We start from the raw sequence: 144,179 nt of genomic DNA, 5'->3' as shown, positions 1-144,179 counted from the left end.
TGATATGTTTTAGCTGAGACAATTCTCTACAGATGCAGTAACCACGAATTTTCATTTTGACGAAAGCATCATGGCGTATTTTTGCGATTAAAGGAGGCATGTCAATTTTTTACATTTTGCGTGTATTCTCTATGGGACATGACTTTTTCTGAAAACTGGATTCTACATTCTCGTCTTTCGCGAGCAATATCTCCGTCGTTTCATCTTTGTTTATGCTGAGCTTTGAGTATGTTGTAGCCGAGAGAATAAGCTATCACAAGTGTGTCCTTTTTTTTATCAGATGCTGGGAACATGCTCATATTTCACTTACAAAGTGGAATTTGATAATTCCATTTTCCGTTTACGTGTAATCTCTATGGGAAATGTTTTGGTATATCGGTAACGCACTTGACTTCCGACCTCGAGGTCCCTGGTTCGAGTCCGGGCGTCTCCAACAATTTTTTTTCGTCACTTTTTTTTCTTTTTGACCTTTCAATCTACCATCTCTTTTGAATATTAAAACACGTAGAATCGCAAATAATGTAATAAACAACCATATTTACTTTATTATTACCCTATTATCACTAGATCCATTACTTTTGGCGTGTAATCCTTATGGGAGATGACTTTTTCTCAAATCTGGATTCTACATTCTTGTCTTTTGCGAGCAATATCGCCGTTATTTCGCCTTGGTTTTTGTTGATTTTTGAGTATGTTGTAGCTGAGACTATACGCTATCTAAATGTTCTCTAATTTTGTTCAGTCTGATGTCATCGTGGTCTGTTGATGATAATCATCAACATCATCATCATCATCATCATCGTCATCATCATCGTCATCACCATTACTATCAAGATCATCATCATCATGATCATCAGGATGATCATCATTGTTTACATGTCTACATAACTTCTCCCTTTCTCAATATAGTAAATATTATAATCTCTCATAAGACTTGAAGACAGACCACCTAATTCGTCCCCATGACGAATTAAATTTCTAGTTAGGTGATACGTAACGAAGTCTACGTATCACCTTTTGATTTCGTCAAGATTTTTCTTTATTATTAGGTGGTCTGTTGAAAACAGATCACCTATTGTTTTCGTCAGAATTTTCTTTATTATTATTATTATTTATTTATTCTTTATTTTTATTTATTTCCTACACTTTTTTGTTCATAGGATAACTCAATATTGGCTGTGTTAATTTCTTTTAATTTTGACACAGTGATAGGTCATTGTCATGAGACGTGACAGGAACATTTTCAAGGTCATCAAGTCATCGTGACGTCATCCAGGCGCCATTTTGTGGAATCACATTAACCATCATATCTTCATTATGCATTATCAAAGGTCATTCATATTAATATCATATATACTTCAAATCAAGGGTCAACAAGTCATGTCATCAAAGGTCACATAAAGGTCATGACGCGCACGTACGCGCGCGTTAAAATTTTAAAATGCTCAAAATCACTTAGCTATTAAACGAGAGTACGAATCAGGTCATTTTAAGCATTTCAAAATTTTCCGTCCGTACGTGTCCCCGCGCGCGTTGCGCACGCTCACGGCGCGCGGAAAAGATCAAATTCATTTATTTTTACATGATTTAGATTCCTCTTACCGTAAATGACAATTTACATTCATTTCAGTCACTCTTGACCTTTCATAAGGCCGTGAGCGCGCGTCAAAGTTCAAAATCCGCGCGTGCTGCTATGGGCAATATAATGCAAATTTGATCAAAAACATCCCATTTTAAAAATCAAAATAACTCTTCAGATAGTCAATTGACCCCAACTTTTATATCATGGTTGTAAAAAGCATGAGTTGGAGATATGATTTCATGTCTCATTTGACCTTCAATTAACTCATGACGTCATCATAATGGCCTCCAAACTCAAAATTTCAATTTGCATATTATGACGTCAGCAGATTTTTGGAAAATTAATTGTATCTCTGTAAATATTAATCAATTTTCTTTCAAATTTTGATATGTTCTACCTGAGAATATTCTTTACAAATGCAGTTATCACAATAATTCATTTTGACAATGGTATCATGACGTATTTTTGCGATTAAAGGAGGCATGTCAATTTTTCACATTTTGCGTGTATTCTCTATGGGACATGACTTTTTCTCAAAACTGGATTCTACATTCTCTACTTTCGCGAGCAATATCTCCGTCGTTTTATCTTTGTTTACGCTGAGCTTTGAGTATGTTGTAGCTGAGACAATAAGCTATCATAAGTGTGTACTTTATTTTTCGATCAGATGCCACAATCATGCTCATATTTCACTTACAAAGTGGGATTTGAGAATTTCATTTTCCGTTTACGTGTAATCGCTATGGAAAACGTTTTGGTATATCGGTAACGCACTTGACTTCCGACCTCGAGGTCCCTGGTTCGAGTCCGGGCGTCTCCAACAATTTTTTTTCTTCATTTTTTTTTACTTTTTTTACTTTTCAATGATCATAAAATTGAAAACAGACCACCTAATTCGTCACCATGACGAATTAAATTTCTAGTTTATTTTTATTATTCTTCCTCGAATTTGTTCGCAAGATATCTCAAGAATGAATAAAGCCATTATCATGAAACTTGCCATGATAATAGATCTTAGTCTAACTTAGAACTGCATGACTTTTCAATGACTCAAGGTCATCGTGACGTCATCCAGGCGCCATTTTGTGAAAATCAACTAATGATCATATCTTCATAACGGAAAGCCATTTTTCATTCATATTTATCATGATTAAACTCAATATCCGTCCGGTCAATTTCAAGTCAATAAATGCGCGCAAAAATGCGCGTACGCTTATGTCCGCGCGTTTACGCGCGCGAAAAAAATTAAAATGCTCCAAATCATCCCAATTTTTTTTTACATCCGTTTCAGGCCATATGGAGCATTTGATAAAAAAATTACGCACACGCGCATGCGCGCGCATTTTCGCGCGTACTGGCATTTTGCAATATAGAATCGCCGAATTTTTTCTGTCATTATATTTGATACATTTTTCCAAGCATTTTGATAACTTGTTCACCTTTTAATAACGCAATGAGCGTCCGTCAAAGTTGACAGCACGCGCAGATCTGCGTTATCTTTATCCACCATACATTGGCAAAAACATGCCTATACAAAATTCATTGTAACTGTTCAGAATGGATGGGAACTCCCAATATGTTTTTATATTTAGATAGATTATGAGTTGGAGATATGATTTCATGTCTCATTTGACCCTCAATTAACTCATGATGTCATCATAATGGCCTCCAAACTCAAAATTTCAATTTGCATATTATGACGTCAGCATATTTTTGGAAAATTAATTGTATCTCTGTAAATATTGATCAATTTTCTTTTAAATTTTGAAATGTTCTAGCTGAGACAATTTGCTACAAGTATAGTTGCCACAATTTTTCATTTTGACTAAGGCATCAAGGCGTACTTTTGCGATTAAAGGAGGCATGTCAATTTTTCACATTTTGCGTGTATTCTCTATGGGACATGACTTTTTCTCAAAACTGGATTCTACACTCCTGTCTTTTGCGAGCGAAATCTCCCATATTTTAGCTTTGTTTTCGCTGAGCTTCGAATATGTTGTAGCTGAGACAATAAGCTATCACACGTGTGCCTTTTATATTTCGATCAGATGCCGGGATTATGCTCATATTTCACTTGAAAAGTAGGATTTCTGAATTCCATTTCCCGTTTACGTGTAATTAATCGCTATGGGAGATGTTTTGGTATATCGGTAACGCACTTGACTTCCAACCTCGAGATCCCTGGTTCGATTCCGGGTGTCTCCAACACTTTTTTTTCCACTTTTTTTTTCCTTTTGACCTTCACTGTACCATCTCCTTTGATTATTTAAACACGTAGATTCGCAAATAATGTCATAAATAACCCTTTTTACTTTATTATTACCCTATTTTCACTTAATCCATTACTTTTTGCGTGTAATCCCTATGGGAGATGACTTTTTTTTTCAAATCTGGATTCTACATTCCTGTCTTTTGCGAGCAATATCGCCGTTATTTCGGTTTGGATTTTGTTGATTTTTGAGTATGTTGTAGCTGAGACTATATGCTATCTAAATCAACCCTCTTTTTTTCAATAAGATGTCATGATCGCGCTTATGATCATGATCATGATCATCATGATCATCATTATCATAATGATGATAATCATTTATCAATTACATTTTCATTTCTTTGAATAAGATAAAAATCGTCAAAAGGTGTTCTTCATGATGTAAATTAGAGTCAAATGTGTAACTGGTTACTGCACAGGGTCAAAGGTCATATATTGTTTCAATCTATCTTCCCTAGATCCATGATGATCAAGGAGACACAATTTAATCTTGACATATGAATAGATCATAATGGGAGAAGCATATAAATGGGAGAAGCATTTTACAAAATAATATATCGTGTAATGCATTATTCGCTATGTAAACCACTATCATACGTATCACCTAATTCGTCTAAGTGACGAATTAAAGTCTAGTTCGGCTTGGTTTTGTGATTTTTGAGTATGTTGTAGCTGAGACTTTATACTATCTAAATGTTCTCTCATTTTTTTCAGTCTGGTGTCATCGTGGTCTGTTGATGATAATCATCAACATCATCATGATCATCATCATCATCATCGTCATCACCATTACTATCAAGATCATCATCATGATCATCATGATGATCATCATTGTTTACATGTCTATATAACTTCTCCCTTTCTCAATATAGTAAATATTATAATCTATCATAAGACGTGAAGACAGACCACCTAATTCGTCCCCATGACGAATTAAATTTCTAGTTATTTATTTATTTTTTTTTTTTTTTATTTTGAACCACTTTTTTGTTAGCAAGATAACTTGAAAATGGCTGAATCAAATAAATAAAAATTTGGCACACACATGTATCGGCGCGTAACACCATTACAAAACATAGAATCGCCATTTTTTTTTCCTTCATGATATTTCTCATATTTTTTCGAGGAATTTGATACCATTTTTATCTCTTTATGACCATTAAGAACAAGATGAGCGTCAATTCAAGATAAATGTCCCTGCGCGCGAGCTCTTTTAATACAAAGCATAATATGGGCAAAAACATGCCTATAAAAAATCCATTATAGCTCTTTGGAATGCACAGTGACCTTCAATTTTTTTTCATAATTATATAGAGTATGAGTCGGAGATATGATTCCATGTCTCATTTGGCCATTAAGTGTATCGTGACATCATCATAATGGCCTTGGAACTCAAAAATACGAATTTGCATATTATGAAGTCAGCATATTTATGTAAAATTGATTGTATCTCTGTAAATATTGATCGATTTTCTTCAAAATTTCGATATGTTGTAGCTAAGACAATTCTCTACCTGCTTAGTCACCACCATTTTTCATTTTGATGACGTCATCATAGTGAAAACTAGATTTGTAATACTTGTTTGGAACAAGTATAGGTGGGCTGATCCAACAAAAAATTGAGACAAAATAAAGGGTACATTTGAAATAGCTTTTTGTCTCAGCTACAACATATTCGGAGTTCAGCGTAAATGAAGCTAACACGATGAGATATTGCTCGCGAAAGACGGGAATGTAGAATCAAGTTTTGAGAAAAAGTCATGTCCCATAGAGAATACACGCAAAATGTGAAAAAATTGGCATGCCTCCTTTAATCGCAAAAATACGCCATGATGCCTTTGTCAAAATGAAAATTGTGACAATTGGATTTGTAGAGAATTGTCTCAGCTAGAACATATCAAAATTTTGAAGAAAATTAATCAATTTTTAGAAAGATACAATCAATTTTCCAAAAAAATGCTGACGTCATAATAGGCAAATTGAAATTTTGAGTTCGGAGGCCATTATGATGACGTCATGAGTTAATTGAGGGTCAAATGAGACATGAAATCATATCTCTGATTTATACTCGCTCAAAATATGAAAAAAAATTGGGGTCACCTTGCATCCTAAAGAGCTATAATGGATTTTGCATAGGCATGTTTTTGCCAATATATGCTATGTATTACAAGAGCTCGCGCGCATTGAAATTTATGTTAAACGGTCGATTATTCAATTATTTATAGTCATAAAGAGACAAACATGGTATCAATTTGTTTGTAAGAATATGTGGAATATTATGAAAGAAAAAAAATGTCGATTCTATGGTGTCTAATAGTTTTACGCGCGAAAACGCGCGCGCATGCGCGTGTGCGCGATTTTTAAAAAAATGCTTAGAATGGCCTAAAACGTATGCAAAATGATTTTGAGACGATTTTGAGCATTTCAAAATTTTGCGCGCGCATTGACGCGCGGACGTACGCGCACGCGCGCGTTATTTGACCTGAAATTGACCGGACGGATATTGACCCTGATCATGAAAAATATGAATCAGAAATACCTTTTGGTTATGAAGATATGATCAGGAGTTGATTTTCGTAAAATTTTACAAAATGGCGCCTAGATGACGTCATCAGTGAAGGTCAATGTTGAAAACGTTATTGTGCTTTGTACATATGCCTATACATATGTGTGCCAAATTTCAAATTATTTGATTGAGCCAACAAAAAAGTGGTTAGAAATAAGAAAAATATATAATAAATAATAAATAAATAAAGGCAATTCTAACGAAATTATAAGGTGGTCTGTACGTTATACAGCCCACCTGATTACGATTAAAGGGAACATATCAGAAATGTCTTAAGTTGCGTGTTATGCCTATGGAAGGTGAATTTCCTTCACATCATTAATCTACATGACATTGTTTTTTAGCAGTATCTCGCTTATTTTTGCTCTATTTTGTGTCAAATTTTAGTTGACCAGCCCACCTATACTTGTTCCAAACAAGTATTATATGTCTAGTTATTATCAGGTGGGCTGTATCTAATACAGACCACCTTATTTTTCTTATTTTGACCCACTTTTTTGTTAGCAAAATAACTTGACAATGGCTCAATCAAATGCCTTGAAATTTGAAATACATATGTATAGGCATATGGACAAAACACGGTAGGTTTTCAACCTTGACCTTGACTGATGACGTCATCTAGGCGCCATTTTGTAAACTTTTCTGAAAATAAACTCTTGATCATATCTTGATAACCAAAAGCCATTTCTCACTCATATTTATCAAGATTAAGGTCAAAATCCGTCCGGTCAATTTCAGCTCAAAAAACGCGCGCGTGCGCGTACGTCCGCGCGTCAATGCGCGCGCAAAATTTTTAAATGCTCAAAATCGTCTCAAATTTATTTTGCATACGTTTCAGGTCATTTTAAGCATTTTATAAAAAATCGCGCGTACGAGCATGCGCGCGCGTTTTCGCGCGTAACACCATTACAAAACATAGAATCGCCATTTTTTTTTCTTTCATGATATTTCTCATATTTTTTTGAGGAATTTGATACCATTTTTATCTCTTTATGACCATTAATAACAAGATGAGCGTCAATTCAAGAAAAATGTCCGTGCGCGCGAGCTCTTTTAATACATAGCATATATGGGCAAAAACATGCCTATACAAAATCCATTATAGCTCTTTGGAATGAACCGTGACCTTCAATTTTGTTTCATATTTAGATAGAGTATGAGTCGGAGATATTATTCCATGTCTGATATGGCCATTAAGTGTATCGTGACATCATCATAATGGCCTTCGAACTAAAAATAGGAATTTACATATTATGACGTCAGCATATTTATGGAAAATTGATTGTATCTCTGTATATATTGATTGATTTTCTTCAAAATTTTGGTATGTTGTAGCTAAGATAATTTTCTACAAGTTCAATAATAATCATTTTTCATTTTTAGGACGTCATCAGAGTGAACATTTTGATTAAAGGCCTCATGTCAGAAATTTCATAATTTGCGTGTTATGACTATAGAAGGTGAATTTCGTTCACGTAATGAATCTACATGATAGTGTTTTTTAAGAATTTTTAAGCAGTATCTCGCTTAATTTTGATCTATTTTGTTTTCAAATTTTAGTTGACCAGCCCACCTATACTTGTTCCAAACAAGTATTATATGTCTAGTTTATTATCAGGTGGGCTGTATCTAATACAGACCACCTTATATTTTTGTTAAAATCGCCTTTATTATCAGGTGGGCTGTATAACGTACAGACCACCTTATAATTTCGTTAGAATTGCCTTTATTTAGGTGGTCTGTCGACAGATCACCTATTGTTTTCGTCAGAATTTTCTTTCTTTATTTATTATCAGGTGGGCTGTATAACGTACAGACCACCTTATAATTTCGTTAGAATTGCCTTTATTTATTTATTTATTTATTATTTATTTTTCTTATTTCTAACCACTTTTTTGTTGGCAGGATAACTTGAAAATGGCTCAATCAAAAGCCTTGAAATTTAGCACACATATGTATAGGCATATGTACAAAGCACAATAACGTTTTCAACTTTGACCTTGACTGATGACGTCATCTAGGCGCCATTTTGTAAAATTGTACGAAAATAAACTAATGATCATATCTTCATAACCAAAAGGTATTTCTCATTCATATTTATCATGATCAAGGTCAATATCCATCCGGTCAATGGCAGGTCATATTACGCGCGCATGCGCGTACCTCCGCGCGTCAATGCGCGCGCAAAATTTTGAAATGCTCAAAATCGTCTCAAAATCATTTTGCATACGTTTTAGGCCATTCTAAGCATTTTATAAAAAATCGCGCACACGCGCATGCGCGCGCGTTTTCGCGCGTAAAACTATTACACAACATAGAATCGCCATTTTTTTTCTTTCATAACATTCCACATATTTTTACAAACAATATTATACCATGTTTGTCTCTTTATGACTATTAATAACGGAATGATCGACCGTTTAACATAAATTTCTGCACGTGCGAGCTCTTGTATTACATAGCATATATGGACAAAAACATGCCTACACAAAATCCATTGTAGCTCTTTACGATGCAAGGTCACCCTAATTATTTTTTCATATTGTGATAGAATAAAAATTGGAGATATGATTTCATCTCTTATTTTACCCTCAATTAACTCATGACGTCATCATAATGGCCTCCGAACTCAAAATTTCAATTTGCATATTATGTTGTCATCATATTTTTGGAAAATTGATAGTATCTCTCTTAATATTGATCAATTTTCTTCCAAAATTGTATATGTTTTAGCTGAGACAATGTTCTACAAATGCAGTGTTCACAATTTTTAATTTTGACAAAAGCATCATGGCGTAATTTTGCGATTAAAGGAGGAATGTAAATTTTTCACATTTTGCGTGTATTCTCTATGGGACATGAGTTTTTCTCAGAACTGGATTCTACATTTCCGTCTTTTGCGAGCAATATCTCCGTCGTTTTAGCGTCGTTTACGCTGAACTTCGAGTATGTTGTAGCTGAGACAATTAGCTATCTCAAATGTGCCATTAATTTTGTCTTAAGTTTTAGTTGGACCAGCCCACCTATACTTGTTCCAAACAAGTATTACAAATCTAGTTATTATTATTATTATTTATTTTTATTTCTTCCCGTTTTTTGTTTATCGGTTAACTCGAGATCGGTTGTGTTAATTTCTTTCAATTTCGACACAGTCATAAGTCATTGTAATGAGACTTGACAGTAACCTTTTCAAGGTCATCAGGTCATCGTGACGTCATCCAGGCGCCATTTTGTGAAATCACGTTATCCATCATATCTTCATGATGCATCAGCAAAGGTCATTCATATTCATATCACATATACTTCAGGTCAAAGGTCAACAGGTCATGTCATCAAAGGTCACATAAAGGTCATGACGCGCGCGTACGTGCGCGTCAAAATTTTAAGTTGCTCAAAATCACTTAACTATTAAACGAGAGTACGAATCAGGTCATTTGAAGCATTTCAAAATTTTCCGTCCGTACGTGTCCCCGCGCGCGTTGTGCGCGCTCACAGCGCGTGGAAAAGGTCAAATTCAAAATGTTTACATGATTTGGATTCCTCTTAACGTAATTGACAATTTATATTAATTTCAGTCACTTTTCATATTTCATAAGGCCGTGAACGTGCGTCAAAGTTCAAAATCCGCGCGTACTGCTATGGGCAATATAATGCAAATTTGATCAAAAACATGCCATTTTAAAAATCGAAATAGCTCTTCAGATAGTCCATTGACCCCCAATTTTTATATCATGGTTGGAGAAAGCATGAGTTGGAGATATAATTTCATACCACCCTAACTCGTACAAAGTGAAACAAAGTCATCATATTGGTATCTAAACTCAAACAAATGTATTTTGTTGATGACGTCATTTTTGTCTTTGTTTAATTGAGATTATCTCACTTATCGGTGATCGATTTTCTTCCAGATTTTGATATGTTGTAGCTGAGATAATTCTCTATCAGAAATATTTTATTTATTTTTCATTTAGATGACGTCATCATAGTTAAATATTCGATTAAAGGCGACAATGCATAATTTGTCATATTTGCGTGTTATGTCTATGGGAGGTCACTTTTTTCAAAACATGAATCTGCATGACAATGTGTTTTGACCAGTATCTCGGTAGTTATTTAACAGTTTTCTCCCAAATTTTAGTATGTTGTAGCTGAGACTATTTGCTATTTAAATATTTCCTCATTTTTTTTAAAATCAGTTGTCAGGATCATGCTAATCCTCATCATCATCATTAACATTATCGTTTTTATCGTCATATAACATTATCATTATCATCATCATCATCACCTTAACTATCATGATCATCACCATGTTCATCATGATCATCATTGTTTACATGTCTATATAACTTCTCCCATTCTCAAATCTATCATAAGAGTGAGACAGACCACCTTATTCGTCTTCGTGACGAATTAAATTCTAGTTATTTATTTATTATTATATATTTTTCTTATTTCTAACCACTTTTTTGTTGGCAAGATAACTTGGAAATGGCTCGATCAAATGCCTTGAAATTTGGCACACATATGTATAGGCATATGTACAAAGCACAATAACGTTTTCAACATTATCCTTTACTGATGACGTCATCTAGGCGCCATTTTGTAAAATTTTACGAAAATCAACTCATGATCATATCTTCATAACCAAAAGGTATTTCTCATTCATATTTATTATGATCAAGGTCAATATCCGTCCGGTCAATTTCAGGTCAAATAACGCGCGCGTGCGCGTACGTCCGCGCGTAAATGCGCGCGCAAAATTTTAAAATGCTCAAAATCGTCTCAAAATCATTTTGCATACGTTTTAGGCCATTCTAAGCATTTTATAAAAAGTTGCTCACACGCGCATGCGCGCGCGTTTTCGCGCGTAAAACTTTTACACAACATAGAATCGCCATTTTTTTTCTTTCATAATATTCCACATATTTTTACAAACAAATTGATACCATGTTTGTCTCTTAATGACTATTAATAACGGAATGATCGACCGTTTAACATAAATTTCAGTGCGCGCGAGCTCTTGTAATACATAGCATATATGGGCAAAAACATGCCTATACAAAATCCATTGTAGCTCTTTAGGCTGCAAGGTGACCCCAATTTTGTTTTCATATTTTGATAGAAAATAAATTGGAGATATGATTTCATGTTTCATTTGACCCTCAATTAACTCATGACGTCATCATAATGACCTCCGAACTCAAAATTTCAATTTGCATATTATGATGTCAGCATATTTTTTTTAAATTGACTGTATCTCTAAAAATATTGATCAATTTTCTTCCAAATTTTGATATGTTCTACCTGAGACAATGTTCTACAAATATGGCTGCCATAAATTTTCATTTTGACAAAGGCATCAGGACGTATTTGTGCGATTAAAGGAGGCATGTCAATTTTTCACTTTTTGCGTGTATTCTCTAAGGGACATGAGTTTTTCTCAAAACTGGATTCTACATTTCCGTCTTTCGCGAGCAATATCTCTGTCGTTTTAGCTTTGTTTACGCTGAACTTCGAGTATGTTGTAGCTGAGACAATACGCTATCTCAAATGTGCCCTTTATTTTGTCTTAAATTTTAGTTGGACCAGCCCACCTATACTTGTTTCAAACAAGTATTACAAATCTAGTTAAATATTTTTCTTATTTCTAACCACTTTTTTGTCAGCAAGATAACTTGAAAATGGCTCGATGAAATGCCTTGAAATTTAGCACACATATGTATAGGCATAAGTACAAAGCACAGAATTTTTTTCAACCTTGACCTTGACTGATGACGTCATCTAGGTGCCATTTTGTAAAATTTTACGAAAATCAATTCATGATCATATCTTCATAACCAAAACGTATTTCTCATTTATATTTATCATGATCAAGGTCAATATCCTTCCAGTCAATTGCAGGTCAAATAACGCGCGCGTGCGCGTACGTCCGCGCGTCAATGCGCGCGTAAAATTTTAAAATGCTCAAAATCGTCTCAAAATCATTTTGTATACGTTTTAGGCCATTCTAAGCATTTTATAAAAAATCGCACACACGCACATGCGCGCGCGTTTTCGCGCGTAAAACTATTGCACAACATAGAATCGCCATTTTTTTCTTTCATAATATTCCACATATTTTTACAAACAAATTGATAGCATGTTTATCTCTTTATGACTATTAATGACGGAATGATCGACCGTTAAATATAAATTTCCGTGCGCGCGAGCTCTTGTAATACATAGCATATATGGGCAAAAACATGCCTATGCAAAATCCATTGTAGCTCTTTAGGATGCAAGGTGACCCCAATTATTTTTTCATATTTTGATTGAGTATGAATCGAAGATATGATTTCATGTCTCATTTGACCCTCAATTAACTCATGACGTCATCATAATGGCCTCCGAACTCAAAATTTCAATTTGCATATTATGACGTCAGCATATTTTTGGAAAGTTGATTGTATCTTTGTAAAAATTGATCGATTTTCTTCAAAATTTTGATATGTTCTAGCTGAGACAATTTTCTACAAATCCAGTTGTCACAATTTTTCATTTTGACAAAGGCATCATGGCGTATTTTTGCGATTAAAGGAGGCATGTCAATTTTTCACATTTTGCGTGTATTCTCCATGGGACATGACTTTTTCTCAAAACTTGATTCTACATTCCCGTCTTTCGCGAGCAATCTCTACGTCGTTTTAGCTTCATTTACGCTGAACTTCGAGTATGTTGTAGCTGAGACAAAAAGCTATCTCAAATGTACCCTTCATTTTGCCTCAATTTTTTGTTGGATCAGCCCACCTATACTTGTTCCAAACAAGTATTACAAATCTAGTTTATTTTTCTTATTTCGACCCACTTTTTTGTGAACAAGATAACTTCAAAATGGTTCAATCAAATACCTTGTAATTTGACACACATATGTATAGGCATTAGAACAAAACACAGAAAAAATTTCAACCTTGACCTTGACTGATGACGTCATCTAGGCGCCATTTTTTGAAATTTTCTGAAAAACACTCATGATCATATCTTCATAACCGAAAGTTATTTCTCATTCATATTTATCATGATCAAGGTCAATATCAGTCCGGTCAATTTTAGGTCAAAAAACGCGCGTGTGTGCGTACGTCCGCGCGTCAATGCGCGCGCAAAATTTAAAAAGGCTCAAATTCGTCTCAAATTTATTTTTGCATACGTTTCAGGTCATTTTAAGCATTTTATAAAAAATCGCGCACACGCGCATGCGCACGCGTTTTCGCGCGTAACACAATAACACAACATAGAATCGTCTTTTTTTTTTCCTTCATGATATTTCTCATATATTTTCGTGGAATTTGATACCATGTTTATCTCTTTATGACCATTAATAACAAGATGAGCGTCCATTCAAGATAAATGTCCGTGCGCGCGAGCTCTTTTAATACATAGCATATATGGGCAAAAACATGCCAATACAAAATCCATTATAGCTCTTTGGAATGAACAGTGACCTTCAATTTTTTTTTTCATATTTAGATAGAGTATGAGTCGAAGATATGATTTCATGTCTTATTTGGCCATTAAGTGTATCGTGACATCATCATAATGGCCTTGGAACTCAAAATACGAATTTGCATATTATGACGTCAGCATATTTATGGAAAATTGATTGTATCTCTGTAAATATTGATCGATTTTCTTCCAAATTTCGATATGTTATAGCAAAGACAATTCTCTACAAGCTCAGTTATCATCATTTTTCATTTTGATCACGTCATCATAGTGAAATTTACGATTAAAGGCACATATCAGAAATTTCTTAAGTTGCGTGTTATGACTATGGAAGGTGAATTTCGTTCACATCATTGATCTGTATGACATTGTTTTTTAGCAGTATCTCGCTTATTTTTGCTCTATTTTGTCTAAAATTTTAGTTGACCAGCCCACCTATACTTGTTACAAACAAATATTATATGTCTAGTTATTATTCAGGTGGGCTGTATCTAATACAGACCACCTTATATTTTTGTTAAAATCGCCTTTATTTCTTTATTTATTTTTCTTAATTCTTACCACTTTTTTGTTAGCAAGATAACTTGAAAATGGCTTAATCAAATAAATTGAAATTTGGCACATATATGTATGGGCATATGGACAAAGCACGGTAAGGTTTTTAACCTTGACCTTGACTGATGACGTCATCTAGGCGCCATTTTGTGAAATTTTCTGAAAATAAACTCATGATCATATCTTCATAACCAAAAGTTATTTCTCCTTCATATTTATCATGATTAAGGTCAATATCAGTCCGGTCGATTTCAGATAAAAAAACGCGCACATGCGCATACGTCCGCGCGTCAGTGCGCGCGCAAAATATTAAAATGCTCAAAATCGTGTCAAATTTTGTTTGCATACGTTTCAGGCCATTTTAAGCATTTTATAAAAAAATCGCGCACACGCGCATGCGCGCGCGTTTTCGCGCGTAACACCATTACACAACATAGAATCTCAATTTTTTTTCTTTCATGATATTTCTCATTTTTTTTCGAACAATTTGATACCATGTTCATCTCTTTATGACCATTAATAACAAGATGAGCGTCCATTCAAGATAAATGTCCGTGCGCGCGAGCCCTTGTAATACATAGCATATATGGGCAAAAACATGCCTATAGAAAATCCATTATAGCTCTTTTGGGATGTACCTGGACCCCCAATTTTTTTTCATATTTTGATAGAGAATGAGTTGGAGATATGATTCAATGTCTCATTTGGCTATTAAAAATATTCTGACATCATCATAATGGCCTTGGAACTTAAAATACGAATTTGCATATTATGAAGTCAGCATATTTATGGAAAATTGATTGTATCTCTGTAAATATTGATCGATTTTATTCCAAATTTCAATATGTTGTAGCTAAGACAATTTTCTACAAGCTTAATAATAACCATTTTTCATTTTGATGACGTCATCAGAGTGAAATTTCGATTAAAGGCCTCATGTCAGAAATTTCATAATTTGCGTGTTACGACTATTGAAGGTGAATTTGATTCACGTAATGAATCTACATGATATTGTTTTTTAAGAATTTTGAAGCAGTATTTTGCTTATTTTTGCTCTATTTTGTCTCAAATTTTAGTTGACCAGCCCACCTATACTTGTTCCAAACAAGTATTACATGTCTAGTTATTTATTAAATATTTTTCTTATTTCTAACCACTTTTTTGTTAGCAAGATAACTTGAAAATGGCTCGATTAAATGCCTTGAAATTTGGCACACATATGTATAGGCATATGTACAAAGCACAATAACGTTTTCAACATTGACCTTCACTGATGACGTCATCTAGGCGCCATTTTGTAAAAATCAACTCATGATCATATTTTCATAACCAAAAGCTATTTCTCATTCATATTTATCATGATCGAGGTCAATTTCCGTCCGGTCAATTTCAGGTCAAAAACGCGCGCGTACGCGTACGTCCGCGCGTTAATGCGCGCGCAAAATTTTAAAATGCTCAAAATCGCCTCAAAATCATTTTGCATACGTTTTAGGCCATTCTAAGCATTTTATAAAAAATCGCGCACACGCGCATGCGCGTGCGTTTTCGCGCGTAAAACTTTTACGCAACATAGAATCGCCATTTTTTTTCTTTCATAATATTCCACATAATTTTACAAACAAATTGTACCATTAATGTTTCTTTATGACTATTAAACGGAATGATCGACCGTTTAACAAGAATTTCCGTGCGTGCGAGCTCTTGTAATACATAGCATATTTGGAAAAATCATGCCTATACAAAATCCATTGTAGCTCTTTAGGATGCAAGATGACCTCAATTTGTTTTCATATCTTGATAAAGTATGAGTCGGAGATATGATTTCATGTCTCATTTGACCCTAAATTAACTCATGACCTCATCATAATGGCCTCCGAACTCAAAATTTCAATTTGCATATTATGACGTCATCATATATTTGGAAAATTGATTGTATCTCTGTAAATATTGATTAATTTTCTTTCAAATTTTGATATGTTCTAGCTGAGACAATTTACTACAAAGGCAATTAACAAAAACATTCAATTCGACAAAGGAATCATGGCGTATTTTTGCGATTAAAGGAGGCATGTCAATTTTTCACTTTTTGTGTGTATTCTCTACGGGACATGACTTTTTCTCAAAACTGGATTCTACATTCCCGTCTTTCGCGAGCAATATCTCCGTCTTTTTAGCTTCGTTTACAATGAACCTTGAGTATGTTTTAGCTGAGACGATTAGCTATCTCAAATGCGCCGTTCATTTTGTCTCAAATTTTAGTTGAACCAGCCCACCTATACTTGTTCCAAACAAGTATTACAAATCTAGTCAGGTGGGCTGTATAACGTACAGACCACCTTATAATTTCGTTAGAATTGCCTTTATTTATTTATTATTATTAAATATTTTTCTTATTTCTAACCACTTTTTTGTTAGCAAGATAACTTGAAAATGGTTCGATTAAATGCCTTGAAATTTGGCACACATATGTATAGGCATATGTACAAAGCACAATAACGTTTTTAACATTGACCTTCACTGATGACGTCATCTAGGCGCCATTTTGTAAAAATCAACTCATGATCATATCTTCATAACCAAAAGCTATTTCTCGTTCATATTTATCATGATCGAGGTCAATATCCGTCCGGTCAATTTCAGGTCAAAAAACGCGCGCGTGCGCGTACGTCCGCGCGTCAATGCGCGCGCAAAATTTTAAAATGCTCAAAATCGTCTCAAATTCATTTTGCATACGTTTTAGGCCATTCTAAGCATTTTATAAAAAATCGCGCACACGCACATGCGCGTGCGTTTTCGCGCGTAAAACTTTTACGCAACATAGAATCGCCATTTTTTTCTTTCATAATATTCCACATATTTTTACAAACAAATTGATACCATGTTTATCTCTTTATGACTATTAATGACGGTATGATCGACCGTTAAACATAAATTTCCGTGCGCGCGAGCTCTTGTAATACATAGCATATATGGGCAAAAATATGCCTATACAAAATCCATTGTAGCTCTTTAGGATGCAAGATGACCTCAATTTGTTTTCATATCTTGATAAAGTATGAGTCGGAGATATGATTTCATGTCTCATTTGACCCTCAATTAACTCATGACCTCATCATAATGGCCTCCGAACTCAAAATTTCAATTTGCATATTATGACGTCATCATATATTTGGAAAATTGATTGTATCTCTGTAAATATTGATCAATTTTCTTTCAAATTTTAATATGTTCTAGCTGAGACAATTTACTACAAAAACATTCAATTCGACAAAGGAATCATGGCGTATTTTTGCGATTAAAGGAGGCATGTCAATTTTTCACTTTTTGTGTGTATTCTCTACGGGACATGACTTTTTCTCAAAACTGGATTCTACATTCCCGTCTTTCGCGAGCAATATCTCCGTCTTTTTAGCTTCGTTTACAATGAACCTTGAGTATGTTTTAGCTGAGACGATTAGCTATCTCAAATGCGCCGTTCATTTTGTCTCAAATTTTAGTTGAACCAGCCCACCTATACTTGTTCCAAACAAGTATTACAAATCTAGTCAGGTGGGCTGTATAACGTACAGACCACCTTATAATTTCGTTAGAATTGCCTTTATTAGGTGGTCTGTTGTTATCAACAGACCACCTATTGTTTTCGTCAGAATTTTCTTTCTTTATTATTTATTATTTATTATTTATTTTTATTTATTGTTCCCACTTTTTTGTTTACAGGATAACTCAAGATCGGTTTAATCAATTTCGTTCAATTTTGGCACAGTCATAGGTCATTGTCATGAGACGTCGGAGTAACATTTTCAAGGTCATCAAGTCTTCATGACGTCATCCAGGCGCCATTTTGTGTTTTTTTTGGTACTTTTTACTCATGATCATATCTTCATAACGGAAAGGCATTTCTCATGCATATTTCTCATGATTAAGGTCAATATCCGTCCGGTCAATTTCAGGTCAGAAAACGCGCGCGCATGCGTACGTCCGCGCGTCAGCGCGCGCGCAAAAAATAAAAATGCTCAAAATCGTCTCAAATTCATTTTGCAAATGTTTCAGGCCATTTTAAGCATTTTGCCAAAAAACGCGCACACGCGCATGCGCGCGCGTTTTCGCGCGTAATGGCATTTCGCAACATAAAATCGCCAATTTTTTTATGTCATCATATTTGGCACATTTTTCCAAGCATTTTGATACCTTGTTCACCTTTTTCTGCCCATTAATAACGAAATGAGCGTCCGTTTAAGATAATGTCCGTGCGTGCGAGCTCTTGTAATACATAGCATACATGGGCAAAAACATGCCTATACAAAATCCATTGTAGCGCTTTAGGATGCAAGGTGAACCCAGTTTTGTTTTCATATTTTTATAGAGTATGAATTGGAGATATGATTTCATGTCTCATTTGACCCTCAATTAACTCATGACGTCATCATAATGGCCTCCGAACTCAAAATTTCAATTTGCATATTGCGACGTCATCATATTTTTGGAAAATTGATTGTATCTCTGTAAATATTGATCAATTTTCATTCAAATTTTTATATGTTCTAGCTGAAACAATTCTTTACAGATGCAGTGAACACGAATTTTCTTTTTGTTGAAAGCATCATGGCGTATTTTTGCGATTAAAGGAGGCATGTCAATTTTTCACATTTTGCGTGTATTCTCTATGGGACATGACTTTTTCTCAAAACTGGATTCTACATTCTCGTCTTTCGCGAGCAATATCTCCGTCGTTTTATCTTTGTTTACGCTGAGCTTTGAGTATGTTGTAGCTGAGACAATAAGCTATCACAAGTGTGCCATTTATTTTTCGATCAGATGCCGAGATCATGCTCATATTTCACTTGCAACGTGGGATTTGAGAATTTCATTTTCCGTTTACGTGTAATCGCTAATAAGGGTAATGTTTTGGTATATCGGTAACGCACTTAATTGTTCATTTTTATTTTTCCACCACTTTCTTGTGAGCGCGATTGCTCAAATTTGGGTTGATCAATTTTCATCAATTTGTTGTCAGTCATCAGGCTTATCAAGGTCAAGTGCAGGCATTTTGTTTAAGGTCACCAGGTCATCGTTACGTCATCCAGGCGCCATTTTGTGAAATCACATTATCAATCATATCTTCATGATGCGTCATCAAAGGTCATTTATATTTATATCACATATACTTCAGGTCAAGGGTCAATAGGTCAAGCCATCAAAGGTCGTATAAAGGTCATGACGCGCGCGTACGCGCTCGTCAAAATTTCAAAATGCTCAAAATCACTTAAATATTAAAGAAGAGTACGAATCAGGTCATTTTAAGCATTTCAAAAATGTCCGTCCTTGCGCGCGGCGCGTTAAGCGTAAAAACGCCGTTTTTTTTCGAATGGTTTGTATTCCTGACACTATTTTTCGACAATTTTCAACTATTTTCAGTCATTCTCGACCTTCCATAATGCCACACGCGTGTGTCACTTTAAAATTCGTGCGCGCGTCAAAGGGCAATATAATGTTAAAAGTGGTAAAAACATGTCTATACAAAATCAATTGTATATCTCTTTAGGATGCAAGGTGACCCCAATTTTTTCTCGTATTTTGATAGAGTATGAATCGAGATATGATTTCATGTCTCATTTGGCCATTACAAATGTTTTGAGGTCATCATGCCCTTGGAACCTAAAATACGAATTTGCATATTTCGACGTCAGCATATTTCTGGAAAATTAATTGTATCTCTGTAAATATTGATCAATTTTCATCCAAATTTTGAAGCTAAGATGATTGTCTACAATTTTCATTTTGATGAAGTCATCATAGTGAAAATTTCGATTAATGGCGACATGTCAGAATTTTTTTAATTTGCGTGTTATGCCTAGTACGGAAGGTGAATTTTGTTCACGTCATGCATCTACATGTCATTGTTTTTTTTTAGCAGTATCTCGCTTATTTTTGCTCTATTTCCCCCCAAATTGAAGTATGTTATAGCTGATACTATGAGCTATAGTGTGCCTTCCGTTTTTTGATCAGATGTTGAAATCAGGTCGAAATTTTCAATTGAAAGTTAAAATAGCGACTATATGCCAAGGCCGTTTGTCAGCTTTGCATGTACTGTCTATGGGACATATTTTGGTATAGTGGTTAAAGCACTCGACTTTCATTCCGGTGACCCAGGTTCGATTCCTGGTCGGTCAATTTTTTTTATATATTTGCTTTCGTTTCTTATTTGATTTCATCATCTTCTTCGACTATTACCTCTCTCTCTCTCTCTACTATTTCACCCTCTTCCTCTCTTAATTGCTCTAGCTGCCTCCCGCTTCTTTCTGATCTGCATGTCTCCCTCTGTCTCTCTCTCTACTCGTCTAGCTCTCACCCTCTCCTTTCCCGCCTTTGGCTCCCGTTCTCCCTCTAGTCTTATAGGATGTTCCTTAATTTCCTCTAGCTCTTTCTTTTGCCCTTTCTATTCTTATTTCACCCCTACCATGTTTCCTTAATACTATCCTCTCTCCTTCCAAGTGTATCCATTCTTATTCCTCTTAATTCATCCCTCGGTCCAGCTCATGTATTTTTACATGACTATAACCCGTCTCCCTCTCTCCTCTATATCTATATCTCTCCATTTTTCATTTTGATGACGTCATCATAGTGAAAATTTCGATTAAATGTGACATGTCAGAATTTTCTGAATTTGCGTGTCATGCCTGAGGGAGGTGACTTTCTGAAATCTGCATTCGACATTCCAGTCTTGTTTGAGCAATATCTCGATTATTTTTTCTCGATTTTCTGCCAGCTTCAAATATGTTGTAGCTGAGAAAATTCTCTACGCTTAAGGTCACAATTTTTTTTTTTAAATCAGATGTTGGGATCATGGCAATATTCTAACGACAATTAAGATGAGATTTGAGAATCCTATTTTTCATTTACGTATAATGTCTATGTAGAGTATTTTGGGATTCTAGACAATCCGTCCCAAAGCCGCGGACAACTCGACCAGGGATCGAGTTGTCCAGGGTGGGGTGCTTCGGGGGACAGCTCGACCAACTTTTTTTCTCCTCATGATTTCATGATCTAAAATCCCTCATCTCAGATGAAATTGTCATTTTATGTATTAATTATGCTTTTATAAACACCCAACCCTAACCTAACCATAACTAATTGCTAACCCGGCGATTGTATACGCCTTCGGCTCGTCAAAAATCAGTTTTATCCTTTAGAACAGCTCTCAAAATACTCACAATTTTCATGTTCAGGCCCTGTCATGACTGTGTTAATTATAAAAGCATTAATACATAAAATGACAATTTTATCTAGGATTAGTGATTCCCAGTTATTCAGCCCATGTATACGCAATGTTGACGTCTCTCCCACGGACAAAGAATTGTTTACATGTCAATACATTTCTCTTTCTATATATCTATCTCCTCACATCTCGCTCTCTTTCTCCTCTGTTGCTTTGTTTCCCTTCCCCTCTCTTGTGCTGCCCCTTCTCCTTTCTCTTTCTCTTGCTCTGTCTATGTATCTCTCTTTCTACTCTTTCACCCTCTTTGTCTCCCTCCCCCTCTCTTGCTCTGCCTCCCTCTTTTGTTCTTGCTCTGTCTCCCCCTTTCCAGCCTCTGGCTCTCGTTTTCCCTCTTTTATGTCTTTGGATGTTCCTTAATTTTTGTCGATAAAATCTATTCTTCTTATTTAAAGTCATCATGACAACTTTTACCATAAACGAAAATATTCTTTTCAAAAATAATTCCTAGGTACTGAACTTCCTTCTCACATTCCTAGATAAATACTTATAAAACAGTACAACATACAAACATCACTGGTTACTACGTATCTCATGAAAATCTGTTTCAATTTTTACTGCACATACATTATCATTTAAGTTTTCTCAAGGCAAATCTCAAGTCAAACATTACATTTTTCATCTTATACAGTAGGCTTGCGGGTGCACCCGCAAGCCTACTGTATATCTACATCACCATGCAAGCCGACACTTACAAGCAGCATTTTTCATCTTATTAACCATTACATGATATCAGAAGATCATGACACAACATAGCTCATATCACTAAATACCAATAATCCTAGTCAATATACATGTAGTTGTATATCCAGGAATCTCAGTTCTCAACTTATGGTTTAATCAACCAAATTTTATAATGTACAATAAATAATATATATACATATAATAATATCTGCACATGCAATTCTAAATGCAATTACTAAAACACGTTTCCAATAATCTGATTTTTCTTTTTTAAATGATATTATAAAGCACCTGTACATCAGAGCGTTAATATCATGGAAAAGCTTGAGCATGGTTATAAGTCTACAAACACCTTTGAATAAAATCTTTGCTAAAAACAATATCATGCTGTGGGATAATTAACATAAAAACAATCCATGTATAAATATGTATGACATATTCTGCACAAAGTTGAAAACCTATAACATGGCTATACGTTAATGTCCATAGAGTTTGTGTATAACCTGTTAATACAAAGTAGAGATTATCAAATGTTCACATCATCACCTGAAGACAATGTCTTTGACTCAAAATTAAACAATTATCCGGCATTAAAGAGCACAACTCATTGTGTTCAGCACCATTAAGCCCTCCCTCATATATTTAGAAACATAAGGTGACTGTCTAATTATCATCTCTTTCTGTTTTTTCTGTTAAAAATGTAGTGAGTAATATTCCTGCACTTGCCTAAACTACAAGGCATACATTCTGCTGTAATATTTTCTTCTTCATATCAAACTTCAGTAGTGGATTTCATGCATTTCTACAAAACATATGATCAGGATAATAACTTTGTATGTGCTATCATAGAAAGTTTGATGTGTATACATTAGTGGCTGGTAAGATCAATATAAAATAAATCTCAATATTACATAATCCTGGTAAATGCAATATGTATTCAACAAATGACATTAACAAAATATGTTTAAATAAACCGAGATACACATCCTATAATTTACAATGGTAGACAGACAAAAGAAATCCATGTGTAGTGCATTTTACATTCTGCTCATATAATCTGCAGTAACATTATACTGAACCTTCACAGATACAAGCCTAGGCCTGTAATCTTGGAACATCATGCTCCATCTCACGATTCTCTTATTGTCAAACCTCTTCGCTTGAATATAGAAAAGAGATTTGTGGTCTGTATGTACTTCAATACAAATACAATTTGAACTTTTTGATTGCTTGTACTATTGCTTAGCACTTTTTTTCTATTGTTGTGTAATTTTCTTCCCGTGGTAATGACTTGTTACTCGCATAAGCAATCAGGAATTCTTCTCCTGAATGCTACTGCAAAAGCCCAGCACTCACATTTACCTTCAATGCAAACAACTGATCCTCGACATTTTCCGCAGAATCCTGACACACTTTCCTACTCTCTGTACACAAATCAAAGCAGCCAGCCACTGACAAGTTAACCTTCTGCCTGGGATATTATTTGTTGAGAAGATTAATGTGATATGTCTTAAGAACACCACTGACAATGTAGTCATAGTCATACTTCACCCCAGCACAGGGACCCTTTCATTTCAGCAACAACTTGTTTTGATCAGTGGAAAGCAAGATCAACACCTGATCTCCGATATTTAATGTCCTGTTTCTAGCATTCATATCCTAATACTTCTTGTATTTTCCCGAGCACCTTTCAAGGCTTCCTGGGCTAACTCCCATGACTTCACCAACTTCTCACGGAGCACTATGTCATATTCATACTCATCTTTCAACTCCGGTATTACATCATCATTTGTCCTCAATAAGGGAGTTTACAGATAGCACATGGTACAAATGACCCCAAATATCCACAGATCTTTTACACATGGACAAGTTCCACTTTGAGCATCTTAGAATAATAACTGCCAAAGTCCGAGATGTGATTCATGAATACCTTTTGTTTGACCTCTTGAAAAGAATACTTCCACCTGCGTATCATAGAATGTACCGTTGGTGCATAAATGAATAATGTTACATAACTTTCATGAGCGCATATCCAGTATTCATCTCGGTGTGGGTTTTACCATTTTGGTACAAATGACCTTTATTTGCCCATGCGCAGGTTGTATCTATGAACTGGCTTATTCCCTGAACATATCAAAGACACTGGCCAAGACCCAGTCTTCATTAAACCAAGTTTTCTGAAATGGTAGAAATTTTGAAGATATTCAATTCCTACACGTAGTGATAAAAAAATGTCATTTAAATCAAACATTTCCATTGTCACCGCTAATATCAAATATTATCAGAGTCTCTGTTACCTTTACTACTGCTATCACCTTCACCAGTAGTACTGCTAGTAGGTGAAAAGCATTACCCTTGTTCATCTTTCAGATAGATGTCATTACTGATCACTGCTAATATAACGCTTATGTTATCGTATTCAATTATTCAACGACTGAGTAAATTAATTTTTTTAAACATTTTTTGTACGAAGCAAATGAGATATGAGCTCGCATGTGATGTCACACAATTTCCAATTTGTGCTTCACTGATTACAACTCCAAAAAATTCATAACTTTCTTTTTGATTTTTCCTCAAAATTTCATTGATTTGTTTCTCTCATTTATCTGCTTTTATGAAGACCAACTTATTTTCGGGGTGGACTTCCCCTTTAAAACTTTACATGTATATGTAAGCATCTTAAAAAATGCATATGTATAATTATATGGCTAATGTCATTTACTCCTTACTGTACTCGGGGGGGGGGGGGGGGGGGGGGGGGGGGGGGGGGGGGGGGGGGGGGGGGGACGTAAGAGCCCCCCCCCCCCCCCCCCCCCCCCCCGCTTGGAATTTACAATTGTTGTTTTAAAAAAAAATTCCTCAAGTCTTACGCACATTTTGAAACCATTTTCGTCGAAATTCGATACAGCTGTCAGGTGTTACATAGCAATTAGTATGCGCACATCATCAAAAAGTGCTACAATTGCATATCTTCATGAACAAGCAGAAATGTGAATACAGGTAAATAGATGTATAAGTGGGAGATATGAATTGATATCAAATTGCTTTGATACATTTCTCAAAGTAACCTGATGTTTTCCCGAACAAAAAAATACATTAGAAATAAAACAATAGATCGAGGGCTTAAAACCACAACTGTCTATGTCCAAATATGCCATTTTGAGTAAAATACATTTGAAAGTTTGATTGCAAGCATAAAATCTGACAAAGTGAAGTAGTTATGTTCAATGCCATTAACTTATGAATAATACTTGGTCAAACATCATACATGGAGGCCATGACCTTTTGACCCTGTCAATGTCAGAAACTTACAAAATGGGAGTGCCAAATACCATCCATGGAACTCTTCAGGAATGGCTAGGATATTGCACAACTTCGGAGATCCTTCTTCTTAAGGTTTAGGCTTTTTTCAATGCTTCTCTTGGTAGACAAGGTCCAGATTAAGTGGAACTGATGATCTATCTTCTTGTATTCATCCGAGTAGTTATACTTGTAGCAGATAATGCCTTGCTTTTCCTTCCTGTATTGAAAGCTCTTTACATGTAGCCAGTTGAAGACATGTCCACCTTCGTCTCGACGTTTGTTCTTCATGATCTGCTTTGAGAGATTCTTCAGATCATATAAGTCTCCATGGCACATGTTTATGACCTTGTATGGAAGCCGACGTCTTGCTTTGTGGAAGATGCTTTACCCAGTCATGCATTGTGAAGCCGTTGATGTTCTTTTTTTCTGTTTTAATAGCAGAATGCAAACTTACTTACAATGTAGTCACATGCCTTGGTGTAATATGAACGCACTGCTGCATATAACTAATATGGCTATCAGACTCATCTAAAGTGTTCACAATTTCTCTTGTTGCGCTTTCTATGACCATTTCAGATTCTTCACGAAGATTCTCCTTGTTCTTGTAGTCCAGAAGGGTCAAGTCTGTGGCTGCAACGATTGCTTGTGGAGCTACAAGTGGCTGTACGAGTCACGGAGTAGACTTTGTAGTATTCCTTTCAGCTTGTGTATCAGAGGACTTCTCGTCTGAAAGATGACACTTTCTTGTCAAATGCAATGATGCTGTGGCTGAGAAAATGTGCAATGGCTAATATTGGGTTTGAGTCACAATGACTTCAGAATTCTTTCCTGTCTTGTTTCATTACTTTACTGTCTGTCTTGTTTCTTTCTTTCCTCCACATCTTGTTTTTTTCATTTCCAGTCATTTTACTAGAAATCGTACTGGGATGACTGGAAGTTTCAGCCTTGAGGACTGTTGAGCCTGTTGCCTTGCCGACAACTTTCCCAGTATTCTGCTTCTTGCTAGGTGTATCTGAAGTGTCCCTCACTTGTCGTTTTTACCGAGTAGTACAGCTTGAAGATGGTCTACTGTGTTGTGGCTGTGGTGCTTGAAGTTGAACCTGGGAGGAAGAGAAATTATTGATTACCATATGAGAAAGAAACAAGACTACTGACACTGTTTACAATTAAAAAGATACACTACATTTGAGATCTTGGCGGATGACTAGCATTATTGAATAAATGTTTATATCTGTAAACTGAACAGCGGAGTGAAGATGATCGGAAGAGAAAGAGCTAACAAGCAAATGAACTAAAAATAAGAATAAAGAATAAATGATGAAAAGGTACATATTTAACTGTCACCCTGTATATATGATCAACTTTTGTACTCACTTGGGTCTGAGACTTGGCAGGTTTGCTAACATGTGGTGGATCTGCAGACACCTTCCTGGGAATGCGGAATGCTTGGAGTTGTGCAGTCATCTTGGTTTGGTGAGCAGGCTTTTCCTGCAGGACAAGACAAGTTTAAAAACTTCATGCGATACCTGCAACACTATTGATAATGACTTATTTATAATTAAGAAATTTAATTACACATTAAATTAAATTTTGCAATTACCATTCTGGTTCATGTAATATCCATTTTTATTTTTTTCAAAGTATTTTAGAGTGTAAAATGATAACTGTTGCCGATTTGAGGAGTAAAAGCTGATTAATTCAAACATTAAGAAAGCTCTCTACTGCTAGGGTTAATCTATTCAAATCTGGTAATTTTAATGATGGCCATATTTAAATGGAATAAAAAGGAGTAGATGCCTTGTAGTAATACATTTTTTAGCCTTACCTTCAGTTGAGATCCCTGAGCAGGTTTATTTTTCACAGCTGGGGTTGGCTTCTTTGAAACAAGTGAAGTCTGGACACTATTCTTGGTAGCCTTGGTCTGTTGAGTAGGCATCTTCTGCTTTGTCTAGAGTAGGCGTCTTCTGCTGGGCCGACACTTCTCCTTCAAAAAAGAGAACTAGAGCTTGCCATTGCTGGATAAATCTTGGCAAGCATTGGCCCAAGCTCAGCCATCTCGTACAAGCATGTTTCAGAATTGCCTGCACTTCGTTCCCAATGAGCATCTTGAACTTTTTGAGATTCAATTTCCTGTTCACGCTGGCTTCCAGATAGTAGAACACATCAATAAGGAGCGAGTCAATTGAATATGGTAATGCAGATGACGCAGCTTTGGCAGCAAGATCGTTTAGATGATTGGGGCAACCAAGCACAATGTGGTTTGGCTGACACTTTCCGAGGCATGCCCCAATTCCCTTGTGTACACCAGTCATGACTGATGCATTGTCTGTGACTTGCAGCTGATAGAGAAATACTGTGCTCCAAATAAAATGATGTAAATAAGCACTCAGCTCTAGTTATATTAAAATCCTTGGAGGTTGACATCCATGATGTTATATCTCATGCTGACGATTCAGACTGGAAAGCAGTGATGTGTTGCTTTGATTTGCAATGAACAACAGTGTCATTACAACCGCCATGCAATATTGACAAATCTCGCTGACATACCTTGCAAATTGCATGATGTTGCTCTTTCCTGATGATGCAATGAAGTCAAATTCATCAGCATATTTCTTGTTGTAAGCTTGTCCTCTTTTGCGCTCCATCTTATTCACAACGATTTCCTGTCTTACATTGCAAGGGACTGCTTTGGCATCTTGAGCCTCTGTTTTTCGTACGAGATGGGCTTTCTTGAAATTCTCCTTCTGTTCTCCAGACAACTGGTCATACTTTGTACATGTTGCACATTGGTATTTTTTATTTATCATAACGGTTTTTCCGGGCAATGATATGGTGTTGCTTGGCCACAATCAGTGAAATAGCTGCATGGGGAATCTTATCTGCTTAATAAGTAGAAAACTGCAAGTATTGCGCAATTCTTGATAAATGCGTGAATGTACTTAAAACAGTCTCAACATCAAAGTAAAATGGTTAATGGACACATGGGAATAGACAGTTCTGAATAGACACAAAGTGAAATGAATATACAGTACTTTGGTGGACATAACTCAATTTCACACAAAATGGACATAAACAGTTCTGGCTTTAAGCCCTCGAGAAAAAATAAGAAATAAATAACAATATAATACATATTAAAGAAAATAAAATGAAATTTGCATATTCAAAATTTATGCAAATTAACCTTTGCATTTTCAAATATCGACAGCCCCCCCCCCCCCCCCCCCCTGCAGTCAGGGGTTGCTCAAAATAGCCCAAGGCCAGTAGAATTTCAGAAATATGTTTGCTCTTTCATTAAAATTTAATGAGAAAATTGTAAAGCACAGTTTTTGTTGGGGTTGCAGGGGTTTTTATACTTGTACATGTTTCTATGCGATTCCGTGTTTGTTTGTTTTTTGGGAAAAAAGATGAAAAATTGTATTTTAAGATCGTATTTCACTCTTATTATCGTACTAAATATGATTTAATCGTACTGATTGGCATCTCTGTATAACCCTCCAATTTTCATTAACTCAAACAACTTACATCATAGTGAATAACCTACTCAACTAGAACTCATTATCACTACCAAACAATCATCTTTCAGCGAATAACATTCCAGCATTGCGTCCCGATATTAGTATTCTTTCATTATCATTAACCTTCCCATTTTGATATTCCATATATAACCATGATATCAACCTCTTCTTTACTTAAATACTTGCATGTCTTATTGTCACGTTCAAGCTTGATCTCTGATTTGAGTGTCTTCTTGAGAGTGATGGTTTCCACCGTGACGTACCTTGTCTCCTACTCCAACCCAGTCAAAAAATGAGCACTTTGCAAGGTTCATGGAATGTTCCAACTTCAATATACGGATCAGGTCGACAATCCTTAATCTGGGAAGAAAAAGCATGGATGTATGATGTTATCCATCCACCTATCAATCCAGTATTCTAAATGTGCACCATTGTTTTAGATTTCTAAAATATTATCTATAAGTTCGAAATACATGTACTGTCATGATGTGAGTGATGTTTAAAGATACTAAGGTTTGAAAGGCAAGGAGTGACAACACATAAATCCTTCAACTCATCACCTTAAGAAAAGGGTTTTTACCAACTTTACAACCTGCTTTTAATGTGATGTCCATGGCAGATGATATCATTGATAAGTGTACGGTAAGCCAACAAAATATTGACAACCCTTTTAAGAAGGAATAATATTCATATTCATTTTTGCAAGAATGAAGACATGATAAATGAAAATGTTTAATTATCAACAAAATTAAGAAATTTACTCGTTTATTCTTCTCATTTTACTACTAATATTAAAAAGCAATCTTAACAGCTTCATGGTAACTATAATATGTAGGGATGACCTCTGTTTCCAATAAATCTAGTCCCTTGCTGTACACATGATCTATCAATGTTCCCTTCTCAGTAGTACCATTAACAACATGCTGTTTGTAACCTTTATTACACATTAGCTTGTTTACCTGTGAAGAACCTTTAAACAAATCCTCATTAAAATCTCCCATCACAATACACCTAATGCTTCTTTTGTGTAATGCATCTAGCAAATTGTCTAATGATTCACAGAATGATTTGATACTATATGATGGAGGTCGATAAACAACTGAAATCACAACAGAAACTGGTTTGGTGACAAGAATTGCAATAAACTCTAAGTTGTCGACAAATATGTCTAATCTACTTGAATACGTATTCTTGATATACATTGCAACACCTCCGTGCGATTGTTCTTTGAGTACATTTCCAACTCCAGAATTACAGTATGAAAGATGTCGTGGCTGATGATAAAATCGAAAGTTATCTAAAACAACGTCACAGAGATCGTCATCATTAATCCATGTTTCGGTCAAGCAAATACAATCTACATTCACAAATTGGCACTGGGATTTGAAATCAGTAAAATGCTGTTTTAATCCTTGTACATTTTGCATTATCAAAGAAAAGTTATAATTGTGAATATCTTCAGAAGTCTTATTCTCGATAAACGGCTTCATAATCTCAATGCGTTCTTTAATTTCTGGATTACAAAATATAAGCTTAGGATCGAAATTTTCTATCACAAGTCCAGATAACGAAGTAACGCGACTAAGCCCAACATATGCCTGTCCAGATTGAAATACATTTTTTAATGATACAACAGCTTTGTCTAATGTCGAACCTTGTACTTTATGAATTGTGCAAGCATAAGCAAGCTTAAGTGGAAATTGTTTTCTCACATGTTTCTTACCAATGGATTCTTGAGACATTTCGATTGAATGAATACCAACATCGGCCTTCTCAAAATTAACTTTGATGCAAACTGGATTCAAATTTGTATGATCCGTTATTATTTCTGTTACATTTCCGAAACATCCATTTGTCAGGCCTTTACTAACATCAATGTTCTTGAGCAACATCACTCTAGCATTAACTGCAATCCACAGATAAGGAGGCAACTGGGTTTTCTTACCTGTATAAGGTTTTTCTCGTATTTTGTTTCCTTTTTTACCATCTTTGTCCATGTCTTGTGCTTTTACGCATATCACATCAACACATCTTTTATGCAATAATTTCTTGTTCCAAGCATCTACTTGATTGTTACATGAATAGATATGCAGAGCACTTTCACATTCTTCACCAGTTTCACAAGACTTGAGCATTGCTAGGTCTTCATCACAGAGAATCTCATCCCCTTCTTTTACACGTAATCTATTTAAGAGAAAAGCGAATTGGGTATCGTCTTTTTGTCTCATAATGTCTTCAAGTTCTACTTTCTTGAAATTAGCATTCCACAATGCACCATTGAGTGTGTCTTTATATAAAGGAGTTCCAAAGACTGGAGGTAACTGATACATGTCTCCCACAGCAATAACTGAAACACCAGCAAAAGCAGTTTGATCGCGTGATTGTTTTATTTGTCGTAGGCGGCCGTGAATGTAAGACATCATTTTTTGATCTACCATTGATACTTCATCTATGATTAAAATTTGCAATTCAGCCAGCTTATTTCGAAGGACACTTATTTTGTCATCACTCAGCGGTTGATACAGTACTTGTGCATTGATTGGAATAGAAAGAATACTATGTATTGTATGGCCATTGATATTGTATGCAGCTACTCCGGTTGGAGCCATTTTCAATACTGAGACATCATCAGGATGTGGCAACATTCGGGCTAGTATACGTGTTGCTTCATAGTAAAGACATTTGATCAAATGACTCTTTCCAGTGCCAGCACCTCCAGTTAGAAACATATGAAACGGTTCGACCGATTTTCCATTTACTCTATCTAAACACCACTGTCGTATTTTGTAAAAAACACTCTGTTGCTTCTCATTCAAAGACCTCATCAAAGAATGTCCATCTTGTTTGGAAATTCTTACTGAACGTAGTTCGATGCTATAGTCATCTTTTTTCGGTTCATTCTTTAAATCTGGGATATCAAGATCTCCATCACAATCTTCGACATCTACATTTTCTTTGGGATGTTCAAGTCGCTCTACTTCCTTTTCCGGACATAAAAGACCCCATGCATCTTCGTGTGGACCAAATTTGTCAAGGTGCTCCTGTGCATGATCAATTGCATCAGCATTCATTTCAAACTTCTTTCGGTTAGAACAGACAATTGACCAGACTTTCTCCAATGCACGTCCACATATTTTCACAGAACCTGTCTCATAGAACTCTTCATGTGTTTCAAATGTTGGGGGCTTTAATTGTCCATCTTCAAAATATGGCAGAAAGAGTTGCAAAATGCTCAAATAATATTTTTCGGGTGAGATGATGGGTGAGAATCGGGGATATCTTACAACTGCATCTCCTGTACGAGTACGCTTCTGAATATATCCCAGATCGTTATCTAATTTAAAGACATTTTTACTTCTTGTACTTGGCTTTTGGGATGCAGTTAAGATTCTATACTGAGAACAAAACGTTGCAAGACACATATCACTGAATTCTGCGTTTCTAGGTCGAGCTTTGTATCTGTCGAGCTTGCTAGGCATCCAAACATTCTCATCATCATCATTATCGTTATCTGGTCTGCTTTTTATAACGCTTAATGGTAAACTCATTCTGACAGGGTCGGGTCCAACAGGAATGAATTCCACTTTCCTAGAACATTCTTTCAATCTGAGACTGCAAACACGATAGACGCTTTCTTGAGCAGACACTTCACGATTTTGCATGTACACCTGGCCAAGTTTTTTCATGCTTTCCTTTGCGTTCTCATTTCCTTCTTTCATTTCTGATAGTGTATGACTCAATAGCATTCCGATTTCTCGTTCAGCTTTTGACATGTAGGATACAATATAAGCCACGCATGCAAATACATTTGTTACGAACTGCAAATCCATGTTGGCATTCCAGCTTCTTAGTAGACTTGGATTAAACTGATTTACCCATACATCTTGTATTTCTCTTTTGATGATTATACTTTGTTGTGATGCTAATTCATTATGTGCATTCTCAAATTGATTTTGTGTAATGCCAAGCTTTTCAAAGAGATGGTTTACACTGTTGTACTCGATTCCATTGGATAATGCATCTTTAACTGACTTCAACAATTTCTCTGCATCATCTTTAATCTTTTTAGAAGCTTTAATTTGATCATTGTCCTTTCCCTTATTTTGCACTTTCCCACAATCTTTAGCTGGAATCTCTTCAACAGGTGTTACAATGAATGTTTTTTCGGATGGTGGTCTTGGGAAATTAAATCTACACGCTTTTCCCGTTTTTGTGCAAGATTTAGAATGTTTCTTACTGTGTTGTTGGACCTTGCTCACTATTTCATGTAGTTCTTGATCTTCCTTTTCATCCGGTTTCTGGCAAGAAATGTATTTATCTACGAATTGTACGACATCATCATCTTTATCGATACCCAACTGTGGAGCATTTTGAACCCAGAACAAGGCATGAATGTGAGGGGAACCACGGGCTTGATACTCTACTCTCCAAAATGAATCAACTACTTTACCAATCGGTGCAGCGGGAGATAAAATAACTTTCTTCATAAAAGTGTGAAATCTTTTATCAAACATTCTGGCAACTGTTACTGGATTTGATCTTAAAAGATTACATTTTTCTGTATAGTCTAATTCACTCGATTCCCTGGTGTCTCCTTTTTGTCTAAGCAATGTATTCATTAATTCTGGCCATCTCATATCGGCAGATGAGAAAGAAGCAAACCATGTCGGCTTTCCAAGCTGTCGTACCATTGCGAGAACATCTTTTTGTGTCTTTTGCCAGAATGGAGGTGTTCCACGAATTTGCTTTAAAAATTTAAAGCCCTTGTCTGATTTTAGTATTTTTTTAACTTTCTCTGCATCTTTCAAATCTGAGGCAGTTATTGAAGACGAATCATCTTTTTTGTTTGGACTTTGCCTTAAAGCGATAGAAACTTGTGATATAACCTGTTGAATTTCATAAATATATTGTGCATAAAAGATGTAATCTGTATTCTGAGCAAATCTATTGTCCACGTGCATCAGTCGGTTATGCAGATAACGTCCTAATGTTATTTTTTCATCTCTTCTATCATGGAATGTTGGTTGACCTTTAGGAAATAATACTGGGAAACATTTGGCCTCATTGCTTTCATCTTGTAGAATTGATACAGGGCTTCTTCCTTCACAAGGAGCACAACATATTATGTCTTCAAAATACTGATCTAATATTTCCTGTCCAATATCTACTGGCTGAAGACACGAGTCTAACTGAATACCGCGTAAGCGTTCTTCCATATCGTCTTCAGTGTTGTTGTCATCTATTTTTTGTTGTAGTTTACTGTTGTCTTGCATGTTTTCATTAGCATTTTTGTCTTTGGACAAAATGTAATCAATTTGTTCTTCCATTTCCTTCCAATATTTTGCTAAACGAGCTTTACCACCAATTTCCACTGCTTCTTCTTTTTCATTATCTTTTTCATTTCGTTCAAGTGAGTTTTCCCATTTATCATTTACTGTAACATCAAAATACCACTTATTATTTGCTTTTAAATACTGCAGAGCATTAAGCAAGTTAGATTTATCTACAAATTTGTACTCATAATAGCTTTTGTACGACAATTTTCGTTTGAGTTTAACACGGATCAATTGATCTTCAGTCTGTGGTCTTGGCAACATATCTACTGTTTCATAAGTGTTTGAAGGCACGCACACGACTGGGCCATGGACTCCATTTTGACCACCTTTAGGCAAGGCCATTAACTTCATGAAAGGAATATTCAATGCAATCAAATGCTGTTCTAAATTGTTCAGATTGGCAAGTTCTTCTGGAACTTCATGTAGTTGTAAATTGTTCATATTTGCTTCTGCAGGTACTTTTCCAGCTTTCAATTTTCTATGACAGGTGAAGCATATCCATAGTGACGATCTGGCTGACTGGCCTATTAAACATTTTGACCGGCATTCTGAATTGCAAACATGCAAATATTCTTCACTTATGCATGTCTGAATTTTATAATTACTCTTTTTACATTTCAATACTTGGTTCTCAAAGAGAAGTTTTAAGCATACACAGCACACATATTCTGGGCCATGAGAAATTATCTTTCTAAATTCTTCAAGTACAATATCAAACTCGGACAATTTTACTGTTCGAAGTACAGACCTTTTTCGATTTCGTTTTATTACATTTTGTCTATATTTTTCAATTCTTTTATATTTAATTTTTAAGCTCATCAATTTCTTTTCCTTAAATTCGTTGCCTTTATATCTAATTTTGGACAATATTTTCATATTTGCCTTTTTTATATGTTTGAAGTGATCGTTGCGATATAATTCCTTCATTTGTTTTTTCATGGTATCTCGTTGTTTTTCCTTGAAATGTTGATCGTTCGCATATTTACTTCTTATTTTTTGTTTGTGCATTCGTTTAAATTGTTCATCGTTGCGATATAATTCCTTTATTCGTTTTTTCATGGTATCTCGTTGTTTTTCCTTGAAATGTTGATCGTTCGCATATTTACTTCTTATTTTTTGTTTGTGCATTCGTTTAAATTGTTCATCGTTGCGATATAATTTCTTTATTCGTTTTTTCATGGTATCTCGTTGTTTTTTCCTTGAAATGTTGATCATTCGCATATTTACTTCTTATTTTTTGTTTGTGCATTTGTTTAAATTGTTCATTGTTCCAATATTTATTTTTCATTTTAGTCCTCATAGCTGTTTTAACTTTTTCTTTGAATCCTTCATTTCTCAAATATTTTTGTTTATTTCTATACAAAATTTTCTTTTTATAACATAAATCAAAATGATATTTGGTTTTCATAATATTTAGCTGTATGTTCCTGAAATTTAAATCCTCTTTATACATTTCTTTTTGCCTTCGTTTCACATGAGCTCCTTGCTTTATTTTGTGTGATAAATTAGTGTTGTAATTCTCTTTTTGTCTTTGTTTTATTTCATTTATTTTTTCCATGTTGTAGGTTAAATCATTTTGATATTTATTTTTCTTTTTAATCACTTTTTTCGTTTTTCTCATTTGCGCATTGTGAATACACTTTTCCTTTTTCTTAATTATTTCATCTTTGGCCAAGGCTCGTTTTTCTCTCATAAGCTGTCTCATGCGCTCCCTTCTTTGATTAGAACTTTGTCTGTGTTTACGTTTTTTCTTTCCATGGTCTACATTTCCAACATGAACTTCTCCAATTATTATTAATTCATCATGACTATCAGCACATTCGCTTGCATCAACTCTTAAGCTGTCGTTCTCATTCATTTTTACCAATTTGGTTTTTCGAATTTCCTTGCCAAGGTCGACATCAACTTTTGCATCGCTTTCGAGGTTACTCCATTTTCGTTTTCTGCTTAAGATAGAGTTGAAATTCTGAACTTTGTTCACTAAATTCAATTTATCAGAGTCATTCCCGGATTTAGTACAATTTTTGGAATCTCCTTTTTGTTCATTTTCATATTCTGTCTTGATAGAGTCATTTCCGTTCAGAAGACAACTATTATTCAGCGGTGATTCTTTTAATTTGGTTAAGGTAATTGTCACACTCTTCAGTTTTAATTCCTGACCGTTATAATGTACATCATGAATGATTGTTTCATTTGCTTCTTCAGGGAAGAGAAATACATTTGGGTTATCAATCATCTTTTGTGGGGAAACACTCTCATCCGATCTTTGAACTTCATCAAAGCTTTCACAATGTATGGAACATCCAGAGCTTCCAGACTGACTTTCACTGTGCGTATTTGACGAAGGAATTGGATTACAAACAAAATCCTGTAACTGTGGATAGCCTTTCAAGGTTTCATTCTTACCGGAAGTTGCTTTAGCACATACACTAGTTACTTCATATTCGGTGTGCAGGGGGCATCCCATTGATTTTGCTAACCTCATGCAATGCTTGTACACACCTTGCCAGCTTTGAGTACGAAGTACAACACTGTGTCCGTTACAACTCAGGAAACCTCGACTACTTCTGGAATGTGAATCAAATATAAAGAAACCATCTTGACCAGATAATACAATGAAAGTACTTCTAGCAAATGTCACAAAACATGCATCAGAATCAGTACAGAGTTCTTTTTCGAGTGCTTGCTTCAATGTCATCGAAAGAGACTGGGCCAATATCAATTCATCTCCATCTAACAATCCAGTGACTGGTTCACGGCGTACTATGTTAAACAATTCATTGTACGCATCCAAATATTCAAATAGATCAGATATCAATAAGTATTGGTTGTCGAGTGAAGTGGATCGCCGTATGTAACAGTATAATTCATTACCGTTATTCAAAATCCTGTCTAGATCTGTACTTTTCCAATCATTGGCATTTTTTACCTTGCTATACAACAGTGCAGAAAGTGAATTGGTAACACACTGCTTTCCACTTAAGTCACCAAATCTTGTATCACCTTGATTGAATGTCCCTTGGGCAACAAGCGTTATTTGTGTATCGACTCTCGTGCATTTGTCTTTGTGATCACTTTCAAGGGTTTCGTCCTTGGTGTTACGTTCGTTGTGAACGACTGATTCAGACTGATTACTTGCACACTGTTCATATGTCATGTCCAAAAGATTTGCAGTACCTTTCCTCTCATCGTGATTTATCGTACCAGTCTCCAACGTGAGCCTACGTTTTTTTCCGTTTGGATCAACATGGTTTTGAAATGTTTCAGGAGACTTATCCACTACTTCATCAATTTCTTCCACTATCTGCGACTTGGATCTACACTTCTTCAACACATGCTTTACTTTAACATCAGCCTGAATTGATTGACATGGCAAAGTCCTCTTTGACGTTCTATCTTCTTTAGTTGTTCTTGTCTGTTCCAATGAATTGAAATTGACAAAATCTACAGATTCAACAACATTAAAATGAACATTTCCTGTGTACAGTATATAAATTCCCTTATCAGATGTAACAATATTGATTCTTCCAGGTTTCTTTGCGGAGTACAATTGCCAACATGGTACTTGGTCATTGTATGAATAAATATCAGTATCGATTAAATTTGCTAAAGCGCTAATTTCAGTGTCTGTAGCCCACGTTCCGTCTTCCTTTATTCTACGTTTCAAAACATATTCTCTGACTGTTCTATATTCTTGCCTCAATGTATTACTAAACATGTCCTTGGTTTGCAATAAATGTTTCACAGTGGCATTTCTTAAAATTGCATGATTACGCTCAGTTCCAAAAATTACATAGGAAATTGCACGAAAGAAACAATTGCCATCACCAGTAATTTGTTTACTCTGTAAAGGAACTCCAAGACAGCTATTTCTATCTAACCTTGAATCACAGCCTTTGCCTATATATCTGATATTCAGTTTTGAACAAATGTTCTGTTTGTCATTATTCTGGAGGGGTACAAATTTGAAATCTTTATCCGGTCTACCACGTAATCCAAGATCTGCTACAAATTCAACTTCTGTTTCTGTTTCATCAGTACATGTGTACATATTAGCATCTATTGCCTTTTCAATGTCTTCATCTTTGATATTTGAATCTGAAGAAGATTCTAAAGGATTCCTTGAATGAGCATGATCATTAAATGACATATCAGTATCATTGTCTGTACCATCTTTTACTGTATCAAAGCTTCTATTCTTCAGGTCACTGTCAAACACTGCATCTTCTTCTACACCATCTGAAACATCTGAAAAATCATTTTTCATCATATCATCATTTTCCAATACCGATTCACAGACATTGCCTACTGGTTCATTTCTGGGCATATCTTTTGGTCTATCACAAACATTCAAAGGCATATTGCGTTCTGGTGAAACACTTCTATCGAATAAATCACATCCAGGACTTGTGTCTGTATCACTATCAGATTCTATACAATTCCTTGCACACGAACGTTTCACTGGTATATGAACATCACTGCCACTATCATCGTCTGTTTCAATTTCCCTATTTTCATCAAAATTTGATTGCAACAGATTATTCTTTGAATCGTCCTGCACAACTCCATCTGAACCTTTGTTGTCTTTCATATTGCAAATATGCTGGTCTGAGTGTTCATCATTTTTACATGTATTTGGATCAAGTCCTTGGTCACTTGCATTCATAGATTTCTTTGTATCCAGCTTCTCATTCTTTACTGCTAATTCTATTCCTTCATCTTTGTCAAATCTAATCTCTGATTTATCAGAAGAGTGATTTCCATCAGTGCCTTTTTTCCCGGCTTTGGAAGACTGACCTTTCATGTTCCTTTTTCGACCTCTTCCTCTTTTACCTCCTGCGTAGACTCTGTATCGTCTCAAATCCTGCATCTTTTCCAGAATGTTGCAAGTTCTTTGGTTAGAGCGTTGATCAGAATCTGGTTTTGACAATGGAGACAAACTAGCAGTTACGTCAGCGTATGATTGATTTTGCATTCTTTCCATTTCTTCACAGGCTTCATTGTAAACCTTCATAGAATGTAGAGATTGCACACTGCAAGCATAAATGCTCAATAGATTTTCTGCATAGGATTGCACACTGACATCTTCTTCTTCATTTTTCATTTTCTGCTTCACCTTACACTCTTTTTTGTGTACTGTGTTTTTTCTCTTACGACTCCCATAAAATGTCTTGAATGCTTTGCCAATGTAGGTAACACCTGGTTCCAACAATACACCATGAATTGATCTTTTCTGCCTTTTGTCCTGTTCATTTTCTTCTTTTGAATTTGAATGCAATCTTTCTTCTCTTTTTCTTGCCATCAGTTTTGCTCTCTTGCATTTCACTTTCACCCACTTATCGTCAACTTCTTCATTGAGCAAGTTTTGATCTATGAAATGAGACAGATTGTCTGTTACACCATTTTCATATCTGCTACATGGCTCTGCAAACAGCGTGCTCCTTTTTACTTTAACATACCTCTTCTTTGATGTCCTTACTCGTCTTGTCTGTTTGAAGATCTCCATGTTCTCATCGTCATTGTCATCATCATCATCTGCTGACATGAGAGGCTCATATCTGTTATAATGAGATGGAATACATACTTTGTCAAATATTCGATCGCCAATATTGCTATGACCACAGCATGAGCAAATCCAAATCAATCTCTGGTCAGCAAGTTTGTCATTGTTCAAGTATTCCTCACATGTCACATGGAAATGGTTGGTACAAGACTCGCATGTTACATAGTTGTCACTTTTATTGATCTTATCCATGCAATAACATTCATCAACATCTGTGTTGATCATCGATGTGTAACTCGAAAGCATGCTTAGAATCTCATGAACAATAGAGCTGAATTGAGTGGCAGCCATTTTCAATCTCTTTATCGCAATAGGCATAAAATGCACAATATTAAAAGTTTACAGTCTAATTAGTAATATTCAAATAAATGCCTTGATGTGTTTTGGATGTACAAGAAGGTAATACTTTTAAAGATTTCACGTACGAATCTTTGTATCTATTCTGCAATATATCTCTTCAAAGTGCAATACTTTATTAAAAAATTTTAGTTCCCTGACAATTTTTAAAATCGGTTTGTCAATGAAGCAGACTCGCAAGTGGACTCTGTCACTCTCGATGCAAAATTGTTTATCCCCTTTTCACACTTAAGGGTTTATTATAATGTTATTTTCCTTGTAATGAAAGTCACTTAATACAAACACTGAATATCTGATCAAAATTTCCTTCAACTCTCTTCTTTATCAACAAACTTTAGTTAATTACTTGAATATTAGTTATATTAACACGTTTCCTACTCTCTATGAAACTACTTAAGCTTATATGTTTTTCCTAAACCTTGTTCTCTTACTTCAATTTTTCTACTTTTGTTATTTATCAAGCTCACTTTAAAAAAAAGAAAAGAAAATCTGTGATCAAATATTTTCTTTCCAACCACTCAAGCCCACTTGTATTTTTCTACCTTGATCTCTTTAATAATTTCCTTATTCTTTTTATTTATCACGCTCCCTTCTTTTCTCCAAAACTCTGTAAATGATAAAATACCTTCTCTGCAACTTCTCAAGCCCACTTGTATTTCTGAACCTTATTCTCTTCAATTTTCCTCACCCTTTTTTTTTAATATGTTCAACTTATCAAAGACACCTCCTTTTCTCTAAACTCTGTAAGTTCTGGACTTTATTCTCTTACTTCAACTTTTCTCACGCTTTTGTAATTAATCAAGCTTACCTCTTTCTTAAATTAAAAAAAAAGTGTCATCAAATATCCTCTATCAAAGTTCTTAAGCCCACTTTATTTCTCAATCTTGTTCTCTGGCTTTAATTTTCCTCACGAATATGTAATTTACCAAGTTCCGGTCTTTTTATTCTAAAAACTCTCTAATCAAATATTTTCTTTCCAACCACCTAAGCTCACTTGTATTTACGTTTCCTCTTACTTCAATTTTCCTTAATCTTTTTGTAATTTATCAGGGATTTTTTAAACAAAATCTGTGAATGATCAAATACCCTCTCTGCAACTACTCAAGCCCACTTGTATCTCTGCACTTAATTCTCTTCAATTCTCCACACTTGACTTCAGTATGTATAATTTATCAGTCACTTCCTTTTCTTTTTCTAACTCTATAAACTTTTGAACCTTACTCTCTTCAATCGTCCTCACTCTTTGTAATTTAAAGCTTACTCCTTTCTTTAAAACAACCTCTCTGTAATAAAATATGCTCTTTCAAACTACTCAAGGTTACTTGTTCTCTTGACTTCAATTTTACTCACTCTCTTTGTAATTTTTCAAACTCACTGCTTTTTCTTTTAACTTAAAAACCTCTGTAATCAAATATCTTCTATCCAACTACTCTAGTTCACTTGTATTTCTAAACCTTCTTTTCTTTCTTCAATTTTCCCCACTCCTTTTTCAATTTTACCACGCTTACTTCCTTTTGAAAAAAATCTGTAAACGATCAAATATCCTGCTTTTCTTCTGATTAATTAATCTTATCACTGGTTAATGAATTTCCAATACGCTCACCCAAAGTTCTTTGTAAGCAAACACACTTTATTGTATCCCTACAACTGAAAATATCCCAAGTTTGTTTCCCACTTTTTGCAAACTTGCCTTTTATTTCTCAAAACTGTAATTTGATAAATTGTATTTATTCCTATCAAGCCTGTTTGTTTTTCTAACACACTGTCCCTGTTATTGCTTATTTATCCACGAGTCTCACCTGGTTCCTGTTATTGCTTATTTATCCAGGAGTTTCACCTGGTTCCTGTTATTGCTTATATATCCAGGAGTCTCACCTGGTTCCTGTTATTGCTTATATATCCAGGAGTTTCACCTGGTTCCTGTTATTGATTATATATCCAGGAGTTTCACCTGCTTCCTGTTATTGATTATATATCCAGGAGTTTCACCTGGTTCCTGTTATTGATTATATATCCAGGAGTCTCACCTGGTTCCTGTTTTCTTTTTCAGATATTTCTTTTCTTTTTCGGATTTTTTTTCTGTGGATTCTTTATACAACTCTACCACGGTCTCCCGTGGGTGAAATGTGATGAAATGGATAAAGACGCACACCCTTCTTGAGTGTGGGACACTCTCTTCTGAGAGCAGGATCTCTTCTGAGATTAGGAAAAGAGGTGAGATGAAGGTTCTTTGGTTCAAATGTATACAATGAAAAGATGTCAACATAAAACAATTACTTTTCCTGAAAAGATCAAATTTCCAGGAGACAAACACAAACACATAAGTGACAGCCAGACACCTGTAAGGAGAGGGGGTAAATATTAAAAGGTTTGTTAAAATGAAAAGGAGCATCATCCATCTTTCAGAAGGCAAAAATTTTAACGTTTGTGAGGTAAGATTATGCTACAATACATATATATATATATATATACAGATATTAATCATTTTTATCCACAAAATGTACATAAATTCGTTATTTTGGGACACTATACATGATTCCTATAAAATAACATGCTCATTTACATGTTGAGACCCCTACCTTCACCCCCCTTCCATTTTACAACACCCTGCAATTCTGGTTTTCCTACAAAGTGCATCAAAAGCTTCCTACTGTCATCACTATTGCTTGAACAGGGAGAAAAAGAAAAAAGATTGTAAAGCTCAAAGCCATTTTAAACAAAAATGGGACATACATTAATAATGCCACTTTGTATAACAGTTTCACATATATTTGTAATGAAAGAATATTTTTAAGAAAAAAATATATATATGCATTGTTTGTTTTTCATTAAAATTATCTCCAGCTTTTAATAGAGTGACTTATTACCAACCTTACTTTAGCATGTATCCACATTAAAATTATTATGCACATTAACAATGTACTAGATATCATGTTGGTGTAGGTATCTACATGTAACACATCGCTGTTACTTGAACTGCGACCATAGAGATAGAGTCCACACCACTCTAGCAATATATATCTCTGATGATCGTCACTCGAGACGATACACGCGCCTGCGCCTGAACAACCTGATTACACAATTTTTCTCATTGCCTGGCATCACAACACATGGGTTGTTGAGTTTTTAACATCTCTTATCAAATTATTCAGTATTACCGTAAATCTCCGTGTATTTCACATTTTTTATTTGGCAGAATATTTAAAAGTTTCAACTTTTTATTTAGACACTCGGTATACCTACACTCCAAAAACTTTCTTCCGTCAAAGTCCAAAGCACCTGTCATCAAAACAAAAAATAAAAAGTACAAGTAAAACATGACCAAAATATATAATACAAACAAATAATTAAAACCAAGTTAGATTCCATCACAAATTCAACTTTGGTAACAACTCATTTGCATACTTTGATGTCACTCAAACATTTCATAAAACAGTCCAACCTCATTATAACAATTCAGTATGTCATACATATCATCCATCAAGGCCCCATTGCATGAAACTATTTTACCTTATGCACTTTTGATGCTAATTAATTAACATGCTACAATTGATTTTTCCCCAAAGGTCACCTACATTAATTATCCATCCTGATAGTTTTCTTTCAGATAGCATGAGGGCAGTACAAATATGTATCAAGATTCCATTCATTCTTTTGGAAGCCACCTAGCCATCATCAAAATTGTATAAAAAAAAAAAAATAAAAAAAAAAAGGAGGCCCCAACAAAATGAAGCGGGCGGGGACGCTTAAACATGTAAAAAAAAATTAATGGCCTAATGCTATTCCGTATTTGCCGGCGATAAGGCCGCAGCGCTGTTTAGGCCGCACCCCCCCCCCCCCCCCCCCCGAAAAAAAACCCTCGCGGGGAAGGACCTTCATTTTACATCGAGGTGCAGTTAAAGTTGTTAACTTGTCACAAATAATAGTAACAATGTCGTTGTAGAAGAATGTGTAAGATCATTAATGTAAATTAAAAACAAGTCAAGACTCTAAGGCTTCATGATACCAAGTGTCCCACACCAGCCTCATCATATCACCTAACAGAAGCACTGTGTTCTATGCCAAACATCAATAGTCATGCATGATATGAATAGCATCCTCTAAATTTCTGACAATGGAGTACCTAGGATAGAACCTTGTGGTACACCATTTGTTATAGAAAAAAAAATTGAGGAATTATTATTATAAACTACACATTGAGATCTATTAGAAAGATTACTTTCAAACCAAAATGACAGACAAATTTTAGTGTTGTTGTTGTAGTTTCCGAGTGGTGAGTCAAAACACTGATTACTGAGCTGGGAGACATTGCCAGGCATAGCGCCATAAATCGAAACTAAAAAAAAAAAAAAAAAAAAAAAAAAATACTCTTTCGCCGCATAGGCCGCACCCCGACTTTTTGATATTTTCTCTTCCATTAATACTACGGCCTTTACGCCGGCAAATACGGTAGTCACATTACCCAAAAGTAGCCTGCTCGGTGGCCGAGCGGCGAGTTTTTAGCCAATTTTGCCCGGTCACCGAGCGGCGGCCGCCCAGGCACCGCTCGTTTTTCAGGCATCGCTCGGTCGCTGCTGAAGCTTTAGCGCGGAGTTAAAATTCGGGCGGCGCCTGCTCACTTTCACTCGCCACCCAGACTACGCTCGGCGACCGGGTGGTCGCCGCCCGGACGCCGGCCTAATCGAGCGTGCACCGTCGAGCGATTTAGGTCAAAAATCAAAGCCCCTAGGTCAAAGGCTGTCGAGCAGTCGCCGCCCGGTCGCCGCTGGGAGATTAGTCGGTCACTGGGCGGCGAGTCCAAAATAGGTCTGCAACCTTTGACCTAGCGCCTTCGAATTTTGACCCAAATTGCTCGGCGGCGAATGCTCGATTAGTTCGGTGCCCGGGCGGCGAACGGCCAGGCACCGAGCGTATTTTGGAGCCCCGCCGATCACTGGCCGGCCGCCGGGCAATTTCTATAAAATCAGCCGGTGGCTGGTGGGAGACCGCCCGGCAATCGGAGGGTCATCGGTCGGTCACTGCCAAAACATCGCGCGAAAAAGCTCCGCGAATTCGCCCAGTTTTTACCTAAAATCGCTCGGCGACCGGTCGCCGCCCGGACGCCGGCCTAATCGAGCTTGCACCGTCGAGCGATGTAGGTCAAAAATCGAAGCCTCTAGGTCAAAGGCTGTCGAGCAGTCGCCGCCCGGTCGCCGCTGGGAGATCAGTCGGTCACTGGGCGGCGAGTCCAAAATAGGTCGGCAGCCTTTGACCTAGCGCCTTCGATTTTTGACCTAAATTGCTCGGCGGCGATCGCTCGATTAGTTCGGTGCCCGGGCGGCGAACGGCCAGGCACCGACCGTATTTTGGAGCCCCGCCGATCACTGGCCGGCCGCCAGGCAATTTCTTTCAAATCAGCCGGTGGCTGGTGGGAGACCGCCCGGCAATCGGAGGGTCATCGGTCGGTCACTGCCGGGACACCGCGCGAAAAAGCTCCGCGAATTCGCCCAGTTTTTACCTAAAATCGACCGGCCACCGACGGGAAATCGACAGGTCACCGCCCAGGCATCGCTGGGGCTCTACAGCCTGCTCGACTTCTCCAACAATCGCTGGGCGATGCCTACATTCCAGCAGCGACCGAGCAGGCTACTGATCGGTCGGTCGCTGCTCTGATTTGTGATCATAGCTTTACTCAAATCTTTTGGGACCCATAAAATAGCTTTGACTTAGACAAATTTTGATTTAGGACAAAACAGGTTGGGCTACGTGTAGACTTTCAACCATAGCAATTTTTGACTTATCCAAGTTCGACTTAGGCAAGGTCACCTGTACTATATGTATTGCATTGGACTAAAATCAAAATACATCTATCATTTGCACTAGGTGTTTAAAAACAAACAAACTTGTTCTTCTTTATCAACTCCTTACATAATTCATGGATTCTCTTCAAATTTTGGCAACACCCAATGGAAGAGTATTGAAAATTGTCCACAAAATTATGTTACATACTTACTCGAAAAACTTTCTTCCGTCAAAGTCCAAAGCCCCTGTCAAAGTCCAAAGCCCCTGTCAAAGTCCAAATCCCCTGTCAAAGTCCAAAGCCCCTGTCAAAGTCCAAAGCACCTGTCATCAAAACAAAAAATAAAAAGTACAAGTAAAACATGACCAAAATATGTAATAAAAAAAAATAAAAAAACCAAATAAGATTCCATCACAAATTCAACTTTGATAACAACTAATTTACATACTTTGATATCACTCAAACATTTCATAATACAGTCCAACCTCATTATAGCTATTCAGTATGTCATACATATCAACCATCAAGGCCCCATTGCATAAAACTGTTGTATCTTTATAATTAATGGTATCTCTGCAAACTATGGTAAATACCATTGATTTCGTGATTTTGATAAGCTTTCAAGCAGTGTTGCTATGGTAATTACCATAGTTTGCAGAGATACCATTAATTGTAAAGATACAATAGTTTTATACAACAGGGCCCTGGACTTGACAAAAAACTACTTCCCTTATGCACTTTTGATGCTAAATTAACATGCTAGAATTGATTTTTCCCCGAAGGTCACCTAGATTAATTATCCATCCTGATAGTTTTCTTTCAGATAACATGAGGGCAGTACAAATATGTATCAAGATTCCATTGATTCTTTGGAAGCCACCCAGCCATCATCAAAATTGTAAAAAAATAAAATAAAAAAAATAAATAAAAAATAGGAGGCGGCCCCCAAAAGGAAGCGGGCAGGGACGCTAAACATGTATATTTTTTTTAATGGCCTAACTCAAATCTTAAGGGACCCATAAAATAGCTTTCACTTAGACAAATTTTGATTTAGAAGGATCATAAAATAATAGGACAAAACAGGTTGGGCTACATGTAGACTTTTAACCATAGCAATTTTTGACTTATCCAAGTACTATATGTATTGCATTCGACTAAAATCAAAAAACATCTATACGTTTGCACTAGGTGTTTAAATAAAAAAACTTTCTCTTCTTTATTAACACCTTACATAATTCATGGATTTTCTTCAAATTTTGGCAACACCCAATGGAAGAGTATTGAGAATTGTCCACAAAATTATGTTACATACCTACGGAAGTGTCAAAAATGTTATATAGAAAATTTTATTAAGCCATGGCTTTCCTATGCCACGTTTAATTATGTTCCCAATTATGCAGATCTGTTTCATTCCATCGTAGCTTTAATTTAAAAACTACTTGACTTCAGCCTTCTTAAGCAGATCAACTTACTCTCTGCAACTCTGAAAAACAGTCAATAACCTGAAATAAAAAAAGAAAAGAAAAAAACAATTGCATTTCATAAAATACCAATATGAATATATTACAAAAATAAATACAAATAGTGAGCCCTCATTCAATGCTTATAAATACTATGTCCCTTTTGCAGCCAACATCAAATTTTGTAGAACTTTGCAGGAATTATGAATATGTCATGTATGTCCTATCTGTGAAATTTAAACGTTAGCAGTGTCCTAATATTCAAATTATGCAAAGAAACCTGTTAACATGCTAGACTTCACTGTCAGACACTATGGAGTGACTCACTGGCTTTCTTCTTTGGTAATAACATACATGTACATAAAATGAGCTGTAAAGGGTACATTAGCATTTGTGTCTACATCAATATCCCACTTCTGCTTGTAATGGCCAAAATTAAACTGATTAAATCTTTGCGCAGCATAAAATGTACGACCATTCGGTACAATGGTCTCAAAATCAGACCATTACTTACTGGCTCTATAGCTCTTAAGTCGATTCGACAACTAATACGGTAGTCGTTATTTTCCAACTTAAAGACATTTTCAAGCCCCCCTTTTTTAGGGAAGTTCTAAATTAGTATTATCTTTTAAATGCCGTTGGAATTGAACCTTTTCATATTTTTGGCCTGCAAATGGGACATAGTACCTTTAAAGGCAGAGACCAGTTTTGGTCATGCAATTGCATTGTGAAAAAAACATTGTGGAATCGATCAGAAAAGGTTGATCATCTAGCATATTAGTATTGGTGTGTACTGAAAGGTTCTGGATCATCAAAATGATGAGATTTGACCCAGTCTTGGTAAAGTTACAAGCACTGTACACAGAAAGATGTATATGAGACTACGCGACACACACAGAATAATAATTATTTAACTTTTGATTAACACAATAACACTAAAAATCAGGATTTCATATTCCTTTAAATGTAGTTGGGTGGGGTGGGGCAAGAGGTGGGACAGATCATACACAGCACAAACCCATATCCATCGTAATTAATCATAAATTCATCAGATCATTAACAATTGTTATGCTGGGGGACTTTTCGCTCAGCTAATTGAACAGCCAAATCTTGCACAATCTAATTTTCATACCCTTTACAAAATGGCCAGTGTTCATCCAAGTATGAATTATTATCAGATTTGTTGGTATCATATGATAGAGGAGAGCTTCACCCATCTATACATGTGACAATTTCCCGAGAATGTTTCACATTTTTTATTTGGCACAATATTTAAAAGTTTCAACTTTTTTTTTTAGACACTCGGTATACCTACACTCCAAAAACTTTCTCCCGTCAAAGTCCAAAGCCCCTGTCAAAGTCCAAAGCTCCTGTCAAAGTTCAAAGCACCTGTCAAAGTCCAAAGCCCCTGTCAAAGTCCAAAGCACCTGTCATCAAAACAAAAAATAAAAAGTACAAGTAAAACATGACCAAAATATATAATACAAACAAATAATTAAAACCAAGTTAGATTCCATCACAAATTCAACTTTGGTAACAACTAATTTGCATACTTTGATGTCACTCAAACATTTCATAAAACAGTCCAACCTCATTATAACAATTCAGTATGTCATACATATCATCCATCAAGGCCCCATTGCATAAAACTATTTTACCGTATGCACTTTTGATGCTAATTAATTAACATGCTACAATTGATTTTTCCCCAAAGGTCACCTACATTAATTATCCACCCTGATAGTTTTCTTTCAGATAGCATGAGGGCAGTACAAATATGTATCAAGATTCCATTCATTCTTTTGAAAGCCACCTAGCCATCATCAAAATTGTATTTAAAAAAAAAAAAAAAAGAGGCCCCCCCCCCCAAAAAAAAAAATGAAGCGGGCGGGGACGCTAAACATGTAAAAAAAAATTAATGGCCTAACTCAAATCTTTTGGGACCCATAAAATAGCTTTGACTTAGACAAATTTTGATTTTGGACGGTCACAAAATACTTGGACAAAGCAGGTTGGGCTACGTGTAGACTTTCAACCATAGCAATTTTTGACTTATCCAAGTTCGACTTAGGCAAGGTCACCTGTACTATATGTATTGCATTGGACTAAAATCAAAATACATCTTTCATTTGCACTAGGTGTTTCAAAACAAACAAACTTGTTCTTCTTGATCAACTCCTTATATAATTCATGGATTCTCTTCAAATTTTGGCAACACCCAATGGAAGAGTATTGAGAATTGTCCACAAAATTATGTTACATACTTACGAAAGTGTCAAATATGTTATATAAAAAATTACATTAAGCCATCGCTTTCCTATTCCGCGTTCAATTATGTTCCCAATTATGCAGATCTGTTTCATTCCATCGTAGCTTTAATTTAAAAACTACTTGACTTGAGCTTTCTTAAGCAGATCAACTTACTCTCTGCAACTTTCAGCAACTCTGAAAAACAGTCAATAACCTGAAAGAAAAAAAAGAAGAAAAAACAATTGCATTTCAAAAAATACCAAAATGATTATATTACAAAAATAAATACAAATAGTGAGCCCTCATTCAATGCTTAAAGATACTATTTCCCTTTTGCAGCCAACATCAAATTCTGTAGAACTTTACAGGAATTATGAATATGTCATGTATGTCCTATCTGTGAAGTTTAAACGTTAGCAGTGTCCTAATATTCAAATTATGCAAAGAAACCTGTTTACTTGCTACACTAGCTTCACTGTCAGACACTATTGAGTGACTCACTGGCTTTTTCTTCTTTGGAAATAACATACATGTACATAAAATGAGCTGTAAAGGGTATATGAGCATTTGTTAACATCAATATCCCACTTCTGCTTGTATTGGCCAAAATTAAACTGATTGAATCTTTGCGCAGCATAAAATGTACGACAATTCGGTACAGTGGTCTGAAAATCAGACCATTACTTACTGGCTCTATAGCTCTTAAGTCGATTCGACAACTAATAGTCGTTATTTTCCAACTTAAAGACATTTTCAAGCCCCCCTTTTTTTAGGGAAGTTCTAAATTAGTATTATCTTTCAAATGCTGTTGGAATTTAACCTTTTCATTTTGTTGGCCTGCAAATGGGGCATAGTACCTTTAAAGACAAAGACCAGTTTTGGTCATGCGATTGCATTGTGAAAAAAACGTTGTGGAATCGATCAGAAAAGGTTGCTCAGCTAGCATATAATTATTGGTGTGATCTGGATCATCAAAATGATGAGATTTGACCCAGTCTTGGTAAAGTTACAAGCACTGTACACAGAAAGATGTATGTGGGACTACGCGACACACACAAAATAATAATTATTTAACTTTTGATTAACACAATAAGACTAACTAGATGGAACTTAGACTGCGTGCAGTCGAAAATGATGCCTCCGCTATAGAGCGATTTTACAAACCAAAACGGAAGCAATTTTTAATATTCAAGTTTGATTGTAATCCATTATCAAGTTTGATTGTAATCCATTATCGGGTTCTCAGAATATCGTGATTACAAGCTATTTCAGTTTGAGAGTAATGCCTCTGGCTACTTTGTAGCGGAGGCATGAAAATCGAGAATGATCTTATCTGTTTGGATCGAAATCAATCATATTGTGATGATAATTTTCATCCATCAAAGTCCTTAGTAACTACCGTTCCGAAGATGGTGAAAATAAAATTCAAGACATACCTCCTCGTCCCCTTCCTCCGCCGAATCCTCCCCTTCCGCGTCCACCGAAACCGCGTCCTCCTCCTCGTCCACCAAATCCACCTGTAACAAACATGGTATGTCTAGTTAGAATCCACTGTATCGTATTTGTATAATAATTGAAATTATATTATTAAAGGTATAGACCAGTTCTGGTCATGCAATTCAATTGCATTGTGAAAAGAAACGTTGTGGAATCGATCAGAAAAGGTTGATCATCTATAAGTATTGGTGTGTACTGCAAAGTTCTGGAATCATCAAAATGATACAAACTTTTGCCCAGTTTTGGTAAATTAAAAGCACTGTACACAGAAAGATGTATATGGGACTATGTGATATCTATCCAGGCCGAATCTATATTTTAACTAGATGGAATTCGACTGCGTGCAGTCGAAAATGATGCCTCCGTCATAGAGCAATTTTACAAACCAAGACAGAAGAAATTTTTTGAATTCAAATTCAATTGTAATCCATTAACAGGTTCTCAGAATATTGTGATTACAAGCAATTTCTCATATACATATATGACCCTTTGATCTTTGACCTCATGACTCTAAAATCTACTCAGTTCATTGGCTCTGCAAGATGTCCTGAGTTAAATAGTAATCCATCTGTCAGTTCTAATGAGAATGCGTTCACAAGCTATTTTTGGATACATAATGAGCCCATGACCTTTGACCTTTGACCTTATGAACCAAGAATTTACTCAGTTCATTGGCTCTGCAAGTAACACACATGACCTAATTTTGTCAGAAATCCATCAATCGGTTCTTCAGATAACGCGATCACGAGCTGTTTTTGCATACATAATGAGCCCTGTGGCCTTTGACCTCGTAATCCCAAAATCTACTCAGTTCATCGGCTCTGCAAGATACATACATGACCTAATTTTGGCAGCAATCCATCAATCGGTTCTTCAGATAACGCGATCACAAGCTGTTTTTGCATACATAATGAGCCCTGTGACCTTTGACCTCGTAATCCCAAAATCTACTCAGTTCATCGGCTCTGCAAGATACGTACATGACCAAAGTTTGGCAGAAATCCATCAATCGGTTCTTCAGATAACGCGATCACGAGAACGGGACGTACGTACAGACGTACGGACAACCCGAAAACATAATGCCTCCGGCTACTTTGTAACGGAGGCATAAAAATCAGGGTTTCATTCTCCTTTAAATGAAGTTGGGTGGGGTGGGGCAAGAGGTGGGACACATCATAAACCCAGCACAAACCCATATCCATCGTAATTAATCATAAATTCATCAGATCATTAACAATTGTTATGCTTGGGGACTTCTCGCTCAGCCAAATTGAACAGCCAAATCTTGCACAATCTAATTTTCATACCCTTTACAAAAGTGGCCAGTGCTCATCCAAGTATGAATTATTATCAGATGTGTTTGTATCATATGATAGACAAGAGCTTCACCTATCCATACATATGACAATTTCCCGAGAATGTTTCACATTTTTTATTTATTTGGCAGAATATTTAAAAGTTTCAACTTTGATTTTTTAGACACTCGGTATACCTACACTCCAAAAACTTTCTTCCGTCAAAGTCCAAAGCCCCTGTCAAAGTCCAAAGCGCCTGTCATCAAAACAAAAAATAAAAAGTACAAGTAAAACATGACCAAAATATAAAAAACAAAAATTAAATAAAACCAAGTTAGATTTCATCACAAATTCAACTTTGGTAACAACTAATTTGCATACTTTGATGTCACTCAAACATTTTATAATACAGTCCAACCTCATTATAACAATTCAGTATGTCATACATACATATCATCCATCAAGGCCCCATTGCATAAAACTATTTTACCGTATGCACTTTTGATGCTAATTAATTAACATGCTACAATTGATTTTTCCCCAAAGGTCACCTAAATTAATTATCCATCCTGATAGTTTTCTTTTAGATAGCATGAGGGCAGTACAAATATGTATCAAGATTCCATTCATTCTTAGCAAATTTTTGACTTATCCAAGTTCGACTTAGGCAAGGTCACCTGTACTATATGTATTGCATTCGACTAAAATCAAAATACATCTATCATTTGCACTAGGTGTTTAAAAACAAACAAACTTGTTCTTCTTTATCAACTCCTTACATAATTTATGGATTCTCTTCAAATTTTGGCAACACCCAATGGAAGAGTATTGAGAATTGTCCACAAAATGATGTTACATACTTACGAAAGTGTCAAAAATGTTATATAGAAAATTTCATTAAGCCATAGCTTTCCTATTCCGCGTTCAATTATGTTCCCAATTATGCAGATCTGTTTCATTCCATCGTAGCTTTAATTTAAAAACTACTTGACTTCAGCCTTCTTAAGCAGATCAACTTACTCTCTATTAACAACTAATATCAACTTACCGGTACTAACCAAGTCTCTAAAGAACAGTCAAAACTGAAATACAAATAGAAAAGAAAAAAACAATTACATTGCATAAAATTCCAGAAATGAACATATCACAAAAATAAATACAAAAATGCTGAATTACATAAATACAACGGCCCGTATTCTGAAGTTGTGTCTAACTTAGTCATGTCTTAAGTTAAACGACTGTTTAGTTAGACACGACTTTAACGCGAGGTCGTGTCTAAGTCCTGTTTAACTAAATTTTGTATTCTGAAGTAGTGTCTAAGTCTCGTCTAACTAAACAACTGTTTAAGTCCTGTCTAAGTCGTGTTTAACTAAACAACTGTTTAAGTTCTGCGCAAGTCGTGTTTAACTTTTAGTCATGACTTCTGCGCATGGCCAATAGGCGTTAATTCTGACGATAGACCCAATGCGCATGCATGCGCGCACCGGATAAATAAATTAACGCGCACAGCTAGCTGTGTGCGTGCTGGTACCATGGTGATGTGATCGTGATGTAATGACTAGACTGCATGTACTGTGTACGTAGTACATATGTACTGTACGTACTCAGACCTGCCAACCTCAAGAGTTCAAAAACTGTATTCTTTAATCCCAAAAGTTGTATTTTACTGACAAAAGTTATATTCTTAAAAATAAACACGGACTGTGACATGATGGATCAATGCCTCTTACAGTTCCTACAAACAGGAAGAAAATTTGTTATGGATCATTGGCTGAATATGCATGATTTCGTCACGACTGGTGTGTTCGATGAACCAATGAACATCCCCAAATTGCCGATGTGAGATGCTTGTAGGATACTTTAGAGGACAGAATGGGCATTTTGCCATTAATAATGGCACACACACAGAATTTAAAAAAAAATATTTAAAAAAAATAAAAAATTAGGGCGCAATTCCCCCCCCCCCCCCCCCCCCCCCCCCCCCACAAGCGAATTTGCGGCCGGCGCAATTTTTGTATTTTCGGGAGCAAAAAAAAAAATTTTAAAAAAAATCTTATCCCCCCCCCCCCCCAAAAAAAAATGAGGTTAGCTCACTAAAATCCTTCTCAATGACTGAAGGTAGAGCCTAAAAATATGGAATCAATTTAATATCAAAGAACTTTTGATAGAGATTAACATATCAGATGTGGACAAATGTCACTTTTAACAACTAGAAAATATAAAGAAAAAAGATTATATCTTTTTAATTGCAGATTTTTACAAACTGCACATTCGAAGGTAGATAGAGTACGATGTTTTTGTCAATCTTGCGTTGGTTTGAGCCCCATAGCTAGAGCCATCTCAAATTGAGAAGAAAAACTGTGAACAGTTAGAATAGAAGTCTTGCGACATCATTATATGAATATGTATGAGCTCCGGTCTCATCGCGCGCAAAACAAATTTGACGTAGTCTCACACATAGTACCTTATTCTCAGCACTAGACACCAGTGTCGTGCAGTAATGTATGAGAAGTGTAAAAAAAGACATTTCAGTAAAAAAAAAAAAGTCTACGTGAGCAGTCTATACTCCAATTGAGAAGTGTAATGAATGCCATGATTTGAACGTGTGTTTTAGTGTATGATATCATCATATGGTTAGTGAGAGAGAGAGAGAGAGAGGGAGAAATATCTCCGTCAGTACACGTCTATCAATGCGTGCAGTCCTATTGACTATGTTTGTGTTCGCTGCAACTGTTGGATTTATCGATCATATTGTGTTCGCTGCAACTGTTGGATTTATCGATCGTTGATAATGTGTCAAATTGATCTTTACTCATGAGGAAATAATTGGAATACATATCAAAACTAAGGTAGGCCTATTTATTTATTTCAATCATTTTCTTAATTTACAATGAGTGGCTTTCGAGCTTTCTCTCATTATGTTTTGACCCTCCATGCCATGGCATGGCTAGCATGGCTCGATTGCGGCTTGCATGCAATTACCGTACCTGGACGGCCTGCAGTACTGTGTCGGTGTGTGCGACTAATTCAAGGCTAGCCGGTGATGATGAATGTACTTTCGCGCGAAGTTTTGAACTTGTTGTCCGGGCAATGACCATGATGACACGCCTATTCCCTCGGGCCTGTCTAATTCTCAACGTAATTTTTGGGACCATAAAATTGATTGTTTCAAGGCTCTTACGTACGGCCAGGCGTAGAAGGAAAGGCATAAAAAAGAGCTGGATATCTCGTATTTTATGGAAATTGTGGAGTCGGCAGATGGGTGAGTTGTCTTAGTGAAAGAAAATGCTTTCTTTTAATCTTTGTTTTATTTTAAACAAATTTGTAATTAAAAAGTTAGATTTGGGCATTGGCCTCCCTAACAATACCACTTTGATCAAGCATGCCAAAAACATCCCCCAAATTTGTCCCTAAAATATCAAATTTTTCCGAAAAAGTTGCTATGTCGGCAGAAAAATTGAAAATGGGTGATCCTTATGGTTTTCCTAAGCAGAGAGGGTTTGAAAAAAAACTTGCATAAAAACCTCAATAACACTCATACAGCGCATTATACGGAAGCAGCACAATCACGGAAGTGCCAGTCAGAGGTCAACACCATTGTGTAGAGATCGTAAAGTCACACGCTACACGTGAAAAGGGAGCTAAGCTGTATCGGTCTGGTAAAAAATTTGCTCTTATTTCGTTATTTTTACTTCCGATTATGATATTCCGGAGGTAATTACGATTACAAGTCACATAAAATTCATCAAGGCCACTGTCCAATATTGGTCGGGTGCGGAAAGGTGTGATTTGGTTTTGTTTACATAACTCTCCGTGGCCGTGCAGTGCTACTAATACTATGGAGTACCGTATGGGACCCGGTTAAGGCTCCCTGGTCTGGAATATTAACATAGAATAAAGGAGCTGGTAATCGGACAGCGCCAGTTTTCGGCCGATCCATTGGATGCATGGTAAAATCCCTTTAAAATACATCGCATAATAGCATATCACATATCCCACACATACCATACCATGCCAGAGTCACTGAAGAACCACATTTGCAATGGAAAATATATCCTAAAATATCACATTTTAGCGATATAATCGGCGGTCCCGCTACCCAAATCTGAAAAATCGAGTTTCTTACGCGTGTATGTAAGAAATATGGGTACCATAAAATGAGCTTTATTTCGAGTGTTTTTCAGATTTAGAGCCCGATTTTGTGTTGGTCGCAAGCTCAAAAGTATCTCATCGCATGTATTAAATCAATGCAGCCGGACCCCGCCACGCACACACGATATATCCGTCAAATTCAGATTCCAACTTCCGATCACCGCTGTGCCTGTCTTCGGCCAGGCGAGCACCCGGGAGCTCCGGCGTGGGATACCTGCTCCGCCCGCTTGTGCTATACATCAGCGCGGAAACGCACGGCGCGCGCGAGCGCTTCCTATTGACTTTGTACATGCGTCCGAAAACTGGTTCGCTATGCCGATAACCGGCTCCAAAACAGTGAAAATTGAAATGAATATTGTCATGACAATTCGTGATTTTTTTCTGGGATTCTTTTTTTGTTTAAATAATAATAATATTTACTTCATGATTTGAACAAGAAATGATAATAAATAGGAAGTAAAGAGTCCAAAAAATAGGATTTTGTCTTGACTTAAGACAGTGGCCGAAAACCGGGTCCTTTACTCTAACAAACATTTCCAGGGAGCCCTTAACTTGAGGCTACTTTGCGGAATATGGAGAAAAACCTGTTCTTTCATATGACACCTCATTTATTGAGTTTCACCTTCAGGATCACGAGCAGTAGGCCTATTGGTTTGAATCTCAATTTGGTAATACAAGCATTGATCATTTTTTCTTAAGCGCACAATGTACATAGACTGCATAGGGGTGTGTGCAATCTCTATGGAAGGATTTTAGCACACAAAACCGAGTGCGCGATCAGACACCCTAGACCTAGATCTAGACCTACTTAGTTAGACTAAGATTATGGTTTTAAATTCAAACATTAACTAATATTACTTTATCTTATATCAGCATGATCCTAAAATACTTACACCTTCAAACACGGTCAAATTATCCAAAGCACCTCCCTGTTAAAAGTAACAACTCCAAGTCCAAGCAAGTCCAAAAGCAACAGTCAGTACACAGATAAGTTGTAACATGCGTAGACTAGTTATGCACACGTCGTAGATCTATGCACTGCACTATACGGACATACAAATCTGAAGAAATCGTCCAATTAATTGTATACGTTTTTTGTATTGGTATGGTGGTCATTTATGCGTTCGTTCGTGCGCGCAGGCTGTGCGCGTTCGCATTTGCAAAATGCAATATATAACCTCTAAATAACGTAAATCAGCAATGTGACTTACTTGGTCTTTTGGTTAAAGCACCCGACTTCCTTTTCAATGACTCGGGATCAAATCCGTGAAGAATTATTTTTTTTTTTTGGGGGGGGGGGGGCTTTCGTTTCTTATTTTTTTTTTGATCATTTTCTTCGACTAGACCTACTATATAACACGATATATGTGTATATATATATATATATATATATAATCACAAAAAAATGTAATAAAATGCTTAATTTTGCGTGTTATATTTCTGGGAGAGGAATGTCAATAGTGTGCGTACAACCCTACGGGAAATCTGAATCCTTCTATGATGCTAGTCTCCTTCCCAGACGTTTATATTTTTCCAGTTAATAAGCCCAGGTACGGTATGCAATGTTTGCGTCCATTCAATGGACCAATATATTGTTCACATGTCTATTATCTCTTTCTCTATATAATAAATATTAAACTCTGTTAAGTGCTGGAAATATTGAATACAATATTGAACAATTTGATACCATGTTTATCTCTTTATGACCATTAATAACGAAATGAGCGTCCGTTCAAGGTAAATGTCTGTGCGTGCGAGCTCTTGTATTACATAGCATATAATTATGGTCGAAAACATGCCTATACGAAATACATTATAGCTCTATTTAGGATGCAAATTGACCCCACAATTTTTTACGTGTCAAACTCGTGAGAAATAATCGAGCCAGTTAAGTTGTAAATAACATCGCGCACCAGCTGCTGGTGACAATGACAATGTATATTACGCGTATAACAAAATGCGCACCATATGCACGAACTCTATTGTGACGTCACAATCAGACCCTTGGCACACTGTTTGCAGTGTATCGAAAATTCGTCAAGCACTGGATGCACAGTGCTTGTTTGACGATGTTTTTGCAACTTCTAATGCTAGGAAATCCTGTGGAGTGTAGGCTACATAATTTATAAGATAGTAATTTATAATTTATAATTTATAAGATAGTATAAGATAGTAAGAGTTTCTTGTTTGCTCTAGATATCTGATGTGGTTAATATTAGTAATATTTACTGCCTAATTCAGGGCATTACGATTTGCCATATATCATCCTCACCTTCGGTTCGGGCGATATACGTCGTATTGCCCAGAAGGCAGTCAATATTACTTAATTATGCATCATCATGATAATTGCTCAATATTTCGTTCATCAGTTCAGCTCATCAGTTAAGTTCAGTTCATCAGTTCATCCGTTTAGCTCATCAATTCAGTTCATTTTACATCAATTCAATTTATCAGTTCATCAGTTTATCAGTACTTCATTCATCAATTCATATCTTAATACATCATTTTACATTAACATAATTTCATGAGGTAATTGAATTGAAGATGAGCATGATCATAAGAATTGAAAACAGACCACCTAATTCGTCCCCATGACGAATTAAATTTCTAGTTTATTTATTATTATTAAATATTTTTCTTATTTCTAACCACTTTTTTGTTAGCAAGATAACTTGAAAATGGTTCGATTAAATGCCTTGAAATTTGGCACACATATGTATAGGCATATGTACAAAGCACAATAACGTTTTTAACATTGACCTTCACTGATGACGTCATCTAGGCGCCATTTTGTAAAAATCAACTCATGATCATATCTTCATAACCAAAAGCTATTTCTCGTTCATATTTATCATGATCGAGGTCAATATCCGTCCGGTCAATTTCAGGTCAAAAAACGCGCGCGTGCGCGTACGTCCGCGCGTCAATGCGCGCGCAAAATTTTAAAATGCTCAAAATCGTCTCAAATTCATTTTGCATACGTTTTAGGCCATTCTAAGCATTTTATAAAAAATCGCGCACACGCACATGCGCGTGCGTTTTCGCGCGTAAAACTTTTACGCAACATAGAATCGCCATTTTTTTCTTTCATAATATTCCACATATTTTTACAAACAAATTGATACCATGTTTATCTCTTTATGACTATTAATGACGGTATGATCGACCGTTAAACATAAATTTCCGTGCGCGCGAGCTCTTGTAATACATAGCATATATGGGCAAAAATATGCCTATACAAAATCCATTGTAGCTCTTTAGGATGCAAGATGACCTCAATTTGTTTTCATATCTTGATAAAGTATGAGTCGGAGATATGATTTCATGTCTCATTTGACCCTCAATTAACTCATGACCTCATCATAATGGCCTCCGAACTCAAAATTTCAATTTGCATATTATGACGTCATCATATATTTGGAAAATTGATTGTATCTCTGTAAATATTGATCAATTTTCTTTCAAATTTTAATATGTTCTAGCTGAGACAATTTACTACAAAAACATTCAATTCGACAAAGGAATCATGGCGTATTGTTGCGATTAAAGGAGGCATGTCAATTTTTCACTTTTTGTGTGTATTCTCTACGGGACATGACTTTTTCTCAAAACTGGATTCTACATTCCCGTCTTTCGCGAGCAATATCTCCGTCGTTTTAGCTTCGTTAAAAATGAACCATGAGTATGTTGTAGCTGAGACGATTAGCTATCTCAAATGCGCCCTTCATTTTGTCTCAAATTTTAGTTGAACCAGCCCACCTATACTTGTTCCAAACAAGTATTACAAATCTAGTTTATTTTTCTTAATTCTACCCACTTTTTTGTTAACAAGATATCTTGAAAATGGTTTAATCAAATGCTTTGATATTTGGCACACATATGTATAGGCATATGGACAAAACACAGTAAGGTTTTCAACCTTGACCTTGACTGATGACGTCATCTAGGCGCCATTTTGTGAAATTTTCTGAAAATAAACTCATGATCATATCTTCATAACCAAAAGGTATTTCTCATTCATATTTATTATGATCAAGGTCAATATCAGTCCAGTCAATTTCAGGTCAAAAAACGCGCGCGTGCGCGTACGTCCGCGCGTCAATGCGCGCGCGAAATTTTTAAATGCTTAAAATCGTCTCAAATTTATTTTGCATACGTTTTAGGTCATTTTAAGCATTTTATAAAAAATCGCGCGTACGAGCATGCGCGCGCGTTTTCGCGCGTAACACCATTAAAAAACATAGAATCGCCATTTTTTTTTCTTTCATGATATTTCTCATATTTTTTCAAGGAATTTGATTCCATGTTTATCTCTTTATGACCATTATTAACAAGATAAGCGTAAATTCAAGATAAATGTCAGTGCGCGCGAGGTCTTTTAATACATAGCATATATGGGCAAAAACATGCCTATACAAAATCCGTTATAGCTCTTTGGAATGCACCAGGATCCTCAATTTTTTTTCATATTAAGATAGAGTATGAGTCGGAAATATGATTCCATGTCTCATTTGGCCATTAAGTGTATCGTGACATCATCACAATGGCCTTGGAACTCAAAATACGAATTTGCATATTATGACGTCAGCATATTTATGTAAAATTGATTGTATCTCTGTAAATATTGATCAATTTTCTTCAAAATTTCGATATGTTGTAGCTAAGACAATTCTCTACAAGCGCAATAATAACCATTTTTCATTTTGATGACGTCATCATAGTGAAAATTTTGATTAAAGGCCTCATGTCAACAACTTCATAATTTGCGTGTTATGCCTATAGAAGGTGAATTTAGTTCACGTTATGAATCTACATGATATTGTCTTTTAAGAATTTGTAAGAAGTATGTCGCTTATTTTTGCTCTATTTTGTCTCAAATGTTAGTTGACCAGCCCACCTATACTTGTTCCAAACAAGTATTATATGTCTAGTTTATTAATTAAATATTTTTCTTATTTCTAACCACTTTTTTGTTAGCAAGATAGCGAAAAAATGGCTCGATCAAATCCCTTGAAATTTAGCACACATATGTATAGGCATATGTACAAAGCACAATAACGTTTTCAACATTGACCTTCACTGATGACGTCATCCAGGCGCCATTTTGTAAAATTTTACAAAAAATCAACTCATGATTATATCTTCATAACCAAAAGATATTTCTCATTCATATTTATCATGATCAAGGTCAATATCCGTCCGGTAAACTTCCGGTCAAAGAACGCGCGCGTGCGCGTACGTCCGCGCGTTAATGCGCGCGCACAAATTTTGAATGCTCAAAATCATCTCAAAATCATTTTACATACGTTTTAGGCCATTCTAAGCATTTTATAAAAAATCGCTCGCACACACGCGCATGCGCGCGGCGCGCGCGTTTTCGCGCGTAAACCTATTACACAACATAGAATCGCCATTTTTTTTCTTTCATAATATTTCACATATTTTTACAAACAAATTGATACCATGCTTGTCTCTTTATGACTATTAATAATGGAATGATCGACCGTTTAACATAAATTTCCGTGCGCGCGAGCTCTTGTTATACATAGCATATATGGGCAAAAACATGCCTATACAAGATCCATTGTAGCCCTTTAGGATGCAAGGTGACCCCAATTTTTGGGTCATATTTTGATACAGTATGAATTGGAGATATGATTTCATGTCTCATTTGACCCTCAATTAACTCATGACGTCATCATAATGGCCTCCAAACTCAAAATTTCAATTTGCATATTATGACGTCAGCATATTTACGGAAAATTGATTGTTTCTCTGTAAATATTGATCGATTGTCTTTAAAATTTTGATATGTTTTAGCTGAGACAATTCTCTACAAAGAAAGTTGGCCCAAATTTTCATTTTGACGAAGGCATCAGGGCGTATTTTCGCGATTAAAAAAGGCATGTCAATTTTTCACATTTTGCGTGTATTCTCTATGGGACATGAGTTTTTCTCAAAACCGGATTCTTTCGCGAGCAATATCTCTGTCGTTTAGCTTCGTTAACGCTGAACTTCAAGTATGTTGTAGCTGAGACAATAAGCTATCTCAAATGTACCCTTTATTTTGTCTCAATTTTTTGTTGGATCAGCCCACCTATACTTGTTCCAAACAAGTATTACAAATCTAGTCAGGTGGGCTGTATATCGTACAGACCACCTTATAATTTCGTTAGAATTGCCTTTATTTATTTATCAGGTGGGCTGTATCTAATACAGACCACCTTATATTTTTGTTAAAATTGCCTTTATTATCAGGTGGGCTGTATCTAATACAGACCACCTTATATTTTTGTTAAAATTGCCTTTATTTGTTATTTATTAGGTGGTCTGTTGAAAACAGATCACCTATTGTTTTCGTCAGAATTTTCTTTCTTTATTATTTATTTATTAGGTGGTCTGTCGTTTTCGACAGATCACCTATTTTTTTCGTCAGAATTTTCTTTCTTCTTTATTAGGTGGTCTGTCGTTTTCGACAGATCACCTATTGTTTTCGTCAGAATTTTCTTTCTTCTTTATTAGGTGGTCTGTTGAAAACAGATCACCTATTGTTTTCGTCAGAATTTTCTTTCTTTATTAGGTGGTCTGTCAACGACAGATCACCTATTGTTTTCGTCAGAATTTTCTTTCTTTATTATTATTATTATTAGGTGGTCTGTCAACGACAGATCACCTATTGTTTTCGTCAGAATTTTCTTTCTTTATTATTATTATTATTTATTTTTATTTATTTTCACACTTTTTTGTTAACAGGATAACTCAAGATCAGTTTAGTCAATTTCCTTCAATTTTGGCACAGTCATAGGTCATTGTCATGAGACGTTAGAGTAACATTTTCGAGGTCATCAAGTTTTCATGACGTCATCCAGGCGCCATTTTGTGTTTTTTTGGTACTTTTTACTCATGATCATATCTTCTTAACGGAGAAACATTTCTAATTCATATTTATCATGATTAAGGTCAATATCCGTCCGGTCAACTTCAGGTCAAAAAACGCGCGCGCACGCGTACGTCCGCGCGTCAGCGCGCGCGCAAAAAAAAAAAATGCTTCAAATCGTTAAAAATTAATTTTGCATACGTTTCAGGCCATTTTAAGCGTTTTGCAAAAAAAGCTCGCACGCGCGTGCGCGCGCGTTTTCGCGCGTATTGGTATTTGCCAACATAAAATCGCAAAATTTTCTCTGTCATCATATTTAGCACATTTTTCCAAGCATTTTGATACCTTGTTCACCTTTTTCTGCCCATTAATAACGGAATGAGCGTCCGTTTAAGATAATGTCCGTGCGTGCGAGCTCTTGTAATACATAGCATACATGGGCAAAAACATGCCTATACAAAATCCATTGTAGCGCTTTAGGATGGAAGATGAACCAAATTTTGTTTTCATATGTTGATAGAGTATGAATTGGAGATATGATTTCATGTCTCATTTGACCCTCAATTGACTCATGACGTCATCATAATGGCCTCCGAACTCAAAATTTCAATTTTCATATTATGACGTCAGCAGATTTTTGGAAAATTGATTGTATCTCTGTAAATATTGATCAATTTTCTTTCAAATTTTGATATGTTCTACCTGAGAATATTCTCTACAAATACAGTTGTCACAAGATTTCATTTTGACAAAGGTATCATGGCGTTTTTTGCGATTAAAGGAGGCATGTCAATTTTTCACATTTTGCGTGTATTCTCTATGGGACATGACTTTTTCTCAAAACTTGATTCTACATTCTCGTCTTTCGCGAGCAATATCTCCGTCGTTTTATCTTTGTTTACGCTGAGCTTTGAGTATGTTGTAGCTGAGAAAATAAGCTATCGTAAGTGTGTCCTTTATTTTTCGATCAGATGCCGGGATCATGCTCATATTTCACTTACAAAGTGGGATTTGATAATTCCATTTTCCGTTTACGTGTAATCTCTATGGGAAATGTTTTGGTATATCGGTAACGCACTTGACTTCCGACCTCAAGGTCCCTGGTTCGAGTCCGGGCGTCTCCAACAATTTTTTTTCTTCACTTTTTTTTCTTTTTGACCTTTCACTGTACCATCTCCTTTGAATATTAAAACACGTACAATCGCAAATAATGTAATAAACAACCATATTTACTTTATTATTACCCTATTATCACTAGATCCATTACTTTTGGCGTGTAATCCTTATGGGAGATGACTTTTTCTCAAATCTGGATTCTACATTCTTGTCTTTTGCGAGCAATATCGCCGTTATTTCGGCTTGGTTTTTGTTGATTTTTGAGTATGTTGTAGCTGAGACTATACGCTATCTAAATATTCTCTAATTTTGTTCAGTCTGATGTCATCGTGGTCTGTTGATGATAATCATCAACATCATCATCATCATCATCATCATCATCGTCATCACCATTACTATCAAGATCATCATCATCATGATCATCATGATGATCATCATTGTTTACATGTATATATAACTTCTCCCTTTCTCAATATAGTAAATATTATAATCTCTCATAAGACTTGAAGACAGACCACCTAATTCGTCTATATGACGAATTAAATTTCTAGTTATTATTATTATTATTAGGTGGTCTGTCAACGACAGATCACCTATTGTTTTCGTCAGAATTTTCTTTCTTTATTATTATTATTATTTATTTTTATTTATTTTCACACTTTTTTGTTAACAGGATAACTCAAGATCAGTTTAGTCAATTTCGTTCAATTTTAGCACAGTCATAGGTCATTGTCATGAGACGTTAGAGTAACATTTTCAAGGTCATCAAGTTTTCATGACGTCATCCAGGCGCCATTTTGTGTTTTTTTTGGTACTTTTTACTCAGGATCATATCTTCATAACGGAAAAACATTTCTCATTCATATTTATCATGATTAAGGTCAATGTCCGTTCGGTCAATTTTAGGTCAAAAAACGCGCGCGCATGCGTACGTCCGCGCGTCAGCGAGCGCGCAAAAAATAAAAATGCTCAAAATCGTCTCAAATTTTTTTTGCATACGTTTCAGGCCATTTTAAGCATTTCGCAAAAAACGCGCACACATGCATGCGCGCGCGTTTTCGCGCGTAATGGCATTTTGCAACATAAAATCGCAAAATTTGTCATGTCAACATATTTGGCACATTTTTCCAAGCATTTTGATACCTTGTTCACCTTTTTTTGCCCATTAATAACGGAATGAGCGCCCGTTTAAGATAATGTCCGTGCGTGCGAGCTCTTGTAATACATAGCATACATGGGCAAAAACATGCCTATACAAAATCCATTGTAGCGCTTTAAGATGCAAGGTGAACCCAATTTTGTTTTCATATTTTGATAGAGTATGAATTGGAGATATGATTTCATGTCTCATTTGACCCTCAATTAACTCATGACGTCATCATAATGGCCTCCGAACTCAAAATTTCAATTTGCATATTATGACGTCATCATATTTTTGGAAAATTGATTGTATCTCTGTAAATATTGATCAATTTTCATTCAAATTTTTATATGTTCTAGCTGAAACAATTCTCTACAGATGCAGTGAACACAAATTTTCATTTTGACGAAAGCATCATGGCGTATTTTTGCGATTAAAGGAGGCATGTCAATTTTTCACATTTTGCGTGTATTCTCTACGGGACATGACTTTTTCTCAAAACTGGATTCTACATTCTCGTCTTTCGCGAGCAATATCTCCGTCGTTTTATCTTTGTTTACGCTGAGCTTTGAGTATGTTGTAGCTGAGACAATAAGCTATCACAAGTGTGCCCTTTATTTTTCGATCAGATGCCGGGATCATGCTCATATTTCACTTACAAAGTGGGATTTGAGAATTCCATTTTCCGTTTACGTGTAATCTCTATGGGAAATGTTTTGGTATATCGGTAACGCACTTGACTTCCGACCTCGAGGTCCCTGGTTCGAGTCCGGGCGTCTCCAACAATTTTTTTCTTCACTTTTTTTTCTTTTTGACCTTTCACTCTACCATCTCCTTTGAATATTAAAACACGTACAATCGCAAATAATGTAATAAACAACCATATTTACTTTATTATTACCCTATTATCACTAGATCCATTACTTTTTGCGTGTAATCCTTATGGGAGCTGACTTTTTCTCAAATCTGGAATCTACATTCTTGTCTTTTGCGAGCAATATCTTCGTTAATTCGGCTTGGTTTTGTTGATTTTTGAGTATGTTGTAGCTGAGACTATATACTATCTAAATGTTCTCTCATTTTTTTCAGTCTGGTGTCATCGTGGTCTGTTGATGATAATCATCAACATCATCATGATCATCATCATCATCATCGTCATCACCATTACTATCAAGATCATCATCATGATCATCATGATGATCATCATTGTTTACATGTCTATATAACTTCTCCCTTTCTCAATATAGTAAATATTATAATCTATCATAAGACGTGAAGACAGACCACCTAATTCGTCCCCATGACGAATTAAATTTCTAGTTTATTTTTATTTATTTTCACACTTTTTTGTTAACAGGATAACTCAAGATCAGTTTAGTCAATTTCGTTCAATTTTGGCACAGTCATAGGTCATTGTCATGAGACGTTAGAGTAACATTTTCAAGGTCATCAAGTTTTCATGACGTCATCCAGGCGCCATTTTGTGTTTTTTTGGTACTTTTTACTCATGATCATATCTTCATAACGGAAAGGCATTTCTCATTCATATTTATCACGATTAAGGTCAATATCCGTCCGGTCAATTTCAGGTCAGAAAACGCGCGCGCATGCGTACGTCCGCGCGTCACCGCGCGCGCAAAAAATAAAAATGCTCAAAATCGTCTCAAATTTTTTTTGCATACGTTTTAGGCCATTTTAAGCATTTTGCAAAAAACGCGCGCACGCACATGCGCGCGCGTTTTCGCGCGTAATTGCTTTTTCCTACATAGAATCGCCAATTTTTTTCTGTCATCATATTTGACGCATTTTTCCAAGCATTTTGATACCTTGTTCACCTTTTTCTGACCATTAATAACGGAATGAGCGTCCGTTTAAGATAATTTCCGTGCGTGCGAGCTCTTGTAATACATAGCATACATGGGCAAAAACATGCCTATACAAAATCCATTATAGCACTTTAGGATGCAAAGTGAACCCAATTTTTTTCTCCATATTTTGATAGAGTATGAATTGGAAATATGATTTAATGTCTCATTTGACCCTCAATTAACTCATGACGTCATCATAATGGCCTCCCAACTCAAAATTTCAATTTGCATATTATGACGTCAGTATTTTTCTGGAAAATTGACTGTATCTCTGTAAATATTGATTGATTTTCTTCCAAATTTTGATATGATCTAGCTGAGACAATTTTCTACAAATGCAGTTGCCACAATATTTCATTTTGACAAAGGTATCATGGCGTATTTTTGCGATTAAAGGTGGCATGTCAATTTTTCACATTTTGCGTGTATTCTCTATGGGACATGACTTTTTCTCAAAACTGGATTCTACATCCTGTCTTTTGCGAGCAATATCTCCATTTTTTTAGCTTTATTTTCTCTGAGCTTTGAGTATGTTGTAGCTGAGACAATAAGCTATCATAAGTGTGCCCTTTATTTTTTGGTCAGATGCCGGGATCATGCTCATATTTCACTTACAAAGTGGGATTTGTAAATTCTATTTTCCGTTTACGTGTAATCTCTATGGGAAATGTTTTGGTATATCAGTAAGGCACTTGACTTCCGACCTCGAGGTCCCTGGTTCGAGTCCGGGCGTCTCCAACAATTTTTTTTTCTTCACTTTTTTTTCTTTTTGACCTTTCACTCTACCATCTCCTTTGAATATTAAAACACGTACAATCGCAAATAATGTAATAAACAACCATATTTACTTTATTATTACCCTGTTATCACTTGATCCATTACTTTTTGCGTGTAATCCTTATGGGAGATGACTTTTTCTCAAATCTGGATTCTACATTCTTATCTTTTGCGAGCAATATCGCCGTTATTTCGGCTTGGTTTTTGTTGATTTTTGTGTATGTTGTAGCTGAGCCTATATATGCTATCTAAATGTCCCCTCATTTTTTCAATCAGATGTCAGGATCACGCTCATGATCATCATCATGGTTATCATTATCATCATCATGAAAATCATGATCATGATCAAGTAGTTTATTTTTGTTCTTTATTTTTATTTATTTGCACACTTTTTTGTTAACAGGATAACTCAAGATCAGTTTTTTTTCCATATTTTGATAGAGTATGAATCGGAGATATGATTTCATGTCTTATTTGACTCTCAATTAACTCATGACGTCATCCGAACTCAAAATTTCAATTTGCATATTATGACGTCAGCATATTTTTGAAAATCGATTGTATCTCTGTAAAACTTAATTGATTTTCTTCCTAATTTTAATATGTTCTAGCTGAGATAATTCTCTACAAATGCAGTCCACACGATATTTCATTTTGACAAAGGAATCATGGCGTATTTTTGCGATTAAAGGAGGCCTGTCAATTTTTCACATTTTTATATGACTTTTTTTTTCAAAACTGGATTCAATATTCCCCTCTTTCGCGAGCAATATCTTCATCGTTTTTTGGTCTATTTCCCCCACAATTTAAGCATGTTATAGCTGATAATATGAGCTATCTTAACTGTGCCTTCCGTTTTTTGATCTGATGTTGAAATCATGTTGAAATTTTCAATTGAAAGTTGAAATAGCGACTATGCCAAGGCCGTTTGTCAGCTTTACATGTATTGTCTAAGGGACATATTTTGGTATATTGGTTAAAGCACTCGACTTCCATATCCGGTGTAATTTTTTTAAAAATTTGCTTTCGTTTCTTATCAGTGATTTTATCATCTTTTTCGACTACTATATCTCGATCTATCTCTACGCTTTCACCCTCTCCCTCTCTTGCTCTGCCTCCCTCTTGATCTGCTCTAGCTGATGTCTCCCTCGATCTGTCTCTACTCTTTCACCGGCCAGCTCTCCTTTTCCCGCCTTTGGCTCCCGTTCTCCCTCTTATGTCGTATAGGATGTTCCTTAATTTCCTTTACCTCTTTCCTTTGCCCTTTGTATTCTTTTTTTCACCCCTTCCAAGTAGCCTATGCATTCTGATTTCTCTTTCATCCCTCGGTCCATCTCATGTATTTTTACATGACTATACCCAGTCTCCTTCCGTCTCCTTATATCTCACCATGTTTCACTTTGATGACGTCATCACAGTGACAATTTTGATTGAATGCGACATGTCAGAATTTTCTTAGTTTGCGTGTCATGCCTATTGGAGGTGACTTTTTCTGAAATCTGCATTAGGACATTCTAGTCTTGTTTGAGCAATATCTCGATTATTTTTTCTCGATTTTCTGCAAGCTTCGAATATGTTGTAGCTGAGAAAATTCTCTACACTTAAGGTCACATTTTTTTTCTATAAATCAGATGTTGGGATCATGGCGATATTCCAACGACAAGATGTGAATTGAAAATCCTATTTTTCGTTTACGTGTAATGTCTATGTGGAGTAAGTTGGAATTCTAGACAACACCGACGCAAAGCCCCTGGACACCAGGTCGAGTTGTCCAGGGTGGGGTGCTTCGGGGGACAGCTCGATCAACTTTTTTTTCTCCTCATGATTTCATGATCTAAAATCCCTCATCTTAGATAAATTTGTCATTTTATGTATTAAATATGCTTTTATAAACACCCACCCCTAACCTAACCATAACTCTAACCCGGCGATTGTACGACTTCGGCTCGTCAAAAATATATTCTCGTTGCAAAAAATATCAGCTTTATTCTTTAGAACAGCTCTCAAAATACTCACAATTTCCATGTTCCCTGTCATGACTGCGTTAATTATAAAAGCATTAATACATAAAATGACAATTTTATCTACGATGAGTTATTGCCAGTTATTCACCCATGTATACGCAATGTTTACGTCTCTAGCTCCCACGGACAAAGAATTGTTTACATGTCAATACATTTCTCTTTCTATATATCTATCTACTCACATCTCGCTTAATTCTTTCTCCTCTCTACTGCTTTGTTTCCCTTCCCTTCTCTTGCTCTATTTCTGTATCTCTCTTTCTACTCTTTCACCCTCTCCCTCTCTTGCTCTGCCTCCCTCTTTTTCTCTTGCTCTGTCTCTCGATCCTTTTCTCTACTCTTTCACCCTCCCCATTTTCAGCCTCTGGCTCTCGTTCTCCCTCTTTTATGTCTTTGGATGTTCCTTAATTTTTGTCAATAAAATCTATTCTTCCTATTTAAAGTCATCATCTTATTGAAAGTCATCATGACAACTTTTACCATAAACAAAAATATTCTTTTCAAAAATAATTCCTAGGTACTGAGCTTCCTTCTCACATTCCTAGATAAATACTTATAAAACAGTACGACATACACAAATCACTCAATTACTACATATCTCATGAAAATGTTTGGAACAAACTGTTTCAATTTTTACTGCACATAAATTATCATTTAAGCTTTATCAAGGTAAACCTTTAAAGTCAAACATAACATTCTTCATCTTATCAACCATTACATGATATCAGAAGATCATGACACAACATAGCTCATATCACTAAATACCAATCCTAGTCAATATACATATAGTTGTATATCCAGAAATCTCAGTTCTCAACCTATGGTTTAATCAACCAAGTTTTATAATGTACAATAAATAATATGACATTCTTACTTTTATCAAGTCATGAGACTTAGATACATTACATTTCTCTTGTATTTGAGTTGAAATCTGCACATGCAATTCTAAACGCAATTCTAAATGCAATTACTAAAACGTGTTTCCAATAATCTGATTTTTTGTTTTAAATGATATTATATAGCACCCGTACTTCAGAACGTTAATATCATGAAAAAGGTTGAGCATGGTTATAAGTCTACAAACACCTTTGAATAAAACCTTTGCTAAAAACAATGCCAACATAGCACAACAATATCATGCTGTGGGATAATTAGCATAAAAACAATCCATGTATAAATATGTATGACATATTCTGCACAAAGTTGAAAACCTATAACATGGCTATACGTCAATGTCCATAGAGTTTGTATATAACCTGTTAATACAAAGTAGAGATTATCAAATGTTCACATCATCACCTGAAGACAATGTCTTTGACTCAAAATTAAACAATTATCCAGCATTAAAGAGCACAACCCATTGTGTTCAGCATCATTAAGCCCTCTCTGATATATTTAGATACATAAGGTGGCTGTCTAATTATCATCTCTTTCTGTTTTTTCTGTTCAAAATGTAGTGAGTAATATTCCTGCACTTGCATAAACTACAATGCGTATATATTGCTGTAATATTTTCTTCTTCATATCAAACTTGTGTAGTGGATTTCATGAATTTCTACAAAACATATGCTCAGGATAATAATTTTGTATGTGCTATCATAGAAAGTTTGATGGGTATACATTTGTGGCTGGGAAGATCAATATAAAATAAATCTCAACATTACATAATCCTGGTAAATGCAATATGTATTCAACAAATGACATTAACAAAATATGTTATTAAACCGTGATACACATCCAATAATTTACAATGGTAGACAGACAAAAGAAATCCATGAGTATAGTGCATTTTACATTCTGCTCATATAATCTGCTGTAACATTATACTGAACCTTCACCGATACAAGCCGAAACCTGTAATCTTGGAGCATCATGCTCCATCTCATGATTCTCTTATTGTCAAACCTCTTCGCTTGAATATAGAAGAATGGTTTGTGGTCTGTGTGTACTTCAATTCAATACAAATAATATTTTAACTTTTTGATTGCTCGTACTATTGCTAAGCACTTTTTTTCTTTTTTGTGTAATTTTCTACCCGTGGTAATGACTTGTTACTCGCATAAGCAATCAGGAATTCTTCTCCTGAATGTTACTGCATAAGCCCAGCACCCACATTTACCTTCAATATAAACTGATCCTCGGCATCTTCTGCAGAATCTTGACACACCTTCCTACTCTCTATACACAAATCAAAGCAGCCAGCCACTGACAAGTTAACCTTCTGCCTGAGAAATTATTTGTTGAGAAGATTAATGTGATATTTCTTAAGAACACCACTGACAATGTAGTCATAGTCATACTTTACGCCAGCACAGGGAATGGGCCCTTCCATTTCAGCAACAACTTGTTCTGATCAGTGGGAAGCAAGATAAACCCTGATCTCCGTTATTAAATTTCCTGTTTCTAGCATTCATATCCTAATACTTCTTGTATTTTCCTGCAGCATGCACCTTTTAAGGCTTCCTGGGCTAACCCCCATGACTTCACCAACTTCTCACGGAGCACTATGTCATATTCATACTCATCTTTCAACTCCGGTATTACACCATCATTTGTCCTCAATTCCCTTAACATATCAAAGACACTCGCCAAGACCCAGTCTTCACTAAACCAAGTTTTCTGAAATGGTAGAAATTTTGAAGATATTCAATACCTACACATGGTGATAAAAAAATGTAATATAAATGAAACATTTCCATTGTCACTGCTAATATTAAATATAATCAGTGTCTCCGTTACCTTTACTACTGCTATCACCTTCACCAGTATTGTTAGTAGGTGAAAAGCATTACCCTTATTCATCTTTCAGATAGATGTTATTACTGATCACTGGTTTTATGCTAATGTTATCGTATTCATTTAATCAACGTCTGAGGAAATTAATTTTTCAAAATATTTTTTGTACAAAGCAAATGAGATATGAGCTCGCATGTGATGTCACACAGTTTGCAATTTGTGCTTCACTGATTACAACTCCAACAATTTATAACTTTCTCATTTGTTTTTGATTTTCCTCAAAATTTCATTGATTTGTTTCTCTCATTTATCTGCTTTTATGAAGACCAACTTATTTTTGGGGTGGACTTCTCCTTTAACACTTTACATGTATGAAGATCAACTTATTTTCGGGTGAACTTGCCCTTTAACACTTTACATGTATATGTAAGCATCTTAAAAAATGCATATTTATAATTATATGGCTAACGTCATTTACTCCTTACTGTACTTGGGGGGGGGTGGCGTAAGAGCCCCCCCCCCCCCCCTCCCCCACCCCGCATTTTTGGAGATAGCGCCGCAACCGCTTGGAATTTTACATTGTTGTTCTTTGATTCTTTTCCTCAAGTCTTATGCACATTTTGATACCATTTTCATCGAATTTGGATACACCTGTCAGGTGTTACATAGCAATTAGTATGCGCATATCATCAAAAAGTGCTACAATTGCATATATACATGTACAAGCAGAAATGTGAATACAGGTAAATAGATGTATAAGTGGGAGATATGAATTGATATCAAATTGCTTTGATACGTTTCTCAAAGTAACTTGATGTATTCCAGAACAAAAGAATACATTAGAAATAAAATAATAGATCGAGGACTTAAAACCACAACTGTCTATGTCCAAATATGCCATTTGAGTAAAAATGCATTTAAAAGTTTGATTGCAAGCATAAAATCTGACAAAGTGTAGTAGTTATGTTTAATGCCATTAACTTATAAATAATACTTGGTCAAACATCATACATGGAAGCCATGACCTTTTGACCCTGTCAATGTCAGAAACTTAAAAAATGGGAGTGCCAAATACCATCCATGGAACTCTTCAGGAATGGCTAGGCTATTGCACAAGTTGATGAGATCCTTCTTCTTAAGGTTTAGGCTTTTTTAAATGCTTCTCTTGGTAGACAAGGTCCAGGTTAGGTGGAACTGATGATCTATCTTCTTGTAGTCATCCAAGTAGTTATAGATGGTAGCAGATGGTGCTTTGCTCTTCCTTCCTGTATTGGAAGCTCTTTACATGTAGCCAGTTGAAGACGTGTCTATCTTCGTCTAGGCGTTTGTTATTCATGATCTGCTGTGAGAGATTTTTCAGATCATAAAAGTCTCCATGGCACATGTTTATGACCTTGTATGGAAGCCGACGTCTTAATTTGTGGAAGATGTTTTACCCAGTCATGCATTGTGAAGACATTGATGTTCTTTTTTTCTGTTTCAATAGCAGAATGCATGCTATTGCATTCCACGTGGGAATGCCCACTCTCCAGAAAATTGTGTGCGATGACTTTGAGATGTGTGTTCTGGATGGCATAGAGTAATGTTGCAGCGACATTCACTTTGCAAATCAAAAGAAGCAGAGACAAAAGTCCTCTTTCCAGCAACTACCTTGGCCTGGCATAGCTGCCAACACTTTGGAATTTTCAATTAGTAACATTTAAGTAAAACTGAATATCATGTGCGCGTAGCGCACATCACGAGCTTTCTTTGGAAAATCAGAGTCAAATTCCCTCATGTAGCAGGGTGTTGTTTGGCGAGCCTTAGTAATAAGGACACTTTTTAGAGTTTCGTTGCTCATGGACCCTCTGAAGTCAGTTTTGTTCTTTCGCACCTGACTGAAGACCCTTTTACATTCAGCATTGGTATGGGGTATGGTTAGAATCCCTTTTGCAAGTCTGTCATAGCACAGTTCACCAGAAACATTCTTTTCTGTCATCATACTTGTCCACTGCTTGTCAGTAGATTCCTCATTTTGCACTAAGTCTGGAAGCTGAGCAATTTGATAGATAAGGAACTGGTTCTCCAGAGCATCTAGGGCACTGTGCTTGTCTTCTTCTTCTTCCTGAAGCAACATGCAGGGGAACTTGTTGATGAAGAACTTTAGAGAAGTGAATTTGGCATCCTTCTGATATGCAATGTCAGCCACTTGCACATGGATGAGAACATCAGACTTCAATAGAAACTTACTTACAATGTAGTCACATGCCTTGGTGTAATATGAATGCACTGCTGCATAGAACTTATGGCAATCAGACTCATCTAAAGTGTTCACAATTTCTCTTGTTGCGCTTTTTATGACCATTTCAGATTCTTCACAAAGATTCTCCTTGTTCTTGTAGTCCAGAAGGGTCAAGTCTGTGGCTGCAATGATTGCTTGTGGAGCTACAAATTGGCTGTACAAGTCACGCAGTAGACTTTCTAGTTATTTATTTATTTTATTTCTAACCACTTTTTTGTTAACAAGATAACTTGAAAATGGCTAAATCAAATAACTTGAAATTTGGCACACATATGTATAGGCATATGGACAAAACACGGTAAGGTTTTCAACCTTGACCTTGACTGATGACGTCATCTAGGCGCCATTTTGTGAAATTTTCTGAAAATCATCTCATGATCATATCTTCATAACCAAAAATTATTTCTCATTCATATTTATCATGATCAAGGTCAATATCAGTCCGGTCAATTTCAGGTCAAAAAACGCGCGCATGCGCGTACGTCCGCGCGTCAATGCGCGCGCAAAATTTCAAAATGCTCAAAATCGTCTCAAATTTATTTTGCATACGTTTCAGGTCATTTTAAGCATTTTATAAAAAATCGCGCGTACGAGCATGCGCGCGCGTTTTCGCGCGTAACACCATTAAAAAACATAGAATCGCCATTTTTTTTTCTTTCATGATATTTTTCATATTTTTTCAAGGAATTTGATACCATGTTTATCTCTTTATGACCATTATTAACAAGATGAGCGTAAATTCAAGATAAATGTCAGTGCGCGCGAGCTCTTTTAATACATAGCATATATGGGCAAAAACATGCCTATACAAAATCCGTTATAGCTCTTTGGAATGCACCGGAATCCTCAATTTTTTTTCATATTTAGATAGAGTATGAGTCGGAAATATGATTCCATGTCTCATTTGGCCATTAAGTGTATCGTGACATCATCACAATGGCCTTGGAACTCAAAATACGAATTTGCATATTATGACGTCAGCATATTTATGTAAGATTGATTGTATCTCTGTAAATATTGATCAATTTTCTTCAAAATTTCGACATGTTGTAGCTAAGACAATTTTCTACAAGCGCAGTGTTAACCATTTTTCATTTTGATGACGTCATCATAGTGAAAATTTTGATTAAAGGCCTCATGTCAAAAACTTCATAATTTGCGTGTTATGCCTATAGAAGGTGAATTTAGTTCACGTTATGAATCTACATGATATTGTCTTTTAAGAATTTGTAAGCAGTATGTCGCTTATTTTTGCTCTATTTTGTCTCAAATGTTAGTTGACCAGCCCACCTATACTTGTTCCAAACAAGTATTATATGTCTAGTTATTAGGTGGTCTGTCAACGACAGATCACCTATTGTTTTCGTCAGAATTTTCTTTCTTTATTATTATTATTATTAGGTGGTCTGTCAACGACAGATCACCTATTGTTTTCGTCAGAATTTTCTTTCTTTATTATTATTATTATTATTATTATTATTATTTATTTTTATTTATTTTCACACTTTTTTGTTAACAGGATAACTTAAGATCAGTTTAGTCAATTTCGTTCAATTTTGGCACAGTCATAGGTCATTGTCATGAGACGTTAGAGTAACATTTTCAAGGTCATCAAGTTTTCATGACGTCATCCAGGCGCCATTTTGTGTTTTTTGGGGTACTTTTTACTCATGATCATAACTTCATAACGGAAAGGCATTTCTCATTCATATTTATCACGATTAAGGTCAATATCCGTCCGGTCAATTTCAGGTCAGAAAACGCGCGCGCATGCGTACGTCCGCGCGTCACCGCGCGCGCAAAAAATAAAAATGCTCCAAATCGTTTCAAATTAATTTTGCATACGTTTCAGGCCATTTCAAGCATTTTGCAAAAAAACGCGCACACGCGGATGGGCGCGCGTTTTCGCGTTTTCTGATATTTTGCAACATAGAATCGCTGACTTTTTTCTGTCATCATGTTTGACACATTTTTCCAAGCATTTTGATACCTTGTTCACCTTTTTCTGACCAGTAATAACGGAATGAGCGTCCGTTTAAGATAATGTCCGTGCGTGCGAGCTCTCGTAATACATAGCATACATGGGCAAAAACATGCCTATACAAAATCCATTGTAGCGCTTTAGGATGGAAGTTGAACCCAATTTTTTTTCCATATTTTGATATAGTATGAATTGGAAATATGATTTCATGTCTCATTTGACCCTCAATTAACTCATGACGTCATAATGGCCTCCCAACTCAAAATTTCAATTTGCATATTATGACGTCAGCAGATTTCTGGTAAATAGACTGTATCTCTGTAAATATTGATCAATTTTCTTTCAAATTTTGATATGATCTAGCTGAGACAATTTTCTACAAATGCAGTCACCACGATATTTCATTTTGACAAAGGCATCATGGCGTATTTTTGCGATTAAAGGAGGCATGTCAATTTTTCACATTTTGCGTGTATTCTCTATGGGACATGACTTTTTCTCAAAACTGGATTTTACATCCTGTCTTTTGCGAGCAATATCTCCGTCGTTTTAGCTTTGTTTACGCTGAACTTTGAGTATGTTGTAGCTGAGACAATAAGCTATCACAAGTGTGTCCTTTATTTTTCGATCAGATGCCGGGATCATGCTCATATTTCAATTACAAAGTGGGATTTGTGCATTCCATTTTCCGTTTACGTGTAATCTCTATGGGAAATGTTTTGGTATATCGGTAACGCACTTGACTTCCGACCTCGAGGTCCCTGGTTCGAGTCCGGGCGTCTCCAACATTTTTTTTTTCTTCACTTTTTTTTCTTTTTGACCATTCACTCTACCATCTCCTTTGAATATTAAAACACGTACAATCGCAAATAATGTAATAAACAACCATATTTACTTTATTATTACCCTATTATCACTAGATCCATTACTTTTTGCGTGTAATCCTTATGGGAGATGACTTTTTCTCAAATCTGGATTCTACATTCTTGTCTTTTGCGAGCAATATCGCCGTTATTTCGGCTTGATTTTTGTTGATTTTTGAGTATGTTGTAGCTGAGACTATATACTATCTAAATGTTCTCTCATTTTTTTCAGTCTGATGTCATCGTGGTCTGTTGATGATAATCATCAACATCATCATGATCATCATCATCATCATCGTCATCCCCATTACTATCAAGATCATCATCATCATCATGATCATCATTGTTTACATGTCTATATAACTTCTCCCTTTCTCAATATAGTAAATATTATAATACATCATAAGACTTGAAGACAGACCACCTAATTCGTCCCCATGACGAATTAAATTTCTAGTTATTTATTTATTTTTATTTCTCCGCACTTTTTTGTTAACAGGATAACTCAAGATCAGTTCAATCAATTTCGTTCAATTTTGGCACAGTCATAAGTCATTGTCATAAGACGTGACAGTAACATTTTCAAGGTCATCAAATTTTCATGACGTCATCCAGGCGCCATTTTGTATTTTTTTTGGTACTTTCAACTCATGATCATATCTTCATAACGGCAAGGCATTTCTCATTCATATTTATCATGATTAAGGTCAATATCCGTCCGGTCAATTTCAGGTCAGAAAACGCGCGCGCATGCGTACGTCCGCGCGTCAGCGCGCGCGGAAAAAAAAATGCTCAAAATCGTCTTAAATTCATTTTGCATACGTTTTAGGCCATTTTAAGCATTTCGCAAAAAACGCGCGCATGTGCGTGCGCGCGCGTTTCCGCGCGTAATGGCATTTTGCAACATAGAATCGCCAATTTTTTTCTGTCATAATATTTAACACATTTTTTCAAGCATTTTGATACCTTGTTCACCTTTTTCTGCCAATTAATAACGGAATGAGCGTCCGTTTAAGATAATGTCCGTGCGTGCGAGCTCTTGTAATACCTAGCATACACGGGCAAAAACATGCCTATACAAAATCCATTGAGTGATTTCAAGTTGGGTGTTAGTGTTAGTGTTAGTGTTTAGAGCAGTCAAGAGCTCTTAAATCGAGCTAAAAATGTGCTGATGAAATTAAGAGCCCGATACCGATATCAATATCGATAGCTTAACACCACCGTAAACACCACTGCACTGCAATTGATTTCACTTGATTTCACGACGATGATTTAAAAATACTACATAAAAACTAAAGATTTCATGAAAAGCACAGAATAAATTTAAACCTATTTCTCTGGTGTTATGAAATAACTTATTTTACACACAATAAATGTATGGATCACATGTAAATGACATGTTGTTTCACATATTCTTATTAATTCGTCAGCCAATAAATTAGCGTCGTACGTGAGTTGACTGTTGTTCGGGTACGTGTGTGTGTAGCTTGGTGGATCGGAGGGGGCGCGGCATCCATAAAATGAAATTTTGAAAGAAAGACCCCAGCCTTTAAACAAAATATATGAAATGATTCATGTGGATTTAGTCTAGGGCTTAGATTAAACTAGTAATGCTCGTTCTGAGAATGTTTTTCATGTAGTGTAGTACCAATAAAAAAATGTTCTTCACTGCTAGCTCATAGAACTAGTATTATAACTAGATCTAGAGCTTAGACCTAATTAGCCTAGAATTAGAAGGCTAGATTATAAAATGAAAGTTGAAAATGTTGTTAAAACCTAATAAATACTAGAAAGGCAAAGAAAAGGTAGGCTTATGCTTTACCTTCTAGGTCTACTTTGAAACGAAATCCCCGTTCGTTTGTAGGTGAGCTTACTTACAAACAAGCACATGAATGACCCATTTTAATTTATATAAGGAAATCCGAAGGGACGAGGCGATCGGTCAGAGCCTTGACGCCCGAAGCAGGCGCAGCAGATTTGCTGAGTGCTTCGCTAGACAGACGAACACTGCAAAGGCGCGAATATACAAACAATATTTTGCAATAAAATTTAGACCCTACCTTGTTATTCTTCTTGGAGCTGTCTAAATATAGTCGACGGAAAAATCAGTGGTAAGTCAGCATTATTTCTTTGGCTAAAATGTTAAATAATAATTGAAATGATGGATGATGGTTCCTAGAAAACTTCTAATTGTAGACAGTTAGCTCGCTACGCGCATTACGAGACTAGAAGAATGCAACGTACAATCTTAATTGTGTGTGTAAAATTTAGTAAGCTCGACCACACACACACTAGTAGTGTTCACTCCCATGAACGCTATTTAGCATGTTCTAGCTCACACTCGCGCCGGCCTGCCAGGCGGGCCCGTCAGATCAGATGCGCTGTTCTAATGCGCGTGCCGAACCAGTGCATCGGGCAAGCTTTTTTTGGTGTGTGAATTGTAAAAAGGGAAGGATAATTATATAGGGGCGCTGAAAAACAAAGGCTATTTTTGGATTATTTGGTGAATCGGTGTTACATTATTATGTTGAATTAATTTGTTTTATTAGATTCTCTGTACTCTGTAGGCATATACTAGACTAGAACTCTGAGTCTATCTGACTTTACTTTCCTCTCTTCTTCTCCGAGCTCCCAAAACAAGCTGCTAATCCCGTTGTTTTCAACCTCTTTAATATCTGACATTCGGGGGAGAGGGAGGGAGGGGGATCCTCAGATTTGGTTTGGACGGGGGTGTGCCGCTCAAGTCGAAACCACTAGGTCTAGGCCCATCGTTTAGAAATTTTTGTGTGAAAAAGTATGTCATAATATGTGATTAGGCATACCCCCCCCCCCCCCCCGGATTGGGAAGCAAGTGACAATTCGGTGAATCTGAGTTATCTGTGTTTCTTAGGCATATAGGGCACATAATTATGCCTACCCATCACGTCCGACTTTTAAGCAATATTAGCTAGACTATTCTCATTAAGCTGATAGTCATATGAATTGTATTGGACGGCAATATAGACTGAGGCCTAATCGTTTTTTGTCAAAAATGTTCACGATTACTTATATCGAACTGTGTTTGTATTGTTGTTGTTCTTCAGAGAAAGGAGTATGAGGGGGGGGGGTGTACAGACATGTAAGCCTAGGCTAGGTTGTATCTAACGATGATGGTTCCTCCTTTCATCAATTCCTCCTTACGCCCCCCCCCCCCCCCCCCCCCGCGGAAGTCAATCTCAATTTTTTCAACGACATGTACGCCCCTATATGGCTCATTCCTCCACATCAGGGCCGTAGCCAGAGTTTGATGTTAGGGGGGGGAGCACATACATGTAATTGATCGAAATCCTGGGGAGGGGCCTAAACAAGATCAACTGATATTGGAAATTGGGGGGGGGGGGGCACGTGTTCCCCCCACCCCCTCCGTGACTACGTGCCTGCTCTACACGCCCGCTCTTCTCCCCCTCCTCCTTCTCTCTCCGACTCTCTCTCTCTCTTTCTCCCCTCACCAGAACGCAAACTACCCGTTGCAGTCAAATGAAAATATATTGTTACACTAATTAACTCATTGATGACTTTGCTAACCCATGAATCTCAAACTATACAAGACTGTTTGTACGCCCATGCTTTAATTTATGATTTTTTTTCCCATCATAGAACAATGGCAAACAGAAGAAAGGCGTGGAATCTTCAGGGCATCATGGCAGTAATGCAGGAGTACCTCAGCTGCCACGACGTGTACAAACAAATGAAACGGAATGGTACAACTAAAGGTTTCCACAAAACGGTAGCTGACAAGCTCAGCTACCAGGAGAACGCAACCGAGAACCTCCTGAAGAACTTGGGCAGGGAGTACCGGGATATACTGCAGCACACCATGGTATCTGGTACAGACACCCGAGATCCGGTACTCCGGGGATCAACGGAGCTGTACTTGCTCTTTGAAGAGTACCAGCAGCTGTATTTCCCAGCTGGAGGACAGGTATGCCTATTGTCATTATTTGTTATCATTATTATTTCATTATTTCATTTTTTTTAATTTGTCAAACCATATATTACATGCTGGTAAAAGAGTGTAAAATAATGATGATGTATTTTATCAACAAGGGAGATATCTTTGGAAAATCTAAATCTTTGTACATCTTTATCAGAAATATATAAATATATTGGGCCTACTTATTAAGGTTAGTAATAATGCATTAGAAACATGCATGAATGGGAAAATTGCATTGGCAAACTGGGATCTTAAAGTTAAGATTGCAAACCAATGGGAACTTTATTATGCATTCACTAACTGGAAAATGGAAATCATTACAAATTTCGCCTATTTGTTTTTATATAGATCAAACCTCAAGCAGTGATTACAGAAGGAGGCGTGGTCATCCCAGGGGAAGTGATAGTCATCCCAGGTGAAGGTGATGAGGAGGCGACGGGAGCCCCATCCACATCGTCCGCTTCTCCCCCAACAAATCGGAGACAGAAGAGAAAGCGTGACGACGAAGTAATTGTCCTTTTGGGAAGGCTTGTGGACGAGATGACGGCACTTCGGGTGATGGTTGGTTCCGCTCTGGGGATCGACGTCCAGTTAGGTGAAACCGAGGACAAGGAACAATAACTATCCACGATGTACATAGGGCGTCAAATCGTTTTGCATTAAATATTATTTGGAAACATTATTTGAATTTCGATAGTTATGCTTAGTGTTGTGTGGATCTATATACAAGTTGTTGTTGATTATGTCAGAACAGAGCCACTTATACATAAAGGAGAAGGTGGGTTTTGGGAGGGTCAGGAAGTGCCACAATCTCATAGAGATATTTGATGATACAATGACAAATTACCTATTCAAAAACAGTTCTTTCTTAAACTGCGCGAGGGAGAATTATGGTTCAACGACAACCTGATAACATAACCTTTACATTATGTTTTTGTTTGCTCATCAGTTAATCCAAACTTTCAAAAAATAACATCGATTTGTGTATCTTTGTGAATCGTGGATTTCGAACACTCCCATGCAGAACTAAACTTTTCCTTTGCACTTAACAGAAGAAGGCTGAAATGATTCTAATAGTATAACAGAGCAAGTTGAATATTGTCTTTTGAATTTATTAGATATTACTAGATATACAGAATGATTATTATACACCTGAACGAAAATACAGGTTTCACAATAATAATATTGTGGTCTCCTGCGGCACATACCTGAAATGCAATGCATATTATAGACCCACCCCCTTCCCCCCCCCCCCCCCCCCCCCCCCCCCCCCCCACGGAATGGATGTTATGTATGTATATAATTTACATAATTTAAATACATAGAGAGGGAGAGAGAGATAGAGAGAGAGAGAGAGAGAGAGAGAGAGAGGGGAGACGACTAAGAACTAAGAGGAGGGGGCGAGCGTAAGCAGGCATGGGAACCGACGCCCCCCCCCCCCCCCCTAGCCGAAAAAGTTTGAAAAAAGGAAAATCCTGCAACCGCCACTGAGCATAAGAAGTAGAGAGAGAGGGAGCGAGAGAGAGAGCGAAGAAGTGACGGCATTCATTGAGATGAACTGACAAAGAAAAGGTACATTTCATTTGCAAATTTTTGTACGGTTTCTTAACTACGAGAATGATAGCTTATAAGTAATTTGTATATCGGTTGTGTAGAACTGCCATGGACACGATGAGTTTTGACGCAAAGATAATCCCTCCTTTAGCTGCGAGTCTGTTCTCTTTCATCTGAGCCATCCGCCACTTGAGCTGTGTCGCCCCGATGGTGCGCTCTATCACTTGTCGAAGTCTTGTTATATCATCGTTGAACTGTTGCTGCTCATCAGTGAGGCCGTGTCCCACGAACCGATGACCAACGTTGCGGTGGAGATTCCTGTAGGCAGGGTCCCCTATCGTTATGTATCCATCCGGGAGGTTGTCCAGAAAGTCCATGAAGGTCCTGCTCCATTCAGTGGCGGTCTTATCATGGGTTGACCCGGGGAGTCCTTAAAAAAGTAAAACAAATGGAGATTAGGTGGTGAATATATAGAAGCAGTTTAAAATAATTTACGTGGTTTGAGTTATGTTTAATTTGTGTTCAAAATTATGGGATGTTGATTTCTACTTTGGCTTTGCTTAATCTCTATATTATTTTATTACAATCAATTATATGGACTGACATGTTTCAGATTAGAAATACATGGTTGAATAACATTCTCCACCTAAATTTGAGTATTAACAGGAAACTTCACAAACGTATAACAAAACTTATAATTGAGTTAGGTTTAGTAGTTTACAATTTGTCATGGATGTACTGAAAGCATAACTTACCTGTAATGATGTGACGAACTTTGCCGAATTGGTCGGTTACATACTGGGTATTGAGAGAGTCGCAAGACTTCCCATGCCTGCCGCAAAAATATGCGTTTCCCGCATGGTCAGGCCGCTGGATCCGCGCGATGTATCCGTCAATGTAGAGGATAACATTCTTTACCTAAAACAATCAATTGAAAATGATATTAGAATACAACAAATCTATACAAAAAATGTATATGCTTGATAAGGAGAAGGGGTGAGAAGGAAGGGAAAAGGGGGAGAGGGAGGTAATGGTTATGATAATAGACACGCAGAAAGAGGTGATATTATTATTTAGAAAAGAACCGATCCAAATTATAAAGCCGGTATCAAAATATGGTAGGGTGCTCTTTTTCCCGCAATGTGCTGATTTATATCATAAAGGTAAAAAGGCACTAGACTTATATGGAAATATATTTTTAAAAAGTAACAATATAGACTAGTACATTCGTTTGATTTATCCCACGTCACAAACACACACACACAAACGTAATCTCTTTCTCTCTCTCTCTCTCTCTCTCCCTCATTTCTCCATCTATCTTTCTCTTTTACTTGACGATATCACCAAAACTAGTATACTATAATAGGCTTATAGACGTCATAATGAAGTAGAATATTTGCATAGAATAAACTCACTTCGCCATCGGGATATCGAAGTTCTGACGACAAACGTTGCATTTCGTCATGTTGTGGTAGCTGTATATGGTGCCGTGCAATGTCGAAAAGGAAATCGGCTACAAGATGGGTGTGCCGGAATGCTGCTGATGTTGACAATCCGGCACTTCTCCCAACTTGCCGGTAGTACCCACCTCCTGCTAGATAATCCAGTAATGTCATTACCATTTGCTCCGATTTCACGATTCCGCGGGGCCCCGCCCCCCTCCACGCATTGAATTCGCTTCCCAGCTCTTCTATCTGCCCTTCGTTAAGGCGCAGATAGCTTTTCGTGGATTCTTCGGTGGAACACGGCTTCCTAATTTTGTTCGGCTGACGCCGAACTTGAGCATTCAACATGATTTCACAGTTCGAAAACGAAAAGCTACACAAGATGATGTTATTGCATGTGATCAGCATGAATATATGCTAGGCTACTCTAATTTAGCAACACTAACACTAACACCGAACTGGAAATCAACATTTGCTTAATCCCTAGGGGTTAGTGTTAGTGAATAGGACATTTGTACGTGAAATACTAACACCAGCCACAAAGGTCGGTTCAGCAGACGACAATTTGGCAAAATCGATAACACCAGCTACCGGAAGTTGACGATATTCAGAGGTCAAAGCCTTAACACCAGCTGATTTCCATTTCGGTGTTAAGGCTGGTGTTAGTGTTTATTAAACACTAACACCAGCCTTAAACACCCAACTTGAAATCACTCATTGTAGCGCTTTAGGATGCAAGATGAACCCAATTTTGTTTTCATATTTTGATAGAGTATGAATTGGAGATATGATTTCATGTCTCATTTTACCCTCAATTAATTCATGACGTCATCATAATGGCCTCCGAAATCAAAATTTCAATTTGCATATTATGACGTCATCATATTTTTTGAAAATTGATTGTATCTCTGTAAATATTGATCAATTTTCATCCAAATTTTGATATGTTTTAGCTGAGACAATTGTCTACAGATGCAGTTGCCACGAATTTTCATTTTGACGAAAGCATCATGGCGTATTTTTGCGATTAAACGAGGCATGTCAATTGTTTACATTTTGCAGGTATTCTCTATAGGACATGACTTTTTCTGAAAACTGGATTCTACATTCCCGTCTTTCACGAGCAATATCTCCGTCGTCTTAGCTTCGTTTTCGCTGAGCATCGAGTATGTTGTAGCTAAGACAATGAGCTATCACAAGTGTGCCATTTATTTCTCGATCAGATGCCGCGATCATGCTCATATTTCACTTGCAAAGTGGGATTTGAGAATTTCATTTTCCGTTTACGTGTAATCGCTATGGGAAATGTTTTGGTATATCGGTAACGCACTTGACTTCGGACCTCGAGATCCCTGGTTCGAGTCCGGGAGTCTCCAACAATTTTTTTTCTTCATTTTGTTTTCTTTTTTGACTTTTCAATGATCATAATTTTTTTTTATATTTGTGTGTTCAATGATCATAAAATTGAAAACAGACCACCTAATTCGTCCCCATGACGATTTAAATTTCTAGTTTATTTTTCTTAATTCTTGCCACTTTTTTGTTAGCAAGATAACTTTGAAATGGTTCAATCAAATGCTTTGATATTTGACACACATATGTATAGGCATATGGACAAGACACGGTAAGGTTTTCAACCTTGACCTTGACTGATGACGTCATCTAGGCGCCATTTTGTGAAATTTTCTGAAAATCATCTCATCATCATATCTTCATAACCAAAAGGTCTTTTTTAATTCATATTTATCATGATTAAGGTTAATATCAGTCCGGTTAATTTCAGGTCAAAAAACGCGCTCGTGCGCGTACGTCCGCGCGTCAGTGCGCGCGCAAAATTTTTAAATGCTCAAAATCGTCTCAAATTTATTTTGCATACGTTTCAGGTCATATTAAAGACCTTGACCGGAGCAGAGCATTATATAGACAAATTATATACCTACGGACTCGTGAATATTTACTGAATATGAAAATGCAAACTTCTCGAGATTCCACGGCCTCTGAAAGAAGTATTTAGCATCCGAACCCCAGGATTCACGGATTTGAGAGGGGCACCCCGGAGATTTAGTTTCGGCTGCGCTAGCCGGTGGCCGTTTCTACCCGTTTCTGATGACGTCATAACGTGTAGGTTATTTGGCCACTCGGTATTGCAGCTGGTTCTTCGCATGGTGGTCGGTATGTGAAGTTTTCTTCTCTCTTTTTTTGTTGTTGTAAATATCAATGTCGAAGCTGTATTTGGACATTTTACGATTAGAATGTTGACATTTTATATCTGTATTAATTTCACGCTACGTAATATGGAATATCAACCCCAAATTTCCACTAAATTAGATTGAAACGAATCATTTGCCCGCGCTGCTGGCTGCCTGCCTCGGTCTGCGATTGCACAACTTTCAGCAATCTATCGCTGAGCCTCGCGAGAGCACTCGGGCCGCGGCCGGCCCGGCCTGACTTGCCGCGCCGTGTCATGCTGGTGGTCGTGGAATATTTCTCGAACAAAACTAAGTTTCGCTCGCTTTTATCGCACAGATAGCCTTTCCTTTTGCATGGTTTACCAGCATTAAATCAAAGAATTATTTAGATCTACATTGTTTTATTGTCTAGAATATAGTCTGTAAACGATGAAAAATAAGAAGAAGATGAAATGGAGATTTTGAAGAAGAATTGGGCCTAAAAAAGAAGAAAAAGAAAACTAGGTAGTTGGTAGAATCTAGGCCTTGGACTCGTGCCGCCCAGTGGCAGTGCACTGCAGTACAGTGAAGCCAGGAACTAAATTATTTTGAATTGATGTCAGAAATCACATGGGTGCCTCTTCTTGATACTTTCTCGTGATGAAAACACTGTTTTTATTCAAATCAAAATGGTCTAGAGTCTAGATCTAGTGTTGTTGCCAGGGATGATTATTAAAACAAAATCATCGGTCATTTGTTGTTGACTTTGCTTCTTTTTTTTTTATCCGACTACAGATTAACTTCGCTTTTTTTTTTCTATGAAACTAGCCTCAAGTTGTTCTTTTTGTTTGGATGTGGGTAAAATCCTTATTTATATGCATACGGTGTAATAATACTTTGAAGATGTTTGTCAAAATGCGAGCAAAATATTTACATTTATTTTAATAATGTACATTCAAGTTTAATTTAGTTCAATTTTGATCATGACATTCATATTTTTTTTGGTGCAATTTTCTAAATGATTAATATTCATTGTGGAATGAAAAAATAGTTTTGGCGAAGGGATGAGATGCTTGGAAATGCCGAGATCATGATTGCTAACTATTTAAATGAACTCTCCTTCACCTTTACCGCATATATTATATTCCCAATCTTATTACAGGTACAAAGGTGTACGACAAGCTTCGAGAGGAATGGCTGAGGACCAGACTGATGAACGACATTGGGATGATGTCCCCACATGCCCAAACCAGCAAGGTTGAATCATTCCACAACATCCTCCTTCACTTTTGCCCCAAGTTGCTTGTATACTCATATCAAGGGATGAAGTGCAGGTAAATTAGGCAATTAATTCATCAACATTATGCTCCCCTAATATAAATTTAACAAGAACGTCACAGAGGGCAGTGTTGTTTCTTCTTCTTCTTTTGAATTTGATTTTATTGGTTTTATGTTTTAAAGTTATTATTTTCTTTTTGTTATAGCCAGGTTCTTTCTATTTCATATTTTTTTTTTTTTTTTTTTTTTTTTTATTTATTATTTGTAACACATGCTTTTTACACTAACTCTTGCCTTCACTTATTGGAGAGTAGGTAACGAGTTTATGATGATAGACATTACATTACCAAAAAGATAAAATCAACTGTCACAAGTATGTTATTCATGTGACCTTGATTTTTAACTTCACTCTTTTCAGATTATATTTGGCTGTCCTACATTGGAACGAAAATTGTGATAGAGCCCAGGCTGTTGATGCCGAAGGGAACCCAGTGTACAGGTTGAAGTATCCACGCTCGAAGGAAGGAGGCCACACAGTGGAGAGAGTGCTGACAGCTGGCACATGTGGTAAGTAGCCACATGTCTAGTGAATGATATCAATATTCAACAAAAGAGCTCAATTATATATAGAAATCTTTTATTACTTCATGATCAATAGAATTCAAATTAGTAGATTCTTGTGGCCTATATGCCCTTAATTTAATCTGTTGATTAAATTGATAATTATAAACATGTATTGGGTTACTTTCTGCAAATGTGTAATATTGAATAGCAAGCAGAAACAGGCATATATGTCAGTCCCCAAGTCAGTGAACTACCTATTCAGCAAAGAACATGTGCATGCCATTGGTATTTGATTGGTCATCCACCTACAAATAGTGTGTAAAATTAGGTAATTCAATATTTGTGAGAAAAAGAGTTTTCTCTTCTTATGTTCTTATTTTTCTCTTTTCCTTTTTTCCTCTTATCAAAATGTATTTTTTTAACACCGTATAGATGAATTTTCAAGGTATAGTTTTGGATTTTATCTTGTAGGTTATGTGAAAGCCCTGATGAGAGTTGTCGTAGAACTGGTGGAAAACAGGGAGCAGCTCAGAGACAACATGGAGGAGCTACAGCCTCAACCAGCACGGAGTGCCTCTCATCATCACCCCGACAATGGAGAAGCCGTGCAAGCTTTTGAACAACATCATCGCTTTGGCGATAGAAACTAGTTCTTTTGGTGATAGAAACTATGATGAATGTGTCAGCTACCTGAACATTAACCACTGATTGTTTTATTTCAGTACAAGACATGTTTTTCATAGACCCTAAATTATGTTTATGCCAGTATAATTATGGAGAGTAACATGGAAGTACTCTATGCAAGTGAGTAGTGGATTCCGATTCTATGTGAGTGTAAAGCACTAGAAACTTGTCTGTAAGCTTGTACATACTTACACAAGCCAAAGTCCATGGTACACATCAATAGTCATTGGTTTTAATAGGTAAAATACTTATTAAATTTGTAAAACTTACATTTTTAGTTCAATTAAAAACAATTTCTGAAGCATATGCACTAGATTTTCATAAACACTAATTAAATCACTGTTGATCATGAATTTGGCACCAAATATAATCTGATTTTTCTCACAGTCCTTCATCTTGGCCAATGCTTTTTGCTTCTTATTTGCAAAAAATAAAAAATTTAAAAATGCATTTTTTTTTCCATCTAAACTGTTCTTATTCAAGAACCATTTGATGTATTGCACCAGATATGACTTTATTTTTTGTTTTTGATTTTTTCCCTTTTCTGCCGAGGTGAATTGTGTTATTCATTTTCAAAGTTAGTAGTTTTAAAGATCATGCCATATTATCACAGAAGAGGAAACATTGTGATGATACTTCATCGCATCCATACTTTTTTTCCTAACAGCGGTTTCCTGTTTGTCCTAAAACCTGGTTATAAAAGATTGAAAAATAATCATCCTTGCAGATATAATAAAAATAGTCATCTATCCTGTAAACTTTACATAAAATAAGGATGAATGTAATGTACATGTTGCATCAAAGTTTTTGTTCCAATGGTGCATCATTTTGAAATATATTGCACAAACAGAGAAGAAAATGATTGGAGGGAAAAACCGTCAATGGGATGTTCTGAGAATATTTTGAGCAAAGGTAAACAAAAATTCATCTAAAGGAACACAAATCTTGTTTGTTTATTTCTATTATAGGTGTCTTGTAGGAAGCTTCATAATTTAAAGATGGAAATTGCTGTGAAAATGAGAGTGAGATAGAGAATGTGAAGGAAGAAGAGGGATAAAGATAGATACCAATAGGGATAGAGTGAGAGATGTGAATGTGATGGATGGAAGAGGAGAAAGAGAGATTGTGAAAGAGTGAGAGATGGGAATGTGGAGGGTGGAGGAGGAAAAGAGAGATTGTGAAAGAGTGAGAGATGGGAATGTGGAGGGTGGAGGAGGAAGAGGAGAAGGAGGGACAGAGTGAGAGATGGGAATGTGGAGGGTGGAAGAGGAGAAGGAGGGACAGAGTGAGAGATAGGAATGTGGAGGGTGGAAGAGGAGAAGGAGGGACAGAGTGAGAGATAGGAATGTGGAGGGTGGAAGAGGAGAAGGAGGGACAGAGTGAGAGATGGGAATGTGGAGGAGGAGAAAGAGAGGAGGGACAGAGTGAGAGATGGAAATATGGAAGATGAAACAGAGAGAGGAAGTGGGATAGAGAGATGGGAATGTGGAGGGTGGAAGAGGAGAAAGAGAGAGGAAGAGGGACAGAGTGGGAGATAGGGTTAAGGTTTATCCTTTTTGGGAGGATAGATTTGATGCAAAATAAAGGATTTCCTGGATTTATTACGATGCTTACCATTTATCACACATTTGAAATTTCGTCAACCGCAATTCCCTTCTCTTACTCTCATTATTCCTCTGTCTATCTTTGTTGTGTCCATGCTGTTATTTCTCTTTCTCTCAATTTCGTTTTCTCTTTCAATTTCATTTTCTCTTTCTCTCCCCTTTTCTGACTCGGCAGGTTGACTGTATATGAAATGCTCAAATTATTAAAACAAATTACATTGCAGGGTGTATAACAAAAGAGAAGGAACAAGGCATGTTGTGTCTTTTTTTTTTTTTTTTTTTGTTGCTTGTTTATATAGATTTCAACATTCTTCCTCATAAGAAATCGTTGCTTGATCACAGTTTTGCAAAAGTTCGAATATCAGCTCTTGGAAATTAGAATCAAATGTCGAGATCAAAGTTCATAGCAACCATACCATCATGAGAAGTTCAAACAATAGTATTTGTGATGAATATGAAGATGAAAGCCGATGATCACAAATAACGTAGAGAAGATGGCTGACAATCACATAGAAGATGACAGTCATTCAAAGTTCGCAAGACAATAGTTGATGTTACATCCTCATCTCAACCGACGCAGGATGGTCCCTTTGTACTGACCACGTCCATCAGGATACGCTTCCATTATTGAGGCATGGACACATGCTGGCAGTTGCACCCTGATGTCCTTCCCGAGCCAGCCCCAACACCATCTCACGACTTTCCTGTAGGTCACATACCTGTATTTTCTGTAAAATAAAAAGCAATAAAAAAATTTCATTATTTTTCTTAGGATAGATGATTTGATGTCAAAATATTAATTCTTTATTAATTAATTCAGGAAAATAAAAATGATTAAAAAAAACTAAAATGACCAAGGGTTAGTCATTGTTTGTCGGGCGGTGGGGGGCAACATTCAAAATCGCATATAAAGTTTGTGTTTCATAACTACAGATTATTGGGGGGGGGGGGTAACATGCTAAAACTCACAAACCGGTGGTCATTCTTGCCTATTTGTATACATTTCCTGAAAAAGTGCCCCGAAGCACCTGCAGATAAGGCAGCTAGTACACCAGTGGTCACCAGGCAAGAATTTTGGTCAAAACTAGTAATTCATCTTGCGGTGACTCAATTCGTTTTGAAAAGTTTCACCCAATAAACTTTCAAAATCAATCCATTTATTTTTTTGCCCTTGCCAAAATGATGAAAAGGAGAAACATAACTTACTCATTGTTCCTGTCCCCAAATGCTTTGGCTGCTCGGCGCCACCTATCTGTGTACTCCATCCATCCGATGTACAATGTTGTCGCATTTAGGATGGCCGGCTCAAACTCCTCAGAATCCACCAGACAACTTGAACCCTGTCGATCAGCCTCTGCCTTGACCTCTGCAATTTCCTGACAACAGACACAATCACCTTCATTGAAAGATGGAGGCACACGACATCTTCCACATGTACACCTTGAAATACAGAAAGATTCAAACAAAAATCAATACACCTACTATAATTTTATAAATATTTTATTACAGCTTCCTGATAAATATAAAAATGACATCGTTCTCGTAGTCGTAGTATGGTAAGAGTGCCCAAGGCAGTGCCTATGTCTGCGCACCCACGTAAATGCGCGATATTTATAGAACAAAACATCAAACTGACACCAATTTTCAATCTTAACCTCAACAATTCATTTAGATACCAAAATTTGTGAAAATAATTGGGAAGATTAAAAATGAGTTTTAGCAAGTTTCATTTGCCACCCTGAAAATTTCAATCATTGTCAAAAAAGAAAAGTCTGAACAGGGGGTTGTCCCTGGTATGAAACTTCACTGTGCTTGATTGAATTGCGTGCAAAATAGTGAGTGCGCAGACATGGGCACTTTTCAGTTTTGCTACACAAAATGACGAGCCCGTCTGAAATTCGTTAAAAAAAATTGTTCTTGTGAATAATTTGTCGAGTTTTTTTGTTTCAGTAATCATTAGAATATGAAGAACGGAATAACAATGATGATTCTAAAAATAATATCTTACTGTGTAATGAAATCGAGGTTGAATTTTAGGTGCGCAGACATAGATCTAGAGAATCATTTTAACAAGTTAACTTTAGAATTAGACATGCCATTTATGACCGAGTCTAGAGATCTACGGTATTTGATTTCAATTTTGGGAATAAATATTTAGAATGCACAACAAATTCAATAAGCTTATAAGTCTTAATTACCAATCCTCGACATTTTCATGAAGCCGATTTGCGTTGTTGGCCCTTCCAGCATCGCCAACATTTTGCCCAGGTTCACCACGAGGTAAAGGCTCATATACTCCCACTCGACGATACGCCCGTGTTCTCCGGCGTCTGCATCACTTGCATCGCTGTCGGTATCACTGCTGCTGCCAGTACTGTCCGGACTGTCACTACTACCACTGACACTGTCATTTTCACCGCTTTCCCCGCAACTGCCATCCTCCTCACACTCAAATTCCATAACTAAATCATCTTGTGCATCTGCCATGACGACTGGGGTAGCCATTCTCTTTAGAAAGACTTCTCAAAACTTCTCAAACTTCAATCGATAAAAAGCAGAAAGGATTCACGGTACGCAAAATCAATGTAGATCTCGAACATCGCGCGGCGAAGAATTACAGCAAACAATTCGAGTCTACACGAAATGACGTCACCCAAGTCCGTGCGGCGCGGGGGCTCTTGACCGAGGCGAATTTGGGAGGGGGCGGCAGTTGTACTGTAATTTTCATTTTTCTCAGTAATGAAAGGGTATTTAATTTTTTCTTTCTTGTATTTGTATTTTGTGTTTCATTAGCCGTCTGTGGATGTATGGTTGTTTACGCTCCGGTCAAGGTCTTTAAGCATTTTATAAAAAATCGCGCGTACGAGCATGCGCGCGCGTTTTCGCGCGTAACACCACTACAAAACATAGAATCGCCATTTTTTTTTCTTTCATGATATTTCTCATATTTTTTCAAGGAATTTGATACCATGTTTATCTCTTTATGACCATTATTAAGAAGATGAGCGTAAATTAAAGATAAATGTCAGTGCGCGCGAGCTCTTGTAATACATAACATACATGGGCAAAAACATGCCTATACAAAATCCATTATAGCTCTTTGGGATGCACCTGGACCCCAATTTTGTTTTCATATTTAAAAAGAGTATGAGTCGGAGATATGATTTCATGTCTCATTTGGCCATGAAGTGTATCGTGACATCATCTTAATGGCCTTGGAACTCAAAATACGAATTTGCATATTATGACGTCAGCATATTTATGGAAAATTGATTGTATCTCTGTATATATTGATTGATTTTCTTCAAAATGTCAATATGTTGTAGCTAAGATAATTCTCTACAAGTTCAATGATAACCCTTTTTCATTTTGATGACGTCATCAGAGTGAAAATTTTGATTGAAGGCCTCATGTCAGAAATTTCATAATTTGCGTGTTATGACTATAGAAGGTGAATTTCGATCACGTAATGAATCTACATGATAGTGTTTTTTAAGAATTTTCAAGCAGTATCTCGCTTAATTTTGCTCTATTTTGTTTTCAAATTTAAGTTGACCAGCCCACCTATACTTGTTCCAAACAAGTATTATGTCTAGTTAGGTGGTCTGTCAACGACAGATCACCTATTGTTTTCGTCAGAATTTTCTTTCTTTATTAGGTGGTCTGTTGTCAACAGACCACCTATTGTTTTCGTCAGAATTTTCTTTCTTTATTTATTTATTTATTTATTTATTATTCTTTATTTTTATTTCTTCCCGTTTTTTGTTTATCGATTAACTCAAGATCGGTTGTGTTAATTTCTTTCAATTTTGACACAGTCATAGGTCATTGTCATGATACGTGACAGGAACATTTTCAAGGTCATCAGGTCATCGTGACGTCATCCAGGCGCCATTTTGTGAAATCACGTTATCCATCATATCTTCGTGATGCATTAGCAAAGGTCATTCATATTCATATCACATATACTTCAGGTCAAGGGTCAACAGGTCATGTCATCAAAGGTCACATAAAGGTCACGACGCGCACGTACGCGTGCGTCAAAATTTACAAATGCTCAAAATCACTTAACTATTAAAGGAGAGTACGAATCAGGTCATTTTAAGCATTTCAAAATTTTCCGTCCGTAAGTGTCCCCGCGCGCGTTGCGCGCGCTCATAGCGCGCGGAAAAGGTCAAATTCAAAATTTTTACATGATTTAGATTCCTCTTACCGTAAATGACAATTTACATTTTTTTTCAGTCACCCTTGACCTTTCATAAGGCCGTGAGCGCGCGTCAAAGTTCAAAATCCGCGCGTGCTGCTATGGGCAATATAATGCAAATTTGATCAAAAACATGCCATTTTAAAAATCATAATAGCTCTTCAGATAGTCCATTGACCCCAACTTTTATATCATGGTTAGAAAAAGCATGAGTTGGAGATATGATTCCATGTCTCATTTGACCCTCAATTGACTCATGACGTCATCATAATGGCCTCCGAACTCAAAATTTCAATTTGCATATTATGACGTCATCATATTTTTGGAAAATTGATTGTATCTTTGTAAATATTGATTAATTTTCTTCCAAATTTTGATATGTTCTACCTGAGAATATTGTCTACAAATGCAGTCACCACGATATTTCATTTTGACAAGGGCATCATGGCGTATTTTCGCGATTAAAGGAGGCATGTCAATTTTTCACATTTTGCGTGTATTCTCTATGGGACATGACTTTTTCTCAAAACTGGATTCTACATTCTCGTCTGTCGCGAGCAATATCTCTGTCGTTTTATCTTTGTTTACGCTGAGCTTTGAGTATGTTGTAGCTGAGACAATAAGCTATCACAAGTGTGCCATTTATTTCTCGATTAGATGACGGGATCATGCTCATATTTCACTTATAAAGTGGGATTTGAGAATTTCATTTTCCGTTTACGTGTATTCTCTATGGGAAATGTTTTGGCATATCGGTAACGCACTTGACTTCCGACCTCGAGGTCCCTGGTTCGAGTCCGGGAGTCTCCAACAATTTTTTTCTTTTCTTTTTTTTTTTCTTTTTTGACTTTTCAATGATCATAAAATTGAAAACAGACCACCTAATTCGTCCCCATGACGAATTAAATTTCTAGTTATTATTATTATTATTATTATTTATTTTTATTTATTTTCACACTTTTTTGTTAACAGGATAACTCAAGATCAGTTTAGTCAATTTCGTTCAATTTTGGCACAGTCATAGGTCATTGTCATGAGACGTTAGAGTAACATTTTCAAGGTCATCAAGTTTTCATGACGTCATCCAGGCGCCATTTTGTGTTTTTTTTGGTACTTTTTACTCATGATCATATCTTCATAACGGAAAGGCATTTCTCATTCATATTTATCACGATTAAGGTCAATATCCGTCCAGTCAATTTCAGGTCAGAAAACGCGCGCGCATGCGTACGTCCGCGCGTCACCGCGCGCGCAAAAAATAAAAATGCTCAAAATCGTCTCAAATTTTTTTTGCATACGTTTCAGGCCATTTTAAGCATTTTGCAAAAAACGCGCGCACGCACATGCGCGCGCGTTTTCGCGCGTAATTGCTTTTTCCTACATAGAATCGCCAATTTTTTTCTGTCATCATATTTGACACATTTTTCCAAGCATTTTGATACCTTGTTCACCTTTTTCTGACCATTAATAACGGAATGAGCGTCCGTTTAAGATAATTTCCGTGCGTGCGAGCTCTTGTAATACATAGCATACATGGGCAAAAACATGCCTATACAAAATCCATTGTAGCGCTTTAGGATGCAAAGTGAACCCAATTTTTTTCTCCATATTTTGATAGAGTATGAATTGGAAATATGATTTAATGTCTCATTTGACCCTCAATTAACTCATGACGTCATCATAATGGCCTCCCAACTCAAAATTTCAATTTGCATATTATGACGTCAGTATTTTTCTGGAAAATTGACTGTATCTCTGTAAATATTGATTAATTTTCTTCCAAATTTTGATATGATCTAGCTGAGACAATTTTCTACAAATGCAGTTGCCACAATATTTCATTTTGACAAAGGTATCATGGCGTATTTTTGCGATTAAAGGTGGCATGTCAATTTTTCACATTTTGCGTGTATTCTCTATGGGACATGACTTTTTCTCAAAACTGGATTCTACATCCTGTCTTTTGCGAGCAATATCTCCATTTTTTTAGCTTTATTTTCGCTGAGCTTTGAGTATGTTGTAGCTGAGACAATGAACTATCATAAGTGTGCCCTTTATTTTTTGGTCAGATGCCGGGATCATGCTCATATTTCACTTACAAAGTGGGATTTGTAAATTCTATTTTCCGTTTACGTGTAATCTCTATGGGAAATGTTTTGGTATATCAGTAAGGCACTTGACTTCCGACCTCGAGGTCCCTGGTTCGAGTCCGGGCGTCTCCAACAATTTTTTTTTCTTCACTTTTTTTTCTTTTTGACCTTTCACTCTACCATCTCCTTTGAATATTAAAACACGTACAATCGCAAATAATGTAATAAACAACCATATTTACTTTATTATTACCCTGTTATCACTTGATCCATTACTTTTTGCGTGTAATCCTTATGGGAGATGACTTTTTCTCAAATCTGGATTCTACATTCTTATCTTTTGCGAGCAATATCGCCGTTATTTCGGCTTGGTTTTTGTTGATTTTTGTGTATGTTGTAGCTGAGCCTATATATGCTATCTAAATGTCCCCTCATTTTTTCAATCAGATGTCAGGATCACGCTCATGATCATCATCATGGTTATCATTATCATCATCATGACAATCATGATCATGATCAAGTAGTTTATTTTTAGTTCTTTATTTTTATTTATTTGCACACTTTTTTGTTAACAGGATAACTCAAGATCAGTTTTTTTTCCATATTTTGATAGAGTATGAATCGGAGATATGATTTCATGTCTTATTTGACTCTCAATTAACTCATGACGTCATCCGAACTCAAAATTTCAATTTGCATATTATGACGTCAGCATATTTTTGAAAATCGATTGTATCTCTGTAAAAATTAATTGATTTTCTTCCTAATTTTAATATGTTCTAGCTGAGATAATTCTCTACAAATGCAGTCGACACGATATTTCATTTTGACAAAGGAATCATGGCGTATTTTTGCGATTAAAGGAGGCCTGTCAATTTTTCACATTTTATATGACTTTTTTTTTCAAAACTGGATTCAATATTCCCCTCTTTCGCGAGCAATATCTTCATCCGATCGTTTTTTGGTCTATTTCCCCCACAATTTAAGCATGTTATAGCTGATAATATGAGCTATCTTAACTGTGCCTTCCGTTTTTTGATCTGATGTTGAAATCATGTCGAAATTTTCAATTGAAAGTTGAAATAGCGACTATGCCAAGGCCGTTTGTCAGCTTTACATGTATTGTCTAAGGGACATATTTTGGTATATTGGTTAAAGCACTCGACTTCCATTCCGGTGTAATTTTTTTAAAAATTTGCTTTCGTTTCTTATCAGTGATTTTATCATCTTTTTCGACTACTATATCTCGATCTATCTCTACGCTTTCACCCTCTCCCTCTCTTGCTCTGCCTCCCTCTTGATCTGCTCTAGCTGATGTCTCCCTCGATCTGTCTCTACTCTTTCACCGGCCAGCTCTCCTTTTCCCGCCTTTGGCTCCCGTTCTCCCTCTTATGTCGTATAGGATGTTCCTTAATTTCCTTTACCTCTTTCCTTTGCCCTTTGTATTCTTTTTTCACCCCTTCCAAGTAGCCTATGCATTCTGATTTCTCTTTCATCCCTCGGTCCATCTCATGTATTTTTACATGACTATACCCAGTCTCCTTCCGTCTCCTTATATCTCACCATGTTTCACTTTGATGACGTCATCACAGTGACAATTTTGATTGAATGCGACATGTCAGAATTTTCTTAGTTTGCGTGTCATGCCTATTGGAGGTGACTTTTTCTGAAATCTGCATTAGGACATTCTAGTCTTGTTTGAGCAATATCTCGATTATTTTTTCTCGATTTTCTGCAAGCTTCGAATATGTTGTAGCTGAGAAAATTCTCTACACTTAAGGTCACATTTTTTTTCTATAAATCAGATGTTGGGATCATGGCGATATTCCAACGACAAGATGTGAATTGAAAATTTTTCGTTTATGTGTAATGTCTATGTGGAGTAAGTTGGAATTCTAGACAACACCGACGCAAAGCCCCTGGACACCAGGTCGAGTTGTCCAGGGTGGGGTGCTTCGGGGGACAGCTCGATCAACTTTTTTTCTCCTCATGATTTCATGATCTAAAATCCCTCATCTTAGATAAATTTGTCATTTTATGTATTAAATATGCTTTTATAAACACCCACCCCTAACCTAACCATAACTCTAACCCGGCGATTGTACGCCTTCGGCTCGTCAAAAATATATTCTCGTTGCAAAAAATATCAGCTTTATTCTTTAGAACAGCTCTCAAAATACTCACAATTTCCATGTTCCCTGTCATGACTGCGTTAATTATAAAAGCATTAATACATAAAATGACAATTTTATCTACGATGAGTTATTGCCAGTTATTCACCCATGTATACGCAATGTTTACGTCTCTAGCTCCCACGGACAAAGAATTGTTTACATGTCAATACATTTCTCTTTCTATATATCTATCTACTCACATCTCGCTTAATTCTTTCTCCTCTCTACTGCTTTGTTTCCCTTCCCTTCTCTTGCTCTATTTCTGTATCTCTCTTTCTACTCTTTCACCCTCTCCCTCTCTTGCTCTGCCTCCCTCTTTTTCTCTTGCTCTGTCTCTCGATCCTTTTCTCTACTCTTTCACCCTCCCCATTTTCAGCCTCTGGCTCTCGTTCTCCCTCTTTTATGTCTTTGGATGTTCCTTAATTTTTGTCAATAAAATCTATTCTTCCTATTTAAAGTCATCATCTTATTGAAAGTCATCATGACAACTTTTACCATAAACAAAAATATTCTTTTCAAAAATAATTCCTAGGTACTGAGCTTCCTTCTCACATTCCTAGATAAATACTTATAAAACAGTACGACATACACAAATCACTCAATTACTACATATCTCATGAAAATGTTTGGAACAAACTGTTTCAATTTTTACTGCACATAAATTATCATTTAAGCTTTATCAAGGTAAACCTTTAAAGTCAAACATAACATTCTTCATCTTATCAACCATTACATGATATCAGAAGATCATGACACAACATAGCTCATATCACTAAATACCAATCCTAGTCAATATACATATAGTTGTATATCCAGAAATCTCAGTTCTCAACCTATGGTTTAATCAACCAAGTTTTATAATGTACAATAAATAATATGACATTCTTACTTTTATCAAGTCATGAGACTTAGATACATTACATTTCTCTTGTATTTGAGTTGAAATCTGCACATGCAATTCTAAACGCAATTCTAAATGCAATTACTAAAACGTGTTTCCAATAATCTGATTTTTTGTTTTAAATGATATTATATAGCACCCGTACTTCAGAACGTTAATATCATGAAAAAGGTTGAGCATGGTTATAAGTCTACAAACACCTTTGAATAAAACCTTTGCTAAAAACAATGCCAACATAGCACAACAATATCATGCTGTGGGATAATAAGCATAAAAACAATCCATGTATAAATATGTATGACATATTCTGCACAAAGTTGAAAACCTATAACATGGCTATACGTCAATGTCCATAGAGTTTGTATATAACCTGTTAATACAAAGTAGAGATTATCAAATGTTCACATCATCACCTGAAGACAATGTCTTTGACTCAAAATTAAACAATTATCCAGCATTAAAGAGCACAACCCATTGTGTTCAGCATCATTAAGCCCTCTCTGATATATTTAGATACATAAGGTGGCTGTCTAATTATCATCTCTTTCTGTTTTTTCTGTTCAAAATGTAGTGAGTAATATTCCTGCACTTGCATAAACTACAATGCGTATATATTGCTGTAATATTTTCTTCTTCATATCAAACTTGTGTAGTGGATTTCATGAATTTCTACAAAACATATGCTCAGGATAATAATTTTGTATGTGCTATCATAGAAAGTTTGATGGGTATACATTTGTGGCTGGGAAGATCAATATAAAATAAATCTCAACATTACATAATCCTGGTAAATGCAATATGTATTCAACAAATGACATTAACAAAATATGTTATTAAACCGTGATACACATCCAATAATTTACAATGGTAGACAGACAAAAGAAATCCATGAGTATAGTGCATTTTACATTCTGCTCATATAATCTGCTGTAACATTATACTGAACCTTCATCGATACAAGCCGAAACCTGTAATCTTGGAGCATCATGCTCCATCTCATGATTCTCTTATTGTCAAACCTCTTCGCTTGAATATAGAAGAATGGTTTGTGGTCTGTGTGTACTTCAATTCAATACAAATAATATTTTAACTTTTTGATTGCTCGTACTATTGCTAAGCACTTTTTTTCTATTGTTGTGTAATTTTCTTCCCGTGGTAATGACTTGTTACTCGCATAAGCAATCAGGAATTCTTCTCCTGAATGTTACTGCATAAGCCCAGCACCAGTCCGTTACCTTTACTACTGCTATCACCTTCACCAGTATTGTTAGTAGGTGAAAAGCATTACCCTTATTCATCTTTCAGATAGATGTTATTACTGATCACTGGTTTTATGCTAATGTTATCGTATTCATTTAATCAACGTCTGAGGAAATTAATTTTTCAAAATATTTTTTGTACAAAGCAAATGAGATATGAGCTCGCATGTGATGTCACACAGTTTGCAATTTGTGCTTCACTGATTACAACTCCAACAATTTATAACTTTCTCATTTGTTTTTGATTTTCCTCAAAATTTCATTGATTTGTTTCTCTCATTTATCTGCTTTTATGAAGACCAACTTATTTTTGGGGTGGACTTCTCCTTTAACACTTTACATGTATGAAGATCAACTTATTTTCGGGTGAACTTGCCCTTTAACACTTTACATGTATATGTAAGCATCTTAAAAAATGCATATTTATAATTATATGGCTAACGTCATTTACTCCTTACTGTACTTGGGGGGGGGGGGTGGCGTAAGAGCCCCCCCCCCCCCCCCTCCCCCACCCCGCATTTTTGGAGATAGCGCCGCAACCGCTTGGAATTTTACATTGTTGTTCTTCGATTCTTTTCCTCAAGTCTTATGCACATTTTGATACCATTTTCATCGAATTTGGATACACCTGTCGGGTGTTACATAGCAATTAGTATGCGCATATCATCAAAAAGTGCTACAATTGCATATATACATGTACAAGCAGAAATGTGAATACAGGTAAATAGATGTATAAGTGGGAGATATGAATTGATATCAAATTGCTTTGATACGTTTCTCAAAGTAACTTGATGTATTCCAGAACAAAAGAATACATTAGAAATAAAATAATAGATCGAGGACTTAAAACCACAACTGTCTATGTCCAAATATGCCATTTGAGTAAAAATGCATTTAAAAGTTTGATTGCAAGCATAAAATCTGACAAAGTGTAGTAGTTATGTTTAATGCCATTAATTTATAAATAATACTTGGTCAAACATCATACATGGAAGCCATGACCTTTTGACCCTGTCAATGTCAGAAACTTAAAAAATGGGAGTGCCAAATACCATCCATGGAACTCTTCAGGAATGGCTAGGCTATTGCACAAGTTGATGAGATCCTTCTTCTTAAGGTTTAGGCTTTTTTAAATGCTTCTCTTGGTAGACAAGGTCCAGATTAGGTGGAACTGATGATCTATCTTCTTGTAGTCATCCAAGTAGTTATAGATGGTAGCAGATGGTGCTTTGCTCTTCCTTCCTGTATTGGAAGCTCTTTACATGTAGCCAGTTGAAGACGTGTCTATCTTCGTCTAGGCGTTTGTTATTCATGATCTGCTGTGAGAGATTTTTCAGATCATAAAAGTCTCCATGGCACATGTTTATGACCTTGTATGGAAGCCGACGTCTTAATTTGTGGAAGATGTTTTACCCAGTCATGCATTGTGAAGACATTGATGTTCTTTTTTTCTGTTTCAATAGCAGAATGCATGCTATTGCATTCCACGTGGGAATGCCCACTCTCCAGAAAATTGTGTGCGATGACTTTGAGATGTGTGTTCTGGATGGCATAGAGTAATGTTGCAGCGACATTCACTTTGCAAATCAAAAGAAGCAGAGACAAAAGTCCTCTTTCCAGCAACTACCTTGGCCTGGCATAGCTGCCAACACTTTGGAATTTTCAATTAGTAACATTTAAGTAAAACTGAATATCATGTGCGCGTAGCGCACATCACGAGCTTTCTTTGGAAAATCAGAGTCAAATTCCCTCATGTAGCAGGGTGTTGTTTGGCGAGCCTTAGTAATAAGGACATTTTTTAGAGTTTCGTTGCTCATGGACCCTCTGAAGTCAGTTTTGTTCTTTCGCACCTGACTGAAGACCCTTTCACATTCAGCATTGGTATGGGGTATGGTTAGAATCCCTTTTGCAAGTCTGTCATAGCACAGTTCACCAGAAACATTCTTTTCTGTCATCATACTTGTCCACTGCTTGTCAGTAGATTCCTCATTTTGCACTAAGTCCGGAAGCTGAGCAATTTGATAGATAAGGAACTGGTTCTCCAGAGCATCTAGGGCACTGTGCTTGTCTTCTTCTTCTTCCTGAAGCAACATGCAGGGGAACTTGTTGATGAAGAACTTTAGAGAAGTGAATTTGGCATCCTTCTGATATGCAATGTCAGCCACTTGCACATGGATGAGAACATCAGACTTCAATAGAAACTTACTTACAATGTAGTCACATGCCTTGGTGTAATATGAATGCACTGCTGCATAGAACTTATGGCAATCAGACTCATCTAAAGTGTTCACAATTTCTCTTGTTGCGCTTTTTATGACCATTTCAGATTCTTCACAAAGATTCTCCTTGTTCTTGTAGTCCAGAAGGGTCAAGTCTGTGGCTGCAATGATTGCTTGTGGAGCTACAAATTGGCTGTACAAGTCACGCAGTAGACTTTCTAGTTTATTTATTATTATTATTTATTTTTATTTCTTCCCGTTTTTTGTGCCCAGGATAACTCACAGTTTGGTTTGGTCAATTTGATTCAATTTTGGCACAGTCATAGGTCATTGTCATGACCTATGACCTTGAAGATTTTCAAGGTCATCAAGTCATCGTGACGTCATCCAGGCGCCATTTTGTGAAATCACATTATCCATCATATCTTCATGATGCATAAGCAAAGGTCATTCATATTTATATCACATATACTTCTGGTCAAGGGTCAACAGGTCATGTCATCAAAGGTCACATAAAGGTCATGACGCGCGCGTATGTGCGCGTCAAAATTTAAAATTGCTCAAAATCACTAAACTATTAAACGAGAGTACGAACCAGGTCATTTTAAGCATTTCAAAATTTTCCGTCCGTAAGTGTCCCCGCGCGCGGTGTGCGCGCTCACAGCGCGCGGAAAAGGTCAAATTCAAAATGTTTACATGATTTGGATTCCTCTTAACGTAATTGACAATTTACATTAATTTCAGTCACTCTTCATATTTCATAAGGCCGTGAGCGTGCGTCAAAGTTCAAAATCCGCGCGTACTGCTATGGGCAATATAGTGCAAATTTGATCAAAAACATGCCATTTTAAAAATCGAAATAGCTCTTCAGATAGTCCATTGACCCCCAATTTTTATATCATGGTTGGAGAAAGCATGAGTTGGAGATATGATTTCATACCACCCTGACTCGTACAAAGTGAAATAAAGTCATCATATTGGCATCTAAACTCAAATAAATGTATTTTGTTGATGACGTCATTTTTGTATTTGTTTATTTGAGATTATCTCACTTATCGGTGATCGATTTTCTCCCAGATTTTGATATGTTGTAGCTGAGATAATTCTCTATCAGAAATATGCCATTTATTTTTCATTTATCTAACGTCATCATAGTTAAATATTCCATTAAAGGCGACAATGCATAATTTGTCATATTTGCGTGTTATGTCTATGGGAGGTCACTTTTTTCAAAACATGAATCTGCATGACAAGGTGCTTTGACCAGTATCTCGGTTGTTATTCAACAGTTTTCTCCCAAATTTTAGTATGTTGTAGCTGAGACTATTTGCTATCTAAATCTTTCCTCATTTTTTCAATCAGATGTCAGGATCATGTTCATACTCATCATCGTCATCATCATCATCAATATCATCATTATCATCATCATCATCAATGTCACCATCATCATCATCATCATCATGGTCTGAAGATGATGATCATCAACATCACCATGATCATGATCATTATCATCATCATCATTAACATTATCGTTTTTATCATCATATAACATTTTCATTATCATGATCATCATCACCTTTACTATCATGATCATCATCATGTTCATCATGATCATCATTGTTTACATGTCTATATAACTTCTCCCATTCTCAAATCTATCATAAGACTTAGACAGACCACCTTATTCGTCTTCGTGACGAATTAAATTTCTAGTTTTTCTTATTTCCACCCACTTTTTTGTTAACAAGATAACTTGAAAATAGCTCAATCAAATGCCTTGACATTTGGCACACATATGTATAGGCATATAAACAAAACACACTAAGGTTTCCAACCTTGACCTTGACTGATGACGTCATCTAGGCGCCATTTTGTGAAATTTTCTGAAAATCAACTCATGATCATATCTTCATAACCAAAAGGTATTTCTCATTCATATTTATCATGATCAAGGTCAATATCAGTCCGGTCAATTTCAGGTCAAAAAGCGCGCGCGTGCGCGTACGTCCGCGCTTGAGCGTGCGCGCAAAATTTCAAAATGCTCAAAATCGTCTCAATTTTTTTTTGCATACGTTTCAAGTCATTTTAAGCATTTTATAAAAAATCGCGCACACGCGCATGCGCGCGCGTTTTCGCGCGTAACACCATTACAAAACATAGAATCGCCATTTTTTTTTTCATGATATTTCTCATATTTTTTCGAGGAATTTGATACCATGTTTATCTCTTTATGACCATTAATAACAAGATGAGCGTCAATTCAAGATAAATGTCTGTGCGCGCGAGCTCTTTTAATACATAGCATATATTGGCAAAAACATGCCTATACAAAATCCATTATAGCCCTTTGGAATGAGCCGTGACCTTCAATTTGTGTTCATATTTAGATAGAGTATGAGTCGGAGATATGATTCCATGTCTCATTTGGCCATTAAGTGTATCGTGACATCATCATAATGGCCTTGGAACTCAAAATACGAATTTGCATATTATGACGTCAGCATATTTATGGAAAATTGATCGTATCTCTGTAAATATTGATCGATTTTCTTCCAAATTTCGATATGTTGTAGCTAAGATAATTCTCTACAAGTTTAATTGTAACCATTTTTCATTTTGATGACGTCATCAGAGTGAAAATTTTGATTAAATGCCTCATGTCAGGAATTTCATAATTTGCGTGTTATGACTATGGAAGGTGAATTTCGTTCACGTAATGAATCTACATGATAGTGTTTTTTATGCAGTATCTCGCTGAATTTTGCTCTATTTTGTTTTCAAATTTTAGTTGACCAGCCCACCTATACTTGTTCCAAACAAGTATTATATGTCTAGTTTTTTTTATCTTGACCCACTTTTTTGTTCACAAGATAACTTGAAAATGGCTCAATCAAATGCCTTGAAATTTAGCACACATATGTATAGGCATATGGAGAAAACACGGTAAGGTTTTAAACCTTGACCTTGACTGTTGACGTCATCTGGGCGCCATTTTGTGAAATTTTCTGAAAATTTACTCATGATTATATTTTCGTAACGGTAAATCATTTCTCATTCATATTTATCATGATCAAGGTCAATATCAGTCCGGTCAATTTCATGTCAAAAAACGCGCGCGTGCGCGTACGTCCACGAGTCAGTGCGCGCGCAAAAAAATGTAATGCTCAAAATCGTCTCAAATTTATTTTGCATACGTTTCAGTTCATTTTAAGCATTTCATTAAAAAATCGCACACACGCGCATGCGCGCGCGTTTTCGCGCGTAACACCATCACAAAACGTAGAATCGCCATTTGTTTTTCTTTTTTGATATTTCTCATATTTTTTTGAGGAATTTGATACCATGTTTATCTCTTTATGACCATTAATAACTAGATGAGCGTCAATTCAAGAAAAATGTCGGTACGTGCGAGCTCTTTTAATACATAGCATATATGGGCAAAAACATGCCTATACAAAATCCATTATAGCTCTTTGGAATGAACCGTGACCTTCAATTTTTTTTCATATTGAGATAAAGTATGAGTCGGAAATATGATTTCATGTCTCATTTGGCCATTAAGTGTTTCGTGACATCATCATGATGGCCTTGGAACTCAAAATACGAATTTGCATATTATGAAGTCAGCATATTTATGTAAAATTGATTGTATCTCTGTAGATATTGATCGATTTTCATCAAAATGTTGATATGATGTAGCTAAGACAATTTTCTACAAGCTAAGGCTCCATTATTTTTCATTTTGATCACGTCATCATAGTGAAAATTACGATTAAAGGGCACATATCAGAAATTTCTTAAGTTGCGTGTTATGCCTAAGGAAGGTGAATTTCTTTCACATCATTAATCTATATGACATTGTTTTTTAGCAGTATCTCGCTTATTTTTGCTCTATTTTGTGTCAAATTTTAGTTGACCAGCCCACCTATACTTGTTCCAAACAAGTATTATATGTCTAGTTGTTTAATCGTTCTTGAGGTTATAAAAGAAATCTCTCAATGCAAGGTGACGTAGCGTTTTGTAGTATTACTCTTTACCAGCTTTGATCACATTTCCAGTGTATACGCTGTAAAATCTCTCGCAAAATACACGATACACTATCAGATGAAGGATCGTCCCACCCCCCCCCCCCCCTCCCCATGTAAATCTTTCTCTTTTTTCCACGTCCGTTTCTTTATTCGGTCTGTACAAGCATAGAAACACCCCACTTTTTCCAGACTATCTCATCCTCTCAGAATTAGACTAGTTCTTCTGTCTGTTACTTTCCATTTTCCTTCTCCATTTCTCCACTTTGAAAAGTGCATATTTTCCTTTAAATAGATACCCCTTTCCACCTCTGGTGATTAACTGCCCCTTTTACCTTGACACGTGCCCCTTTTCATTTTGATAAGCACCCCAAATTTATTTATGTTTAGTATGTGCATGTGTGTAGTACGCCGTATGGACAGAGTGTCCCATTTCAGGATATCATGCAATTGTTGATTGGATTTATATGTATCCCGGATAATAGTGATCCAAGAGAAGAAAATTCTGAAAGCCAGTGTTTATTGTGTGGCAAGCATTCAGGGGGATCTCTACTAGCAATGTTTCATGTCTGATTGCATCTCTGGCAGATATGGGAGATCTTATCGTTATTTATTTTAGGTTTGAATTCCTTTTCTCATAAAAGCATAGACAAGAAACTATTTGAAAAAGACCCCCAAAGCATCGAACAAAAATGAACATTTAACCCCATCTGAAGTATTAGAGAATAAACTGTATATATTACATTATTTCGTTGTTTTTGTTGTTGTTCTTCCTTTCCATTATTTTCTTTATTAACATTGATCATGAAAGTGGCGTCCTCTACCTGTACATGAATGTTTGGTATTATATGGTTTATAGTTAATTATTAACTATTGGAGATGTCAATTTATTTTTTATTTTCTGTGTTTTTTGTTGGGGATGTCTGCATGTTTTAAAACAACAGGTAAAACAACAGATAGAACAACATCGTAGCTGACCATTATATCAGCTATTTACTTTTATTATGAAATGTAGATATATATTAAATATATCAATTTACAGAAACAAATCAAAAAAACAGAATTTTACGAAATAGTTGTTTTATTTCATCAAATTGTAGAGTTTTAGGGTGTGTTTTTATCTAAAATCATCTTAAGTGATAAGAATTGGACAGAGAAGGGTTAAGAGGGAGTTAAGAAGATGATATAAGTAATACAGATAGAAAGAGAGAGAGAGGGGGAGAGAGAGAGAGAGAGAGAGAAGGGGGAGGAAAGGGATCCAGGGGGACTGAGAGAAAGAGGGGGGCATAGAGAGAGAAAGGGGGGAAAGTGATCCGGGAGACTGAAAGAGAGAGAGGGGGGGAATAGAGGCAGAGAGAAAGAGAGAGAGAGAGGGGGGAAGGGAGAAAGTGATCTAGGGAGACTGAGAGAGAGAGAGAGATATATAGAGTGACAGAGAGAGAGAGAGGGGGAGCGAAACGCACGTTTTCGACTACTAGTTCATAGAGAATTGTATTGCTTTGTACAAAATGTTTGGTAATCCATGCAATAATTTTCTAAGAATGTTCCAATGCTTCACATACATATACAGTGCGTTCCATAAAAACGAAACGCATGTTCAAACAACTATTGTGAACAATCAATAAGCTATCTAAATATTATTCCTTGCTTTTTATGAATTATAAGACATAATTATGCTATCTAATGATACAATGATTCCGTATACCAAAATCCGTTGCTTGGTAAAGCGTTTATGAATAAATGCAATCAAAGTATCATTAAAGCCAAACCTTGAAGAAAAGGTTATATAGACATAATTATAACCTATGGCCTAAAAGAAAAATTATTACACTTTCACCTCATTTAAAGGTACTATGTCCCATTTGCAGGCAAGAAAAAATGAAAAGGTTAAATTCCAACGGCATTTGAAAGATAATACTAATTTAGAACTTCCCTAAAAAAGGGGGGCTTGAAAATGTCTTTAAGTGAGAAAATAACGACTTTTAGTTGTCAAATCGACTTAAGAACTATAGAGCCAGAAAGTAATAGTCTCGATTTTCAGACCTTGTACCGAATGGTCGTACGCTGTATGCTGCGCAAAGATTCAATCAGATCAATTTTGGCCATTACAAGAAGTGGGTTATTGACGTAGACAAATGCTCATGTACCCCATTTACAGCTCATTTTATGTATGTTATTATCAAAGAAGAAAAAAGCCATTCAGTCACTCAATAGTGTCTGACAGTGAAGTCTAGCAAGTAAACGGGTTTCTTTGCATAATTTGAATATTAAGACACTGCTAACGTTTAAATTTCACAGATAGGAAATACATGACAAATTCATAATTCTTGCAAAGTTCAACAGAATTCGATGTTGGCTGCAAAAGGGACATAGTATCTGTAACATGCAGAGAAAATGAAATGTCGAGGTTTTGTCCAGCTCGGCTTGTACATGGACATGTTTCTGACCAACTTTAATGTAATTTGAAATTATCTTTACAGAGTTTGACGATATTTCCCAAATTCTAAAACGATTGTTCCAAGGCGAGATATGTATGAGCTGAAAGGGAAATACGCGTGGCCATGCCTTGAACCATAATGCATGGCCGCACAGAGGAATTTTTTCCTGTTGGGGACCGGGGGAAAGTGCAATGAATTATTGATAATTTATTGCATTTTCTTTTCTTTTTGTTTATTTCTGGGGGCTGCCCCCTACCCTAGCCCCCACTGCGTTCAGTCATGTTTCAGTGGCATAGTATTGGCCTCGTAACTGTGAGGCCCCAGTATCAAAGCAGTCTATTAGCTATATTACCGCCCTTTTGTGAGGCATTAATCCTCATTACCGTCAGTTATGACTTAAGGACGCAGGTCCTCTAGTTGATATACATGACAGCATGCACATGCTTTAGCAGTCACGCAAAACAAACACTCGCAAATCATTATTCAATAACATCTCAGAATGTTTACTATTATCGAGATCTATTAGGAATAAATCATTGTCAAATCATTCCATGAATTGGGATAACAAAATATTCCACCTTTATGACCAACAGTGTATAGGAGTAATTGTTTAAGCCAAATTATGTAGGCCTTTTGTGAGATTCTGGAACCATTAAAATGATAACACAATGATATCAATCTTGCTGAAAAACACTACCAGTTAAAGCCATTGGACACAGATGTATGATTCCAGCACTGTTTCAGGCTTTTTCTGCTAATTTGCTGGTCCAAAACAACCCATTCACTTTATAATGAAAACATTTTCTTCTTCTTAAAATGCAGTTTCACAAACAGAACTTTTATTACTCTCTTTTTATACTCACTTGATCCAGGATTATTCAGTCCTTAGACTGTTGTTCCTATCCATTTTTTTTTTGGTTGGGGTTGTCATCATATTTTTCTGGGGCATCTGTCCACCAGTTCTCAAGTCCAGATTTGAAGCGATTGATACTCTTCACAACATCACCTGGAAGACCACTATGATTACTTTTAATACATTATTATTTCAAATGAATCAAATTTCCGGGCAATATGGCTGACACATGCTATTTCATATAATTGTTCTCATCGTCAGCTCTTAAGACAGACACGATTTTTTCAGGTGAATCTTGCATTGTAATAAGTGTAGCGTCGTCGTATTTCATACGATAGAAAGTAAAGAGAAATTTGGACAGTGAAAAGGGAAGAGAATAAGATAAATGGAAGGAGATTAAGGAAGAGTAGTAGAAAGAAAGGGGTGAAATGTAAGTGTGGAAACCATCTTTTACCCTTCCAAAAAAAGTGATTAGAGCAAATAAAATGTCTAGCTCTTTAGGATTCTACTAAAGTAGATCTCCAACACAATGGCCCGAATTCACAAATGAGGTTTGTCGACTAACCTTTGTTTATGTGCGTCATAATTATGACGCACATAAACCCAGGTTTGTCGACAAACCACCTTTGTGAATTCGAGTCAATTTATCCACAACTAAAAACTAATAAAGTCGCCCTCTTTCGATTAAAAGGATGAATATCGCCATTTAGTTCTAAGCTTCTCTGTGGGAAAACCCACTTCAATTCATAGGGTGCAGAAACTGTATTATTTTCACAGGCAATCTCGTGTGAGCTAAGCATTGTTATCACATTTGTATTGATGTATACACCTGAATAGAGACTCAGTACTTTTGATAAAAGTTTCATATTTGTAATCAACGTGAGAAATTGGTACAGAACTGCATGCAGTTAGGACACACTTGTTACGTACAAACAAGATATTGGTACAACTATAGTAGGTCCACGGTACAATCTACTACTTCACTGCATATTGTTTGTGCTTGCATGAATTTACTGTTGGCTGTTATTACACGTTAGCTGATCAAACTGTAAGCTTTATTGGACATTGGATATATTTGTAGAGTGAGCTTGTGTTAGTAATAGCCACAAATCCGATATTTGTACCAATTATGGCCGAGAAGACTGGGGAAGAGAAAGCTCCAAGCTCTTCGGATAACCTGACGTGTCCACTGTGTCTTGATATCTTCGACGAGGCAACAATCCTGACTTCATGCGGACACACCTTCTGTCGGAAATGTCTCAAGAACTATGACCTGTCCCACCAGGATCTCGATCACATGATCTGTCCTCTCTGCAGGAATACCACCAAATTGTCTGAGAACCGTGTCGATGATTTCCTCACCAACGTGACGGTCAACGGACTCGTAGACGATTACCACGCCAAGTGTGGGGGGATGAATGCTGTCCTTGAGACGCGTCCAAAATGCACTGCATGCAAGTTTCAGCGAGATGCTGTCTCATTCTGTAAAACGTGTAATTTCTATATGTGCACTAATTGCGACTGCAGCCATGAGCAGTCACACTTTGAAGGTCACGAGATTGTATCCATACAGGATATCATCAACGGGAAGGTCAGCGTTGGTCATCAATCCGAGAAGTGCTGCATCCACAAACAAGAGAACAAAGATATGTTTTGTGAGGATTGTAAGGTCCACGTCTGTTTCAAGTGCGTGATCGTCGGTCATCAAAATCACAAGATCAAGAATCAGGCTGATTTCGAGCAGGAGTTACGGCTTAAGGTAAGTGTGGTTTCATTTAAGGTACCATAAGCGGGTAGCGTGTACCATATGCGCCAGAAGCAGGAAGGGGGAGAGGGCGCACCCATGCAAGAAAAACACGTTTGACATCATTAATTTTGCAGTATACCATTAAAAAGAGGTTCTAAAAGACAAAGTGTCACCATTCCAAATTCTAACATTTTCTCTCTGTCGCTACGCTACCTCGTCTGTTTTAAGTGCTTGATCGTCGGTCATCAAATTCACAAAATCAAGAATCAGGCTGATTTTGAACAGGAGTTACGGCTTAAGGTAAACGTGATTTCACTTAAGGTACCATATGCGCCAGAAGCAGGAAGGGGGAGGGGGCGCACCCTTGCCAGAAAAACACGTTTGACATCATTAAGTTTGCAGTATAACCATTAAAAAGAGGTTCTAAAAGACAAAGTGTCACCATTCCAAATTCTAAATTTCTCTCTCTGTCGCTACGCTTCATCGTACATTAATAGATGTACCTTTTCTTCCAGAAGCATCGAATCGGAGAGGCTAGTAAAAATATTCTCAAGGTGGCAGCTAAAATAATTTCGCCGTATATCGATTAGTTTTTAATAGTTCTGAATAGATTACAAAATACATGTTTTCAGTAATCCATGTCGACTCTCTAAATGTAGATTCTCGTAAGAGAAAGGAACAATCGATGAAGTGACATGAACTAGTTATGATGTATAAGAATGTTTAGTATTCTGCTGTAGCTACACAATTACAGAATGCTCTACACCAAGGCCCCATAAAGGGGGAGCAGGCAAAGGCCCCACCAGCGCGCTAGACAATTAAGCACAATTACATTTGATAATATTGCAGAATAGAAAAGCTTTTAAGTGCTCTAAAATACGGAATCAACTTTTTTTTTCTCGCGGTCACTAGGCTTCCTCGCATTTCAATAGCTGGAATATTTATAATCATTGAATAAGCCCTGTCCACTATATATGGTCTTGAAGCGAGTAGAACGAGAAAACCAATGCTTCTCTCTAGTAAAGAGGGTGGGACAACACTTTGCCACCCCTCTCACAAAACATGAAGCTCTTGCTTTTGCTCGCATGTAAATCATTATTTTGAAGGAGACTGGGATTTTTCGTGACGTTTCAACCTATACTTGATTACACTTTTCAATTTCACAGAAGCAATCGTTCCGCTCGGTCGCTACACTTCCTCACGTAATAATAAACTCTCTGTCGAGCTATATGATCATTAATATTATAGAAAAACACCTATATGAGGTAAATGTATGTTATGTCATTATATGTCTCCAACATGGTGCCTGTCAGATTCCAACGATGAATAGTGTTTGAGAGCTAGTTTTTCTGTGCATGGATGCTACTTTATTTTATGCTGTTGGTATATTTCTTGCCTTTAGCATAAATGTATATACATATATATTTGTACATGCATATATATATATATAATTTTGTTTCCCCTTTTAAATATCAAAATAACATTAATATCATTTAACACGATATTGATTTTTCAACATAATACAATAGCTAAAAAGGTGGAAAACTTATGAAAAATAGCATTCATTTCATAGGTACCTTATAATGTGTTGCCTTTGGTAGGCTTCTTCCCTGTTATATGTTTGTGTATATCTTTATAAATATAATCCAATATCAATATAATACTGTAGTAATATCATTTTAACCGATATTACTGTTTTTCAACATGGATCTAATTAGATAATAAATATAATCAGCTCACGAGAGCTGTCATACTATTCAGAGATACTTCGTTGTTATACGATTCGGGTATATATCCTACTTAATTGTATTTGATTATCAGTATAGTAATAATATCTTCTAAACATCCACTGCTGGTTAACACTTTGATAAACAACAAGGAATTGCTTATGAGATCTGGTTGACTTTACGTAGATACTACAATATTCTAAGCTTTTTGTGGAAGTATTACTTATTGTATTTCTATATCAATACTATAATAGTTTTATTAGTATTTCTATATCAACGCAATATTAATAGTATCATAATACGATATAACGTTTCTTCAACAGGGTGAAATTAAACTAAATAAGAGGAATAACTTTTGAGAGCTGACACTCTTTCCAAGGGACCTCCTTTTTGTTTTTCCTTAGGGTAACCTCTTCCCTTATATTCCCTTATATTTTTTCAATTATATTTCGATAACAATATAATCCTGTAATAACATCATAGTAATCGTATTTACTGCCTTCAACACTGATCGTATTAGATAATAACTAGTTATAGCTTATGAGAGCGGGCATTCTTTTCGGAGGTACCCCTCTGTTTTGGGTTTTGGGTACATTGCCTACCTATTTATGTTTCTATATCGATTTAATAATAATATCATCAAAATAGATACTACTGGTTCATATCAAGATAATGACGAGGAAAAGCTCTTGATAACTGATATTCTGTACATGGGTACTTTATTTTTGTTATGCTTTGGGTATAATTATATAACTTATATCAACTCTATACCAGTATAATACCAAGATCATCAAATTCGATATTACTGGTTAAAATGTGGTTTTATTTTAGAAAAGGGGAAACATCTCACGAGAGCTGGAAACCCTTTTTTTAGTTACTGCACTATTTAACCCATGGTTGTTCTCTTACCTAGTAAATTTTCTATATCACGGCAATGAACTTTTTTTAATAGTCGGCAAAGACTAACACAACGTTATTTGATGTTAAATCATTTTTATTAACAGTATAAAGATTTAACAACTGCACCTCCCAATGTACACCTATTGTTTTGATGTTTATGTATATGTGTCACCGTTTTGCGACTACATGTTCCCAATTTTGTTTTTTCTTATCCAAAAGATCTACATATTATTATTGAGTCACGGCTCTTATTAAAGAGTGTACCATACCATTTATTTCCGAATTCCAAATATACAAAACAAATGAGCACAAAAAAAGAAGAAACAAATTATATATATATATATATATATATATATATATATCGTCGCTGTTTTCACGAAGTGACGGTAGTGAAAAAAAATTGCATTCACTTTGCGTTACGATTTTCCTCCCTACCGTCACTTCGTGAAAACAAGGACGATATATATATGAGTATATACAAACAAATACCGCTATTTTTAGCTGGCATAAATAGTCATTTCTGACTGCAATGCCAAAACAAATTTCAAATTAACAACAACAAGTCATTATAACAAAATAGAACTTTACGTATGCTTCAATTTGCAATTCTTAAGTCTGCTTCTGTGTTTCTAAACATACGCGCAAGAAAGCTACATTCCGCACCAATACTACGAAAAAGACGAATTCAATGTAATGTTCTCGTTCTTTTTTTTGAAAACTCAAAACACTGTCCTTTATAAATATCAAGAAACATAAGATTGAAAGGAGAAATTGTGTTTTTCGCTGAGGAGGGGGAGGGAATTTGAAGGTAGTAAGCGTATAGTTACATTCTGCAGCTATACATTAGTCAAAAATCCTTGTAAATAATCCAGAGTGTCGCTGAGGAGTGGGAGGGAATTTGCTTTTTGGTTTGCTTTTTAATGGGTGAAAGGGCAACCTGCCCAGATTATCCAGATATTACTTCGTAGCTACGCCTTTTTAGGAACTGAAAATTGAAATCCTCGAAAATCATATAGATAAAGGTTTGGAGTCAATGAATCATAGCAACTGTTATCTTTTGTAAGCACTTTGCATCAAAATAACAATACAGATATATTTGTCTTTGTCTATGATTATGATGACGATGCTGATTATAATAATAAGTAATAATAATAATAAGAAGAAGAAGAATAGTAATTATGATAATAATAATAGTAACAACGTTGATAACAATCATCATCGTCGTCGCCATCACCATAATTGGATAAAAAGAAGTATTATCAATATTCTTCATTATAATGCTTTATTATTGTAATTAATATATGTATTATTACCATTTATCATTATTAAAATAATGACGATGATTAGTATCAGTACAATAATAATACTATTAATAGCATTGTGTATATGATATTAATACATTTTAAGAAATGGACTTATTTGGTTGGATTGCATTTGTTATAATATGAGATGGAGGGTCGTGGTTCTAACTTGTGTGAAACATTAGGCGCGTGCAAAATCCGGTTCCATGTAATTGGCATACATCTCAATCTACAACATGTTCTTTTCATTTCTCTTTTATTTAGGTGAACGACCTAGTCCAGCGTTGTGCCACCATGAAATCAGAATTGGAGAAGAACATTCAGAATGTGGAAGTACAACGCCTTGAAGTATACACTGCCGTGCAGAGATTACTGGACGATATCAGTCAAGCCTACAGCATCAAGGCCAAAAAGCTTGAAGAAAATCATCGAAATCTCATCGAGCGCATCAATGCAGTAAAGCGGAGTTTCGATGACGACCTCAACGTCTTGAAATCAAACGATCGACAGAGGATCAAGAGTATTTGTAGTTCAGTAACACTGGTATATAATGACAGATTGGGTCGTCTTGAGACAGACAGTCTGTCTGCTCATAACTTGCTCTGTGAGGAGCTGGATGCCATGCTGAAGAAGGCTACCGATCGCACTTCTGCGGCAGCCATTACAAAGAAAGCAGAGGAGAAGAGGTTCAAGCCTGCGGATGATACTCGTCTTGACCTCGGGAGCATCACGGAATCAACTACTGGTCACACTTCTGCGGCAGCCATTACGAAGAAAGCACAGGAGAAGAGGTTCAAGCCTGCTCATCTGGGCATCGGGAGCATCTCAGTTCACAAATTGCAAGTCATTCAGTGTGTAGGTCTACGGGGACAGATGTCGGGCATGACCCCGTACTCTCATGACAGTGTAGCTATCGGATATGGTGGTACATATTGTGGTATATATGGTATAGATATCATTGATTCAGCTGGCAAACAGGAGCACTATGCAAACATACCAAGTAACATGAAGTGTTATGATCTTGTGTTTCAACAAGACAGGTCGTTATGCATATCGACGGGTGCCAATGAAGCACACCTATATTCTCCCAATGGATCCAGAAAATCAACCATCCATGTAAAAAAAAAAGTGGCTGTAATATCAGAATAAACAGAAGTCAATCAGATGAAATTCTCGTATGTCACAGTGTGAAGAAAGTCTATATCTATGACCCGACTGGATCCATTCTCAAACACATTGTTCCAACAAAAAAAAACATGACATTACAGATTTCTTCTACCAGGTCGGGTTTGATTGTCACGAGTTCATGTTACCATCCAAGCGTGGTGACGGTGTATGACAGGGATGGGAATGCTGGTAATTCTCTACGAGCTCCAAGCGGTGTCTACCTGTATGCTGCCGTGGATGAGCAGGACATGGTGTATGTAGCGAGTTTTGATCGTGAGAATGATAACGTGGTTATCAGGCTCTATGACCTTGATGGTCTGAACCTAAAGGAGAGAGTTGAGTTCAATGTACTTAATCTAACACTTAACGGTCATTGGTGTTACTTGGTTTCCCTCTTCCCAGACATGCTCGCGTTTGCTTGTGACACGAAGTTGTATTTCATCAAGGTATCACTGTAATCCATGTCACACTCTATTACCATTATTGGTGTGTGTATACCTCTCTGCTCCAGCTCTACTCTAATATGGGCCTTTAATGTGTCATATTATATCATTTATTATGTGATAACTATACGAACTAGAAGATTCCCATTCTCCCGATAAATTTTAGTTGCCTCTGTACAGTTGACATTATCCAATATAATAATAACGTCCCTCTTATGAACTGATATATTAATACGTATATTTTACATAAGCTATATAATTCTTTCGTTGTGTAATTGTTTTCTCTTTGAAATGTTAAAAGATAACTGCTACTGCAAATATTCAAGGAATAACAACGACTACAGACACACTGTTGAAAGTTTTTCGTTTTGGGTCCTCGTTCTTGCGATTTACTTTAATGAGTACAAGATGAAAACCTATAATCTTTGATTTTTAGTCCAGGGCCCCGTCTTACAAAGAGTTGATATCAATCGCAACTATGTACCTAACAGATAGGAGACTGCAAACTTACGATTGATTTGGATCAATTGTAAGTCTTTGTAAGATGGAGCCCAGTTGTTTGTGTGTGTGACGTTCGTTCGTGTCTCCTTAGATCAAGATTAATGTATCTTGATCTTCGGAGTAGTTGTGTGACAAAGCACATACTGACTGAATATTTTGTACTTTAGAGCAAAAAAGTTCTTTTTAAACGTCTGGTACCAATATTCCCTTATCCCTTTCCTACAATTTTATCCTAAAAAAATTAATGCTACTTAGAAGCATTTAAAAACTTTACCAACTTCGAAGATGAATTTAAAAGGTACCAACCCTTGAGACGCAAGCAATATGAGCAAGTGATAATGTGATATGGGTAAAAAGGGTAAAAGGGGGCGATATTTTGATACACACTCCTGGGGGTGTTTCACAAAGTCAAACTTAACTCTAAGTTGGACTTAAACATTATGGAGAGCCATTTGTAGCCTTTAAAAAATATATTCAAAAGCAAATATTGAAATTGTTTAGACTTTTTTCATAAATTCCACATCAAGAACATAAAATCTCCTTTACAATTATAAATATGATTGATTTGAATCAACATATTTGTATGCCTTTAAAAAAAACTTTTACAAAATATTTTCAAAGATGCTAACGGCTTTCTATAATTGTTAAGTCCAACTTAAGGATAATTTCAACTTAGGTTCTTTGTGAAACACCCCAGGTTTTTAATCTGTGTTTGTACATAGTTTTGTAAAGTATCTTGATATACACAATCTCAAATTTCGTATTTTGTACTTTCGTCACGTGTTTTTTAAAAGTTTTATTGGAAAATAGTTATATGGTTATATAGTTAAATGTACATCATTTCGTTGCATGCATACGGTATTGTTGATTGACACTAGAAAATTCCTTTGGTGGTGGACAGAGAAAGAGGAAGAGAAAGAGAGAAATGGACGGAGATAAAGGAAGAACGGTGAAGAGAGAGGTGGTGAAAAACCCGGTGTCGTTATCAAATTTTTCTGTTTTCATAAAATAGAAAACTTTTTACAAGGTTTGGATTGCCCATTTACTTATCAAAGTTCGTATTTAGAATGTTCCTCTTTATTATCTTTTTCTCATAACTTAGAAAATAGTTTAAAAATAGTATACGCTGTAAATGTAGGCTATATATTACATCAACATGTTCATTTTTCTTTGTATAAACACAGTATTGTTGACATATACTGGATATATTTGTGGATGGTCTAGATTATACTATGTTATGTGATATTGACATCTTTCTGTAAAATAATTATCCATTTATTGTTACTGTAAGCCTTTCCAAATTAAAATCACTAGAATAGCAAATTTTCTGAGCATAACAAAGTACTGATTATATTTGTTTAATCGTTATTGAGGTTATAAAAGAAATCTTTCAAAGCAAGGTGGCGTAGAATTTGGCAAATATTTGATCCTTACCAGCTTTGATCACATTTCCAGTCTATATGCTGTAAAATCTCTCGCCATGTTTCTTAAGCATGTCATATTATATCATACTGTATGACGCTAAGACGCTACGTCACGAACGATTAACAAATTGCAAAATACACGTCACCCCCCCCCCCTCTCCCCATGTAAATCTTTCTCTCTTTTTTTTCTCCATTTCCGTTTCTTTATCGGTCTTTACAGATATCGAAACCCCCACTTTTTCCAGATTATCTCCTCCTCCTCTCAATCATTTTCTCTCTAATCGTTCTCAAAATTAGACTAGTTCTTCTGTCTGTTACTTTTACATTTTCCTTCTCCATTTTGTCTTCTCCACTTTGAAAAGTGCATCTTTTCCTTTTATAAATAATTACCCCTTTCCACCTCTGATGATTAAGTGCCCCTTTTCACCTCTGATAATTAGGTGCCCTTTTTATCTTTACACGTGCCCCTTTTCATTTTGATAAGCACCCCAAATTTCTTTCTGTTTATAATGTGCATGTGTTTAGTAGGCCGTATAGACAAAGTGTCCCATTTCGGGATATCAGGCAATTGTTGATTGGATTTATATATATCCCGGATAATAGTGATCCCAGAGAAGAAAAGTCTGAAAGCTAGTGTTTATTGTGTGGCAAGCATTCAGGGGGATCTCTACTATCAAGGTTTCATGCCTGATCGCATCCCTGGCAGATATGGGTGATCTTATCGTTATTTATTTGAGGTTTGAATTCCTTTTCTCATAAATGAATAGACGATAAACTATTTGAAAAAGACCCCAAAGCATTAAAAAAATGCTCATTTAACCCCATATTTAAGTAATTGAGAATAAAATGTGTATATAACATTTTTTCGTTGCTTTTGTTGTTGTTCTTCCTTTCCATTATTTTCTTTAACATTGACCATGAAAGTGGTGTCCTTTACATGTACATGGATGTTTGATTTAAAACAACAGGTAAACAGCAAGTACAACAACATCGTAGCTGACCATTATATCAGCTAGATTCTTTTATTATGAATTGTAAATATATATGCTAAAACAAAACCAAAAAAAAGAATTTTCACGAAATAAATGTTTTATTTCATTAAATTGAAGATTTTTAGGTTGTGTTTTTAGTTGAAATCATCTTATGTGATAAGAATTAATAACAGATCGGGTAAATGGGACAGGGAAAAGTTAAGAGGGGGTTAAGAAGATGATTGAAGTAAATACAGCGAGAGAGAGAGAGAGAGAGAGGGAGAGAAGGGAAGAAAATGATCCAGTGAGACAGAGAGAGAGAGAGAGGACGGGAGATAAGTGATCTAGGGAGACTGAGAGAGAGCAAACGATCAATACGAAGACAGAGACTTGTAAAATTGGCGTAATAATCTGTAATTAGTTATCAGTTTACTCGCGCATGGTGACACACTTAAATGTCGATTCTTGGTCCGGATATGATTACCAATGCAGCAAAACATATGTTTCCTACTAAAATTTTGCAAATTGTACTGCTTTGTACAAAATGTTTGGTAATTCATCCAATAATTTTCTAAGAGTGTTCCAATGCTTCATATATACAGTGCGTCCCATAAAAAAAAGAAACTCAAATCAAACAATTATTGTGGCAATCAATAAGCTATTTGAATATCATTCCTTCCTTTTTTGAATTAGAAGTCATAATTATGCTACATAATGATATTATGATAACGTATACCAAAATCTGTTGCTTGGTGAAGCGTTTATGAAAAAATGCAATCTAAGTATCATTAAAGTCAAACTTTGGAGAAAAGGGTTATCTAGACATAATATAGCGTATGGCCTATAAAAAGACAAATTAATACACTATAACCTCATTTAACATGCAGAGGAAATGAAATGCCGAGGTTTTGTCCAGCTCGGCTTGTATATGGACGTGTTTCTGACCAACTTCAATGAAATTTAGAATTATCTTTACAGAGTTTGACGATATTTCTATAATTTTAAAAAGATTGTTCCAAGGCGAGACATGAATGAGCTGAAAGGGAAATACGCGTGGCCATGCCTTGAACCATAATGCATAGCTGCACAGAGGAATTTTTTCTTTAGGGGGCCGGGGTAAAATGCAATGAATTATTGATAATTAATTCTTTTTTTTGAAATTTATTTGTGGCGGCTGCCCCATACCCTTGCCCCCACTGCGTACAGTCATGATTCAGTGGCATATTATTGGCCTCGTAACTGTGAGTCCTCAGGATCAAAGCTGTGTCTATTAGCTATATTAGTGCCCTTTTGTGAGGCATTAATCCGTATTACTGTCAGTTATGACTTAAGGACGTAGGTCCCCTAGTTGATAAAAATAGTAGCTTTAGCAGTCACGCGCAAATTATTGTTCAATAACATATCAGAATGTGTACTTTTTTCTAGATCTATTAGGAATAAATCATTGTCAAAATCATTCCATGAATTGAGATAACAAAATATTCCACCTTTATGACCAACATTGTATATAGGAGTAATTGTTTAGGCCAAATTATGTAGGCTTTTTGTGAGATTTTGGAACCATTAAAATGATAACACACACAATGATATCAATCTTGCTGAAAAACACTACCAGTTAAAACCATCGGACACATTATGATTCCAGCACTGTTTCAGGCTTTTTCTGCTATTTTGCTGGTCCAAAACAACCCATTCACTTTACAATGAAAATGTTTGTTATCTTAAAATGCAGTTTCACACACAGAACTCTTATGATTAATTTGGATACATTATTATTTCAAATGAATCATATATCCGTGCAATATGGCCTACATATTATGTTTGATATTATTTTCTCATTATCAGCTCTTGATACAGACACGATTCACATTATTGTGGTTATGAGCCTAAATTATTTTATAAGAGAGGAAGTGGTGAAATGTTTGTTCAGGCTAATGTTGCATTGTAATATGTGTAGCCTCGTACGATTCCATACGTATAAAAGTTAAGAGAAATGTTGACGGTGAAAAGGGAAGAGAATGAGATAAATGGAAGAAGGTTAAAGAAAAGTAGTAGAAAGAAGGGGTGAAATGTGTGGTTATCATCTTTTACCCTTCACCAAAAAATGATAACAGCAAAAAAAATGTCTTGCTCTTTTACCTAGTGGATCTCCAACACAATATATCCACAACTAAAAAATAAAAAAGTCGCCTTCTACAAATAAAAGGATGAATATCGACTTTAAGTTCAAAGGTGCTTCATAGCTGCGCGCGCACTCTTTGTGGGAAAGCCCAGTTCTATTTATAGGATGCACAAACTGTATTATTTTCACAGGCAATCTCGTGCTTAGCATTGTGATCACATCTGTATTGATGTATACACTTGAATAGAGACTCAGTACTTTTGATCAAAGTTACATATTCCTAATTAACGTGAGAATTTGGTCCAGAACTACATGCAGTTAGGTCGCATGTGTTAATACGTACAATCAAGATACTGGTACAATTATAGAAGGTCCATGGTACAAGCTACTACTGCACTCCATTTTGTTTGTGCTTGATTGAATTGACTGTTGGCTTTATTACACATTAGCTGATCACACTGTAAGCATTATTGGACATTGGATATATGCGTAAAATGAGCTCGTTTTTGTAATGAGCTAAAAATCCGTCATTTGTAACAATGGCTGAGAAGATTGAGGAAGAGAATGCTTTAAGCTCTCCAGAGAACCTGACGTGTCCACTATGTCTTGATATCTTCGACGGGGCAACGATCCTGACTTCATGCGGTCACACCTTCTGTCGGAAATGTCTCAAGAACTATGACCTTTCCCACCAGGATCTCGATCACATGATCTGTCCTCTCTGCAGGAATATCACCAAGTTGTCTGCGAACCGTGTCGATGATTTCCTCACCAATGTGACGGTCAACGGACTCGTAGACGATTATCACGCCAAGTGTGGAGGGGTGGATGCTGCCCTTGAGATGCGTCCAAAATGCACTGCATGCAAGTTTCAGCGAGATACTGTCTCATTCTGTAAAACGTGTAATTTCTATATGTGCACTAATTGCGACTGCAGCCATGAGCAGTCACACTTTGAAGGTCACGAGATTGTATCCATACAGGATATCATCAACAGGAAGGTCAGCGTTGGTCATGATTCCGAGAACTGCTGCATCCACAAACAAGAGAACAACGATATGTTTTGTGAAGATTGTAAGGTCCTCGTCTGTCTCAAGTGCGTGATCGTCGGTCATAAAAATCACAAAATCAAGAATCAGGCTGATTTCGAGCAGGAGTTACGGCTTAAGGTAAACGTGGTTTCACTTAAAGGGACTTGGTAACATTGTTCAGATGAGAGATAGTGGTGCTAAGGTAGTGACTTCAATGCTAAATGTCCAATTAAAGATAATCTGAAAATTTGAGTCAAAACGGATCATTATATATGGTACAAGTTGGGAAAAACTGATCTGATCGATTCCTTAATTCTCCCAACTATATTATTACAATTTAATTACATTTAAGGTGAATGAAAATCTTCACCAAGCAATGAAATGGCTCTACATTCCATTCCAGACATTTAAGTTTAGACAGATTTTTTGTTGTTGCCTGTTTAATGTCTTTTTTCATGGAAAAACGGTTGGAAAAATTCAAAACTGGTTGGGAGAATTTAATGTTAATCACTGTTTATAGTAAGTAACATTTTATACACAAAATAAGCAATTTTTTCATCAACCTTCAACAATGTTACCAAGTCACTTAGGGGTAACTTAGGCGCCAGAAGCGCACGTCCTTGCCGGAAGAAAAATAAACGTTTGACATCATTAATTTCGCATTATAGCCATTAAAAAGAGATTCTAAAAAAAAACAGTGTCGCCATTCGAAATTCTAAAATGACTACTATTAATAATATATCTTATCATCATTTAGGCCTATTATTGTTTTAATCATGACGATGATTATTATCATTATTATAATAATAATACATGTATTACTATTTATGTTTATCTGATGTACTGCATTCATACAAATTAAATTATTTGATTGGATTGCCTTTTAAGAAAGCAGAAAAAACAAAGTATTCAATTCCCCTGTCCTCGTACAATATGAGATGGAGGGTCGTAATTCAAATAATTCTGAGTTTTGTAAAACATTAGGCGCAAGCAAAATCCGGTTTTCAATTTTCAATCAAGCTCCATGTATTTGGCATACTACATCTCATTCTACAAAATGTTCTTTTTTATTTCTCTCTTATTCGTTTTGTTTAGGTGAACGAACTTGTCCAGCGTTGCGCCACTAAGAAATCGGAACTGGAGAAGAACATTCAGAATGTGGAAGTACAACGCCATGAAGTATACACTGCCGTGCAGAGATTACTGAACGATGTCGGTCAAGCGTACAGCAACAAGGCCAAAAAGCTTGAAGAAAATCATCGGAATCTCATCGAGCGCATCAATGCAATAAAGCGGAGTTTCGATGACGACCTTAACGTATTGAAATCCAACGATCGAAAGAGAATCAAGAGTATTTGTAGTTCAATAACACTGGTAGATAATGACAGACTGGGTCATCTTGAGACAGACAGTTTGACAGCTCATACCTTGCTCTGTGAGGAGCTGGATGCCATGCTGAAGAAGGCTACTGATCGCACTTCTTCAGCAGTCATTACGAAGAAAGCACAGGAGAAGAGGTTCAAGCCTGCATATTATAATCGTCTTGACCTCGGGAGCATCTCAGAATCAACTACTGATCACACTTCTGCTGCAGTCATTACGAAGAAAGCACAGGAGAAGAGGTACAAGCCTGCAGATGATACTCGTCTCGACCTCGGGAGCATCTCAGAACCAACTACTGGTCACGCTTCTGCTGCAGCCATTACGAAGAAAGCACAGAAGAAGACGTCCAAGCCTCATCTGGGCATCGGGAGAATCACAGAATCAGTTCCTAAATTGGAAGTCATTCGGTGTGTTGGTCCACGGGGACGGATGTCGGGTATGACCCCGTACTCTGATGACAGTGTAGCTATCGGATATAGTGATGAAAATGGTATAGATATCATTGATTCAGCTGGTAAACAGGAGCAGTATGCAAACATACCAAGTAACATGGTGTGTTGTGATATTTTGTTTCAACAAGACAGGTCGTTATGCATATCGAAGGGTGTCTTTGAAGCGCACATATATTCTCCCAATGGATTCAGGAAAGCAACCATCCACGTGAAATTCATGAATGCCAATATCACACTAAACAGAAGTCAATCAGATGAAATCCTCATCGCTAACAATGATCAGCAAGTCTATATCTATGATCCAACTGGGTCTACTCTCAAACACACTGTTCCAACGAAACACAACACGACGAGGCAGGTATCTGCTACCAGGTCGGGTTTGATTGTCACGAGCTCATGTTTTTACGACAATCCAAACGTGTTGACGGTCTATGACAGGAATGGGAATGCTGGTGAATCTCTACAAGCTCTAGACGACGATGTCTGCCTGTTTGCTGCCGTGGATGAGCAGGACAGGGTGTATGTAGCGAGTGCTGATCGTGAGAATGGTAACGTGGTGATCAGGCTCTACGGCCTTGATGGTCTTAACCTGAAAATGAGAGCTGAGTTCAAAGTTCTTAATAATCTGAAGCTGTATTATGGTTGGTGTTATTTGGTTTCCCTCTCCTCACACATGCTCGCGTTTGCTTGTGGCTACAAGTTGTATTTTATCAAGGTATCACTGTAATACATGTCACACTATATTACCATTAGTTTAGTGCGTATACCTCTCTGCTCCAGCTCTACTCTAATATGGGCATATAACGAGTCACATTATATTGTTTTTTATGTGAACTAAATGAAAGAGAGGATGTCTATTCTCTTGATAAATTTTAGTTGCCTCTATACACAGTTGAAATTATCCAATATGATATAATAACGTCCTTTTTTCGAAAGAATATGTTAATGATTATGCTGTATACTTCTTGCGCTATGTAATTGTTTTCTCTTTGATATTTTAACAAATGATTGTTACAGTAACATCAAAGATTAACAACGATTACAGACTGGTCTTTCATTCTGGTTCATCATTTTTTGCGATTTACTATAATGAGTACATGATGAAAACCTTTATATATATATATATATATATATATATATATATATAAATGATCTTCTCAATTGCTTTAGTAAATTGAAGTTTATATTGTTTGCCGACGATACTAACATTCTTTACTCAACAGATAATTATTCATTAATTAATAATGGTTTGAACGATAAATTGACCAAGGTGTAATACTGGTTTAAAAGTAATATATCGTCTTTGAATACTGAACCGTCCAATCTAATATATTTTTACAATAGAACATTACATATTCATTCCAACATTTCTGAACATTTAAAAATATCAATGAATGATAAAGTTATCCAAAGAGTCACACAGTTAAATTTTGAGGCGTTTTCAATAATGAAAGTATGTCATGGACTGACCCTATTTTGTATATTACTTATAAAGTGTCAAATAGTGTTGGTATCGTTTGTAAATTCCGCACAGTTTACCTCAAAGCATATTGATATTGTTGTAAAATACATTTATTTTACCATATTTAACTTATTGTAATGTTGTTTGGGCAAATACCTACAAGTCAAATTGAACTCTCTTTCTTTGTTACAAAAGAAAGTGGTTAGAATTTGCTCTTTAACTTCTTATCGTGCCCATACTAGACCATTTTTTTTTAATCTCAAGATTCTTGATGTGTATCAATTAAATAAATATTGCATCTCAATTATTATTATTTAAACACAATTAAGGTTTTTTTCCCAGTTCACTTAACAATATGCTTTCACTCAATAATGCAGTTCATACATATAATATGAGGAATAAAAAAAAATATCATATATGGGTTGTTGAAAAATCTTATATATTATTTTCTTTCAGACATAAAGCACCAACAATATGGAATACTTTCAAAATAACATAACATCTATAATGAATTACAATGGATTTAAAAGATATAAGGCAGCATCTAATCACATGTGATTTTGAGTAGAATACTTTTTCACTATTTATTTATGTAGGTATGTATGTATTTGTAGGGCTTGTACGGTTTTTGTTTGTTTCTGTTATACAAGTTTTTCTGTGGGACAAAATGATTGTATGTAATTTCAAATCTTTATTATATTCATCACATTTTGTTTAAATATTTTAGGGGAGATATCTCGACAAAGTCATTTATCTGGGTATATTTACCTTCCCCTTTGTCCATTATCGTTTAATATTTTAATGTACTTATGCATATTTTAGTGAAATATTTTGCATGTTATTTACAATACCTTTTGCAAATGTATGTGTTCTTGTAATGTGAATTTTATGGAAATAAATAAACTTAATTGAATTTAAAATTGAATTAGTAGATCAGTAGGGTATTTTTCTTATCTTATTTCCTATACTATTTTATCGTAACAAAATTTAATGCTACTTAAAAGCAATTAAAAACTTTACACGCTGTTGAAGTTGCATTTAAGAGGCACCTACCACTTTGAGACTCAAGAAATAGGTGCAAATAATATGATATCATTATGTTTAACTTGGTAATTGAAAAAAATATGAAATAACTTCTTATTAATGTTATATCCCTTACATTGTTTTTCTCAATGTATTTAAAGAGGAGGTTGGGTTCTGGGAAGAGGTGAAAAATAATTTGTGAGCGTCATCATTCTTATTATGCAAGTGTGGAAGAACATCAGATAAGACATGTTGCCTGAAAAGCATGGCTCTTCAAACGCCTTTATATTCTAAATATGTCATGTAACATTGTAAAACTCGGGGTGGGATTTTTACGCCACGTGTTCGTGTAGTCCCATATACATCTGTCTGTGTATAGTGTTTGTAACTTTACCAAGACTTGGCCAAATTTCTTATCATTGTGATGATTCAAGAACTTTGCAATACACACAAAGTCTTATATGCTAGATGATCAACCTTTTCTGGTCAATTCCACACGGTTTCTTCCATAATGCAATCGCATGACCAGAACTCAACTTCATCTTTAACAGTTCATTTTGTTTGGGTTTATGTTACTTCATTGTTACTATGATTATTTTGTATATTTAAATGAGGTAACAATTGTTTAAAACTGACTTTGTTACTAGGGCCCCAATGTAAATAAGCTTTTAAGCTTTCATGGGTCATCCTGCCAAGTTATTGGTATTATTATTTTTGCTTTCATTTTAAAATATCCTTTTATTCTTCGTAGTTATGCTACATTGAACTTGACTAATACTTCAAATCAAATTCATGTCAAAGCCTTACAGGAACATTTGGTCAAATAATGCGTTCTATCAATAGTTCCTTTGTATTCACTTGGCACTCTGACTGGAAAGTGATTATATTGAATGCTCTGGGGACAAATAACATGAAAGATTGGTTTGCTATGTAGAAAGGAACAATGTATGAACAAAATGTAGGCCTAGTTTAACAGTCGGAAGTTCTGTTTCTTGACTAAACATCCTAAGGAATGTAAGAGTATTATGAGATCTTTGTAGAATTTTACTGCAATTATGTTTTATAATTAATGATTTCACTTTGAATATTTCATATACGTTTGGCAGTTGTCTTTTTCAAAATGATTACCGCCTCAATTCGATTCCGTTTAGTTAAATTCAATTCAATTTAATTCAATCTATACAGATTAACGATTTGTGACGTGGAAGTTGGGATGTCTTTATCTGCATTTTATAAAGGTAAAAAGAGAATGGGGTAGGAAAGAATTACGGTTATGGTAATATTAAACACCTACATCTCGTCGTGGCAGTAAAACTGGGGAAAACTGGAGAAAACATAATGTTAATGTTTACCCATCATTTAAAAATGATACAACAGATGATATATTTGTAATTAGATGACATCGGAGAAATTCAATTTCTTTGACGTATCTATTTCGATACACACTCCTTGGGAGTGTTTCGCAAAGATCCTAAGTGAAACTTAACTATAAGTTGGACTTAAGTATTATGGAGAGGCATTTGTAACCTTAAAATAAAATATATTCAAATCAGATATTTTAGGCTTTTCATAAATTCCACATCAAGAACATAAAATCCCCTTGATAAAAGAAAATATGATTGGTTTGAATCAACATTCTGTGCCTTTTAAAATAACTTTTATAAAATATTTTCAAAGATGCTAACGGTTTTCCATAATTGTCAAGTCCAACTTACTAAGGATATTTGTAAAACACCCCCAATTCTTTAACCTGTTTTTGTACACAGTTTTGTAAAGTACCTTTAATATACACCTGTCTGAAATGTCGTATTTTGTATTTTTCCTCACGTTTTTTCTCCCTTTATTATTAAATAGTTATAGTAAGTATGTATACACTGTAAACCTAGCCTATAACTAAAATGTACATTATTTCGTTGCATGCATACGGTATTTTTGATTGATACTGGTAAAGACCGTTAATGGTTGACAGAGAAAGAGGAGGAGACGGCAGAGAGAAATGGATGGAGGGAGATAAAGGAAGAATAGTGGAGAAAGCGGGGTTGGAAAACTGGTGTAGTTACCGTCCTATACTCTTCCAAAGATACTAATGAAAGCAAATAAAACGTCTTGCTCTATTATCCAGGATTATAACAAAGTGGATCTCCAAAATAAAAATATTACCACCTCTGAAAGCCTAAAAAATGATGAATATCGCCATTAAGTTCAAAGGTGCTTTTACGCTCTGTGGGAAAACCCACTTCTATTCATAAATGCGCGAACTGCATGATATTGACAGACGATCTACTCAAGTGTGATTTTACCATTGTAACCACGTTTGTATTCAAGGACACAATTGAAAAGAGAATACTTGTGTGAGTGCCTGCCTCGATTGAGGTGTCTATCCACATTCGAGCATCAAAATAGAGTTGTGAGAGCAAATATACATACTATACCATTATATTTAGTTATCACTACATACACATATTTTCTCGACTGTACAATATTTTGCTGCTTGCCATTAGAGTGCTTTCAACAATTTTTCTGGCAATCTTTTGTTTCGCTTCTTGGCTCTTGATTTATGATAAGATTGTTTAATCTTATTTCTCTTTCAAATACTTATCATACATATTCCGCTAAAATGTTGTATATACACCAGAATGCGATAGTTATTACAATGTTCTTCATGAAAAAGTTTGGTGCATGATGCGGTGACCCAATGTGACCGACTTGCATTCCCTTTTTCCCCCGAGGACAATGTCCGGGTTGATATTTTTTCGTAGATGACACGGATGGTAATAGTAACTTAGACCATGTTCGGTCAATTCTTATTGGGAAAAATGGGACGACTATTTTGCGACAGTTTACTGACTCATGTACTCTTTGCACACAGTTTTGTTAAGTACCTTTAAAGGGAAATCCTACCTTGTTATCAAACTACTCTATAGAAAAAGAGCAAACATCTGAGAAGAAGACAAGTGAAAGTTTGAATGAAATCGGACAAAAATGAGAAAGCTTTGAATTTTTGAGAGTTATTGTAATCAGTATATAGATATGGGCTATTCAAAAATTGGTTGAATCGGTAATATATCTGCGGTGTAGTGGGTGGCAACATTCCAAATTGTTTCAACACACAAAATTACTATCAACAAAAACATTATGACTCAGAAGGGTCTATTCTCTTAAGAGGACCCATAATAATATGATATTCATAATATATTTTAGGGAGAAGGCGCTTATGCTAAAAAAAGAGAAAGATAATGATTCGTTCTTTATATGACAAACGGAAGAGTTATCAGTCACTACGTCACAATCCACCTACCAATCTGCCGATTTCAGATACACATAGATTTATTGATCTCTTATTCAAAACTATAACGTTCTTATTCACCGGCCCGATTTAGTTCACAATCTTATTTTTATGTTTTCGTACCAATAACACTTACTACAAGTGATGGATTGCCCTTGGACATATCACTGTTCGTACTTTGAATTTTCCTCTTTGTTCTGTTTTTTTCTAAACTTCGAAAATAGTTATAGAAATTATGTATATGCTGTAAATGCCGCCTATATATTACATTAACAAGTTCATTTGTCTTTTTCTTCGTACAGTGCATATACACAGCATTGTTAACATAATTATACTGGATATATTTAGTTGAAGATCTAGATTTTACTTCTGTTATATGATATTGACATCTGTAAAATAAGTATCTGTAAAATAAGTATCATTTTGTTGTTACTGTAAGCCTATCCAAATTAAAATCACAAGAATCTCACATTTTCTAAGCATACAAACTACTGACTCTATTTGTTTAATCGTTATTGAGGTTATAAAAGAATCTCTCAATGCAAGATGACGAAGAATTTGGCAAATATTTGATCCTTACCACCTTTGATCACATTTCCCGTCTATACGCTGTAAAATCTCTCGCCATGTTTCTTAAGCATGTCATGTTATCTCATAATGTATGCCGCTAAGACGCTACGCCACGAACGATTAACAAAATGCAAAATACACGATACACTCTCTCAGATGAAGGATCATCCCCCATGTAAATCTTTCTTTTGTTTCCATGTCCGTTTCTTTATTCGGTCTGCACAGGCATCGAAACACCCACTTTTTCCAGATTATCTCCTCCTCGCAATCTATCTTTCTCTAATCGTTCTCAGAATCAGACTATAGTTGTTCTGTCAGTTACTTTTCCATTTTCCTTCTCCATTTCTCCATTTTGAAAAGTACATCTTTTCCTTTAAATAAATACCACTTTCCACCTCTGATGATTAAGTGCCCCTTTTATCTTGACACGTGCCCCTTTTCATTTTGATAAGCACCCCCAAATTTCTTTCTGTTTATTATGTGCATGTGCTTAGTACGCCGTATGGACAAAGTGTCCCATTTCAGGATATCATGCAATTGTTGATTAGATTTATATCTAATAGGGATCCCAGAGAAGGAAAGTCTGAAAGCCAGTGTTTATTATGTGGCAAGCATTCAGGGGGGTCTCTACTATCAAGGTTCCATGCCTGATTGCATCTCTGGCAGATATGGGTTATCTTATCGTTATTTATTTGAGGTTTGAATTCCTTTTCTCATAAAAGAATAGGCGAGAAAATATTTGATAAAGACCCCCAAAGCCTGATACAAAGATTACGTATACCAAAATCTGTTGCTTGGTGAAGCGTTTATGAATAAATGCAATTAAAGTATCATTAAAGCCAAACTTTGGAGAAAAGGTTATATAGACATGGCCTAAAAGAGAAATCAATACACTTTCACCTCATTTAACATGCAGAGGAAATGAAATGTCGAGGTTTTGGTTCAGCTCGGCTTGTACATGGACGTATTTCTGACCAACTTCACTGAAATTTAGAATTATCTTTACAAAGTTATACGAAATTTCCCAAATTCTAAAACGATTGTTCCAAGGCGAGACATGAATGAGCTGAAAGGGAAATACGTAAGGCCATGCCTTGAACCATAATGCATAGCCTCACAAAGGATTTTTTTTCTTTAGGGGGCGGGGGTAAAATGCAATGAATTATTGATAATTCATTTTTTTTTTTAATTTATTTGTGGCGGCTGCCCCATACCCTTGTCCCCGCTGCGTACAGTCATGTTTCAGTGGCAAAGTATTGGACTCGTAACTGTGAGGCCCGAGGATCAAAGTTGTGTCTATTAGCTATATTAGTGTCCTTTTGTGAGGCATTAATCCCCATTACCGTCAGTTAAGACTGCAGGACATAGGTTCCCTCGTTGATAAACACAGTAGATTATGCACATGATTTAGCAGTCACGCACATCAAACACTCGGCAATTATTATTCTATAACATCTCAGAATGTATAATATTATCTAGATCTATTAGGAATAAATCATTGTCAAAATCATTCCATGAATTGGAACAGTGTACATAGGCGTAATTGTTTAGGCCAAATTATGTAGGCCTTTTGTGAGATTCTGGAATCATTACAATGATAACACAATTATATCAATCTCGCTGAAAAAACCATTGGACACAAATATATGATTCCAGCACTGTTTCAGTGTTTTTCTTTCTATTTTTCTTGGTCCAAAACAACCCACTTACTTTACAATGAAAAAAACATTTATCTTAAAATGCAGTTTCACAAAATTTACTCAATTGTATACTCACTTGATCCAGGATTATTCAGTCTTTCGACTGTTGTTACTATCCATGGTTTCCTTTGGTTGGAGTTGTCATGATATTTATCTGGGGCATCTTTCCACCAGTTCTCAAGTCCAGATTTGAAGCGATTGATAGTGGTACTCTTCACAACACCACCTGAAGACCACTATGATTACTTTTAATACATTATTATTTCAAATGAATCAAATTGACGTGCAATATGGCTGACACATGCTATTTCATATAATTGTTCTCATCGTCAGCTCTTAAGACATTATTATGGTTATGAGCCTAAATTATGACTCATTTTTATGAGAGAGGAAGTGGTGAAATATTTTTTTCAGGCTAATGTTGCATTGTAATAAGTGTAGCCTCATACGATTCCATACGTATAAAAGGTTAAAGGGGAAGTCCACCCTGAAATTAGGTTAGTTTTAATAGGAGTAGAAAAATGAGAGAAACAAGTCAGTGAAAAATCACGGTAGAGGTTTACGGTACACCATGTGTAAAGTCCTAGAAGGACTAAGGAAAGTGGATAGAAAATAGAGGTGAAAATAGAAAGGCGAGAAAGTGGAGGTTGGAAGGAAGAGTATCTTTCAGAAGTGAGTATAGTCCTGACAAGGACTGTAAACCAGAAAGTTGTAGATAGGATGAGAGGTTTGAGTAGAAGACTGGATTGAGTTGGAGAGTTGAGTAGAGTTGCAGAGCAGGAGCAGGTCCGTCTTCACTCCTGAAGACGGACAGTCAACCTGTCCGAAACGTCGAGTCTACTCTCCTGCTCCTGCTCTGCAACTCTACTCAACTCTCCAACTCAATCCAGTCTTCTACTCAAACCTCTCATCCTATCTACAACTTTCTGGTTTACAGTCCTTTTCAGGACTATACTCACTTCTGAAAGATACTCTTCCTTCCAACCTCCACTTTCTCGCCTTTCTATTTTCACCTCTATTTTCTATCCACTTTCCTTAGTCCTTCTAGGACTTTACACATGGTGTACCGTAAACCTCTACCGTGATTATTCATACCACCATGCAAACCTTCAAACATCATCTAAGTCAGTGAAAGTTTGAGCAAATTCCGATTAAAAATAAGGAAGTTAGGATTTTTTAAGTTGTGATCAATGAAACACAAATTGGCAACTCTACGACGTATCATGCGAGCTCAACTTCCATTTGCTCAGTACTAAAAAAATCTAAAATTTTCATTTTCCCTCAAGAAAAATTTCAACCATACATGCACCCTAAATATAATAATTGCAAATATGTTTCTATACTCCCCCTGCAAGGAACAAATATATATTCCGTCATCAATAACGAAGAAAACATGATTTTATGGAATATTATGCACAAAGCAAATGAAGGAGAGCTCGTATAATAATTCACAGAGTTGCCAATTTGTATTTGATTGATCACAACTTCAATAATTCATAACTTTCTTATTTTCATTCAGAATTTGCCCAAACTTTCACTCACCTGATTTTCTTATTATTCTGCCTCTATCGAAACGAACTTATTTTGGGGGTGGACTTTCCCTTTAAGAGAAATTTTGACAGTGAAAGGGGAAGAGAATGAGAGAAATGGAAGGAGATTAAGAAAGAGTAGTAGAAAGAAGGAGTGAAATGTGTGGTTACCATCTTTTACCCTTCACCAAAAAATGATAAAAGCAAATAAAATGTCTTGCTCGTTTACCTAGGGCTCTGCTTAAGTGAATCTCCAACACAATATATCCACAACTCAAAAGTTAACAAGTCGCCCTCTATAGATAAAAAGGATTACATTTAGTTCAAAGATGCTTGATAGCTGCGCGCGCACTCTATGTAGGAAAACCCTATTCTATTTATAGGATGCACAAACTGTATTATTTTCACAGGCAATCTCGTGTGAGTTTAGCATTGTAATTATATTTGTATTGCTGTATACACTTGAACAGAGACTCAGTACTTTTGATCAAAGTTACACATTTGTATTCAACGTGAGAAATTGGTACAGAACTGCATGCAGTTAGGACACACTTGTTACGTACAATCAAGATATTCGTACAATTATAGTAGGTCCACGGTACAATCTACTACTTCACTGCATATTGGTTGTGCTTGCATGAATTGACTGTTGGCTTTTATTACACAGTAGCTGATCACACTGGAAGCTTTAATTATGGGACATTGGATATATGCGTAAAATGAGCTCGTTTTTGTTATAAGCCAAAAATCCGACATTTGTACCAATGGCTGAGAAAGCTGAGGAAGAGAAAGCTCCAAGCTCTCCAGAGAACCTAACGTGTCCATTATGTCTTGATATCTTCGACGGGGCAACAATCCTGACTTCATGCGGACACACCTTCTGTCGGAAATGTCTCAAGAACTATGACCTGTCCCACCAGGACCTTGATCACATGATCTGTCCTCTCTGCAGGAATATCACCAAGTTGTCTGCGAACCGTGTCGATGATTTCCTCACCAATGTGACGGTCAACGGACTCGTAGACGATTACCACGCCAAGTGTAGAGGGAAGAATGCTGTCCTTGAGACGCGTCCAAAATGCACTGCATGCAAGTTTCAGCGAGATGCTATCTCATGCTGTAAAACGTGTAATTTCTATATGTGCACTAATTGCGACTGCAGCCATGAGCAGTCACACTTTGAAGGTCACGAGATTGTATCCATACAGGATATCATCAACGGGAAGGTCAACATTGGTCATCAATCCGAGAAGTGCTGCATCCACAAACAAGAGAACAAAGATATGTTTTGTGAGGATTGTAAGGTCCACGTCTGTTTCAAGTGCGTGATCATCGGTCATCAAAATCACAAAATCAAGAATCAGGCTGATTTCGAGCAGGAGTTACGGATTAAGGTAAACTTGGTTTCATTTAGGACCTGCATAATCACATCTGATTAATACACGTCTGTAAAAAAAAATACACACACACGCACCACCGCCGCGCTAGACAATAGCACAAATACATTTGATAATATTGCAGAATAGAAAAGCTTTTAAGTGCTCTAAAATACGCTTAGGATGGGGAGGGTATTTCAAGGAAGTAAGCGTAGCTACATTTCACAGCTATACATTAGTCAAATTCCTTGTAAATAATCCAGAGTGCCCCCCCCCCCCCATAAAGTTAGAACGGTTCGGGTGTGCCTGGAAGATACGAAAGGGTACATGGTATCATCATGTCAATCCAATTTAGTTCAATTCATTTAATTTCGTTTAACCATTTAAAATAAAATATTCGAAGCATATATTATAAGAATGCAAAATGAATGGATAGAATGCTCCTAAAAGCCAAGGCATGATAAACAACTTTGCACTTAATTCATGTAACTATTTCTTCTCTCCCTGTTTTTCTGTTTTCACAATCTATCTGTCTTTTCGTATCCTCCTCCATCTCATTAAAAAAAAATTCTTTTCATTTCTCTCTTATTCCTTTTTTTTTTTAGGTGAACGACCTAGTCCAGCATTGTGCCAGTAAGAAATCAGAACTGGAGAAGAACATTCAAAATGTGGAAGTACAACGCCATGAAGTATACACTGCCGTGCAGAGATTATTGGATGGCGTCAGTCAAGCCTACAGCATGAAGGCCAAAAAGCTTGAAGAAAATCATCGAAATCTCATCGAGCACATCAATGCAATAAAGCGGAGTTTCGATGACGACCTCAACGTCTTAGAATCCAACGATCGAAAGAGAATCAAGAGTATTTGTAGTTCAATAACACTGGTAGATAATGACAGACTGGGTCATCTTGAGACAGACAGTCTGTCTGCTCATACCTTGGTCTGTGAGGAGCTGGATGCCATGCTGAAGGAGGCTACTGATCGCACTTCTGCGGCAGCCATTACGAAGAAAGCACAGGAGAAGAGGTTCAAGCCTGCAGATGATACTCATCTGGGCATCGGGAGCATCTCAGAAGCAGATCCCAAGTTGCAAGTCATTCAGCATGTGGATCTACGGGAACAGATGTATGGTATGACCCCGTACTCTGATGACAGTGTTGCTGTCGGATATTATAATACAGATGGTGTAGCTATCATTGATTCAGCTGGTACACAGGCGCAGTATGCAAACATACCAAGTAACATGACGTGTTATGATCTGGTGTTTCAAAATGACAGGTCGGTATGCATATCGACTGGTACCAATGAAGCACACATATATTCTCCCAATGGATCCAGGAAATCAACCATCCACATGAAAGGCAAATTTTCTCTCAAACTAAGCAGAAGTCCATCAGATGAAATCCTCATCTCTAACACTGAGAATCAAGTCTATATCTATGACTCGACTGGATCTACTCTCAAACACACTATTCCAACAAAACACAACAGGGTAAGGCAGGCATCTTCTACCAGGTCGGGTTTTATCGTCACGAGTTCATGTTACGATCCAAGCATGGTGACGGTCTATGACAGGGATGGGAATGCTGGTAATTCTCTCCAAGCTCCGTACGGTGTCTACCTGTTTGCTGCCGTGGATGAGCAGGACAGGGTGTATGTAGCGAGTGTTGATTGTAAGAATGGTAACATGTTGATCAGGCTCTTTGACCTTGATGGTCTGAACCTGAAGGAGAGAGTTGAGTTCAATGTTCTTAATCTGACGCTTAAAAGTAGTTGGTGTTACTTGGTCTCCCTCTCCCCAGACATGCTCGCGTTTGCTTGCGGCAACAACTTATATTTTATCAAAGTAGCACTATAATACATGTCACACTTTATTACCCTTATTGGTGGTGTGTTTACTCTCTGCCCCAGCTCTACTCTATATATAGGCATATAATGTATTATGTCCATTCTCTTGATATTATTTAGTTGCCTCCATACAGTTTAAATTATCCAATATGATATAATAACGTCCCTTTTTCGAAAGAATATGTTAATGAGTATACTTTATACTTCTTGCGCTGTGTAATTGTTTTCTCTTTGATATTTTAACAAATGATTTTTACTGCAAAATCTAAGAATAACTACTACTACAGACACACTGTTGAAAGTTTTCCGTTTTGGGTCATCGCTTTTGCGATTTACTTTAATAAGAGTATAAGATGAAAACCTTTAGTAGATCAGTATTCGTTGCTGTAATCTCTGATTTATAGTCCAGTTGTTTGTGTGTGTGACAAAGCACATACTGACCGAATATTTTGTACTTAAGAGCAAAAGGGTATTTTGTAAACGTCTGGTATCAATATTCCCTTATCCCTTTTCCTCCTATTTTATCGTAACAAAATGTAATGCTACTTAAAAGCAATTCAAAACTTTACAAACTTTGAACTTGAATTAAAAAAGTACCTACCACTTGAGACGCATGAAATAGGTGCAAGTGATATGATATCATTATAATAATAATAAAAGGAATTTGTATAGCGCCGTCTATCTAGACAATGCTATTCCGAGACGCACAAGAAAAATAGAAAGAATGAGAAAGTTTGGACGAGAAAGTTATGTTTAAAGATAAAGTTGAGTTCTTGTCATTTGATTGCATTGTGAAAGAAACGTTGTGGAATCTATCAGAAAAGGTTGATCATCTGGCGTATAAGTATATGTGTGTATGGCAAGGTTCTAGAATCATCAAAATGATAAGAAATTTAGCCAAGTCTTGGTAAGGTTACAAGCACTGTACACAGAAGGATGTATATGGGATTACAAGAACACGTGGCGTAAAAATCCGTCCCGATTTTTACGATGTTACATGCCATATTTAGAATATAAAGGCATTTGAAGAGCCATACTTGTCAGGGAACATTTTTTATCTGATGTTCTTCCACCTTTGTATAATAACAATGATAACGCTCACAAATTAATTTTCGCCTCTATGACTTCCAAGAACTCAACCTTCTCTTTAACTTGAAAATTGATAACATATTGATTAAGCTCTTATTAATGCTATATCCATGTTGTTGTTATTCTTAAAGTATCTTTAATTTTTATTTGTTTGGTATTTATGTTTCTTAGTTTTTATTGTGATTATTTTGTATATTTAAATGAAGTAACAATTATATACTGACTGTGTTGTGAGGGCCCCAATGTAAATAAGCTTTTAAGCTTTCATGGGTCATCCTGTCAAGTCACTGGTATTATTGTTTTATATTCATTTTATGATACTATTTTACTCTTCGTACTTATGCTATATTGAACTTGATTAATTCATGAAATCCAATTTCTTTTAAAGCCTTAAGTACCATGGTGTAGATAGTACTGCATACCATTAAAAATTCCTTTGTATTCAGTTTGAATGCTCTGTGGACTGATAATATGAAAGATTAGTCTGCTATGATGTGGTGAAGAACCAAAGAATATAAGAGTATTATGATATCTTGTAATGTTTTATAGCAATTCTGTTTATAATTATTGGTGATTTCGCTTCGAATATTTCATGTAAATTGTCTTTTTCAAAATAGTTACCGCTTCAATTCGATTCTGTTTAGTTAAATTCGATTCAATTCAATTGAATCTATACAGATTATCGATTTGTGACGTGGAATTTGGAATGTCTTCATCTGCATTTTATAACGGTAGAAAGAGAATGGGGTTGGAAAGAATTACGGTTATGATAATATTAAATACCTACATCTGTTCATGCTAGTAGACGTGCATGTCAAACCCAGGGATAAAACTGGAGAAAACATAATTAAATGTTTACCCATCATTTAAAAATTATACCCCAGATGATAAATTTGTAAGTAGATGACATCGGAGAAATAGCTTCAGGAACAATATTCTCCCCCCCCCCCCCCTCCCTCTCTTTTTTTAAATCTTTAATTATTTTCCTTTTTTCGAAGACAGGGAGAATGTTATAGCCGCATCTCGATGGAAAATGTTGTTACTTTATTTTTTGGTGAAAAAAGAAAGTCTTATGGGTAAGACTATTTCGACACACACTCTTTATTTAGGGGTGTTTCGCAAAGATCCTAAGTCAAACTTAACTCTAAGTTGGACTTAAAATTATGGAGAGCCAATTGTAGCCTTGAAATAAAATATATTCAAAAGCAAAAAATCAAGTATTTTAGGTTTTTCATAAATTACACATAAACAACATAAAATCCCCTTGATAATAGAAAATATGATTGATTTGAATCAAAATTTTGCCTTTTAAAATAACTTTTACAAAATATGTATTGAAGATCTTTGTGAAACATCCCCAGTTCTTTAACCTGGTTTTGTACACAGTTTTGTAAAGTACCTTTAATATACACATGTCTGAAATGTCGTATTTTGTATTTTTCCTCACATGTTTTGTGTTCTTTTGTTAGTAAATAGTTATAATAAGCATGTATACGCTCTAAACCTACCCTAACTACATGTACATTATTTCGTTGCATGCATACGTTATAGTCGATTGACGCTGAAAAAGTCTTTTAATGGTTGACAGAGAAAGAAAAAGAGAAAGAGATAAACGGACGGAGATAAAGGAAGGACAGTCGGAGTAATAGGGGGTGAAAAATATTAAGTGTAGTGTAATATCGTCCTTTACTCTTCCAAATATACTAATAAAAGCAAATAAAACGTCTTGCTTTATTATCCAAGATTATAACAAAGTGGATCTCCAAAATAATAATATTTTCAGCACTGAAAGCCTAAATAAGTCACCCTCTAAAGACAAAAATGATGAATACCGCCATTAAGTTCAAAGGTGCATTTACGCTCTGTGGGAAAACCCACTTCTATTTATAAATGCGCAAACTGTATGATATTGACAGACGATCTACTCAAGTGTGATTTTACCATTGTAACCACGTTTGTATTCAAGGACACAATATTAGTGAAAAGAGAATACTTGTATGTGTGTGCCTCAATCGAGATGTTAATTACATTCGAGCACCAAAATTAAGTTGTGAGAGCAAAATATACGTAGTGTACAAGTACATAGTTATCATTACAATACACATATTTTCTCGACTGTACAATATTTTGCTGCTTATCATCTAGAGTGCTTTCAACAATTTTTCTGCCAATTTTTGTCTGGCTTCTTAGGTCTTGATTTAAGGTGGGACTGTTATTGTTATTTCTCTGTTAAATACCTAGCATACCTATTCCGGAAGACTAACATTATATATATATATATATATATATATATATACACCAGAATGCGATAGTTATTACCACGTTCCATTGAAAACTAATCCCGACCTTAGATTTTGTTTCTTCAGTTTTTATGTCTAAATAGATGTACATACACCTTCTTCCTGACAAAGTTTGGTGCATGGGTATAGATGCTGTGACCAAATGCGACATGCATTCCATTTCGGGGGCCAAACCGAGGACAATGTTCATGTTGATATTTTCTTCGTAGATGGCACGGACGGTCTAAGCAACTTTGTTCGGTAAATTCTTATGGGGAAATGGGACGACTATTTCGGGACATTCCACTGGCTAATGCACTTTATGTATAAAGTTTTGTTAAGCACCTTTAAAGGAAAATTGTTATCAAACCACTCTAGAGAAAAAGAGAAAAATCCGAGAATTAGACTGGTGAAAGTTTGGATGAAATCGGACAAACATGAGAAAGTTATGCATTGTTGAAAAATTGTAATCACTATAGATATGGGCTTTTCAAATTGTCTGAATCGGTAATGTCTCTACGATGTAGTGGCGGGCAACATTACAATATTATGTTCCAAACTTCCAATACACAAAATGACAACAACCCCCCCCCCCCCAAAAAAAAAGGCTCGGGGCGGTCAATTAAGAGGACCTTTAACAATATGCTATATCCATAATATATCTTGAGTAGTGTCCCAAGGGAGAACTTCTCCCTGGGGACACTACTACATTCGGCGCTTTTGCGGAAAATGAGAAATAAAATGATTGTTTTTTTTTAATACTACAAACGGATGAGTTATCAATTATTATACGTCGTAATCCATTGACCAATCTGCCAATTTGAAATATACATAGACT

General features: G+C 36.1%; 7 protein-coding genes and 1 long non-coding RNA gene across 8 annotated transcripts; 4 read left to right on the top strand and 4 right to left on the bottom strand.

Annotated features, from left to right (window-relative positions):
- Positions 1–29,078: 29,078 nt before the first annotated feature.
- LOC105436484 lies at positions 29,079–40,107 on the bottom strand. The gene is made up of 3 exons (XM_030993689.1): positions 40,022–40,107; positions 37,043–39,454; positions 29,079–29,586 (listed from the first exon to the last, which is right to left on the bottom strand). Exons 1-3 carry the CDS (start codon positions 40,105–40,107, stop codon positions 29,430–29,432), a joined length of 2,655 nt encoding a protein of 884 aa, XP_030849549.1. The 3' UTR covers positions 29,079–29,429.
- Positions 40,108–71,314: 31,207 nt separating this feature from the next.
- LOC115927245 lies at positions 71,315–103,179 on the bottom strand. Its single transcript, XR_004065515.1, has 2 exons — positions 102,451–103,179; positions 71,315–73,454 (listed from the first exon to the last, which is right to left on the bottom strand). It is a non-coding gene; the product is annotated as an uncharacterized LOC115927245 (long non-coding RNA).
- LOC115927244 lies at positions 82,052–83,231 on the top strand. Its single transcript, XM_030992825.1, has 2 exons — positions 82,052–82,537; positions 82,898–83,231. Exons 1-2 carry the CDS (start codon positions 82,127–82,129, stop codon positions 83,168–83,170), a joined length of 684 nt encoding a protein of 227 aa, XP_030848685.1. The 5' UTR covers positions 82,052–82,126; the 3' UTR covers positions 83,171–83,231.
- LOC115927243 lies at positions 84,017–85,918 on the bottom strand. Its single transcript, XM_030992823.1, has 3 exons — positions 85,519–85,918; positions 84,859–85,021; positions 84,017–84,533 (listed from the first exon to the last, which is right to left on the bottom strand). The coding sequence occupies exons 1-3, from the start codon at positions 85,894–85,896 to the stop codon at positions 84,175–84,177; spliced, it is 900 nt and encodes a 299-aa protein (XP_030848683.1). The 5' UTR covers positions 85,897–85,918; the 3' UTR covers positions 84,017–84,174.
- On the top strand, positions 87,470–90,680 carry LOC753916. Its single transcript, XM_003726937.3, has 4 exons — positions 87,470–87,720; positions 88,879–89,050; positions 89,413–89,561; positions 90,030–90,680. Exons 1-4 carry the CDS (start codon positions 87,711–87,713, stop codon positions 90,206–90,208), a joined length of 510 nt encoding a protein of 169 aa, XP_003726985.1. The 5' UTR covers positions 87,470–87,710; the 3' UTR covers positions 90,209–90,680.
- Positions 92,118–94,684, bottom strand: LOC105444924. The gene is made up of 3 exons (XM_030992826.1): positions 94,045–94,684; positions 93,053–93,286; positions 92,118–92,574 (listed from the first exon to the last, which is right to left on the bottom strand). The coding sequence occupies exons 1-2, from the start codon at positions 94,349–94,351 to the stop codon at positions 93,138–93,140; spliced, it is 456 nt and encodes a 151-aa protein (XP_030848686.1). The 5' UTR covers positions 94,352–94,684; the 3' UTR covers positions 92,118–92,574; positions 93,053–93,137.
- Positions 103,180–124,851: 21,672 nt separating the features above from the next.
- Positions 124,852–127,905, top strand: LOC115927603 (E3 ubiquitin-protein ligase TRIM33-like). Its single transcript, XM_030993688.1, has 2 exons — positions 124,852–125,481; positions 126,439–127,905. Exons 1-2 carry the CDS (start codon positions 124,852–124,854, stop codon positions 127,903–127,905), a joined length of 2,097 nt encoding a protein of 698 aa, XP_030849548.1.
- A 9,607-nt stretch (positions 127,906–137,512) lies between these two features.
- LOC105439693 (tripartite motif-containing protein 45-like) lies at positions 137,513–139,983 on the top strand. The gene is made up of 2 exons (XM_011668962.2): positions 137,513–138,142; positions 138,730–139,983. The coding sequence occupies exons 1-2, from the start codon at positions 137,513–137,515 to the stop codon at positions 139,981–139,983; spliced, it is 1,884 nt and encodes a 627-aa protein (XP_011667264.2).
- Positions 139,984–144,179: the final 4,196 nt, after the last annotated feature.

The sequence above is a fragment of the Strongylocentrotus purpuratus genome, unplaced genomic scaffold (assembly GCF_000002235.5).
Source record: "Strongylocentrotus purpuratus isolate Spur 01 unplaced genomic scaffold, Spur_5.0 spur5_scaffold_20, whole genome shotgun sequence".
NCBI lineage: Eukaryota > Metazoa > Echinodermata > Echinoidea > Camarodonta > Strongylocentrotidae > Strongylocentrotus > Strongylocentrotus purpuratus.
The sequence above is the reverse complement of the archived record's forward strand: the minus strand, read 5'-3'. Positions and strand labels throughout refer to the sequence as shown.

What these genes read in the sequence shown, in the direction of transcription:
- LOC105436484 (XM_030993689.1), bottom strand. Translation starts at nt 40,107, where the DNA reads ATGTCAGCAGATGATGATGATGACAATGACGATGAGAACATGGAGATC. An exon ending in GTAAGGACATCAAAGAAGAG is followed by an intron (nt 39,455 to 40,021) that starts GTATGTTAAAGT and finishes CTCTAACCAAAG; the next exon opens with AACTTGCAACATTCTGGAAA. An exon ending in GTGTACAAGCATTGCATGAG is followed by an intron (nt 29,587 to 37,042) that starts GTTAGCAAAATC and finishes TTTTCTTCCCAG; the next exon opens with ATTAAGGATTGTCGACCTGA.
- LOC115927244 (XM_030992825.1), top strand. Translation starts at nt 82,127, where the DNA reads ATGACTTTGCTAACCCATGAATCTCAAACTATACAAGACTGTTTGTAC. An exon ending in ATTTCCCAGCTGGAGGACAG is followed by an intron (nt 82,538 to 82,897) that starts GTATGCCTATTG and finishes GTTTTTATATAG; the next exon opens with ATCAAACCTCAAGCAGTGAT.
- LOC115927243 (XM_030992823.1), bottom strand. Translation starts at nt 85,896, where the DNA reads ATGTTGAATGCTCAAGTTCGGCGTCAGCCGAACAAAATTAGGAAGCCG. An exon ending in TTCGATATCCCGATGGCGAA is followed by an intron (nt 85,022 to 85,518) that starts GTGAGTTTATTC and finishes TGATTGTTTTAG; the next exon opens with GTAAAGAATGTTATCCTCTA. An exon ending in AGTTCGTCACATCATTACAG is followed by an intron (nt 84,534 to 84,858) that starts GTAAGTTATGCT and finishes TACTTTTTTAAG; the next exon opens with GACTCCCCGGGTCAACCCAT.
- LOC753916 (XM_003726937.3), top strand. An exon ending in TATCAAGGGATGAAGTGCAG is followed by an intron (nt 89,051 to 89,412) that starts GTAAATTAGGCA and finishes CACTCTTTTCAG; the next exon opens with ATTATATTTGGCTGTCCTAC. An exon ending in GCTGACAGCTGGCACATGTG is followed by an intron (nt 89,562 to 90,029) that starts GTAAGTAGCCAC and finishes TTTATCTTGTAG; the next exon opens with GTTATGTGAAAGCCCTGATG.
- LOC105444924 (XM_030992826.1), bottom strand. Translation starts at nt 94,351, where the DNA reads ATGGCTACCCCAGTCGTCATGGCAGATGCACAAGATGATTTAGTTATG. An exon ending in CATGAAAATGTCGAGGATTG is followed by an intron (nt 93,287 to 94,044) that starts GTAATTAAGACT and finishes CTGTATTTCAAG; the next exon opens with GTGTACATGTGGAAGATGTC.
- LOC115927603 (XM_030993688.1), top strand. Translation starts at nt 124,852, where the DNA reads ATGGCTGAGAAGATTGAGGAAGAGAATGCTTTAAGCTCTCCAGAGAAC. An exon ending in AGCAGGAGTTACGGCTTAAG is followed by an intron (nt 125,482 to 126,438) that starts GTAAACGTGGTT and finishes CGTTTTGTTTAG; the next exon opens with GTGAACGAACTTGTCCAGCG.
- LOC105439693 (XM_011668962.2), top strand. Translation starts at nt 137,513, where the DNA reads ATGGCTGAGAAAGCTGAGGAAGAGAAAGCTCCAAGCTCTCCAGAGAAC. An exon ending in AGCAGGAGTTACGGATTAAG is followed by an intron (nt 138,143 to 138,729) that starts GTAAACTTGGTT and finishes TTTTTTTTTTAG; the next exon opens with GTGAACGACCTAGTCCAGCA.